General features: G+C 39.0%; 3 protein-coding genes and 1 non-coding gene across 5 annotated transcripts; 3 read left to right on the top strand and 1 right to left on the bottom strand.

Moving 5' to 3' along the window:
• Positions 1–13,025: 13,025 nt before the first annotated feature.
• On the bottom strand, positions 13,026–89,179 carry PRCP (prolylcarboxypeptidase). Its single transcript, XM_060605501.3, has 10 exons — positions 89,095–89,179; positions 88,643–88,824; positions 45,235–45,375; positions 41,664–41,762; positions 35,282–35,463; positions 34,086–34,243; positions 33,344–33,516; positions 22,602–22,766; positions 21,723–21,910; positions 13,026–13,771 (listed from the first exon to the last, which is right to left on the bottom strand). The coding sequence occupies exons 1-10, from the start codon at positions 89,111–89,113 to the stop codon at positions 13,555–13,557; spliced, it is 1,524 nt and encodes a 507-aa protein (XP_060461484.2). The 5' UTR covers positions 89,114–89,179; the 3' UTR covers positions 13,026–13,554.
• On the top strand, positions 20,141–20,247 carry LOC132662695 (U6 spliceosomal RNA). The gene has a single exon (XR_009602695.2). It is a non-coding gene; the product is annotated as a U6 spliceosomal RNA (small nuclear RNA).
• A 799-nt stretch (positions 89,180–89,978) lies between the features above and the next one.
• Positions 89,979–112,936, top strand: DDIAS (DNA damage induced apoptosis suppressor). Of its 2 annotated transcripts, none has more exons than XM_060605500.3 (5): positions 89,979–90,074; positions 101,001–101,129; positions 106,816–106,977; positions 107,871–107,988; positions 109,565–112,935. In XM_060605500.3, the coding sequence occupies exons 2-5, from the start codon at positions 101,017–101,019 to the stop codon at positions 112,142–112,144; spliced, it is 2,973 nt and encodes a 990-aa protein (XP_060461483.1). In that variant the 5' UTR covers positions 89,979–90,074; positions 101,001–101,016; the 3' UTR covers positions 112,145–112,935. The 2 variants fall into 2 exon arrangements, with proteins under 2 accessions (XP_060461483.1, XP_078289176.1); XM_078433050.2 differs by lacking the exon at positions 89,979–90,074 and adding an exon at positions 99,181–99,420 and having other exon boundaries at positions 109,565–112,936.
• Positions 101,485–102,666, top strand: LOC144612915 (uncharacterized). Its single transcript, XM_081790339.1, is given in 5 exon segments — positions 101,485–101,992; positions 101,995–102,183; positions 102,186–102,233; positions 102,236–102,343; positions 102,346–102,666. Coding segments are annotated over 5 exon segments (918 nt in total). The 5' UTR covers positions 101,485–101,736; the 3' UTR covers positions 102,663–102,666.
• Positions 112,937–119,039: the final 6,103 nt, after the last annotated feature.

Genomic DNA, 119,039 nt, shown 5'->3' on the forward strand with positions numbered 1-119,039 from the left:
AAGCGTGTATGATGACTAAACCGTTTGGGACTTCTTAAGCAAGAAAGTGACTTAAGATTCGTGTTTAAAAGGATTACCCTGGCTACAGTGTGCAGAATCTCCTAAAACAGGTTTTCTCAACCTTGGCACTGCTGGTATTTGAACTAGATAATTCTTTGCTGTGGGAGGCTGTCCAGGGCATTGTAGATATTTAACAACATCCCTAGCCTCTAGCCACTAAGTAGCATTCAATTCAATTATGAAAGCCAAAAATGTCTCTCCAGACATTGGCAATTTCTCTGGGAAGCAAAATGACCCCTGATGAGAACCACTGTCCTAAAGGGAAAAGATAAACGATCCTTCAGGTGACCGTTCACCAAATAATGTTATAGAAGGAAGAAGGAACTGCAGTCACGTTGGTTGAGAATGTCTACTAAGTGCTGGGCACTTTACGTGTTATATGTTAAAGAAGGGTATGGGACATGAGAGCCCTACCCCACACCACCTGCTCCCTGAAATCCCTTCAGGATTACCTGACATCAAGCTCCCAAATGATTAAGTCCTAGGACAGATGCCATCACTTTCCCTAGCCCCACTTGAGCACAGTGAAGACTAATTCCCACGCCATGTCAAAGAGGAGTATTTGACATTGCTCCATGGGTATTAATTTGTTATTCTGGGGAGGACTCAAGATCACTTTTCAGCCAGCTCCAAGGGGAAACAGAGCAGAATTTCTTTGGCACAAGTTGGTCAAATTTCAGGACTTGGTTATCTTCTTCCTTTGCCCAAGCCCTCATCCAAACTTGGGGAGCCGATCCTGGGGACCACGCAACAGCTGAGCTAAGAGCTAAATGCTGGAGCTGGCCAGCATTCTTGGGGAGGTCCAGCTCAGAGGGTCCTGACAGGTGACTGCGTTCACTTAGCAGCCTGGGGGCTCGGTTCGCTCCTCTCTGCTCCCACCATCACCCGCTGGCTGCTGCTGGTATTAATAACCTAAGCAGCAGGAGGCTTTGCACCAGAATCGGGGCTGTCTGGATAATTATCTAGTGGCCTAGGACCAGTCAGTAAATTACTCTGTGACCTGGGAATTCAGCAGGTTACCACCATCACTCAGGCCTACTCACTTTATTGCTCTCCCCTCCTGCTGCCCTGGCATTTATTTGTCTAGTTTACATTCTGAGCATCGATTTCATGCCTTTTGTTTTCCATCTTAGAGGTAAGAAGTAGACCCCTTGGAGAGACTAGTTCTCAGGTCAGTGTAGTGACACAGGGAGGGAGAATATTGGAGGTTTTGTTTTGTGCAATCACTTAGTATGCGCCCAGCACACCAGCACCTGCTCTCTGTGGCACCCCCAAACGTATTTCAATCTTTTTTGTCAGAGCCATGACACATTCCGGTAAATTACCTGTTTATGTAATCTTGCTTATTGGGGAAAGGAAAGTCAGAGAAAAAACATCTCGTGTCACTCCCACGTCACACACTACACTTCAGCTATACCAAACGGGAACAGCACATTTGAGCTACAGTTCCCAAATGCAGGAGTCTCTCCTTGGAGCATTTGTTCCCTTTATCTAGAGCACACATTGCCCTCACCTTCACCACAGGCTTACTCACCTTCCAGGTCTTTCTTAAATGTCACTTCCTCCACCCAGAAAGCTTTTCCCCACCCATCTGTAACACTGTCCGGTTACTCGTACCCCTTTGGGACTGCATAGCCATCCTAAGCCGCCTTATAGGACTAACTCCAGCTGGTTGCAATTACCTGTTTTCTTGCCTAGCCTGTCTTTCAGACTGTGAGCTCGGTAAGAACAAGAAGTGTCCTACATCGCTTCCAGGTCCCCATTTAAAGTAGCCAAAGAAAATTCATAAATAGACATAGGAAGATATCCCCCTAACTCTACCTTCCCGGCAAACCTGATTCCCAGCTTCAGTTCAGCCAAGACACTCATTTATGCAACACCATTCTCTAAAGACGGCTGTTTCCCAGTGGAGAAACTATAGCTCCAGCTAGGGACCTTATTCCCATTCCCTGGAATTATCTACTACAAATCTCTCCCTCTTTTCAACGTACCAATTTCTATAGATGCACCTGAAGATACTCCTGTAACTCTCATTAAATGTTTACTTTCACCTCATAATCCATCTAAAAAACACAGATATTCCTGGATCAGCTGATTAAACTGCTTTATGGCCTCGATGAAGACATTTGTATGCAGTCACTCTTGATTTCTTCTTGCACAGAAGGAGTTCATGATCTCTTATGTGCCCTCTTTTCTGAAAGTTTTCTCATCCTAAAATTTGAAGTGTACTTTGTACTTCTGCAGCATAAAGGGGGCAACAGTTCCCATTTTGCTGCAAACCCCTGACAGACAGAATAGAAATCAAGAAATTAATTAAAATAAAGAATTTACCTACTTTCTTCACAAAGGTGCAGGGTGAGAGATCATAACCTGGCTCCTATGTACTCCTCCAACCTGTCACACTCCACTGCTGATCACAGTTCCTCTCTGCACAAATGCTTTTCTAGCCAATGTACCTTTATACCTATGCTATTCCAACTGCTTAGAATGCCCTGTTCCTCTGTACACCTGGAAAACTTCTAAATATGTTTGGAAGCCCAGCTATGGTTAACTCCTCTGGGAAGTCTTTCTTGATCTCAAGTGTAGCCCACCCAGCACAATGAGTAAGAGTTTAGACTGTAAAGTCAGACAGATCTGGGACTTTAATTTGGCCCACCACTTACCACTGTGGAAAAGTGACTTAGCTGATCTGACCAAACCTCAGCCTCACGATAGTTTCTAACTCACAGGGCTATAAGGATTGAATGAAGTAACTTAGGTGAAGCAGTTGGCTAAGCTCCTGGCAAATAATAAGCACTGTATAAGAGTTAGCTATTATTATTGACCTCAAGTTAGAATTAAGCAATTCTGATGCACACTTATCAAGCTGAATTTACATGCCTGCCTCCCCTACCAGACTGCGACTTCCTTAAAGGCTACACTTATTCAGAACTAGGCATAATGCCCAGCATATAGTAAGTAGTCAACAAATGTTCTGCTGAGTTAAAATGAATTAAACACTTAGAAGAGAATTCTTAAAAGAACAAATATTAAAAATAATACTTTAGGGGCGCTTGGGTGGCTCGGTTGGTTAAGTGTCTGACTTTGGCTCAGGTCATGATCTCACTGTTGGTGAATTCAAGCCCCGTATCAGGCTCTGTGCTGACAACTCAGAGCCTGGAGCCTGCTTCGTGCTCTGTGTCTCCCTCTCTCTCTGCCCCTCTCCTACTTGCACTCTCTCTCTCTCTCTTTCAAAAATAAATAAACATTAAAAATTTAAAAAAATACTTTAAACAAAGTAAGGTAAAATAAAAGTGAGCATGTTATTTGAAAATGTTCTAGATTGGCTGTGACACTTTCATATTTATGTTCACATTTTCAGTATGGTTCTCACAGCGGCTTTAAGTGGCAGGCTTTATTATCCTGAGCTCATGAATTAGAGAAACAGACTCCGAGGGATCTAATTTTGGCCCAAAGTCAACAGAGCAATTTGCAGAATACAAACGTATATCACTTTTCTCCCCTCTTATGCTTCTCTTTCCTGCCCATCCCTTGCCCCGCCCCAAAAAGGAGCAGTGAAGCCACGCTTTAACTCAGGTGTAAGATGTTAAGCTTCCACAAGTGATCCTTCATCCAGCACTCAACGAAAGCGAGCTCTGATGAGACCTGGGCCCTTCTCAGAGAAACCATTCCCGCTGGTGACCATGGCCCCGGGTGTCTCCACACGCTGTGGGGAAAGCAGGCATGTGCTGTACATTTTGCCCTCAGCATTCAGAGGAAACACTTGCTTTCTGCCAGTCCTTTGGGTTCCTCCAGACTTTTCCTGTGCTTTTTGTGCAGCTGAGAAGGTGAAGCGTACGGGTATCAAAAGTGGCAAACAGTCCCTACCTCTGGAGACAGGCATTTACTAGAAGAAAGAACGGACCAATGGCTTCCCAGAGCATTGTTCAGCCACATTAGAGAAAGGATTAAGCAGATACATTCAGCTATTCTAACAGATTTTCTTTAAGCCTTGAATACGCCTCTCACACTCACTCAGATAATCACATTAGTTTTGTCATTAAAAGCTCCCTTTTATAGAAAGTACCTAAACCGCTTAAACCACCCAGAGAGGTTGCATACATTATCAAACACCAAGACAAACAAAAGGGATTTTCTGTTCCACATCTCAGTTTTCCTTATTCCACAAAAAAAAAAAAAAAAAAAAAAAGGGCGGGTGGGCGGGGAATAGAGGTAGCGATGATTTTTCAAATAGGCAGTGGTTGGACAGCAATTCTCATTCCCCCCTTCCCTTGGCAGTTGCAACTGGGAGGACTGGAAAACCCCTTCAGCACTGAGGCCAGCAGAAAACAAAAGTTAAAACAGACATGGAGACAGCAGGGCAAGGAGAGGGTAGAAAGGAGAGGGTAGAAAGAAGTGTGCTTGCTTCTCTGCACGGGAAATTGCGTTTGGAACCAAGGAAGGATAGAAAAGCACAGGATCTGGGATCAGAGAATTTAAGAAGAGAGGGGGGATGGAAGGGAGTCACTTCATTTCTCTTGGCTTCATGATCTTCCTATATAAAATGGAGGTAATATCTGCCAGGCATGTTGAGGAGCTCACATGAGCAAAGGCAGGTGGCAGCGTTCTGCGATCTATAAAGTATGATACCAGCCTTACAGGGGAGGTTTCCCTTGGCTTTGTTTTTAGGAACCCTAGGAAAATGGAAACTATGTCCTTCCATCTTTTTTTCACAGTAACATGATTGGTGCCTAACCCTTGGTACATAATGTGTACTTAATAATTTTCCTTTAAAGCCTTCCTCAAACCTTCAGGGCGAATCCATCACTTCTGTTTTCATGCTCCCACAGCATCCTGAGTGCAACACAAATTCTTAGCCCCATCATCGGACATTGTGACCATCTCTCCCTATTAATTAACACTGAGCTTCTTGAAAACAACTGGGCTTTGACTTTGAATTCTTACTACCTAACACTATACTGCATAGTCAATTAATGTTTGAATGAACAAATGATAAACAAAGGGACAATCCAAAGAATTACAGTTATTTGGTCCAGGAAAAGTAAATTCAAGGACTAACTTGAGAATCCGTCTCCAAAATACATACAGGTTATTAAATTTTAGAGAGGAGTGTGTCTGTATTAAACATTGTGCTATTGCATGGTTTACAGCATAAGGCTATTGGATGAATTGAATTAACAATAAGTTTTTCATCTTCTTTGTAGGGTAAAACTTGAGGAAAGGGCCTTAGATTACAACAGCGATTTAGGTTGGACTAGAGTTTTTCAACATCAGCATTATTGGCATTTTGAGTCAGATGACTCTGCTGTGGCAGGCTGTCCTCTGCATTGTAGGATGTCAAATCACACTAGACACCAGCCCACCTCAAATTGTGACAACCAATAATAACCCCAGACATTGCCAAATGTCCCCTGGGGGGCAAAACTGACACCAGTTGAAAACCAGTTGCTTAGGTCTAAAGACTAAATTCCTGCCCGTGAGGGTTATGTGGCATCAGAAAAAGAGACAAGGGTTGCTTGGGTGGCTCAGTCAGTTAAGCATCTCACTCTTGATGTTGGTTCAGGTCATGATCTTGCAGTTCATGAGATGGAGCCCAGCATGGGGCTCTGCACTGACAGCATGGAGCCTGCTTGAGATTCTCTTTCACCCTCTATCTCTTTGCCCCTCCCCTGCTCTCTCTCAAAATAAATAAATAAGCATTTAATATGAGACAAAGAAGATGGTGGAACTCTGACCATGAGTTTCTTTAAGACATAGCAGATGGTTTGTTTTACTGATTTACATTGTAACTTCCATTCTGAAGGCAGGTATTAAACAAATGAACTGATATCATGGTAACATATAAAACGTCTTCTGTCAGCAGCAAGGGATATTTCTGAAACAGGAATAATCCGACAGCCTTTGTTGATGAGAGAAGGAAGCCATTTATCATCTAGTTACTTCCACTGTATTGCACTTATTCAAGGTCACTGATTGTACACCTTCAGTGTCATAGCTCTTTACATATCACCTGAGCAAAAAGTTTTCATTTAGAGTTTAATATCTTAGAGTTACTGACTGGATGGTTTTCTGTAAATCTTTATTTGGCTATTTACCTCTGGGCTTCAGGAGCTACAAAATAGAGAGAACAGTTAAAATCATCCCCCAAAGCCACAGAGGAAGTTTGATGACAGATGCGAACATCTCTGCAGTGGAAGAAGCACGTGATTCCTTGTCTCTCTCTGCATCCACATGGCTGGTGAGCTACCGTTGGTCCCATAGTAAGTTAACAGTATATTCAGGTGTCCGAGCTTGTTTTTTTTTTTTCAAACTACTTCATTTGTGTTATAAAACAGCATTCCTTCTCCCTGTTCAACTAACTACTGAGGCATTCAAACTGGCCAAGACACATCTATCTGGTGAAATTTTGGCTGAGAGTGTTCCTCCAAACACTGTAAAATCTATTTTCAGATGAAGCCAGATCAGCAAAATACATACACACCAGTAGTAAATTTCATTAGCTCATTATAGAATAATTGCTGTACTTTGGTGTTAAGACTTTCCTCTGTACTAAAGGATCACATATGGATGAATACAACAAAACCTAGCCATATATGTAAAGAAGTTGAAGATCTCATTACATTTTTCCCCTTTCTGAGGCTCCTTTAGAACATTCCTGCCTGGGCTTCTCCAAGTCGATTGGTCTGGTTTATCTTACACACTGTGTGAACTGTTTAACTGACTTTGTTGTCTTCTTTGAAGATGGCTGCTAGAAAAGTTAGCCAACTTTTCTTGGCCCCTGTCTTCTGAAAATATATAGAATTCTGTAACAGTATTTCTCAATGGCTTCCTCAAATGCTGTTGAAAAAGGGATTCTGGATCAAACAAGTTTGGAAAATGTTGCATTCTTGGTGATTCACAATGCACATGGCATATCAAAGTTTTGAGAGATTCTGTAATAAAGATAAGCTGTTTACATTTATTTCAAGCATTTGCATCACGTATAGCTTTTTAATGACCTACCCACTAACATCTGGCAATATTAGCATTCTGTGGAACCTAGCTGATAAATGCCACTTTATGGTTTGCATACTTAGATCCATTTTACATCTCTTTCCCTTTTAAATCTCTTCTGTCTCATATGCTGTGTTTAATCTATATCTTTAGAACATCTGAAATCCTTTCAGAATGAGGTGTGACAAAAATTTAAAAACAATAAACTGTTAGCTATATGACCTTGGGCAAGTAACTTTCACACTCCAGGCCTGAATTTATTAAAGGTGTTAGCCATGTTAAACACACATGCAGAACTAAGACTGAATTTACACTTTGCTACTGTAAGCATCCATCCTCCGATCTTCATTAGTAGGTAACAAAATCTATTGAAACCAGCCTCTTCTTTCACTCTTTGCATTGAAAAATGGCTTCAGAGAAATCCATCCACCTGCATGTCTCCGTTTCTAGTGTTCTAGTTCCCACCTAACCTCAAGAGAGGTTCATCCCCTTGATAAAGACTGCCAGGCTGATAGAGTGGGAGAGGGAGCCAGGAACACACTCAGTTGAAGAGAGGGTAAATCGGGAAGTCTGTGTTCTAGAGGTATTGAGTACTAGGAGATCCCCTTTCCAAAATCTAGGGAAGCCTGGGGCAGGAGGTCACATGATCACATCAGAGCTGTGAAAGGTACTTGGCTATAGAGACAGAGGGATAGAAAGTTTGGCCTTTCCACCCCGCAATGTATCTATTCATATAAATTTACAGAGGGCCTACCAAGACCTGGCTGCCAGGCTCCATCCTAGATGCTGGTTATGAGAAAGAAGGAGGCATAGTTCCTGTTCTCAGAGAGCTTGGTCTTCCTAAGAGGGTGAGAACACTTAGCAAAACATTACAATTTGGGATATGTGTGTTAAATTAGAGGAAGTCGGGCACTGTTTAAGGTACTAGAGATGCAGAGATGAATAAAACAGATAATCCTTACCTTGGTGGAGCCCACATTAGAGCTGACATACTAGGTGTGAACCTTGTTCTTTGAGAGCGTAAATAAGGAAACCATTCCCTTTAGGAAAGCTGAGAAAGAACTTCACACTGCAAGTAATCAAGTTGATCTGGGCTTTGAAAGATGCACACAAGTTTGCCAGTGAACACATATTGGAAAAACATATTGGGGGGTAATGCTAGGAAAGGAATTTCAGAGGAATTTTAGTGTGACTGAATGGCAGGGCATAAGGAAAATACTTTCCCAAGTAAGAATGGGAAATGAGTGCAGAGAGGTAGATCCCAATTTAAGCCATGGTTGTACCACAGCACAAGTGGTGGGTTGGCTAAGTGGGGTCATATGTCCTACAGTTGTAGTACAAGAGGTTTGGGGCTTACTTAATGTATCATGGTAAGTACAATACATTAGTGGCTCCTTAAGTTTCCTGAACACTAGTTCGGTGAACTAACATCCCAGGCTTTGATTACTATCCATTCACCATGGCTTTCCAGCCCAGACTGGATTCCAGACCTTTACATCCAACAGCCCTACTTGACAGCTAGCTCTACTTGGTTATTTCAAAAGTACATAAAACTCAGCCTGACAAAACTGAACTGAACCCATAATCTTCCTGCCAAACCTGGTCACCCTCTGTCCTCTGATGCTCCTTGCCAGTGCATAGCACCACAATCTATCCAAGTGCATAAGCCAGAATTCATCATCCTTGACACCTGCCCAACTCATATCTCATAGAACACATCACCAAATCCCATTGACATTCCTTACTAAAACTCTCAAATTCCTCCACTTCTCGCTGTCACCTCTACCACCCTAGTCAGTGCCACCCTCTTCTCTAACATGCACAAATGCAACAGTGGTCTCTACACCACATGCTTGCCTCCTACAATGCATATTCCACTCTATAGCCAGCATGACCTATTTATTTATTTATTTTTTAATATATGAAATTTATTGTCAAATTGGTTTCCATACAACACCCAGTGCTCATCCCAAAAGATGCCCTCTTCAATACCCATCACCCACCCTCCCCTCACTCCCACCCCCCATCAACGCTCAGTTTGTTCTGTTTTTAAGAGTCTCTTATGCTTTGGCTCTCTCCCACTCTAATCTCTTTTTTTTTTTTCCTTCCCCTCCCCCATGGGTTTCTGTTAAGTTTCTCAGGATCCACATGACAGTGAAAACATATGGTTATTTATTTATTTTTTAAATGTTTGTTTATTTTTGAGAGAGAGACAGAGAGGCAGAGTGTGAGTGGGGGAGGGGTAGAGAGAGAGGGAGACACAGAATCCAAAGCAGGCTCCAGGCTCTGAGCTGTCAGCACAGAGCCTGACACAGTGCTCAAACTCACGGACTGCGAGATCATAATCCGAGGCAAAGTTGGATGCTTAACCAACTGAGCCACCCAGGCGCCCCTAGCCAGCATGACCTTTCTATTTTTTAATTCATTTATTTTTTTACATTTTATTTATATTTGAGAGACAGAGACAGAGCATAAGTGAAGGAGGGGCAGAGAGAGAGGGAGACACAGAATCTGAAGCAGCCTCCAGGCTCCGAGCTGTCAGCACAGAGCCTGACACAGTGCTCAAACTCATGGACTGCAAGATCATAACCTGACAAAAGTCAGACGCTTAGCCGACTGAGCCATCCAGGCACTCCCAGGATGACCTTTTGAAATGAAAATCTGTTCATGTCATTCCCAACTAAGGACTGTCAATGATTTCTCATTCCCTGTAATGATTCCTTATCATGGTCTACTTGAATGAGCTTTCTCCCTGCCCAAGCCTGAAGATTTATCTTATATCATTTCCCCTATGGTCTGCTATCCTACTACAGTGGCCTTCTTTCAGTTCCTGGAATATGCAACACTCAGGACTTTCACACATGCCATTTTCTCCACTCCGCTTCCTATACAGCTCCCATTCATCATTTAGATCACAGCTAAAACATCACATCTCAAAAAAGCATTCTCATATTCCTGTAGACTAGCTCAGATTCCCTGCCAAAATAGCCCCCACTCTTCATGGCACTTATACCAACTCATTATAGACTTGACATTTCGTGTCTTTCTTCCACTAGACCATAAACCTTATTAGAACAGATACTATATTTTCTTTTCACCATCGTTTTCTCCAGGTCCCAGAATGCCTTAAGCCTTGTAGATGGCCTTAAGCCATCATTTTCCAAACTTGCGTAACTATGGATCTTTCTCGTACCTAAGCATTGGCATTTTGTTGGACATTTATGTTCTGAAAAACACTGTGTGATAGATAGATGATAGATAGATAGAGTTGTCTGAACTGCTCTCTCTCCATCCTAAATAGTGTATCTCTGAAGCCACGGTTTTATAACCTCATCCCTTTCTAAACACCTGTGGGCTTGTTAGGTGGTGCAGCCACAGGTGCCTGAGGATACCATGCTGGGATGTCATCATGGTCCTTGTGCCAGCAGAAAAGAAGCTGGTCGGCAGAGAAAGAACAAAGCAACCATGGGAAGGGAAGCCTTAGGCAGGGCTCCCACACTCAGATGGAATTAGGCAGGACAACAGGAGTGAGGCAAATTGACAGGGCATGTCTTGTCTCAAGATATTCAAACTCAGAATTCTTTCAACTGCTGGTTCTCAAAATATGATCCCCCAGTATCCTCTAGAAACTTGTTAGAAAGCTAACTTCCCAGGGTCGACCACCAAGACATATTACAAACTCTGGGGTGAAGCTCAGCAATCAGTGTTTTCAGTAATTCTAATCAGTAATTACTGATGCTCATTTGCATTTTATACTGCTGGCCAAACTATAAAAATCTGAGGAACAAATCTCACCCACAGGCTGGTGACCTCTGTTGAAAGCAAGACAAAACAGAAAGTAGCAGTCTTTTTTTCATGACTTTCTAGACACTGGCTCCCCCCCCCCCCCCAAATTCCTGGTTTTATTCAAATCCTGGAGCTATGCCTGCATAGTTTCAATAAATTTCCTCTTTTGCTTAAACTAGTTTGTTGAGGTTTTGTTACTTATCCAAATAGAGATTTAGCTACATCAATTTAAAAAACAACAGCAGAACAAAACAAAACAAACCTGGATTTAAGGCCTGGTTCTACCAAAAATGAGCTATGACAAGTCCCGTCTCTCTGAGCCACAATGCCATCACCTACAAATGATGGGGTTGGACTGGATGATATCTAATTTCCCTCACCTTCTAATACACTAGACACTGATTCCTCTGGATAATCTCTTGATCCTCCAGATCCCTTAAGAAAGTTTCCTAAGTTTCTTTAGTTCTATCCATTGACTGAGGCAGTTAAAATACCAAAAATAGAAAATAGAAATACTCCAATTCTTCTTTTTTTTTTTTAATGTTTATTTTTTTGAGAGAGACATAGTGCAAGCGGGGGAGGGGCAGAGAGGGAGGCACAGAATCTAAAGCAGGATCCAGGCCCTGAGCCATCAGCACAAAGCCCGACGCAGGGTTCAAACCCACGAACCGTGAGATCATGACCTGAACTGAAGTTGGACGCTTAACCAACTGAGTCATCCAGGCACCCCAGAAATACCACAATTCTTTACGTCTCTCTTTCCTTGTCTTTCAAAAGCATCATCTATTAATGAGAGAGATGCTTTAAATAATAACTTATTTCATGTTCTAAGTCTTTTTCAATGTAAATTAAATTCTAGCATTGTAATTAGGCTAACCTAAGGTTGTTGTCTGTAATGAAATGTACATTGAAAAATGTGTACATAATACCAAATTATAATTGCATACAAATATAGTAATTTTGGCAGTTTTTCTCTTCACAAAAATGTAACTTACCCAAACAATGTTAAATTAAATGGCAAAATATTTTAAAGACTTTAAACAAGTATAAGGTTTCAAGGAAAATACCATAAAATCAATAGTACCTAAAATAAATAGTACGAATATCCTCTACTAAGCCCATAAACCCTGCTTATATAAAGAATAAAAACTAGTATTGTTTTGACCCTTAAATTCTCACTCCAGCAGACTTTTCTCTGATGCTGAAACGAAAATAGTGACCAAATGCTTTGATGGACAACTCATTACAATGAGAACTGAAGGCTTCCGAAACCAGACAAAGATTTTTTTTCTGTATCTCCCAGATGCTGGGAAAGTAAGGGAAATATTTCAGTTTCCCACCCAAGAATGAACTCTATGTCTGCACTTAAAAAACAAAAATAACTGCTTTAGAAATGACTGAACTCAAGGTACAGTTTTTGAAAAGCAGAAAATGTTCCCAAGGCAGGGTGAAGAAAAAAAAATTATTGAGAGAAAATAAAAAGAAGGGGGAAGAAATCTTTCAACAGAGTAGAAACTGTTAGTCTCTCTGTGTGTCCCTGAAAGGTTTTGATCCAACCCTATTTGTTATCCTAGAAAAGCTCCTCTGAAGAAAGGTCTCAGTGTAAGAACTGCTTGAAAGAAGCCAACCCCTTGGAAATAGGAACGGCTCGGCCATTTATTAATGTCAAATATGCTGCCTGCACGAATCAGTCAGCTTGTCTCTTGGAAGCCATACAGAAAAGTTCTCGCACACCTGCCTCTTGGTGCCTGGACACTTGTGACTTTAATGACAGCAGTAACAACCACCAGAAAATAAAATCTAAAAAACAAAATGCTGAACATGACTATATTCTACTTGCCAAGTAGTTGATTCATCAATTTTTAAAGGCTTCTTGCTGAAGTATCATCAGTAACCACAGCATATAAAAGCTTGCTCAGATGTAAAAGCAAAAGCAAAACAGAGTCATTCTCCTAAACTGGCAAAATGTAACCAAATTACCACAAAACTGACCTTAGAAACAAAGAGAAATGGAGCAGAAAAAGGCCAGATTTCTTACTGGCAGTACCACAGTGGCAAGTATCCCAGAACTGAGAAAAGCTGCCAAGTAGAAGAGAGAAAATTAAAGGATTTTCCAAAAGCAGCCAAGCCCAGTGCACACAGCATTCCCAACAGCTGGAGTGAGCTTCAGAAGGAACACACAGGTATAAGGTCCAGCCTTATTCTTTATTTACAGCACAGTCAAAATCATTAAATCAAGTACAAAAGAAATGGCTTCCATTTCCTGGATTGGCATCGGACATCCTTCCTACCAGCTGCAATTACATCATTTTTGTCTATCTTCTGCTGTTCTTTTTTGAGGGAAGGGATAGGGAGTGACAAACGGACCAAAGAGACTTTTACCCTCAAACCCAAGAGGAAGCTCTGCTTGCAGAGAAACAAAGGAAGTGACCCTCCCTCTTGTGAAAGGCAGTCAGGAACTCTGCTCCGGTTATGAGGGCCACTGATGGTGTAGAAAGCTGTCACAAAGAGATTCTTCCCAGGGGTGGTGTGAAGAGGGCGACGATTCAGGGTGTGCGATGGCTGCTGTCACCATCATCACCCTCTCTTCTATCTCAACCTTTGCCTCATCAAATCTAATGACAAACAAGGGAAAGTAATTACATGTAGAAAAGCAAAGTGAATGGGAACGTGGGTAGAATGAACATAAAAGAAACTGAAAGTGATCAAAATTTCTCAGTGCTTCTTTCTCTGACTGGCATAGAAATCTCTGATCCACTGCTTCATGTGTCTAACTTCCAAGGAGCGGGCTAATAGCACGGTCGTGGGGTCAAAGGCATTTCTGGCTCGAAGATCCAGATGATGGGCCCCTTCTGGGATGGTGATCGCAACCAAGGTGTCTGTGATATCCTTGGTTACTCCACCTCCTGACCAGGGGTCTAGTTCACCATTGCTAAGTGAGGGAAAAAAGAAAAAATAAGATTGTTAGTTTTTCATATCTACACCCAGATAAGATAGGAGAAACCTATTATGTGCATAACATCAAAAATTACAAATTTATAACCTGGGGGATTTGATCTGAGATCTAATCTGTCATATAAAAAGGTGCTTCGTGCTGGAATTTTACTTAATTTCTGTAACTAGGTGCAAGAAATAGAATCAGAGAAGACTGAAGGTGGTACCATATGAATCAACCCAGCTTCTACTAGGACATGGAATATAGAAGCCTGAATTTTAATCCCAGCTTCATCACTCAAAAGCTGGATACCTCACACAAGTTACTGACTCAGTTTCTTCATCTGTAAAATAGAGGTAACAAGGCTGACCTCATAAGGTTGTTAATAAGGGCTAAACCAGATGGCACATGTGGATGTACTGAATAAGCCCAGTGTCAGGCACAGAGGACTCCTTCAGTTAATGCTGGTTTCCTTACTACCTAGGACCCCAACTCAGAAAATTTGGGCATTACTCAAAGATATTCATTTTATAGTAGCTTTAAACTTAAAGAAATGGTATTTTATTAGTCTTGGCTGTTTCACACAACACATTTCAGAATGATGTAAACAGGATCAGTCATTAAAATAGGCTATTTAGTTTAGCTGAGTAAAAAACCAATATACCACTGACAGTATTCCTAAGAATATTATCAACAGCTCTTATTGAGCCATAATTCACCTATCACAAAAGTCACCCACTTAAAATGCACAATTCAATGGCTTTTGGCATATTCAGAGTTTGCAACCATCACCACAATCAATTTTAAAAAAGTTCATCACCCCCAAAATGAAATCGATACTCATGGCAGTCAATCCCTATTCCCTTCCTCATACCTCCTCACTCTCAGCCCCAAGCAACCACTAATCAATTTTCTGCCTCTATAAGTTTGCCTTTACATTTCACATAAATGGAATTATACAATACGTGGTCTTTTGTGATTGGCTTAATTCACTTTGGCATAATGTTTTCAAGTTTCATCCATATTGTAGCGTGTATCAGTACATTATTCCTTTTAATTGACAAATAATATTCCATTGTATGGGTATATTATATTTTATTTATCCAGTCATTAGATGCACATTTGTGTTGTTTCCACTTTTTGGCTATAATGAACATTGTTCCTATAAACATTCATATACAAGTTTTTGCTTGGGTGCAGGCTTTCATTTCTCTTGGGTATATACCTAAGAATGGAATTTCTGGGATGTATGGTGACTTAGCCTTTTGATGCACTGCCAAACTTTTTCCAAGGTGGCTACACTATTTTATATTCCCACTAGCAATATATGAGGGTTGCAATTTCTCTATATCCTTGCCAATACTTATTATCTGTCTTCTTGATTATAGCCATCCTCTGTGGGTATAAAATGGAATCTCATTGTGGTTTTGATTTTAATTTCCCAAATGACTGAAGGTATTGAGCATTTTTTCATGTGCTGACTGGCCATGCGTATGTCTTCTCTGCAAAAAAATGTCTCTTCAGATCCTTGACTGTTTTTAAATTGAGTTATCAACTAATATCATTTGATCCATTTTAAGTTACTTTTTTGTATGGTTATGAAATAGGGATCCAACTTCATTTTTTGCTTGTGAATATCCAGGTTTCTCAGCATCATTTCTTGAAAAAAAATACTCTTTCCCCAATAATTTGTCTTGGCCCTTGTCGAAAATCAATTGACCATATATATACCAAGGGATGACTTCCAGACGGTCAATTCTCTTTGACTGATCTGTAGGTCCTTATGGTAGTATCCTAATATATTGGTTATGGTAGCTTTATAATAATAAATTTGAAAACAGGAAGTATGAGATATGAGTTCTTTAAATTTGTTCTTTTTTTTCATAATGTTTATTGAGAGACAGAGAGAGAGAGAGAGAGAGAGAGAGAGAGAGAGAGAGGAGTGGGGGAGGGGCAGAGAGCTAAGGGGACAGAGGATCTGAAGCAGGCTCTGCACTGACAGCAGAGAGCCCAGCCCCATGCAGGGCTCAAACTCACAAAGTGCGAGATCATGACTTGAGCCAAAGTCGGACACTTAACCAACTGAACCACCCAGGTGCCCCTGTCCTCCCTTTTCAAGATTATTCTGGCTATTCTGGGTCCCTTACACTTTTAAGATCAGCTTGTCAATTTATGTGAAAAAGCGAGCTGAGATTTTCATAGAGATTGCATTGAATTTGTAGATCAATTTATAGACTATTAACACCTTACCAATATTATCTCTTCGACAAGAACATGAGATGTCTTTCCATTTATTTAGATTTTAATTTCTTCCAACAATGTTTTGTAGTTGTGTAAGTCTTACACTTCTTTTGTTAAACTTATTCCTAAGTATTTTATTCTAGATGCTATTAGAAATCAAATTCCTTCCTAACATTTATTAACTCCATATGTGCATAGAGTAGTTTAGAATTTACAAAGCCTTGACTATTATAACAACTCTGTGAGGTAGGTTTAATAACAACTCTTTATAGACAAGAAAACTAGTACCCAGAGAAACTAAAAGATTTGTCCATATCATTCATCTAGCAGCGGCAAATCTGAGATACAAATTCAGACCTTGTAGCCCCAGTCTAATGTTCAATCTTTCATGCACACACCGTAAATCAACAGCACTCTTGACTTGTATGGTGCAGAATAAGAACATGAGCTTTGGGATCAGACACACCTGGGTTCCAGTGCCAAGTCTGCGCCTCACCTTCCTAATCTTATGGAAGTTTAGATTCCTCAAAATAAAATAAAGACTGAAATACCTGGATTAAGAACCTGGTAGCTATTAGATTACTTTCCCCTGGTACTGCACTTTTTGGTATATCTTTATCTACATATCACTTATGGAACATTTCTATATGCTTTCTGACATTTGTTTCATGTACATTCCATTTTGCTGATATTGTTACAAAGCCTGAAATAACAAATATTCAAGGTCACATTATCAGATATATGAAATTGTTCCCATAATTTGCATAATCATTTTTAAAAGTCTCATCTATAAGTACAATCTATACAGATGCCTATCCAATAATATCTTTTTTAAAAATGCTTATTTATTTTGAGAGAGAGAGAGAGAGCATGAGCAGGGGCCAGGCAGAGAGAGAGAGGAAGAGAGAATCCCAAGCAGGCTCTGCACTGTCAGCTCTCCAACTACAACTCCATGAGGGCAGGGATTTTTGTCTCTTTTGTTTATTACTGCCCACAGTGCCTAGACCAGACCTGGCACATGGTAGGAGCCAGGTGTTTATTGTGTGAATGAAAAAAAATTTTTTAAGTGTTTAGATGTCTGCGGCCTTGTACCAAATGCCCTACAAAGAGATATATAAATATATGTAGGCAAGTTCAGGCATATGAAATCACTTCAGTACTTTTTATGTGGGAAACCAAAGTTAATATAAATGATCAATACAAATATAGAGAGACTAACCTTCAGCTGTGTATAGTAGTGAGAAGAACCACTAACTAAGAAGATGTAAGTTTTATTGCCCTACCAGCCCATGACTTTAAGTAAGTCACCTAACATATGTGAACCTTAATTCCCACATATATAACAAAAAATAAATTTTTTTAAAAGATAATGCCCCTCCATCACAGAGATCTTGTGAGGCTCAAGTTAAATAATATATGCGGTAGTAAGATATAAACTATAAAATACTACACAAATGTGCAGTATTATTACAATAATTATCATATTCTGTAAGTATGAGAAGTGTTAATACTTCTGAGAGGTAAATGAATCATGAAAAGGGATGTCTCACAGACATTTGGCCAGAAAAGTAATGTGGTCAACATTTTCCAGTTAATGTACAAGCTAAATGAGAAAATAAGCATTTAGGTACATTAAATATATGTGTGTTTGAGATACAATTTTAAATTCCTTTTACAATTCCCACCACATTTCTCTTTTAAAAAAAATTAATTCAACTTCAACTTAATAACATCATTCTTGGAAAGAAATCACTCCAAAAATGTACATTTTTGGTTTCATTAAAAATGAAAAGGAAAACTCACGTGCAAAATAACAGTCTTAGTTTTCAACTACCAGATAAATTCTTAAAGTAAACTACACAAGGGGTTAGATTTTCTTAAGTGAACAAATCGCCTTTATCATTATTCCAATTTAACAGGACCAACCCAGATAGGAAACTCTCCATTATTTGCAAAACAAAAAAGCCATCCCAACAGCCACATAATAAGCAAACTGCATTTGATTTAAAAGGTCATCTGAATCAGCCCAGTGGCTTAGCAACAGTGTTTGGAGTTGCTGAGAGACCCAAGATGCACATGGACTTGAATTTCTTGGTCCTAGACACGTGAAAGCTTAACCAGCCACTGGGACATTTACCAAAAAAATACTGGCTTTCATGAGAGAGTCTAGATGCCTGGATAAAATTCCCAACAGTGAGCTTCTAATCACTAGCAACAATTAATTTGCCTGAGAAATGATATTAAACTAACCAGCTTCTCAGGGACTCCCTTTTGGATTTATATTTAAATTACTGAGCATGACCATTGGTAAAATAGTTTCTTACCAGTTGGGGTTGGGGAAAAAAAGAAATCCTTCTAACAAAACAACCGTACAATAAAAAAATTGTTGAATTGGAATGATTAATGGCTCCTAGTTATTAACTCCTCATTCATTCAACAAACGTTTACTGAGTACCTACTATGTGTTCAACAGTGAACAGATAAAATGTCCTCATGATGCTTACTTCCACGATAATCGATTTACTAATTAAAGTAACCTTGTTTGGTAGTCATTATTTCTAACTTTTATATATTGGCAATTTGCCTGAGTCTATACAGCTAACTTGGTCTCCCTCACTTCAAAGCCCAAGGTTTTAATTGCACTGACAAATTTCCTGTCTGATACGGACTAAACTTTCCATTCAGGAAAGCAGTCACAGTTGGACTTGTGTGAGATGACCTAAGGAGAGAAGCATGGACATAAAGATACTTTCCACCTGGTTCCTTGGACATTTTCTTACTCATCAACCAAAACCGTTTTCTAGTTGGTAGCCACTAAGTAGAGACAACAGAGGCACACCTAAGGCTGTTTCTTTACTTTGGGAATGTGTTTACTTTAGAAAAGCAGGACAATTTTCAATTTTTAAATATACTGGGGACGTCTAGGTGGCTCAGTCGGTTAACCTTCTAACTCTTGATATCGTTTCAGGTCATGATCTCATTCACGGTTCTGACATTGAGCCCCACATTGGGCTCTGTGCTAACAGAGAGGAGCCTGCTTGGGATTCTCACTCTCTCGGCTCCTCCCCCACTTGTGCATGTGCATGTGCATACACATGCACACACACATGTACACACACTCTCTCTCTCTCAAAATAAGTAAACATTAAAAAAAATAATAATAATAAAAAATAAAACTTCTATACTGGATTTTCTCACACCTAGCAGCATAAAGATTTCTTTTTAAAAGTACTTGCCACTGTAAAAAGATAAACCAGTACCTTCACATAGTCCTGCCTTTACACTCTCATATGCCTCTACAGACTTTCTAAACTTTGTATTTTGTTCCTTGTTTTTATCAACACACATATTTCTTGGGCATCCAGTATGTGCCAGGTACTGGATGCAAATGCTGAAAGCACAGATACAATTAAGTCAAAGTCTCTGCCATTAAGAAGTTTTCAATCTCATGGGGCAGACAGAAACATAAATAGATCATGTCCAGAGTGCTAAGTGATATTCACAGGCCTAGGGGAGCTAAGGGGATGGGGTAAATCTCACTTCCCTGGAGGAGTCAGGGAAGGTTTCTGGGAAGGTGCCTGAGTTTTAGGAAAAGGAGAAAAAGATGAAGGGGAAGGACATGCAAAGACGAATAACTCCCTATGTCTAGGACATGAGTACAAGGTAGAGTGTCCTTCCATTTATTCATTCAACAAATCTTTTTTGAGCACATATATTTGCCAAATCTGGGCCAAATATTTTCTTGGGTTAACTCTTAAGCATTACACAACTCTGTAGGGTGAGTTATTATTATCATTTTATAGAAAAGAAGTCTGAGGATCTAAGAGCTTAAGTAATTTTTCTTAAAATAGCTCAGTTTACCTTTGCAAAGTTCTATTGGAAAGTCCTCTCTTAACACTGAGTTAAAAGTTTCTAACACTGAGCTAGAATTTCCATTTCTTGCTTCAGTTCTATTCCCAAAACTTTTCTCACCAAATCTGCCCCCTCCCCCAATGATGATGATGATGATGAGTTTGATAGCCTAAGGAAAATAATACAAAAGGGCAAATAGATTACTAAGATACTCATCTATGGTTGAATCCCATAACTCATACATTAAACTCATACATTAAACAAACTCATACAGTGCTCGCTTCGGCAGCACATATACTGAAATTGGAATGATACAGAGAAGATTAGCATGACCCCTGCACAAGGATGACACGCAAATTTGTGAAGCGTTCCATATTTTTTTTACCCAAGGAATACAGGAGTGCTGATGCATAGGGCCACTTGTACCCCAATGTTTATAGCAGCACTCTCAACAATAGCCAGATTATGGAAAGAGCCTAAATGTCCATCAACTGATGAATGGATAAAGAAATTGTGGTTTATATACAGAATGGAATACTACTTGGCAATGAGAAAGAATGAAATATGGCCTTTTGTAGCAACGTGGATGGAACTGGAGAGTGTTATGCTAAGTGAAATAAGTCATACAGAGAAAGACAGATACCACATATTTTCACTCTTATATGGATCCTGAGAAACTTAACAGAAGACCATGGGGAAGGGGAAGGAAAAAAAAAGTTAGAGAGGGAGGGAGGCAAACCATAAGAGACTCTTAAAAACTGAGAACAAACTGAGGGTTGATGGGGAGTGGGAGGGAGGGGAGGGTGGGTGATGGGCATTGAGGAGGGCACCTGTTGGGATGAGCACTGGGTGTTGAATGGAAACCAATTTGACAATAAATTTCATATTAAGAAAAAATGCATACTAAAATAAAAAACAAAAACAAAAACAAAAACAAAAACAAAAACAAAAACAAAAAAACTATTGGCCATGTCCAGAAGGTCAAATTTGACTCTCATTTTAAAGAGATTGTAAAAGAATGACATTTACAGTTTAAACAATGGCTCCAGGTTAAGAGGCCTATATGCTATCTCTCTACTATTTCCATGTAGATTTGGGGAAATAATTTTTAAGTAACTTGTTTTTCTCTTAATAGCTGATAGCCTAAGGTTCAAACCAAAATATGGAAATTTTAAAATCACAATCACATACACATAGAGTCTACTCAATTAACCCTGATGTGAGCCAATACCAAATACATCCCTTCTAAAGAAGCAATGTAACATAGAGGAGCAAACACAGGTTTTGTAGTCAGGCAGGCCAAGGTTGAGATCTGGTTTACCACTTAGTAACCCTTACAAAGCTGGATGAGGTTTGGCAAGAGACTGAACTCAGCGACCTTCGCTTTCCTCCTAAGTAAAACAGAGACTATAACAACTACTTCAGAGGGCTGCTGGGAGGATTCAATTAGGCAATTTATTTAAAGTGCCTCATATAGTGCCTGAAACAGAACAGAGTAGGCACCTCAAAAGTGTTTGCTGAAAAAATAGTGAAAAATATTTACTATCAATTAATAATAACAGTAACAAGGGCAGTACAAATTGAGAACAGCAAATGATACTTCATTTTGTGCTAGTTTTTTAAAATAAAATATTTAAGTTTTGTTACTGTTTTTAAGCCTTTAAGCATGTTTGTAATAGAGTATAAAAGTGTATCTCTTGCTCAGCATCCTCTGTCTTTCAAAGAAAGACATGATGGATACCACTCCTGTATTCTATATTGTTTTACTATCAGCACTTTTCTGGTTCTACCTTCTCAGCGATTCTACAAATGTCTTCATCAACCAAAGTTTTTCTCTGCACCAGTAAAAACTCACCTAAAAACAATGTTGCTGTGTGAACTGATGTTTCTGCCTCCATACACAGTAGTGATCCAGGCGGGCCTTGGTCTCACACCCCACTGTTTAAAACAGTCATCAGAATATTCCCTGAAGTTCCATGAGCGAGGCTCAAACATGTCATCGATACCATTAGTACAAAAAGGCATGACCATTTCTGTGCAAGCCTAAAAAAGGAAAACAAAAGAGAATCCAATGACAAAATAAAGCACAAAGAGTTAAATAACTTGTCCAAAGTTATTCTGCTGGTAGCAGCAAAGCTAGGGTTTGACCTCAGGCGGTCTGGTTTCAGAGCTCCTACTCTTTACCTACGTCATACCACCTCTCATTATTCCTGGAAAGGCTCAGCTGAGAAGTAACAAAAGTTAGGGCTATATATTCTTCATCGGTAAATTGCTTTCTTCCACATCTATTATCATATTTAACCCTCAGGAGGGAAAGTATTAGTATTAGTATTATTAGTCTCATGCAGGTGAAGGGATGGAGGCTCAGAGAGTCAAGTCAGACTCCCCTTCTTTTCTTCATCCATAAAATGCTTCCTTTTGATAGGAAGCATTGCTTTGGATAGGACTTACCAAGAGATATTGTAATATTAGTATCTTTTTCAACGAACTATATTTAAAGGTGAGATCATGTCGTATTTATCTTTGCATCTTTGGAGTCTAGCAGGTTGCCTGGCACATGGGTACCCAGAAAATACTTGGTAATGATTAAATACATGAAGGAAGGAAGGAAAGAAGAAAAAAAGATAATGGAGCCCAGATTTGGACCCAGGTTAGTGACAAAATCTTGTGAACTATCTTACAGTACAACCATTATCAGCGGGAAATTCCACTTGAAGAAATTACGCAAGCTTACCTGATAGCTCCAACCCTGGGTTCCCAGATTGCTAGTTGTTGTCTCTGATATATTCAGGCATCTCGCCTGGCCTGAGTAATTGTAATATATATTCAGAGCTTGGAAAATATTCTGCAGCAGCTGTGCATCAGATAAACTGGGATTGTTCAAATACTTGCACACTACCTGTCATTTTAAAGAGACATAAAAGAAGAAGAATCAGAATATATTTATAAAATCATAAATTTTAATGAAATAAAGAAGAAATATGACTGTGATTTGCCTATAAAATAATCTTAAACATCTAACAGCATTGCTTGACAATTTCTATCTCTTGAGTATAATCCTGTTCATAAATGAATAAACCATTACTCTCCAAGTGTAAAATTTAAATTACTCTCCAAGCTATAGAAATAAACCAAGGGCATTTGCATTTGTATGGTATGCAAAGTATTCCACACCTACCACTGTAGCCTCATCTTTTTTGCACGCTGTGTTCCAGCCTAGCAAAACCATTCTCAACACACCAGGGTCTTTTTCTTCTCTTTGCCTTTGCTCACCCTAAAATACCCTTTTCTCACTCTCGCACTCCAGTAATGTCTGGCAAACACCAATACACCTTCTATAATACTTAGCTCAAGTATCACTTCCTCTATGAGGCCATCATTAGCTATGCCCTCAAGTTGGGGAGAACTAAATCACTACTCCCTTTGTGCTTCTACTTATACCCTGTACTTGCTTCTATCAAAACCCCTGTAACACTGTACTGTACTCATTTGATTCCACAACATCCCCCTCAGCACTCAGCAAGGTATCTGACAACTAAATGCTAGCTGAATGAATAAATACATTTTTGTGAAAATGTAAAATTTATAAAATTTCTTATGGAAAAACTATACCAAGCTCCAGTATCTGTGGTGTGATAAGAAATATATCAGGCAGCAACCCAGCTTCCAAATATTCCTGTCACTAGACTATCATCAGCATCTGAAATCTAGTACCTAAAAATCACAGAGAATGCTTGGGGTCAGAAGTGAGGGCAGGAATGACTAGATAGAGGCATGGGGAACTTTCAGGGGTAGGGAAATAGTCCTGATCTTCATGGAAGTCTGGGTTACACAACAAACAGTTCACTTGCGATTTGTGCAATTCACTGTATATAAATTTTATCTCAAAAAAAAAAAAAGAAATACTGAACTTTAATTAATGATGATAAAGGTGAAGTATCCCTGAGAAGTATACTGATGTCTGCAACTTATTCTGAAATGCATTTTAAAAATAAGATGGAATGAAGGATAGAGGGATGGCTAGCCAAAAATATCTGTGCTAAATCAAATCTAACAAAATACTTTTATAGAATTTAGGTGGTATTTTTAATGGGTGTTCACTGTCCAATTATTTCAGTATTTCTGTGTTTGAAATCTTATTGAAAACAATAAAATACTGGGGAAAAATCACAGGCAATGGTTTCACAGCTGCATAATACCACCACTTACTGATTACTGAGCTCTGGGTTTACAACCATTGTATTATATAATCCTCAAACAATCTTATCAGATATATTATTGTCCATTATTTTACAAAAAGAAACTGAGTCTTATGTTAAATCACTTTACTCGAGGTCATCCACCTAGTAAATGTTAAGATCTAGATATAACCCAGATCTCTCTAGCTATGAAATATGCATCTTATCCATTATGCTACACGGCTTAGGGAGCATCCTTTGTAAAACTGCAAATAGCCCCCCGATGGCAAGGGAAACACACTCAGCTTGCATCATGAAGTCAGTGATTTGGTCCTTTCTCATTTTATATGGAAAAGATGTATACAACAGGCAAGTCTGATTTTAAAAAAAGAGACAGGAAGAGAGAGGGACAAGCTGAGAGAAAAAGGAGCCAGGAAAGAAAGAGCCTAGTTACCCTACTTCAGGGAGAGACTCCATGCAACAGGAGCAACAAGGCCCAGGCTGGGGACATGCCCAAAAAGGAGGCACTGAGAAAGGAAGTGAACAGCAGAAAGCAAACCCAGCCTCTCCTCCTAGTTCTGTTTAGGACCAGTTTCCAGCAACACCTTTCTGGAAAAAGAGGAAATATGAAAAGACTGCAGAAATGAATCATAAGGAAAATTCGAAGTCTCTCTCCAAATGCATTCAGCACAAAAATATTTCTGTGAAATGTTGAATGGTACTTTGTGAAAAAAAGGTTTCAGAGTCAAATAATTTTAAGAAATATTGTGTCAGCAAATGTGAACAGTTTACTTGACTGCGGGAATCCTCAGAGCCTTTAACATGCTCAACTACAACATGACTTTCCAAAAGGGATAGAGAGTGTGCACTACTTCCAGTAAGTTTTTGGAAATAACAAATGTAAGAAAAGTCAGAAATTGGGGTGCCTGGGTGGCTCGGTCGGTTAAGTGTCTGACTTTGGCTCAGGTCATGATCTCAGGTTTGTGAGTTTGAGCCCGCATTGGGCTCTGTGCTGACAGCTCAGAGCCTGGAGCATGCTTTAGATTCTGTATCTCCCTCTCTCTCTCTGATCCTCCCCTGCTTGTGTTCTTTCTCTCATTCTCTCAAAAACAAACATTTTAAAACATTAAAAAAAGAAACAGAGCCTGGGACCAAAACATACATGCTTGTAGTTTATTTGGGAATGTGATCCCAAAGAAGACAAACGACAGGGACAGAAAAAGGTAAGGAAAAAAAGGTGATATGGAAATGTGTACCAGGTGGTCACCACCACGGCCTTCATAAGGCGCCTATAAGGGATCTTCATGGAATTCCTCAGAACCCTTGTGCACTATGGGTGAGAATATAAATTGGTACATTGTGGAAAACATTATGGAAGTTCCTCAAAAAATTAAAAATAAAACTACCATAAAATCCAGCAATTCCACTTCTAGGCAAATATTCAAATGAAAGGAAATTAGGATCTAAAAGAAATATCTACACCCCCATGTTCACTGCATCATTATTCACAATAGCCAAGATAAGGAAACTTAAGTGTCCATTGATAGATGAATGAATAAGGAAAATGTGAGATGTATATAAATGAAATGGAATATTAATCACTCTTTAAAAAGAAGCCTTGCCATTTGTGAGAATATGGATGAAACTGGAAGACATTACACAAGCCAGATACAGAAAGACAAACATTGTATGATCTGTTATGTGTAGAATCTAAAAAAGTCAAACTCATAGAACCAAGGTAGAATGGCAGTTGGTAAGGGCTGGGGGAAGGGCGATGGGTAAATGCAGAAATGTTGGTCAAAGGATATAAACTTTCAGTTATAAGATGAATAAGTTCTGGAGATCTAATGAAGATATTGGTGACTAAGATTAATAATACTTGAAATCTTCCAGGAGAGCCCCGCGTCGGGCTCTGCGCTGACTGCTCAGAGCCTGGAGCCTGTTTCAGATTCTGTGTCTCCCTCTCTCTCTGCCTCTTCCCTGTTCATGCTCTGTCTCTCTCTGTCTCAAAAATAAATAAACGTTAAAAAAAAAAAATTAAAAAAAAAAAAGTCAGAAATTAAGATGTCCAAATAACCTGGATATACCTTTAAAAAGTAACAGCGAGGTCATAAGAGTAAGATAAATCTGAAAAGGTGTACATGAAGAAACAGTACTGAGCTAAACTCAGAGCTTCGCAAACCTTAAGCCTAAAGCAATAAGAAAATGAAAACTGAAGAAAAAAGGCAAAACAGTGTTTTACTTTTCCACAACTTTCATTTATTCATGGTAAGTCAAAAAATACCTAACAGTTGTTGGAAAATGTCCCTAAGAAATACGCCAATCAGAAACACTCAAGAAAATATGGAAATCAAGAACCAATCACAGAATTTGTTAAACTACTTATTGCCAACAGTTGGTCAGCATTCCTTCCTGACTGTGGACACTAACGGTGGATTCAGCTGTTTCCAAATGCAGCATAAAGGTATGGAATGGACCCGCGGAATGCATAGGAGAGCATTATGTCCAAGCACAGCACAGTAGATGAGGCAGGGTGACAATGTAAGCCAGGCAGGAGGAAAAGGGAGCGCTGATGAGCAACAACAAACAAGTGGCCTAAAACTCTGTTAAAGAACAGTAGCAAGTAAGTGTGACTCACATGCTGGCATCAGATCCCCTCTCAGACTAGAACACTGGGCCTCTGTCAGGCAAAGAAAAGGAGTCCCCATGAATAGCCATCTCTGCAAACAGCAGTTACTGTCACTCCTTAAAAGACACAGGCATGGCTGGGGACCGGCACCGGCTGACAATACTTGGGTTTCGGCAGTGCCAGTTACTCAGAGAGAACATCGTGGTCAGAAACTTGGCGTCTACTAATAGAAATTCCATATCCAGATTAAGGGCACTCCTGGGCCCACTGTCCTCTGTAAGGTCAGGGCTCCCTTGGAGCACTGGGTCCAGTTCCGAGCACCACACTTTAAAAAGGACACTGACCAACATGAGAAAATGTAGAGGGGAGCAATCAGGATGGGGAGTTGAGGAAAAGTTGAAGCAATCCTACAATTGTTTGTTTGTATCATTTTTCCAATCTTTCATTACTACAAATAAGGCTACAATAAATAACCTTGGGCCTAAATCTTTACGTACACCCTGAACTGTTTTCTTGAGATAAATTCTTAGAGGAGTTATTAGTTCAAAGGAAATAACCATTTTTAAGGCTTTTGCTACATCAAGCTGCCTTATAGAAAGAAAGTACCAATTTATAATCCTACTGGCACATTTAGATAGAAGGCCTAAAAAAACTTCTTTTTGTAAAATATTTACAAATTTTTTTTGGTAAAATATTTACAAATTTACTAAGGGAATTTTATTATTTTAGGTGCTTCTAAAGTTCCTTTCTAAGTGAAAAATTCTGTGAGTACAAGCATCATTCTCTAGTGTAAACAACACAATCTCTACGCATCTCTGTACACTACCTTAACAATTATGGTAGCAAAGAGTGAATAAAGTTTTCAAAAAATTACTGGAGTTATACTAGCAAAACCTCAGCACTATTCCCATGTTTATTCAAAAAAAGATAATCACGTACTTTTATAAAAGATCCATAGGATGCACAAAACTTATCTAAATGTTAAGTTGAACCATATGAAGTTGCCATGTTTATAAGTCAAACACAGTCAGGTATCAGCATCTTTGGTTCAACTTCATCTAATACTCCCTTCACCTTAAGCCTGATAATGTGCAGTTATTAGCCAATTGAGGAGTACAAGTACTTGGCCTGTTGATTGTTTATTGAGGGCCTATAATAACAAGGAAAGAGTCCCTGCCAACCACTTCCATTCAGAATACTCGACACTCATGTAGCCCCTGTACTATATTTCCTATTTATCTTGTGGACACTATCAAATTAGCTTCTTCCAAACACTTTCTATATAAGGTATAGCATTTCTATTTAGGTCATAAATTCAGTGATATGAGAGCAACTGGGACTGAGGCTGCTAGTCCAACTTGTGGTTCCTCGTGGTCAGGTACTTTCCCTATGATGACCCAGGGGAAAACATATAACGACCATCCCCATATCACAGAGGAGAAAACAAGCTCAGAGAGGTCTGGCTAAAGATGTACAATTTTAAAACTATGAATATAAGTTCTGAACCCACACTTTGGCCACAAAGTCCTAGTACAACACTGCCTCTCTGTTACTATATACAACAATAATACCTCTTGTTATTATTATATAACTAGTATCAATTTAGTGCTTACTAAGCACTGGGTCCTATTAAATTCTCATAATGACCCTAATAAGCATTACAATTACTATTATCCCCACTTTGCATATGAGGAAACTAAAGAACAGAGAGGTTAAGAAACCTGTCCCAGTCACACAGCCAGAAAGTGGCAGAGCTGGCATTCAAATGCAAGATTCGCTGTGGAGCTTCCATTTGTAACTGCCAATACTACACATACTTAACTTCAAAACTGTAGTGTAAGAGAAAAATAACAACACAAACAGTGCCTAAATATACCTGTAGTCTCACGCTTAATTTTTTAAGCAAAAACATTGTTTTAACGTTTATTCATCTTTGAGAGACAGAGAGAGACAGAGCATGAGTGAGGAAGGGGCAGAGAGAGGGAGACACAGAATCCGAAGCAGGCTCCAGGCTCTGAGCTGTCAGTACAGAGCCTGATGCGGGGCTCGAACTCACAAACTACGAGATCATGACCTGAGCTGAAGTCGGACGCTCAACCGACTGAGCCACCCAGATGCCCCGCAAATTTTTTTATTCTTAGATTATCTTTATATTTTTCTAAGTTTGTTTTACATAAAACCTTAAATAAAAGGGATTCTGTGGCAATGTAAAAACCAAACAACTTTTTTTTATCATGCAACAAAAAACTGTAAAACAGTAGAGTAATTCATATGAGGCTCAAAAATCAACATATGAAATAGATTTAATTCACTTTCTATTTCCTAGAACAAAGATGAACATTCAGGAAAAACTTAAAAAGAGCATTAGAAGTCCATTTTAATAATTCTTGTTTTAAAGAGTCTAGAAATCATGGTAAAAGAACATTTCAATCTTAGTACCAAACTAATTAGCTCTATACCCCGATATTTAGAATCTCCCCTTTGATCCCACATACACTAGACAGTGTAAAGATAATGATTTGTTTAAAAGCTTTATGTGTCCCCTTACCTATAAGGATAAACATCTGAATAAGAGAAATAAAAAGGGGGCAAAGAAAATTTTTTAAAAGAAGGAAAGAAGATGGGTTAAAAAAAAAAAAAGACCAACCTCCTCTCGGAAAGTATGGCCCATCCACATTAGAGAAAGGATTAAGCAGATACATTCAGCTTTTCTAACAGATTTTCTTTCTCTACGGCTTCAATACCCCTCTCACACTCACAGATAATCACATTAGTTTTGTCATTAAAAGCTCCCTTTTCATAGAATGCACCTAAACCGCTTAAACCACCCAGAGAGGTCGCATACATTATCAAACACCAAGACAAACGGAAGAGATTTTCCATTTTATGTCTTATTATTTCACTACATCTAACTGCATGCTCAGAAGGCCAAGCCAAAAGATTTGGTGAGTTATCAGCTAAAAAATTATTCCAAAATCAATAACCACTATAGTATCCTTAAAAACTGTTCTTTAAGCTGAGAAGAGACCTAGTAGTTTCTATGCTGACAGAGCAGTCAAATGACAGAGAGGTTTTCTATTTCCCTTTTCTCTTCTTCCTTGTGCTCTCTCAGCCAAGTCCATGATTATTTCTGCATGAATGTTGCAGCTTCTGTTAACAGTAAACAAAAGCAAATGGAGTCTGAGTGTGCAAAGCCCACAAACAAATTAAAAAGAACGATACTTGAGTTGACACGGAAAAGGCATTCAATCACTGCCTCTGGATCTTTCAGAACCATACAGGGTCCAGGCAGAATTGGAAATCACCTACTTTTTTTCATAACCCAACTGTTACACATTATCTCACTATCCTAAGCCTAAGTTACAGACTTAGAAAAGGACGGCTGTTTGTCAGCCTTTTAAAAAGGAGGAAGTGTATCAGAGGGAGGAGGAGTTATGGTTAAATGGAACTATCCAAGTGAAAGAGCGGTCCCCAACTGGGTAGTGTTCCTGGGATTAGTGGGTTGGGAGAACAGAGAGGAGGTCAAGAAAGGAGAAATAGAATGAACAGTGAAAGAAAGTGATCTGAAGCTAAAAGTTTGGGAGGGAGACATGTAGTAGAAAAACTCTGAAATCATATAGGATAAAACTGGAAATAGAGGCAATGGAAAGTTCTCAAGCAGGAGGCAATGAGAGATTTCTTTTGGTTGGGTGCAGGCAAGAAACAGAAACATAAATATATTATAAGCAACCAAGAATTCCTTAATATGCCAAAAGAAAGGATAAAACCAGTAAGAAATGACTGAAGAGAATAACAAGAAGTAGTCCTGGAGAAAAGAAGTAAAACCTGATTGTTGGGCAAAGACACAAATTACCTTGCCTTAAAAATAAACTTTTATAATGCATATATACAGAAGATAAAAGAAGGACTGTGCTAAATCAAAAATAAATGGCAGAATATTTGAGATATACTCTACTAATTTTGAATGAATTAATTTTTAATGAATACTTAGGAGAGAGGAAGGATAGGATATTTATTTACATGTGAGATGCATCAGCAAATTTTTCAAAAGGAACATTAAAGAAATGGGGAGAAAAGCAAAGTTAGTGTTCCTTGTTCCAAATCATAATACAAACGAACACAAAAAAGCTGTATTCCTCTGGCCTTTTTCTAAATCAGGGGTCGGCACACCCCCAGGCCAAATCCAGGCTACTGTTTATTTTATAAATAAAGTATTATTGCATAGTCTTCCTCATTTACTTGTATTTGCCTATGGCTACTTTCCTGCCATACCTACAGAACAGAGCAACTGTGACAGAGACCAAATGGCCCACAAAACCTAAAATTTTTATTATTAGCTCTTTACAAATAAAGTTTGCCAACTTCTGTTCCAAATACCAAGGGAATTCCCTGTATGTTTTTGATTTATGTATTTATTTTGAGAGAGTGACAGAGTGCAAGCAGGATAGGGGCAGAGTGGGAGACAACAAGAATCCCAAGCAGGCTCCGCACTGACAGCACAGAGCCCAGCGCGGGGCTTGAACTCATAAACTGTGAGATCATGACCTGAGCCGAAATCAAGAGTTGGACACTCAACTGACTGAGCCACCCAGGCGCCCCATTCCCATATGCTTATCATGTGACAACTCATCTGTTCTTCAAATGGGCATAAAAATGCAAACTTAATTTTCACTTTGTAAACAGACTATAGTTAAATTTGATAGTTGTCACAATGTGGCTAGAGATCCACCCCAAAATCCAGCCAAATCCTCTCCTAATCCAGTGCGATATGGTAAAAGATCAGAGGCTCTGAACAATGGTAGACCCAAGTTCAAATTGTGCTTTCCCCATTTCTTGACTGAGCTTAAATTTCCACTCCATTGTACCTCTTTTTCCCAGAGTATTTTTGTGGGGATTAAATGGGACAGCATATATGAAAGTGTTCTGTAAATAGTAAAATAAGAGAGATAAGGCATTATTAGCACAAAGACATGTATGGAGGCTAACTGGCTCAAATTTAGTTTTTTTCTCATTATTTTGATCCAGGTTTTCTTACCATGAGAGAGATCTGATCTTTTAAATAACTCTGTATTGTCTAAATTCAATTGAATTCAATACAAATTTACCTCTGGACTGCTATGTGCAAGACATCCACTTCTCATTCTAGCTTTTAGATGAAGAATAGGATCTCTAATAGCAAATGACCTTGTTCTATGTGGGTTACAAAGTTTTAAGCAAAATGTTCATTTACTAGTTCAAAGGGACTGATGGGGCACCTGGGTGGCTCAGTCAGTTAAGCGTCTTGACTTCAGCTCAAGGTTCATGAGTTCGAGCCCCACGTTGGGCTCAGAGCCCAACAGACCTGACAGCTCAGAGCCTGGAGCCTGCTATGGATTCTGTCTCCCTCTCTCTCTGCCCCTCCCCTGCTCACACTCTCTCTCTGTCTCTCTCTCTCTCTCTCTGTCTCTCTCTCTTGCTCTAAAATATAAACATTAAGAAAAAAAATTTTTTAAATAGTTCAAAGGGACTGTTAAGTTCAAAGTGCTTTTGAAAACTGGTTTTCATCTGACCAAGTCTATTTATATTTCCAGCACTCATTCTACCTGTAGAATCAATTATATTCTCTAAACTTAACCATCAAGTTAGCCAAACTTTAATTTTAAAACTAATAAGAATATTCTTTACAAAGAAATGCTTAAAAGAGGATGAATACACAATAAAGAATTTTGTCATGAAAAGAACTTTAAAATTTATGGTGCGATGTATCTTTACAGTTTCCACAGTACTTTCATGTCTAATATTTTATTTGATCCTCAGCACAACCCTATGGAGAATGTAAGTATCATTACCTCATTTTGCAGAGGAAGACAGGGAGGCTCAGGAAGAAGACAGCCTCGCTCAAGATCACACAGCTGGTATATGGTGGTTCTGGATCAAAGATCCAGAGTCAGTACTCCTTCCACTCCACCCTGCTGCATGGGGATCACTCCTTTATGATATGTCGAGCACTTAGAACACATTAGCAGTTGACTGAGTCATAGCACTATGATAGCAGTTGCCTTTTATTAAGCACTAACCATATATGACATAGGTCTATGTGTCTCAGATGTATGACAAAGATGGAGTAAATTGTGCATGCAAAGTGTACAGCACAGGACTTGGCACACAGTAATCGTTCCATTAGCAGCAACTATCGGTCTTAGCTCTAAATCATACAACTCTATAATCTATACATTTATCTCCTTTATTCAAATCAGAGGAAACTGATGTTTACAAACATTAGGTAAGGTGTCCAAGGTTGAGTAACCAGAAAGTGACAGAAGCCAGAATTTCTGCCCAGGTTGGTCATACTCAGAGCCCCTTTGTCATTGGAAATTCCTCTGATGCTAAAAGTCACAGAAAGCACCAGTTTAAAAAACAAAACAAAAAGAGAGAGAGAGAAAAGTTCATATTAAAAGTGATGAAGGAGAGGGGCCTGATGGCTCAAGTCCCTCAAGCATCTGACTTTTGATTTTGGCTCAGGTCATGATCTCACGGTTCATGAGTTCAAGCCCCATGTTGGGCTCAATGCTGACAGCATGGAGCCTGCTTGGGATTCTCTCTCACCCTATCTCTCTGCCCCTCTCCCCTCTCAAAATAAGTAAGTAAACTTAAGTAAAAAAAAGTAATGAAAGGATATTTTCCTATTACCTTGATAGGCCAAGCAGGCAAAGGCTGTAAAAAGTTAGACTCATAAGGGTAGTCCACCATTGCCAGATTTATCCAGGTTTCAGAGATCCAGCCTTTCAAATGCTGAACATCCTGCGAATTTCTTAATGGGGTACATAAGTGAAGGGCTTCAGAAAGCCAATGCAAGCCACTGCCTGAAAACAGAATCACATTGTTGGAATATAAAAAGCACTACTTGACAGAAAGCTTTACTGATCACTTGGTATTTTAGAAAATTCAATATTCTATACCATTTCTCCAAGTATGCTTTTTCAACATTCAATAAAATATTTTTAAAGTAACTGGAAAATCCCATGATAAACAAGTTGTCTATCTTCATGGGGTGTGCCAGAATTTATTTGAATTATTTCCTGTTTCAAAGATACTTTTGAAATAAGTAGATAAATAAACAAATGGAACATCAGAGAGCAATCAAAATGCATAAACCACAATAAAGTAAAACAAACAAGTATCTGACAAACATAGTGTTGATCAAAAGACAGCAGATACAAAACATAGTACTATGTTCTTGATTACAGTGGATGATTATTATACTAATATACCATATTGGTTATGTTTCACTCCATGAAAATTCATCAAGTGATGTATTTTGATTTGTGTACTTTTCTGTATGTTATACTTAAAAATAAAAACAAGCAAGTGTTGAATTTAACAAGTGAAAGGTAAAACACTCCATGATTTTATTCTATTAATTAAAGCTTACCCGTTCTTGCGAGTCGAGTAATAGCACCCCAGGAATCGTGGATGGTCTCTGAACAATTTGGGCCACTTTTCCTAAAATCTTCAGTTACGATCTTCATAAATACACCACAAGGTACCAGATTACCAAAATGCCAGATGGGGGCAGAGGCTGCAAGAGCTCTAAATTGGAAGGAAAATAATAAAGGCAAACATAAAAAAAAATGTAACTCATCAAATTCAAGTTTTAAAATTGAAACGGACATTGAACAAAAATGGTGAGAAAAATAACAGCTGTTAATGAGATAAAAACCAGAAATCTCAGTACAACAGAAACAAATATCTAAGTATGCTGTGACAGTATTAAGAAGTGCTCATGTCCAATGAATAGCCACTTCTCCAAAGAAGACATCCAGATGGCCAACCAACACATGAAAAAATGCTCCACATCACTCATCATCAGGGAAATACAAATCAAAACCACAATGAGATACCACCTCACACCTCTCAGAATGGCTAACATTAACAACTCAGGCAACAACAGATGTTGGCGAGGATGTGGAGAAAAAGGATCTCTTTTGCACTGCTGGTGGGAATGCAAACTGGTGCAGCCACTCTGGAAAACAGTGTGGAGGTTCCTCAAAAAATTAAAAATAGGACTATACTAAGACACAGCAATTGCACTACTAGATATTTATCCAAGGGATACAGGTGTGCTGTTTCGAAGGAACACATGCACCCCCATGTTTATAGCAGCACTATCGACAATAGCCAAAGTATGGAAAGAGCCCAAATGACCATCGATGGATGAATGGATAAAGATGTGATATATAATACAATGGAGAATTACTCAGCAATCATAAGGAATGAAATCTTGCCATTTCTAACTATGTGGATGGAACTAGAGCGAAATTAGTCAGAGAAAGACAAATATCATATGACTTCACTCATTTGAGGACTTTAGTGAACATAAGGGAAGGGAAGCAAAAATAATATAAAAACAGGGAGGGGGACAAAACATAAGAGACTCTTAAATGTGGAGAACAAACAGAGGGTTACCGGAGGGTTGTGGGAGGAGGGATGGGCTAAATAGGTAAGGGGCATTAAGGAATCTACTCCTGAAATCATTGTTGTACTACATGCTAAGTTGGATGTAAATTTAAAAATTAAAAAAATAAAAATAAAAAAAGAAGTGCTCATGTCCAACATAAATGCATTTACCCAACCACCATATGAGGGTATTTCATCCTGAACCAGGCTGCAAGCATGCCACCATAAGAGCCCCCTAGGGCAATGACAGGTTGATTTTTAGCTCCTGGGATTGTTCTTTTCAAGTATTTGATTAACACTGCAAAATCTGCCAGAGCTTGTTCTGATGTCAGATAATTCAAGTATCTGGAATCCTAAAGAAAAGTAACAAAGAACAAGTATAAATGTGCACATAATAGCAGCTTAGGCATAGCATAGATCCAGGGAAAAAGCCAGTTAGATAAGTTTTTCTCCAAACAGAATTTCTAGGCAATTGAGTTAAAATGCCCAGTCAACGCAATAACGATGCTGATTTAAATAAATCATTAAAAAATTATTTTAAGTTTGTGCGAAGAACATAATGTATTTTGCATTCAAATGTAATTTCTATTAAATGCTATTTACCAAAGACCTTGTTGAGGTTGTAGAAACAATAGAAACAAAGTGTAATATTTAATAGTAAATGTGATGGAATACAATTCTCAGCTTAACAAACAACTGCTGTATTACAATTTTTATTACTTTTTTTTAATGTTTATTTGTTTTTGAGAGAGACAGAGAGACAGAGAGACAGAGCACAAGCAGGGGAGGCACAGAGAGAGAGGGAGACACAGAATCCCAAGCTGGCTCCAGGCTCTGAGCTGTCAGCTCAGAGCCCGAGGCCAGGCTTGAACTCATGAACCGCGAGATCATGATCTGAACTAAAGTTGGATACTTAGCCAATCGAGCCACCCAAGGTGCCCCTAAAATTTTTATTTTAAATTTTGAAACGTAAAATGGCTACTGGGGCACCTGGGTGGCTCTGTTAAACATCCGACTTCGGCTCAGGTCATGATCTTGTAGTTCATGAGTTCGAGTCCAGCCTCAGGCTCTGGGCTGCAGCTCAGAGCCTAGAGCCTGCTTTGGATTCTGTCTCTCTCTCTCTCTCTCTCTCTCTCAGTCTCAAAAATAAACATTAAAAAAAATTTAAAAAATAAAATGGCTACTATACAGGCAAAGGTAGACTGAATCTTGTGAAAAACTGAAGAATCATCAATAAAAATCAAACTCATCCTTCCTTATCAGAAAGATTATCATTATATCTGCATACCAACAACTGGAAATTACCCTGTTGTAAACAACTATAAAATTGGAGTTACAAATGGAATACAGCAACTACATCCAGGCATTAGAAAACAGGCAACACAAGACGTTGATCCCTGAGAGAAGGATATTCATAAAGTAAGTCCCATGATCACTGTCTCTCTGCCTAGAGACAATTTCCTCAGTGCAACATAGGGGGGTAAAGCTCAGAGTCCTGCTAAACTAAGGGAGCTAGTAAAGTATATGATTGGACTCATAGGTGGAATTTGAGAAACTCAACAAATGAACATAGGAGAAGAGAAGGAAAAACAAGATAAAAACAGAGAGGGAGGCAAACCATAAGAAACTCTTAAATACAGAGAACAAACTGAGGGTTGCTGGAGAGGGTGAGGGCGGATGGGTTAAATGGGTGATGGGCATTAAGGAGGGCACTTCTCAGGGTGACCACTGGGTGTCATATGTAAGAGATGAATCACCGGATTCTACTCCTGAAGCCAAGACTACACTGTGTGTTAACTAACTTGAAAATTAAAAAAAAAAAAAAAAAAAAAGTAACTCTCCTTTAAAAGAAAAAGTCTTATTCCTCTCTCTTTGAGCTTGGGCTGGGCTTAGTGACTTGGTTCTAATTAATGTGTCAGAAGTGACGTATAACTTCCAATGTTAAGTCACAATAAGCACTGCAGTTTCCACCTTGCTCTCTCTTGAGCCACCCAGGTACCCCAAGATACATACCCCAAGATACATACCTCTTAACTCCTCTTTCATTATCTATCACTAGTCTTTACTTCCAATTTTCTATGTATAATTGAGTGTAATTTTTTTCTAATCCTTGCATAATATTTGTAATATTAACCCCCATGCTACTGACAAATTCTGTTAGCACATGAAGGGAAAGAAGCATATCAAAAAGAGCCCTTAGTTCCATTTTGCTAACAAAGTATGAACCATGGGGATCTAGGTGGCATTATGTTTCTATCTGCAACAAGCTGACTTCTTCCAATGGTTTCAAGATCTATCAACTCTCCTAATCAGATAATTATGCAGAATAATAAGCTAAAGAATAGAGTTTCCCCCGAGAGCCCAACAAATATCAGCAGATAGTTCTGTTCTTCATTCACAACACAAGAAATTTTCATTTATTTTATTTACTTATAATATGAGCTAATAAAACCTCTGAGAATGAAAATTAAAACTCTTTTCAGGGGTGCCTGGGTGGCTCAGTTAAGCATCTGACTTCAGCTCAGGTCATGACCTCATGGTTTGTGGGTTCGAGCCCCGCGTTGGGCTCTGTGCTGACAGCTCAGAGCTTGGAGCCTGCTTTGGATTCTGTGTCTCCCTCTCTCTGCTTCTCTCTCTCTCTCTCAAAAATAAACAAACACAAATATACATATATAAACTTCTTTCAAAATAGGCAGCCTAGAAAATTACTGGCCCCAAGTTCTTCTAAAAAGATGGTATATGCATACTGGTAGTATGCATAATGATCTTAGGTAATCTTTTTTATTTTAATACTTGTTTTAATGTAATTTGAAATAAAAACTAGTACATAAAACCCTTGTTAAGACAATGCAAAATTTGAAAAGTTAGTTGTTTAAAGAAAAGTATTATGTAAATAATAGCACAGATAGCAAATTCATATACCCAGAATCACAAAGTACATGAGTGACTCAGTTGAGGAAATAGTATCCTTTTTATTGGGTGTACAGTCTGTGGCCAAGGCCAAAACTCCTTGTGAGATTAGGAAAGGTCAGAAGGGAATCCAAGTGGCCATTTGGACTCACTGAGACAGAGATAATTTGTCCTTATTTTATTGAAAAATACCTTTTTAAACATTTGAGTGCTCATTATACTTTTTCCTGTGGTAGACCCAGTATATATTATTAATATAATATATAAGTGTATAATTTATAAAGTAGAATAATTTACTGATATTTCTGAAACAATGAGAAGTTCCCCTCACATTCTCTGCAGCCATATCTTAAGATTTCCCACTGAGTTAAAAAATGATCAACATTAGAAATGATAATATTATAGTTTAAAAAGGGCTTGGAGGCACCTGGGTGGCTCAGTTGGTTAAGCATCCGACTTTAGCTCAGGTCATGATCTCATGGTTCATGAGTTTGAGCCCTGCATCGGGCTCTGTGTGGACTGCTCTGAGCCTGGAGCCTGCTTCAGATTCCGTGTTCCCCTCTTTCTCTGCTTCTCCCCCTCTCATGCTCTGTCTCTCTCTGTCTCTCAAAAATAAATAAAATGTTAAAAAAATAAAAATAATAAAAAGCACCCAATCTGTTCAACTACATATAAAAAAGGAAAGATTAAATACAAATCATTGAAATTTCAGGCTATTCAAGCTACAGCTATCATTTCTTTCTTAAAGTGGAACATGTAATTAGAACATGTAATATTCTAAACTTCAAAAAAACCTTTTAAACTTAAAATTAAAAACTATACAGGCATACCTCAGAGATATTGCAGGTCTGGTTCCAGACCACTACAATAAAGTTAATATTTTAATAAAGCAAGTCCAATGACTATTTTGGCTTCCTAGTGCATATAAAAGTTATGTTTACACCATACTGTAGTCTATTAAGTGTGAATTAGTATTATTTCCAAAAAGATGTATACAATTTTTTATTTAAAAAAAAATTTTTTTTAATGTTTTTATTTATTTTTGAGACACAGAGAGACAGAGCATGAGCAGGGGAGGGGCAGAAAGAGAAGGAGACACAGAATCAGAAGCAGGCTCCAGGCTCTGAGCTGTCAGCCCAGAGCCCAATGCAGGGCTCGAATTCACAGACTACGAGATCATGACCTGAGCCAAAGTCGGACACCCAACCGACTGAGCCACCCAGGCACCCCAAAAGATGTATACACTTTAATTTAAAAATACTTCATTGATAAAAAATGCTAACCATCATCTGAGCTTTCAGTGAGTTTTTTTGAGCTTTCATCTTTTTTACCAGTGGAGGGTCTTGCCTAAATGTTGATGGCTGTTGACCAGTCAGGGTGGTGATTGCTGAAGGATGGGTTGGCTTTGGCAATGTCTTAAAACAAAACAACAATAAAATTTGCCATATCAATTGACTCTTCCTTTCATGAATGATTTCTTTGTAGCATGTGACGCTGTTCAATAGCATTTTTCCCCTCAGAATTTTTTTCAGAATTGGAGTCAATCTTCTCAAACCCTGTAGCTGCTTTAAAGTTTGTTTAATTCTCTACATTCATTGTTGACATTTCAACAATATTCACAGTATTTTCACCAGCAGCAGTTTCCATCTCAAGAAACCAATTTCTTTGCTCATCCATAAGAAATAACTCCTCATCCATGAGAAACAACTCTTCATCCATTCAAGTTTTATCACAAGATTTCAGCAATTTAGCACATCTTCAAGGTCCACTTCTAATTCTGATTCTCTTATTTCCACGACATCTGCAGTTACCTCCTCCACTGAAGTCTTTCTTGAAACCCTCACAGTCATCCACAGGGTTGAAATCAGCTTCTTCCAAACTCCTGTTCATGTTGATATTTTGACCTCTTCCCATGAATCCTGAATATTCTTCATAGCATATAGAATGGTGAATCCTTTAGAAGGTTTTCAATTGACTTTGCCAAGATCCATCAGAGAGGAATCACTCTCTGTGGCAGCTATACCTTACAAAATGTTTTTTGTTTGTTTGTTTGTTTGTTTGTTTTTTCAGAGAGAGAATGAGCAGAGGAGAGGCACCAGAGGATCCAAAGCAGGCTCCGTGCTGACAGCAGAGAGCCCGATGTGGGGCTCAAACCCAAGAACTGCGAGATCATGACCTGAGCCAAAGTCAGATGCCTAACCAACTAAGCCACCCAGGTGCCCCACAAATGTATTTCTTAAATAAGATTTGAAAATCAAAGTGACTCTTTGATCCATGAGTTGCAGAATGGATGTTGTGTTAGCAGAAATGAAAATAATATTCATCTCGTTGTACATCTCCATCAGAGCTCTTGGGTGACCAGATGCATCGTCAATGAACGATAATATTTTGAAAGGAACTTTTTTCTTCCCGAGCAGTAGGTCTCAACAGTGGTCTTAAAGTATTCAGTGAACCATGTTGTGAACAGATGTATAGTCATCCAGGCTCTCTGTTCTTTCATTTATAGAGCACACACAGAGCAGATTTAGCATAATTTTTTAGGGCCCTAGGATTTTCAGGATGGTAAATGTGCATTGGCTTTAATTTAAAGGTACCAGTTACATTAGCTCCTAACAAGAGAGTCGGGCTGTCCTGAAGACTTCAAGCCAGGCATTGACTTCTCTTTGTGAAAGTCCTCAGTGGCATCTTCTTTCAATAAAAAGCTGTTTTGTCTATATTGAAAATCTGTTGTTTACTGTAGCCACCTTCATGATTTATCTCAGCTAGATCTTCTGGATAACTTACTGTAGCTTCTACATCAGCACTTGCTGCTTCACCTCGTACTTTTATGTTACGGAGACAGCTTCTTTCCTTAAACCTCATGAACTCTGCTAGCTTCAGATTTTTCTTCTACAGCTTCCTCACCTCTCTCAGCCTTCATCACATTGAAGAGAATTAGGGCCTTGCTCTGGATTAGGCTTTGGCTTGAGGGAATGTTGTGGCTGGTTTGATCTACCCAGACCTCTCAAACTTTCTCCTTACCAGCAGTAAGACTGATTCACTTTCTTGTCATTTGTATGTTCACTGGAAGAGCATTTTAATTTCCTTCAAGAACTTTTCCTTTGCATTCACAACCTGGTTAAATGTTTGTTACAAGAGGCCTAGCTTCCAGCCTCTCTCAGCTTTCAACATGCCTTGCTCACTATACTTAATCATTTCTAGTTTTTTATTTAAAGTGAGAGACATGCAACTCTTCTTTTCATTGGAACACTCAGAGGCCAGCTGGCCTCATTTCAACATTTTTATGTCTCAGGGAATAAGGAGGCCTGAGGAGAGAGACAGAGATGGGGGAATGGCCAGTTGGTGGGACAGTCACAACACACACATTATTTATCAATTAAGTTTGCCATCTTATGTGAGCATCTTCCAGATCACTGATTGCAGATCACCATAATAAATGTAATAATAATGAAAAAGTTTGACATGTTACAATAATTACCAAAATGCAACACAGAGAAACAAAGTAAGCAAATGCTGTTGGAAAAATGGCACTGATAGACTTGCTCAACACAGGGTTGCTACAAACCTTCAATTTGCAAATAACACATGATCTGTGAAGTCCAGTAAAGTGAAGTTCAATAAAACAAGGTATGCCTGTACTTACCTTGAATGAATTACCAAAAGGTAGGGATTCTCCATAGTATCGATGTTCAGCAAACACCAACATAGCTTTCAGTTCCTCAGCCACATCCCACATGAACCCCTAGGGAGAATTTACAAATTCACAGGATAAAAATCATTTTTTATGTGAAACAGTCATTGAACCTTTTGCCAAGTCATACGAGATGAATGTTAAACCAGACCAAAAAAGCTCTGAGAAGTTGCACAATTTATATTTGTTCTACAGATAAATAACTGTTGTTTCGTTGTTGCATGTTAATCTCATACTATAGTACAGTGAGATAATTAAAAATAAGCCCAAGTCACTCAACCACCAATCATTCCAACTCTCCTTATTCTGACACTGGAGCTGCATAATCAATATTTTGTCAAAAATAGTCTTCAAATTGCACTGTGTGTAAAATAGCCTAGGAAAAACTGTAGATATGTAAGTTAGCTGCCTACCCATAAACATTTACAACATAAAAGAAAAAAGAAATACAAATAAGCATACTGGGCTCCCTTGGGTTTTATATTAATCTTATTTTCTCAAAAATAAGTAGTAGCTAACAATAGCTAATAATAATTGAGTACTTACAATGTGTCGGGCTGCTCTAAATACTCCATATATATTACTTCATTTGATTATCACAACAATCTAAGAGATAGGTACTTTTAGTAACCCCATTTTACAGACAAGGACACTGAGGCACAGTAGTTTAAATATCCTGTAACAGTCACACAGCTAGAAAGCAGCAGAGCCAAGATTCAAGCACAGGCTAGCTTCACAGTACAATCATCAAATGCTTTCAGATCTTATTTCCATACTTAATGCTGGTCATTAATCAATCACTGAATTTTTTCACTTACCTCAAGTGGTGCCCTCAGAATCCTTCTCAACAAAGTACTCTAGACAGCCAACATCAATCGATTAGATTTAAATTTAGCACAGATTAAAAACTATTTGTCATTCCTAGGGCACACTGCTGTTTTTTAATGAACTGCTGCTTCCTAACAAGGGCTAAGAACCTCTAAAAGTTTTTATTCATCTTGATCAATAAATGAACAATTTAAAGAGCTACATGCACGTGATGATGGAGAATTTAACCTGTTATCTGTGATGGTTTCAATAACCCTCACTTTCTCTCTTAACACCTTGCCCATTTCCTGCCATTTATCTGCAGGCCCTGTAACAACCAGCTCAAGCATGCCCTCCTCTGCCTGCCCCATTTTGGCATTGCTGATCAGTCCTGCCTCTCAACACCACCGTGCTAGGTATAGATCTCTACTACTACGCTGAAATATTTGTTTATATGTATCTTACTCTACCAGACTATGAACTTCTTTTTTTAAAGTTTATTTATTTATTTTGAGAGAGAGAAAGCACGAGCAGGGGAGGAGTAAAGAGAGAGGGAGAGAGAGAATCCCAAGCAGGCTCTGAGACACCAGCCTGGAGCCCGACTAGGGGCTTGACACAAGGCTTGAACTCACAAACCATGATATCATGACCTGAGGTGAAACCAAGAGCTCAACCCAGAGTCACCCAGGTGCCCCCAGACTGTGAGCTTCTTAAAGGTAAGGATCATCTATCAAAATAGCCAGGCCTCTGGGGAGCTGAACTCAGGCTTTCAAAGGAAGCAATTTAATTGAACATTGATTGTGGTCAGTAATTTTTGCCTGCATCTATTTCAGGGTGTTTTTATTTTTCAGAAGAGGTCCATGTAATATATTAACAATTTAATAACACTATGTGCCAGCACTGTCCTAAATTCCTAACTCTTATTTAGTCCTCACAGCAACTGTATGAACTAGATTATTATCACTACACCCATTTAACAGGTAAAAAAACCAAGGCACAGAAGAAGAGACTGCCCAAAGTCACACAGCATAATGGCAAAACCAGAATTCAATCCTAACCAGTCTATCACTCTTGACCATTCTGCTACAGTCTCTTAATAAATGAACATCCAGAATATGTGATAGTGCAACCAGGACATTTTAGTATAAAGGGAGGTGTCTAGGGCTGGGAAAGGGCCAGGACCCTTCTAAGGATCTACATCTAGTCACTTCCCTGGAACTGTTCCTACACTGTGTAGCTCTTCCTTTCTGTCACTTCTTTTTTTTTTTTTTTTAATTTTTTTTTCAACATTTATTTATTTTTGGGACAGAGAGAGACAGAGCATGAACGGGGGAGGGGCAGAGAGAGAGGGAGACACAGAATCGGAAACAGGCTCCAGGCTCTGAGCCATCAGCCCAGAGCCTGACGCGGGGCTCAAACTCACGGACTGCGAGATCGTGACCTGGCTGAAGTCGGAGGCCCAACCGACTGCGCCACCCAGGCGCCCCCTTTCTGTCACTTCTAAGGTAAGCCTTAAATTATGCTGCCTGTCAGAGCAGTGGAGGCAAGAACATCTGCCTGTCTATAAGAGGAAAAAGAGCTGGGAAAAATAACTGGACACGAGAAGCTGCCCCATGGCCGTGGCATAAATGGGAAATCACACATGAGAAAGAGAAAAAGACAAAGCAGCCTCAGGTGTTTCCCAGAATAACTAAGCAGGAATCTGATGGGAAATAAATCCTGATTTCACTTGTCACTGATGTAAGAGAAATAGACATCCTAGGACCTGAATTATTTGATTTCAACTAACATATTTAGACTCAACAGTCTTAAGGAAATATTGAAAAATGAGAAATGCAATAACATTATAATTGGGTCGATATCTTTGCTTTCAATTCAGTTTAGTTCAACAAACATTTACTAAGACCTCTTGAATACCAGGCACCGTGGCAGACATTGGCAATGGAGAAAATGTGATTCAGTCCTCAGTTTAAGGTAATTCACAGACTAGCTTTTTGGTAGAAAATTGACATTTTCTAGTCATAGCGCTAGAACATAAAAAAAGGAAAATATCTTCCTTTCAAGTGTCCTTCTAAAGTAAATTTTGTTAATGGATTTAAGTGTTATTATAAAAGACAATAGAATGTATGGTCAGGAAAGCAAGCTAACATCTATACTATTTTTTTACTCACAAATATAAGAAAAATAGTAGAACAGGAAAGCTAAACTAAAATATAGCTACAACTTTACCTCTGTCCATTCCTATTTGACAATCAAACTTGCATTTTGTTTTTCTTATTTGCACTGGCATTGTTTAGATTTTATTCATTCATTTAACAAATATTTATTGAGCATGTACTGTATGTCTAGCACAGTTCTTAGACTGAAAATACAATACTAAACAAAAAAACAAAAATTCATGCCCTCATGTTTATATCCTGGAGACCATAATCAAAACAAACAAAAACCAAAAAAATCTATATGCAATAATATTCCTATTCCCATGTCCCTCATATCCTTATTTACTCTAGAAATAAATTGGGATTAAAAAAAAAAATCTAAGATTCAATTGTCCAAAAATAGTATTTCACTCTTTTCATGAGTAATTCTTTAAGCTCTAAAGAGCTTCTTGATTAAGTACAGTAATATTTGGTCATATATACCGCAAAACATTTTTTTCTAGTTTGTCATAATAAAAGGCAAAGTGAGCATAGGAATTTCACAAATTTGCACATACCGTATTATTGCAAAACCAGACAATGTCCCCTTCATTACCAGTGTAGAAAAGTATTGATCCATCATCTTTCTTCCAGTGTTCATCAGCTAGTAAGTACCGCTGTTTAAAAGTTTTATCTGTAGTAAATCCAAAATGATCAACCTATGACAAAAACAAAGCAGACAAATTTCAGAGGAAAGTAAATGAGATCAACAAAAAAGTAATTAAACTTATTCTTTCATTAAAACCGAACTAAGCTACAAAAATATTCACAAAACTTTTTAAACTTCATTTGATTTTAATTACAAGGGCACCTGGGTAGCTTAGTAGGTTAAACATCTGACTTTGGTTCATGTCATGATCTCACAGTACATGAGTTCAAGCCCTGTGTCAGGCTCTGTGCAAACAGCTCGGAGCCTGGAGCCTACAGCCTGCTTCAGATTCTGTGTCTCCCTCTCTCTCTGCCCCTCCCCTGTTCGTGCATTGTCTCTCTCAAAAATAAATAAATGTTAAAAATTTTTTTTAATTGATTTTAATTGCAGTAGTAATATTGGCACTGTTATTTTGAAGTTACTTTCTTTATATTGTAAAATAAAACAATGTTTGGGGTGTCTGGCTGGCTCAGCTGGTAGACAGCATGTGACTCTTAATCCCAGGGTTGTGAGTTCAAGACCCACGCTGGGTGTGGAGCCTACCTAAACACAACAACAACAATAAAACAATGTTATTGGTACTCAAGATTCTCAGTGATAACAGAAAAGATAAAAGATAACAATTATAAAATCAAGGAGTTACTTAAAAACACAGTATGGTAAAACTGAAGTGGAAATAGAGATATGAATTCATTAAAGTTTTAAAATACAGATATCCCTTATGTTTTGAATTTTCATTATCCAAACTTCAGTATCAAAATTCAAGGATTAAACAGACCACTGAAAAGGTCTATAAACACTGTCACCCCAGTAACAATTGACATTCCAAGAACTAGGATTTTGGTGTTTAATACCATTCCACACTAAAAGGAACTAGGGCTTGTCAGTGAAGTGGCTGACTAACATTTTGGGACAAGGAAGCTAAATGATAAACCTATACATCTTGCTGTGCATGGAAGCAAGGAAATGCTCAAAAATTAATGCAGCGATGTCTAACAGATATAGGAACCAACTACAAGGGACTATATTATTGGCTTGTTTTAACAAACTGAACATAAAACAAATTGAACATATAAAGAATAATGATTGTAGCTGATTGAAGCATTCAATTCACAAAAATCTACTAGTTCAGATGGATATCAAAAAGGAAACAAATATATATGGTCATATGCCACCATTTAAGGTATTTATTAAACCAACTCCTAATTTAGAAATTGGGAATACAAAAAAAACTCAATATTTAACCTGAGTTTCCAACAGAATTGTTTTTCAAGGTACCAAATAGTCCCAGTTAATGAAAAAGACCTCTGTTTAATTAAATGTCAGCTAATGCAGAAGGAATGACAGAATTAGAAAAATGACAGTTTTGCAAACCCTTATGAAGTTACTGATTCAGGCAAGAATTACCACATGGTGTTAAAAACATTAGGAGAATAAATGACAGGGAAATGAAGATTCATCTTAGTGCCAGAGTAATATCATGGAGAGTGCTCTCTTGTCACCAGGGCAAAATGGAACTTTACAATGGAAGAATCAGGCTGCCATCACCTCAATCTAGTGATGAAAATTAGCATCACTAACAGTGGGGCAGGCATAGATTATGCACCTCCTCACGTGGTACAACACAAAGCAAACTTCACCTATGATAAAATCGTGCCCAAAATGTTCAACTTGTATCTTTTTCCAGCCTTTAGATCTAATTTCTTATGGATCTAATTTCCTGTTTCCAGGAAATACACAGTATAGAACAACAAGCTAAAGGCACTCTGAATAAGCAGTTGGACAAATCCAAATGTGCGATAAGACAATGGTAAGGCAATGTCATGATAAATAAATTAGATTAAACAAAATTTAAGGAACAAAATAACCAGATGCAATGCATGATTCCAGATTGTATCCTAGTTTGAACAAATGATATAAATGATAATTAGGACAATTAGGTTAATGTGAATATGGACTAGGTATTAGAAGAATCTAATAACTTGTTAATTTTGTTAGGGGTGATCATATTGTTGTGGCTGCATAAGTAAATGTTTTTACTTTTTACACCTGTATATTGAAGGATTTAGAGATAGAATGTCATGCTGTCTGCAATTTACTTGAAAATATTTCAACGCAAAAAAAGTAAGATGAATTTAAAAGGAAGAAATTTTAATCTATACTGAAAGAGACAAAATACACACTGAGACTTTAAAACGTGTATAAAACGTGTCAAAAATGATAAAAATGACATAATAATTTCAAGCTTAAAATGAACTTTAGGGGCCCCTGGGTGGCTCAGTCGGCTCAGGTCATGATCTCATGGTTCATGAATTCAAGCCCTGCATTGGGCTCTGTGCTGACAGCACAGCCTGGAGCCTGCTTCAGGTTCTATGTATCTCTCTCTCTCTATTCTTCCCCCACTTGCACTCTCTCTTTCTCTCAAAAATAAATAAACATTAAAAAAAATGAACTTTAGGGGGTGCCTGAGTGGCTCAGTCGGTTGAACTCCCGACTTCGGCTCAGGTCATGATCTCACAAGTTTGTGGCTTCGAGCCCCGCATCAGGCTCTGTGCTGACAGCTCAGAGCCTGGAACCTGCTTACGGTTCTGTGTCTCCCTCTCTCTCTGCTCCTCCCCTGCTTGCACTCTGTCTCTCTCTCTCAAAAATAAATAAAACTTTTTAAAAAAAAGTTTTTTTTAAGTGAACTTTAAATTTTGGGGATTTTTTTAAACTTTCACTTACTAAACTCACCATTTAAAATATAATTATCAAATCCTACAACATGGTAAGATTCATGCGCAATCTACCTGAATTTACAGTGTTATCCCACAGTACAGAGTCCCACTGAGCCTTTAGGATCATAGGGCCAGAGGCAACTGGGTAGCTCAGTGGGTTAAGCATTCGACTTTTGATTTGGGCTCAGGTCATGATCTCACGATTCATGAGTTCGAGCCCTATGGGCTCTGCGCTGACAGTGTGGAGCTGGCTCGGGATTCTCAATCTCTCCCTCTCTGCCCCTCCTCCATGCACATGCACTCTCTCTCTCTCTCTCTCTCTAAATAAATTAATTAATTAATAAATTAATTGATTAACTTTAAAAAAAAGGATCATGGAGATGAATTTCTCTAGTACTTGGGAGACACAGAAGTGAAAATGCTGCATCTGGTCTGAGGCAGACCCAGTGATCCAGAGCTGCTCCAGCCTGTCCAGCCTAAACCAGGCTCTGCAAGACTTCTGTAGGCCATTCTAAAACAGATGGGACTCCATAACCCAGCTCCATCTATACACACATACCTACTTCACATTCATACCAGAGGTCCCAAAAGGCAAGTTTCTCAAAACTGCACTAAACTGCATACCTCCTGATGTCCATGATCATTGCTATATATAGTCCTAATACATAAGCTATTCTAATCTAAAGATGGCCTCCCTCAGGAAAATAAACAGTTTGTATAGAACAGGTTTATAATAATGATGTCCATGTGCTAAAAACCAGTAGCATTATATATGTTAATTCAACACATATAATCAATCAGTCATTCAACCAGCATCTATTGAATGGCCAAGTTCTCATTCTGGACCAAGAAGTAAGTTAAGCAATGGGATAAAGTGTTGGCTGAGCCACAACCCCTACATTTAATTTAAACTAGGGGCGCCTGGATGGCTCAGTCGGTTAAGTGTCCGACTTCAGCTCAGGTCATGAGCTCACAGCCTGTGGGTTCAAGCCCTGCATCGGATTCTGTGCTGACAGCACAGCCTGGAGCCTGCTTCAGATTCTGTGTCTCCCTCTCTCTCCCCCTCCTCCATTTGTCCTCTGTCTCTCTCTTTCTCTCAAAAATAAATAAACATTAAGAAAATTAAAAACAAATAAACTAATTCAACTATACCCACTCAGCCTAAAAATAAAAGAGAGCAAGAGAAACAGACAATGGAGGGAAGATAGACAAGTGATTCCACTTGCCTCCATTCAGTAAGTATAGCGCTCCTCCATGTGAGGTCCCTACAAGTCAGCATCAGCATCACCTGGGAATCTGTTAAAAATGCAAATGCTCTGGCTAAATCCCAGAACTACTGAATCAGAAATTGTGGATGGTAGAACCCAGTAGTCTGTGTTTTAACAAGCCCTCCAAGTGATTCAGGTGTACAGCTGAAGTTTTAACAACGACTAAGTTAGCCTAAGCCACAAAATGGAACATGAATCTGCTATTCCTTCTCTTGACCTAGGTTTCAGAATACCTCTAATACTGTAAACATCTCACCATTCTGAATGAGATTCTGGTGTTTAAAGACGTGCATTACCACCCAACATGGTCCCCAAATACAAGCCAACGTCATCATTTGAAGCTCAAAAGGAAAAACCATCATCTGTTTCACCAAAGAACAAAAGACTGGCTGTGCTGGACTTAAAGAAAGTAGGTACATGTCTCTCTAACAAGACACCTTACCATGGGATTCTCAAAGATTATTCTGCTTCTTGTAAAATGAGATATTGTTGTACCCTTAAAAAGTAGCCCACAAAAAACTGTATTTCAATAATCCAGTCTAAAGGTTTCAAATTTGAAACCATGTAGAATTACAAGGGCCACAAAAACTTGAGAACCAGAGAAAGCCAACTTCCATGTGTGACCACTGTCTGGCCACTACTGCTGTGAGCAATTCATCCCTAACCATTTAGATTAGGAAGAAAAGGGAAGAACTCAGGTAGAGAAAGCAGCTTTGCAAATTAATAGACCTAAACTTGAATCTCTACTGTGAGGCCTCAGGCAAGTCACTTAACCTTTCTGAGCCCAGTATCTTCCTATATAAAATAAGGATAACACAATTTAAAGGATTGCTGGAGTGCCTGGGTAGCTCAGTCAGTTAAGTGTCCAACTTTCGCTTATGTCATAATCTCACGGTTCATGGATCCGAGCCTTTGTTTTGGGCACTGTGCTGACAGCTCAGAGCCTGGAGCCTACTTCGAGTTCTGTGTCTCCCTCTCTCACTGTTCCTCCCCCCGTTCACACTCTCTCTCTCAAATAAAGATTAAAAAAAAATTATTTTAGGGGCTCCTGGGTGGCTCAGTTGGTTAAGTGCCCAACTTCACTCAGGTCATGATCTCATGGTTCGTGGGTTCGAGCCCCACATCAGGCTCTGTGCTAACAGCTCAGAGCCTGGAGCCTGCTTCGGATTCTGTGTCTCCCTCTCTCTACCCCTCACTGGCTCACATTCTGTCTGTCTGTCTGTCTCTCTCTCAAAAATAAATAAACATTAAAAAATTTAAAAACATAAAAATAAAATAAAATAAATTATTTTAATTAAAAAAAATAAATAAAATAAAATAAAGGATTGCTGTGATGATTAGAGAAAGTGTATCTAAAATACCAGGTATAGTTTCTAATGTATAATAAGTACTTAATAATTGTTAGTTCTCCTCTCCATCCCATTTGGAAACCAATCCTAAGCATGGGGTACTTAGATGGGGTAAATAAGGGGGAGGGAAAGGATAAATCTCTTCAGAAACAAAACAAAACAAAACTCTAAAGCTCTTCACTTAATTATAGGAAGTACCCTTGGAATGTTGAAATCTCCTATTTTTTTAGTGTTTCACCTAAATATTAAATAGCTAGAAACAGGCTATGAAATCCTGTTTGCAAAATATTAGTTTACACTTTTCTTGGCTTTTCCTAGCTTCAAGAATATCAACTTCAGGCTACAAAACTGTAGAATGTTTCCAATACCTAACAGCCCAGCACACTAGGGGCCGTGTGCCCTCTGCCGTTGAGAACTAGGATCCACATGCCACTTTGAGCTCTGCTCCTGAATAAAGAGATTTCATAAATCACAGCATGAAAGGGAACAAGGGCTTTAGAAATCATTTGATCTGCGTTCAACTGAAGAAACTGGGCTCAAAGAGGTCAAGTGACTTGACCAAGGTCACAAGTTGGAGGCAGAACTAGAGGTTTTAATTATTTTTGCAATTTGGTTTACTGAAATAACTAAAATAGATAATAGTGCTGTAAAAGCAACAAAGCATGAACTCAAAAAGCAAACACACCTCTAGTCACATACAGCAGTTCTTTCTAAAATGTGGTCCCAACAGTTTTCAAGAGATACTTCCCTCCACCTTGTAGATAAGAAAGAAATCCATAAGAATGTGGTGGCAAGAAGGAACAAAGAGAATATCCTTTAAGTAAAATTTATTGTGGCAAAAATAACTATTGGACTTTAAAACTGTTCAAAGAATAAAGTTCACATCCAGAAAAGCCTATTAGAACATTATACCTGTCACCAACAATTTGGGTGGCAATTTGGGGATGCAGGGGAGAAAGGAGAGTAAATCACACAGAGCACCAACTACGTCTCTGGCACCATGCTGGGGCTTTCTTTATACAGATCATATCACCATCTTCCCAATGGAGCTCTAGGGGCACTTTCATTACACCAGTCTTACAAAAAGGTCGCCGACACTCAGAGAGGTCAGAATACTCGCCCACGATAACATAACTAAAAAATAAAAATCAAATACAATTTTTTCATGTGTTTTTATCCCCTACCCAATCCTACCTCCAAAGAAACCCAGTCTGAATTTTTCACTGTAACATACTACTGCAGAGAGAGCTGACTACCAATGTCAACCTTAAGCAGGAGACACTATACTAGCTTTCTCCAAATTTGTAAAATGAAGGACATATCCTCCAGCCATTTACTAATGGTTAAAGTGAAGAATATGTGGAATATTGGTCTTTTCACCAGCCTGACTCAAAAATTGTTACTATTACTGTTTTTAACCCATTTAATTAGTCACTAATAAAAAACAAAATCACAGAGGTGCCTGGGTGGCTCAGTCAGTTAAGCATCAGACTCTTGATTTCAGCTCAGGTCATGATCTCATGATTGTGAGATCAAGCCTGGAGTCAGGCTCCGTGTGGAGCGTGAAGCCTGCTTGGGATTCTCTCTCTCCCTCTCCCTCTGCCTCTCTCTCTCTTTTTCAAAAAAATAAAATAAAAAATTTTTTTAAATTACACTAACTCTTATACAATAGCCTTTCATTTTAGAAAACATAGTACACAGTTTTATTTATGCATCCAGATATATGATCACAGCTAATTGAAATTTTACTAAAGGTATGAAAAGTATACTCAGAGATATACAGGACAAAAAAAAAAAAAAGTGGACTCATACCTCCAATAAACAAAAGTACCTTAAAAGAGGGCTCTCTGGTTTCCAATTCTAATCCAAAGATGCTAAAATGAAATAAGACCCCCTTTCTTCCACTTGATGTGTATGTCCTGTATTAATTTTGGAACTGTGGCATTATATTGTTAGAGTTCCTAAACAGAGACACATTGTTTCTAGGCAAGGTTGATCTCCCCTGAAAGGGTAGACACCTTCATGTTGGAAGGACACAGGTTTTCAAAGAAGGAACCAAAATCTGGAAGGTAAGGCTTAGGCAGGCCATGGGTCTGTACCCGAAGAAGGCTGGATATCTACAAGAGGAATCCTACTAAGTTGTTATCCCTCATACAGCAGGTAGCCCAAGCTAAAACAAGATCAATATTCCGTGAGGATATTGTGGTGATGACAAAGGAAATGGTCCAAGTCCCTCCAAGAGGAAGGTGAGTCTAAGAGACAGGATTGTCCTTCCCTTCCCACAGGGATGTTCTCTTCATTGCCATCCTTTGCAGGTCTAGTTTCCATTTTAAGAAGGAAAGTGGAAGTTTCCTCAGACATACCCTTCAAATGAAATCATCATTCTGTATAATAAGACACTGTTCTGCACACATCCTTCTGTGCATATTAACCAGGAGAGAGAATTGTATTCCCCCCTTCCATACTTTTTTGGTAACCTACTCCTAATCTTAAAAAGGAAACAATTAGAAATAAATTATTTAAAGAGAAAATGACATGGGGAGAAGTACAGAAAAGGGGTGATATGGGAGAGTCCACTGTACAAAAAAGACCATCCAGTCTCCTATATTCATAAATGGATAGTTAGAAAGGCAAGAACACAATAGCTACCACAGTGTACCTGTATAAGACAGATGCTTTAGTGACACCTGGGTGGCCCAGTTGGTTAAGCATCTGACTCTCAGTTTTGGCTGAGGTAATGATCTTTCAGTTCATGAGATCAAGCCCCACATCAGGCTCTTCACCGAGAGTGCAGAGTCTGCTTGGGATTCTCTCTCTTCCTCTCTCTCTCTCTCTCTCTCTCCCTCCCTCCCTCCCCAGCTCATGCATCTCCTCCTCTCTCTCAAAATAAATAAATATTTTTTAAAAAGACCAATACTTTAGGGGCACCTGAGTGGCTCAATTGGTTAAGTGTCTGACTTCAGTTCAGATCATAAACTCATGGTTCATGAGTTTTAGTCCTGGATTGGGCTCTGTGCTGTCAGTGCAGAGCCCCCTTTGGATCCTCAGTCTATCTTTCTCTCTGCCACTCCCTGCATGTGTGCTCTCATTCTCTCTCTCTCTCAAAAATAAACATTAAAAAAGATATTTCATAAATTTTTTAATGTTTATTTTTGAGAGAGAGAGAGAGAGAGAGAGACAGACAGAGTGTGAGCAGGGCAGGGGCATAGAAAGAGGGAGACACAGAATCCAAAGCAAGTTCCAGGCTCCGAGCTGTCAGCACAGAGCCCGACGCAGGGCTCAAACTCATGAACTGTGAGATCATGACCTGAGCCAAATTAGGACACTTAACTGACTGAGCCACCCAGGGGCCCCACTTAAAAAATATTTTTTTTAATAAATAATCATTAAATGAATATAGTTCAATTCTTCTAATCAGTGGTTCCTCACATTTTTATGTATGAAGCCCCCTTGTTAATGTTAGAATTTTCTTTTTTTTTTTTTCAACGTTTTTTATTTTTGGGACAGAGAGAGACAGAGCATGAACGGGGGAGGGTCAGAGAGAGAGGGAGGCACAGAATCGGAAACAGGCTCCAGGCTCCGAGCCATCAGCCCAGAGCCTGACGCGGGGCTCCAACTCACGGACCGCGAGATCGTGACCTGGCTGAAGTCGGACGCTTAACCGACTGCGCCACCCAGGTGCCCCTAATGTTAGAATTTTCATACATGCTCTATTTAATAGTCACTGCTTGAGAAAATACACAGGAGAAGCTAATATAAATTTAATACTGGTATAAATGAATACACAACAGCATCTAATTACATTTGAAAAAACAGTATATGCTTGGCAAGAAAATGGATTCATGCACCCTCTCCAATAACTGCACAGTGCTCAGTTACTCCCTTTTCCTCTGACCAAGTACTGTATGCCTCAAGGGGGAAACACATTCTAAATTACCAAAATTCTACAAAAACAAAATACTCTCTGCTCTACTACTAAAACAGAAGTGGAGATATCCTGCCCTTGAAACACCTAAAACATTACAGTAAATCAAGAAACAACATGTTTTTGAAAATATGCTCCACATCACTCATCATCAGGGAAATACAAATCAAAACCACAATGAGATACCACCTCACACCAGTCAGGATGGCTAAAATTAACAACTCAGTCAACAACAGATGTTGGCGAGGATGTGGAGAAAGAGGATCTCTTTTGCACTGCTGGTGGGAATGCAAGCTGGTGCAGCCACTCTGGAAAACAGTGTGGAGGTCCCTCAAAAATTAAAAATAAAATTACCCTACATCCTAGCAATTGCACTACTAGGTATTTTTTTTAATTTTTTTAATGTTTATTTATTTTTGAGAGAGAGCACAAGCATGAGCAAAGGAGTGGCAGAGAGAGAGGGAGACAGCGAATCCAAAGCAGGCTCCAGGGCTGTCAGCACAGAGCCCAACACGGGGCTTGAACTCACGAACCACGAGATCATGACCTGAGCCAAAGTCGGATGCTTAACGGACTGAGCCACCCAGGCACCCCTGCACTACTAGATGTTTATCTAAAGGATACAGGAATGCTGATTCAAAGGGCCATATGCATCCCAATGTTTATAGCAGCGCTATTGACAAAAGCCAAAATATGGAAAGAGCTCCAATGTCCATCAGCTGACAAATGAATAAAGAAGATGTGGTACACACACACACACACACACACACACACACACACACTGGAATATTACTCAGCGATCAAAAAGAATGAAATCCTGCCATTTGCAACAACATGGATGGAACTAGAGTGTATTATGCTAAGCAAAATAAGTCACTGAGAGAAAGACAAATATCATATGATATCACTCATAGGAATTTAAGAAACAAAACAGATGAACATAAGGAAGGGAAGCAAAAATAATATAAAAACAGAGAGGGAAACAAACCATAAAAGACTATTAAATATAGAGAACAAACTGAGGGTTGCTGGCGGGGTGTTGGGTGCAGGAATGGGCTAAATGGGCAATGGGCATTTAAGGAGAGCACAAGCCTGGGTCTTATATGGAAGTGCTGAATCACTAGATTCTATCCCTGAAATCATTATTACACTATATGTTAACTAACTTGGATTTAAATTTTATTATTAAAAAATAATTAAAAAAAAATACTACTTACCTAAAAAGAACTCTAAGACTTTGAGGGGAAAAAAAAAGAAACATGTTTTGTCAAAAAACAGTTAAGTGTTGGATCAGACAATGATTCTGGCATCATCTGTTGACTAACTTTGTGCAAGCACCAGATGATCATTAATCACATGATCAACTCCCAATGGCTTCAGGAAGCTTTGTACCACTAGAGTTACCTGGCCACAGCTTAAGCTCTCAAATTAGAAAGTATTACTGTGATTACTAAATACATACATTTTAGGAAATATTACACAGTCAGAGGGCGCTGTTGTATAAGTAGTGGGAGAGCCTATTAAGTTTTATGCACTAGATTCATAACATTTCAGATTAGATTTCAAGTCCAAACTCTTAAATGAGATATAGTGATGCTAATTATTTTAAAACTGTCTTTTTATTTTATTTTTTTTAATGTTTATTTTTGAGAGAGACAGAGCATAAGAGGGGGAGGGGGCAGAGAGAGAGGCAGACACAGAATCCGAAGCAGGCTCCAGGCTCCGAGCTATCAGTGCAGAGCCCAACGTGGGGCTCGAACCCACGAACCATGAGATCATGAACTGAGACGAAGTCAGACGCTTAACTGACTGAGCCACTGAGGCACCCGAAATCTATCTTTTTAAAATAAAGATATAGTCACATAATTTAAATATGGCATTCATCATCCTTTTTAAAGTAAGGGTTCAAAAATTCATGCTTTTAAAAATCAGAATAGTGGTTACTCTTGTAGGGGGAAAGTGACTCTAAAAGAGAATAAGGGGATTCTAGAATTAGGATGGTGCGTCTTTCTATATGTATAAGATAATCAACAAAATAGACTTGTAAACATTTAAGATTTCCTCCAAGATACATGTATATGTATATATGTTTATATTTCTATTTCACTATAATCATAAGGAAATTATACTATACTAAATCACATCTGTATTAGATTTTCTTTCATTCAAAAATATGTACTGAAGGGCACCTGGGTACGTCAGTTGGTTGAGCGTCCAACTCTTGATTTCAGCTCAGGTCAGGATCACAAGATCATGAGATCGAGTCCTGTGTCAGGCTCTATGCTGAGCAGGGAGCCTGCTTAGATTCTCTCTCCCTCTACCCCTTTCCACCACTTGTGCTTTCTCTCCCTCTGTAAAATAAAAAATAAATATATGTATTGAGTACTCACTAAATGATAGGCATTAAGGAAAGAGAACTAAGATACAATTCCATCTGTCAAGTTTTGAATCTAACAAAAGAGGTGAACATGCTAATAAACAATCACAGGATGGTGTAGTTAAGTTCTACAAAGGGCTATGGGAGCTCACAAGAGGTAGTTACCATCCTGCCTGAGGCAATCATGCAAGGCTTTACCAAAGAGGTAATATCCAAGCTTAACTCTGAAGAGTAACAAGATTTTTTCAGGTACAGAAGAAACAGAAGAGCATTTCAAGTAAAGCGAACAAGATAAGCTGTGCAGAACAAGCTTATTCAAGAACTGTTGTTGTTTTATGGCAGGAGGTATACAGTTTATGAGGGGAAGAAATGAGAGATCAGATTATATTCATCAGGCTGCTTCCAGATATAGCAATGAAAATCTTCCTATAAAGAGAAACTTACCTGAAATCTGAGCTTGCATCTCTAAACCAACATTGAATGAAACTGGTTCACTGGAAACAGCCTTAATGAGGCAGAGACTTTTGTCTGGTTTGTCCACTAAATGTCCAGGGACTTGTATAATGTCTAGCACATAAAAGAACATCAGTGAATATACAGAGAATGAATGATTGCATGCATACGTCCTAGCTCTGCTATTGGTGTAAAATTAGACCCAACGGGGCTTCAGAGAACAGCATGGTTCAAAGCAAAGAGAATGGAGATCAAAGTGCCCAAGAGTGAAGTTTGTGCAGGCTCATTTACTGTATGAGTCTACTATTGGCTTTGGAAGAGTTGCAGAACACTGTAAGTGGCTGTGCCTTTTGACTCAAGCATAAAATCTAAAACCAATTCACAATAGTTTAGCCTTATCCAGGATGCTGAGGACACAGGAACTGCATGCCCTCTGCTGAGAGTACAAACAGGAAGACAAAGAAGTATGAAATTAATATAGACAATAGAACAGCATCTGGGTGTAGGGGCAGGGGGAAAACTAATAAGCATTCTTCCGAAGTATATAACCTAAAATATACCTGACCTTGTGACAAGGTTATAGCCACAATTTTCAGGACTGTAAAGAATTTAAAGGTGTGGTTCTCAGCCAGTGCACAGTTACCTAACCTGAATGAGTTTCATGTAAAATGTATATCATAACGGCTCATTCAGCAGCATACTGGTATTTGGTAAACCCAAATGTGCTACAAAATGTTGATCTGATCAATGTGTAAGATACACTTATTGAACAACAGAGTTTTATAAAGAAGGAAGAAACACATAAGAGGTATCATGGCCAAGAGCACATGATTAGACAAAACAGTTGAAACTATATATAAGGAGGCATATCATGATGCAGGGGGATTCTGAGGAGGCAAGGCAGAATGCGGTCAACAGCACAGATGGAGGGATTTGACTTGGACAGGAGGAAGAACCTCTCCTTCACTGAGAAACAGATGGCTGCAGGAGGAGTTACATTTCTAGGTGGAAAGGGAAGAAACTGAAGGGGTTCTAGCTAAAATGCCTGTTACACAGCAACTTAGTTTCTTAATCAGTGAAGTAGGGGACAGGGCATAGTGTTTCTTTTTTTTTTTTTTTTCAATATATGAAATTTATTGTCAAATTGGTTTCCATACAACACCCAGTGCTCATCCCAAAAGGTGCCCTCCTCAATACCCATCACCCACCCTCCCCTCCCTCCCACCCCCCATCAACCCTCAGTTTATTCTCAGTTTTTAAGAGTCTCTTATCCTTTGGCTCTCTCCCACTCTAACCTCTTTTTTTTTTTTTTTTTCCTTCCCCTCCTCCATGGGTTTCTGTTAAGTTTCTCAGGATCCACATAAGAGTGAAAACATATGGTATCTGCCTTTCTCTGTATGGCTTATTTGGGCATAGTGTTTCAGTGATTTGAAGACAGAGGTAAAAGTGTGACATGGAAGAAGGAACTGATGCTTAGGCCTCCTCAGGGTCCCTGAGGTGGAGGCTGAATTTGCAGGCATAGATAGCAATCTGCCTAGTTGTAGGTTTGCTTCAGCAGAGATCCACAACCCAGGAGTAGGAGTAGAGACATTTAACAGCTATATAAAACTAGGATGGGAATTCCATAAAGAAGCTGACAGAAGGACAGGGGTAAAAAGACCAGAGATCATCCCTGATCTCTACACAAACATGAATACCTAGAACCACGAGGTCCTCTACCCATAGACAAATGCTATCGAAATCCACTTGCTGACTTGAAAGGGAATCTAAACTCTGTTATATTTATTCCATTTCAGGGAGTAAAAAATCTTGACAGAACTCATCTATGCAATTATGTATTTCAATGATAATCTTATAAAAGTTATATAATGCTGTATATTACCAAACAAAGCTTTACATGTTAATATTCTCCTGCTTTGTTAAATATAATATGATGTATTACCATCATTTTTCTTCCTTTACACTCTAGTGTTCTTTAAAAAATTTTTTCTAATGTTTATTCATTTTTGAGAGACAGAGAGCACAAACAGGGTTGGGGCAGAGAGAGAGGGAGACGCAGAATCCAAAGCAGGCTCCAGGCTCTGAGCTGTCAGCACAGAGCCTGAAGTGGGGCTCGAACCCACGAACCACCAGATCATGACCTGAGCCATAGTCAGATACTTAATTAACTGAGCCACCCAGGTGCCCCTATACTCTAGTGTTCTGAATGTTTCTGTACACACAAAATATTCTTCTGGTAGCACTGTTATAATCGTATACCATGCCAGAACTTCTGAAAGACGGAAGCTGGTATCTGCTATAGTGTAAAAAAATAAATATCCCAGCCCTACCCCTAAAAAGGCAAAACCATGCTTTCCACATACAGGACCACAGGCCTGCGGTATAAGTAACACCATTCAATCTTCTGTACTTCCCTTCCTCTGAAGGGACGGTCCTCCTGCAGAGGGCTGTGATGACTTCTCAGATCTTCTCCAACAGAGCAACCCTGTTTCTTACCCATATAACACTTTCTGAAATGTTCATAACCCCATTCACATCCTAGTTCAATTATGTTCCTCTCATGCATGGCGTGCCCAGAATTGAGTAAAATGCATGAAATGTGGTCTAATGAAGTGCCTTCCTCACCACCCGCCAGAAATAAATAATTTGTGAGTATGTTCATAGATATTGCTCCACTGCTACAGCCTACTTTAAATTAAGAGGTCAGGAAAAGTGTGTTGGGTTGAATAGGGTTTCCCTCAACCCCCCAAAATTCATATCCTTCCTGGAACCTCAGAATATGAATTTATATGGAAATAGAGTCATTGTAGATGTAAATAGTTAAGATGAGGTCATACTGGAGCAAGATGATCCTTAATCTAATATACTAATGTCCCAATGAGAAGAGACACAGAGACAAAGAGAGGAGAATGCCATGTAAAGGTACAGATGAACAAAAGAAAGACAGCCATGTGACAACAGAAGGACACAATGAAATTACACAGCTACAAACCAAGGAACACCAAGGACTGCCAGCAACCAGCAGAAACTAGCAAAGGCATGAAACAGATTCTCCCTTTGGTCCCCCTAAACAAACCAATTCTGGCAACAACAGAATTGTTACAACAGCTCTAAGAAACTAACACAAACAGCTGTTTGTTACAATAGCTCTAAGAAACTAACACAGAAGTATTCTCCACAGAGTGGCATTGAAGGTAAAGCCTAAAGGAGCCAGCCAGGGGAAGAATTCCAGAAAGAAGGAATGGAAAATATAAAGGCTCAGAGGCCAGAAAGGGCTTACTTAGCATGTTGTAGAAACAGAAAGGTATCAAGAGTGTCTGGAGCATGGTGAATAAGGGGGAGAAGAATATGGGATGAGGCTTAGGGTAGGGAGTTTAAATTTAACATTAACGGCAACGGGAAGCCCTAAGAGTTTTTTTGTTTGTTTGTTTGTTTGTTTTTGAGAGGGGAGGGGGGAGCGCAAGCCCACAAACAGAGAAGGGGCAGAGAGAGAGAGAGGGAGAGACACAGAATCTGAAACAGCTCCAGGCTCTGAGCGGTCAGCACAGAGCCCCAAGCAGGGTTCAAAACCATAAACCATGAGATCATGATCTGATCTGACCTCAGACACTTAACCAACTGAGCCATCCAGGCACCGCCCCCTCCCCTTTCCCTAAGAGCTTTAAGACTTGTTCTGATCCATGTCTTAAAGAGATCACTCCAGCTATTCTGCGGAGGCGGGCCTAGAGAAGACGATTTTTATTTTTTTTTTTTTTAATTTTTTTAACGTTTTATTTATGAGACAGGGAGAGACAGAGCATGAATGGGGTAGGGTCAGAGAGAGAGGGAGACACAGAATCTGAAACAGGCTCCAGGCTCTGAGCAGTAAGCACAGAGCCCGACGTGGGGTTCGAACTCACGAACAGTGAGATCGTGACCTGAGCCGAAGTCAGACGCTTAACCGACTGAGCCACCCAGGCGCCCCGAGAAGACGATTTTTAAAAAGGGAGAAAGAATAAACAGAAGGTTACTACTGAAAGGGCCAGATGAGAGATCACTGCAAGACTGATAAATAAGCTAAGTTTTAATCCAGATCTCTCTTTTTTTTTTTTTAAGTTTATTTATTTCAAGAGAGAGAAACAAGCAGGGTAGGGGCAGGGAGAGAGGGGAGAGAGAGAATCCCAAGCAGGCTCTGTGCTGCCAGCACTGAGCCCAACACAGGGCTTGAACTGGCGAACCATGAGATCATGACCTGAGTCAAACTGAAGAGTCAGGAGCCTAACTGACTGAGCCACTAGCCGCCCAAGCCCAGATCTCTTTTAAATTGTTATATATATCACATATAACAATGTTCATTTTCCAAAATCATAATACACCCAGGAAAGATCACAATGAAAAAGGGCCCAGTGTATAGTATCAGCAGTATATGCACAACAGCCATCAACAAAATGAAGTCTTCCGAACCAATGTAACCACCATTGCTGCTCTTTAATAACTGATTCTGCACTGAACCTGACTGTGGGCATTCTAAATAGTAAGAGCCCCACTAAACTAATACAAGACTTCCAAGGCCATCAGGCTCCTCCTAGTAAATAGTGGAAGTTAATAAAGTAGATTCTATTTCCACCTTTTTCCTCCAAAATCTAATTAAAGAAATTGTACAAAGTGAGACCCCGAAGTTCTCAAACTTTACGGCCTCTGTTCCCCTCTGATGAGACAAAAGCCATCAGGGACCACAATCTTTACCTTGTTACCTCTGTCAAATGTTACCACATGCTAAAATGCATCTCCTCCTCCACCATGGAGGATCTTCTGTGAATCACACTGTGAGAACCATTGAAACAAAAATCTACAGCATTCATTTTTAGAGATTGCTTTAAAATGAATTATTTTTAATACATTGAATAATACAAGATTTTAAAAGCTTTTAGCATTCCAAAATATTAAACTTTACGAAATCCTCACATGAAAATCATCCACAAAAGGAAGCAACTGAAGAAAAGTAGCTGCCTAAGCTTCTTCCTGGGGAACTCCAGCGTCAAAGTTCTCAGTCCCGATTTCACTATAAAATGGTCTCTAGAGACCTTTAATCATCAACTTAAAAATACACTCTATAGACTACTCATTGTTTTCAGCATTCATCCGGTCTGAGTGATAAGGACACTGTAAAAAAGATAAAGGAAAGGGAAAAGGATATCCTCAGCTGAAACCAAAAAACTCAGAACAATGACAAGTTCAAACACGACCAAGTTGCTTCTTTGATTACTTTCAGGTGCTTTTGCCATTGTGTCACCATCTTGTATAACAACTTCCCAGAGTTAATAGGATGTACAGAGAAGTGACAGTGAGTAGTTACAGTCATTTATGCATTTAAAAGCATTTCTTGAGTGCCTACCATGGGTTAAGTACTACAGACAACAGTGGACAAGCTAGATATGGTCACTGCCTTTACAGTGCTTATAGTCTAATGATAGAAACAGACAACAAATAAGCAAAGACACAAATAAACACTCAGAAACCATAACAGAATACAGAGATACACCTAATTTTAATACAATGGTCAGAGAAGGGGTCTCAGAGCAGATAACAGTTAGTTAAGCCTTTAATCTCCATAGCCTTCTATCAGTTATGTCACTGTGTGAAGAGGTCCAGGGGATTCTATTCAATGCCATTTTCTATGCAAAGTAGTCCTTGGCCTTCCTGACTTCTTTGTGCTTCTCTAGTAATTTTAGTTCTCTTATAACATTTTTCAAATGTACTCTTTAATGGTAGTTATTTATAGACACATATCCTATCCCCACTGTATACTATTATTAACCCAAAACTAAAGTAACCCTAAATAAGATGTTAGAATCTGTTGATCAAATGATTGTGTATTAATCCCACTTGTACCTGTGAATAGTGCAAAGGCTGCACCTAAGGCCTAAATGTACATTCTCTCACTTGTTCTTTACAGAAATTCTAATGAAAGTGACTTTTCCCACCACATCATACTGCCTTCTCTTTTTTGTTGTTATTTTTTATTTTATTTTATTTTTTATTTTTTAAAATTTACATCCAAATTAGTTAGCATATAGTGAAACAATGATTTCAGGAGTAGATTCCTTAATGCCCCTTACCCATTTAGCCCATCCCCCCTCCCACAACCCCTCCAGCAACACTCAGTTTGTTCTCCATATTTATGAGTCTCTTCTGTTTTGTCCCCCTCCCTGTTTTTATATTATTTTTGTTTCCCTTCCCTTATGTTCATCTGTTTTGTCTCTTAAAGTCCTCATATGAGTGAAGTCATATGATTTTTGTCTTTCTCTCACTGACTAATTTCACTTAGCATAATACCCTCCAGTTCCATCCACGTAGTTGCAAATGGCAAGATTTCATTATTTTTGATTGCTGAGTAATATATAATATTATACACACACACACACACACACACACACACACACACACACACACACACATATACATATACATACATACCACATCTTCTTTAGCCATTCATCCATTGAGGGACCTTTGGGCTCCTTCCATACTTTGGCTCTTGTCGATAGTGCTGCTATAAACATGGGGATGCATGTGTCCCTTCGAAACAGCACACCTGTATCCCATGGATAAATGCCTAGAAGTGCAATTGCTGGGTCGTAGGGTAGTTCTATTTTTAGTTTTTTGAGGAACCTCCATACTGTTTTCCAGAGTGTCTGCTGCACCAGCTTGCATTCCCACCAATGCAAAAGAGATCCTTTTTCTCCGCATCCTTGCCAACATCTGTTGTTGCCTGAGTTGTTAATGTTAGCCATTCTGACAGGTGTGAGGTGGTATCTCATTGTGGTTTTGATTTGTATTTCCCTGATGATGAGTGATACGGAGCATGTTTTCATGTGTCGGTTGGCCATCTGGATGTCTTCCTTGGAGAAGTGTCTATTCATGTTTTTTGCCCATTTCTTCACTGGATTCTTTGTTTTTTGGGTGTTGAGTTTGATAAGTTCTATAGAGTTTGGATACTAACCCTTTATCTGATATGTCATTTGCAAATATCTTCTCTCATTCTGTCGGTTGCCTTGTAGTTTTGCTGATTGTTTCCTTCACTGTGCAGAAGCTTTTTATTTTGATGAGGTCCCAGTTCACTTTTGCTTTTGTTTCCCTTGCCTCCAGGGACGTATTGAGTAAGAAGTCGCTGCGGGCAAGATCAAAGAGGTTTTTGCCTGCTTTCTCCTCAAGGATTTTGATGGCTTCCTGTCTTACATTGAGGTCTTTCATCCATTTTGAGTTTATTTTTGTGTATGGTGTAAGAAGCTGGTCCAGGTTCATTCTTCTGCATGTCACTGTCGTTTTCGAGCACCACTTGCTGAAGAGACTGTCCTTATTCCATTGGATATTCTTTCCTGCTTTCTCAAAGATTAGTTAATCATACGTTTGTGGGTCCATTTCTGGGTTCTCTATTTTGTTCCATTGATCTGAGTGTCTGTTCTTGTGCCAGTACCATACTGTCTTGATGATTACATCTTTGGAGTATAGCTTAAAGTCTGGGATTGTGATGCCTCCTGCTTTGGTTTTCTTTTTCAAGATTGCTTTGGCTATTCGGGGTCTTTTCTGGTTCCATGCAAATTTTAGGATTATTTGTTCTAGCTCTGTGAAGAATGCTGGTGTTACTTTGATAGGGGTTGCATTGAATATGTAGATTGCTTTGGGGAGTATTTACATTTTAACAATATTTGTTCTTCCTATGCCAGAGCATGGAATCTTTTTCCTTTTTTTGTGTGTGTCTTCTTCAATTTCTTTCAAAAGCTTTCTATAGTTTTCAGTGTATAGATTTTTCACCTCTTTGGTTAGATTATTCCTAGGTATTTTATGGTTTTTTGTGCAACTTTAATGGGATCAATTTCTTGATTTCTCTTTCTGTCGCTTCATTATTGGTGTATAGGGATGCAACTGATTTCTGTGCATTGATTTTATATCCTGCAACTTTGCTGAATTCATGAATCAATTCTAGCAGTTTTTTTGTGGAATCTTTTGGGTTTTCTATATATAATATCATGTCATCTGCCAAGAGTGAAAGTTTGACCTCCTCCTGGCCGATTTGGATGCCTTTTATTTCTTTGTGTTGTCTGATTGCAGAGGCTAAAACTTCCACTACTATGTTCAATAACAGTCTGCCTCCTCTCTCTTATTCACATCTGAACCCCCATAGCACAAAGCACAATGGGTATAGCACTGTTTCATCAATAACTGTTGAGTTGAATTGGAAAGAAAAAGTGAGAAGTGTAATGTGACACCAGAGAACCAAGAAGCCTACCTGAACCAATTAACTCTGCTCTCACCCCTTTTGTCTACCAGTGACACTGTTATCTTTCTATCAGGTATGTTAGCATCAGGAAATATGGACAGATCCAAAAATTATCATGTTAAAATCCAACTCAATACTGACTCTCTTCAGCAAGGACAAGGCCCTTTCATACTCCCACTACTTCCTGACTGCCTATTGCATGTGCCTGGCTACACCAGACACAAGGATAAAAGGCACAGTCTTTGCTCTAAAAGAGGTCATAGCCCAGTTGAGACAAGCAAGTAAAGAAACTATTTCTACACAATGGATGCTATCATGAATCCAGGTAGCACAAGATGTTTGTTATAGCAGCAAAGAGGAAACACAATCTAACTAACTGCTGGTATAGGAGGCTGCAATGAAGGCAAACTCAGAGGACATGATAATGCCTCTACTGGGACCCTGCCCACCTTTTTTCCAACCTCATCTTCCATTGCCTGTCCCTCTCTTATTTCATAATTCAGAAACCCACTGGACATAATATGCTTTCTCAAGTCTCCAGGCTACTGCATGTGAATTTTCCCCTGCTTGGAATATTTTCCTACCCACGTCATTATAGAAAACTCCCTACTTCATCCTCCATCCATCCAAGTATTCATTTAAGAAGTGTCCCCTCCATAAAGTTTTCCAGGGCAACCCCAGGCCTACAGAGTGGCTGCTTCTCCAGTGGAAAGAGCCCAGCTTTGCTGCCTGACACGTCCTGAGTTGAAAAGCCAATTGTGCCACTTTCCAAGCTAGGTGAATTTCAGTACATTTTTTCACATCTCTGAACCTTAGTTGCCTCATCTTTAAAAGGAGTATTAATATCTTCCCTAGAAGGTAGTGTTTGTATAAATCCCTGACCACAGTAGAGGCTCAAAATTTATTGAATTATACCAAATACTCCCTGATGATTGATAGCCATCAGTAATTACACATTGTGGTATATTTTTTTAATGTTTACTTGTTTTTGAGACAGAAAGAAAGAGTGCGAGTAGGGGAGGGGCAGAGGGAGAGGGAGACAGAATCCGGAGCAGGCTCCAGGCTTCAAGCTGTCAGCACAGAGCCCAATGTAGAGCTCAAAGCCATGAACCATGAGATCATGACTTGAGCCAACATCAGACACTTAATCAACTGAGCCACCCAGGCAGCCCACACTTTGTGGTATTAAACACACACACACACACACACACACACACACACACGCACGCATAAAAGTACATTACAACCATAGCAATGTTTTCACAACAGTTGGCATGTGACCCCTGAAACCTTAAAAAGCAGTTTGATAGTACATTTTCCCCAGGAGCAGTTCTGTTCTCATTAAGGCAGTAAAAATAATGAAAGATAGAATTTACATAAAGGATCTTCTATAAGAGAAGAGAGCTGCCATAAAGAGTATAACCAAGGAAATCTTCACCTCAAAAGTTTATTTCATTTAAAAAGCAAAGTTCGTGGAAAACAAACAGCACATTCTGAAGGAAATTATTCAAGAGTAATAATTATAATCTCCCAAAACTACTTACAATAGGACATTGTCTCCCTTTAAAACTATAATCCAAGCAGCCTACAATGAGAAGGTAAACTATTCACAAGTAGTATTTTCATCCCACAGCCTAGTACCTCTTAGAGCTCCCCGTTTTTAAGAGTCATTTTTGTTTGGCCCCAAAATGCATGACTATTAAAAAAGAAATAAATTTTCTCCCTTATAGTATTCTGCTTTGCTCATTAATGTTTAGAAATACAGTCCAAGTCAGGAAACCTCAATTATAAGCTCTGCTACTTTGCAAACACATCAACACTGAGAAGAAAAACAAGATGGTGAATAAAGAAGAAATGAATGTTAAGTTCAGAACCAGATGGCTTCAAAGGTGAATTCTATCAAACATTTAGAGTTAAATACCTAGTCTCCTCAAAATATTCCAAAAAATAGAGGAGGAAGGAAAGCTTCCAAATTCTTTCTACAAGACCAACATTACCCTGATACCAAAACCTGATAAAGACACTACAAATAAAGAGAACTATAGGCCAATATCTCTTGATGAACTTGGATACAAAAATCCTCAACAAAATATTAGCAAACCAAATCCAACAACACACTTAAAAAATCATTCACTACAATCAAGTGGGATTTATTCCCAGAGGCAACAATGATTCAATATTCACAAATCAATCAACGTGAAACAAGAAAAAGGATAAAAGCCACATGATCATTTCAAAGATCATACAGAAAATGCAGAAAAAGTTTGACAAAGTACAACATCCATCCATGATAAATATCCTCAACAAAGTAGGTTTAGAGTGAACATACAAAATAAAAGCCATATAAGAAAAACCCACAATTAACATCATACTTAAGGGAGAAAAACTGAAAACTTTTCCCCTAAGGTAAGAAACAAGACAAGCACGTTGACTCTCACCACTTTTATTCAACATAGTACTAGAAGCCCTAGCCACAGCAATCAGGCAACAAAAAGAAATAAGAGGCATCCAAATTGGTAAGAAGTAAAACTTTCACTATTTGCAGATGACATGATACTACATATAGAAAACCCTAAAGACCACCAAAACAACTACAAAAACTGATAAATGAATTCAGTAAGGTCACAGGATACAAAATCAATATACAGAAATCTGTCATATTTCAATATACTAATAGTGAAGTCGCAGAAAGAGAAATTAAGAAAACAGTCCCATTTAAAATTGTATCAAAAATAATTAAAAAAAAAAAAACTAGTAATAAACTTAAGATGGTGACACAGTGCTTGGGTGGCTCAGTCAGTTAAATGTCCAACTCTTGATTTCAGCTCAGGTCATGATCTCATGCTTCTGAGATCACTTCTGAGAGAGAGATCTCACTCTCTCTCAAAAACAAAACAAAACACCTTAAACAAAGAGGTGAAATGCCTGTACTCTGAAAACTATAAAACACTGATGAAAGAAATTTGAAGATGACACAAATGGAAATATATTCCATGCTTGTGAACTGGGAGAACAAATATTGTTAAAATGTCCACAGTACCTAAAAAGCAATCTACAGATTTACTACAATCCTTATCAAAATACCAACAGCATTTTTCATAGAACTAGACTAGAATAATCCCAAAATTCATATGGAACCACAAAAAGACTCTGAATAGCCAAAGCAATCTTGAAAAAGAGTAACAAAACTGGAAGTATCACAATCCCAGATTTCAAGATATACTACAAAGCTGTAATAATCAAAACAGTATGGTACCGGCACAAAAAAACAGACACATAGATCCATGAAACAGAACAGAGAGCCCAGAAGTAAACCCATGATTATATGGCCAATTAATCTTCAACAAAGGCAGAAAGAATACCCAATGGGATACAGTCTCTTCAACAAATGGTATTGGGAAAAGTGGACAGCGACATGCTAAATAATGAAACTGGACCACTTTCTTACACCATACACAAAAACAAACTCAAAATGAACTAAGAACCTAAATGTGATACCTGAAACCATAAAAATCCTAGATGAGAGCACAGGCAGTAATTTCTCTGACATCAATCATACGAACATCCTTCTAGATTTGTCTCCCATGGCAAAGGAAACAAAAGCAAAAATAAACTATTGGGACTACATCAAAATAAAAAGCTTCTGCACACTGAAGGAAAAAATCAACAAATCTAAAAGGCAACCTACTGAATGGGAGAAGATATTTGCAAATGATACATCTGATAAAGGGTTAGTATCCAACATATACAACTCAACACCCAAAAAAATGAATAATTCAAATAAAAAATGGGCAGAAGACATGAGCAGCAGACATTTCTCCAAAAAAGACATCCAATGGCCAAAAGACACATGAAAAGATGCTCAACACCACTCATCACCAGGGAAATGCAAATCAAGACCACAAAATCACCTTATACCTATCAGAATGACTAAAATCAAAAACAGAAGAAACAAGTGATAGTGAGCATGTGGAGAAAAGGGAAACTTTTTGCACTACTGGCAGGAATGCAAACTGGTGCAGCCACTGTACAAAACAGTAGAGATTTCTAAAAAAATTAACAACAGAATAACCATCTAATCCAGTAATTCCCTGAGTATTTACCCAAAGAATAAGAAAACACTAATTCAAAAGATGTATGCACCCCTACACTTACTGCAGTACTATTTATAATAGCCAAATTATGGAAGCAACCCAAATGCCCATGGATAGATGAATGGATAAAGAAGATGTGGTGTGTGTATATGTGTGTGTGTGTGTGTGTGTGTGTGTGTGTGTGTACACACACACACACACACACACACACACACACATACATTCTTAGCCATAAAAAAAATCTTGCCATTTGTAACAAAACGGATAGATCTTGAAAATATAATGCTAAGAGAAATAAGTCAGTCAGAGAAAGACAAATACCATTAAATTTCACTCATGTGCAGAATTTAAGAAACAAAACAACAAAGAAGAAAAGAAGCAGTCAAAAAGTAGACTCTTGGGGCACTTGGGTGGCTCAGTTAGTTAAGCTTTTGACTCTTGGTTTCAGCTCAGATCATGATCTCATGGTTTGTGGGCTCGAGCCCCATGTCAGGCTCCATGCTGACAGTGCAGAGCCTGCTTGGGATTTTCTCTCTCTCCCTTCTTTGTCTCTCTCCCTATACTCACTCTCTCTCTCTCTCTCTCTCTCTCTCTCTGTCTCTCCCTTACTCTCAAAATAAATAAATAAACTTAAAAAAAAGTAGACTCTTAGAGAACAAACTGATGGTAACAAGAGGGGAGGTAAGTGGGGCAACGGGTGAATAGGTGAAGGGGATTAAGAGTAAACTTATCATAATGGCTGCTGAGTAACGTGAAGAATTGTGGTACCATCTAAAAAATAAATTGTACACCTGAAACTAATATAACACTGTACATTAATAATACTGGAAATGAAATAAAAATTTAAAGAAAGCAGAAGGAGGAGCACCTGGGGGCTCAGTTGGTTAAGCATCCAACTTTGGCTCAGGTCATGATCTCAAGGTTTGTGAGTTTGAGCCCTGCGTCGGGCTCTGTGCTGACAGCTCAGAGCCTGGAGCCTGCTTTGGATTCTGTCTCCCTCTCTCTCTGCCCCTCCACTGCTCAAGCTCTGTCTCTCTGTCTCTCTCTCTCACAAAATAAACATTAAAAATATTTTTAAAGAAAGAAGAAATGGATGTATATTATTCCTACATGCCCTTGGGGAAAAAAAAAAAAAACTCTGAAAAGAATGGTTTAACTATCAAGGGAAAATCTCTAAGAAATACCAAGTCCCTTTTCTCCCAAACAGACTCTTCCTACAATACGAAGTAGTTATCACCATGCAATTCTTCCTCCAAAATCTTGTGCTATATATCTCTCTTGCAATAATTTACATACAACCTAGTAAAGATTTTTGCTTCCAGGCCTTACCTCTCCATTATAGGAGAAACATCCATCTTTGTAGAGCCCATATAGTCTACATTAGTGTTTCATAAAAAGGAGGTTGTGATCCATTCGTGGGTTATAAACTGAAGTTAGCAGGTCACAGTCAGCATTTCTTTTAAACAGAATTGCATGCTATTCAGCAGCCTGGCTACAGAATTTGAAATTATGTCAATCAGGAAATTTTAAAACTCTAAATGTTCTGAACCATTATGCCCCTGTGGGGATATTAATTCTAGGGCAAGTATGCTTTCTACCTGAGAGATAACTACCTGTTAAATCACATTCCAAGATATAATTACAGTTCAGGCAACAAGAGCCATTTCAGAAAGTTAATGTATAGTTAATGAATGCTACAGACAATAAGCATTCTGGGAGCCCAGGGAAAGATAGCTGATACTAAGCTGAGTCAATTGAAGAAGGTTTCCCTGAGGAGGTGGGGTTTAAGCAGGGCCCAGTAAAGACCTAGATTAGAAAAGAGGAGGGGAGAAAAAAACACAGTGCCAGCTGGCCTGGACTGAGGCTGATAGAACAAAGGGACTGAGGAGGCTACTGTAATAGTTTAGCTTGGAGTTGTGTGGGTAGAAAAAAGCTAATAACCCTGAACATGCAAAGTAAGTGGCATGAACTAAGAAGGAATCATGGAAGAGTCTTGATGGTTAAGTGGCTCTGGTCTGGTGTAGAGGTGAAAGTGAAGGAATCAGATGATTCCAAAATACTCTAATCCTGGATGACCAGGAGATTAGTGCCATTAATAGTAATGTGAAAAAAATCAAAGGAATTTTAGAAGGGAATGTTATATAATGACATTAATACTTGTTATTAAAGTTTAACTTGCTTTGAACACCCATACCTCTCAATTGCACTTAGGTATCCATATAAGGGATACTATCCAGTATAAGCAGCATGCTATTCTTGAGGCACTTACTACTTGGAAGAACCAAGGCTGATACTCAGCCAGTTATTATAATATTGAAATCATTCTATACCAGTTGGCAAATAATTATCTTAGTAACTTGAGTGATGTCTGCCCCCATTCTATGCCCACCAATCCTGCTGTCCCAGTTCCTTCTCTAGACCTCAGGTCTAAAGAACCAACCCACAGCACTGCAAGAACCCTCAGTTCTATGATCAGTTTCTGTTCTGACTGGACAGTGTCTATACCATATTGGTCGTACTAGACAAAATATAAAATAAAAGCAAGTGTTAACAGCATTCAGAAAAGGGAGAAATCACCTCAGGTTGGGTCAGTTACTCATTTAAACCATTGTTGAGGGCATACACTGTGGATACACTGATAGGTGTGGTCCCAGCACTCAGGCTACTCACATCCTTATACGGAGACCAACATATAAACAAATCATTGCAATCCAGAGTAACTGAGTACAAAAGAAGCATTTATAAAGTACAATGGAAGGCACAAAGGGAACAGAAGTCAATACCCAGCCTGAGAAGAGAAATAAAGAGAAATAAAGTTTCACAGATAAGGTGATATATAAGACCTGAGCCAGGAAAGATGTACAAGAATGCCAGGCAGAGAAAGGAGGAAGACAAACCATTCCAAGTAGAGAGATACCAGTACTGTGTGAGTCACATCCCAGCATAGTGTGTACAAAACAATGAAGTGACCGATGTGTAATACTTGGCACACAGTGTCAATAATAAATAACTATAGAATAAATATTAGAGATTCTTTTCTAGCAGATTTACTTCTCTGATTATGTTTTTAAAGGCTGATCCTAAAACTCATTTGTTTTGTCTAAGCCTACACTAGCTGAGCAAGGAATCAACATATCCTGGGAGGCATGAGGTCAGTCAGTTTGGAATTTAAAAATAAAGCACATTATGGGGTCCTATGTGGCTCACTCGGTTAAGCGTCCGATTTCGGCTCAGGTCATGATCTTACAGCTCCTGAGTTCAAGCCCTGCGTCAGGCTCTGTGCTAATAGCTGAGAGCCTGGAGCATGCTTTGGATTCTGTGTCTCCTTCTCTGTCTGCCCCTCCCCTGCTCACACTGTGTCTCTCAAAAATGAATAAACATTAAAAAAAATTAAAATGAATAAAATAAATGAAAAAAAATAAAGCACATTGGGGCGCATCGGTGACTCAGTGGGTTGAGCATCCGACTTCAGCTCAGGTCATGATCTCGTGGTTTGTGAGTTCAAGCCCCGCATTGAGCTCTGTGCTGACAGCTAAGAGCCTGGGGCCTGCTTCAGATTCTGTGTCTCCCTCTCTCTCTATGCCCCTCCCCCTGCCTCATGCATGCTCTCTCTCTCTCTCTCAAAAGTAAACATTAAAAAAATTAAAAATAAATAAATAAAAACAAAGCACATGGAATTCACAAATCAACTAGAGTTGCCTGCACTCGTTAGATGTGTGTAAGCAAAGATGAGCAAAGGGCAGTGAATGAATTGGAGTGTGAAACAGAAGCAAAAAAAACAGCAGAAGACTTCACTCCTTTTCCAATTAACAAAGAAGGGCTTCCTGGAGGGGAATATTTTATAACAGAAGGGAACAAGCAAGTGCTAAACAAGCCAGATGTCTTGAAGATCAAAGAAGTATTTAAAGAATAGATCTTCAGAGGAATACCAACAGGAAAGAGTAAATGTATGTATATGCTTGGCTGGAGTATGAAATGGAGAAAGATCATCTGGAGAACAGAGACTATAGATAAATGACTATAAATTCAAACCAAGAAAAGGGTTTGGCAATGTTACGGAATTTAACTGCAAAAAGCCCTTTTGGAAATCTTTGAAAACCGTGATCCATATTTTTTGGAGAGTAAGTCCCCAAGCATCTTAGCCAATATTCATTTCATCATGTTACACTCAAATTCTTCAGAGATGAACCAAAGCACTGGGTGTATGTAAGTAACAGCAATAGGCTCTTCTATACCTTGCCTAATGTTTATTTGCAATTAACGTTTTCAATAACAGAGAACATGACATGCAGTGTCATTCTATCAGCTCAGCTCCACATGTACAGAGCTTGGTACTGCACCCTCCCAGATCCACAGATGAATGAGACCCAAGGTTGCTGCCCTTGAAGAGATCATGGAGAGGTGGTCAGCAAATATTAATTCTCTTCTCTTTTAAACTGTGGTCATTTTCTAGAAATCACACTATATAAAAAGGCAAACAAAAAGCCTGTTTGGGTCTGCACTACCCTCACCAGTCATTGTCATTTAAAGCTAATTGTTTAAGAGAAAGGAAGCATCGTAGGCAGAGGAGAAGGGAGTCATCATCACTGCTTTCTGAAATTGTTACATGAGCAGCTCCCTCGAAGGAAGAGGCCATCAGTGCTCAGGAAATGACAAAGGTTTCCGACAGTCTTAAAGGATAGTGTCTGCAGTGTGACCCATGGTTCAAACTGCATAAAAATAAGAATTCACTGACAAATGATAACAAGTACTTCCTCACTTTCTTCTGAGCTGAATCAGAGCCATTGTTTGGGTTGTAGTTCCTTGTTTAAATTAGGTTATTAAATCACAATGATGCTGGCCAAACCTGCAGTCATACACCACCAGGAAAACTTAATAAAAAATACCAGTGTGTGGCAAGGTTTAAATGCACACACACACGCAGACACTTGCTTTTGCACTAATAAAATCTGACCAGCACCAAGCATATCTTTCAAAAACTGTTTCCCCACCCCCCACCCCCACCTCCAGAAAACCATAAATGAATGTCCTGTGACGTTGCAGAAAGAGAAAGGAATTTGCAGACAGATCTGGGTTTGAGTACCGGTTCTGCCAACTACTAGAGCTATTTGAATTTGAACAAGTTACTTCATGTCTTTGGGCTTGTTTTCTCGTACGTAAAATGAAAAAACACTGCCTATCTTAGAGAGGTCTTATGTTGATTAAGTTGGGTAATGCATGCATGCGAGTGCCTAGCAAGGAGCTGCATGAAGTCAGAGCTTGATGTATTACTAGGACATTTTGTAGAGTATATTTTTTTTTTAATTTTTTTTTTTTTAACATTTATTTATTTTTGAGACAGAGAGAGACAGAGCATGAACGGGGGAGGGTCAGAGAGAGAGGGAGACACAGAATCTGAAACGGGCTCCAGGCTCTGAGCAGTCAGCACAGAGCCCGATGCGGGGCTCGAACTCACATACCGCAAGATCGTGACCTGAGCCGAAGTCGGACACTCAACCAACTGAGCCACCCAGGCGCCCCTGTAGAGTATATTTTATTAGCATGCACCTCCCCAATCTGAAACCACTGCCAAATACACACACAAACATCTACAATGGTATGTTATGTGTTTAATAGTACTACATATGAGAAAGAAATTGTGACATTAAAACTCTAGCAATTTGTTCTGACTATTCACTTAAAACAGTATTTTTTTCTTTTCAAATTTTTATTTAAATCCTAGTTAGTTAACATACAGAGTGCAACATTGGTTTCACCACTTAAAACAATATGACCTTGCAAAGTGAAATTAAGAAAAAAACTTGCAGTTATCATGGAACTGAAGACAGCAAAAAAGCAATGACTTGATGACAGTAAGAGCCTCTTACACACCAAATATCATGTGGCCTGATATGTGATATGTTTCTGCTTTTGACTTTCAATCCAGTCCTGTGACAGTACAATATACCTTTAGTACACATTCATCACTGTATGAATTGTATAGCTCTGAGGAAAAGTATATATCACAGAAATAAAACATGACTGAATATCCACTTCTAAAGAATTTTAAAATAATCTGTGACATCACTTTCATCACCTCATATGCTGAAGATTATCAATCCACATCTCAAAGCACTACTTATTTCCTCTAAGGTATCAGAATAATAGAATTACAATCATGATTCAAACAGCCAGGTTTCTCATAAAAGTTGTTAAAGATATTAGCTTAAATTTTCAGTCTAATATCCTTTAAAATAATAACACTTTATTAAACAGAAGAATAACACTATCGTTCTAAGCACCATGTTTAAAGATGAGACTACCATCCAGGCTTTTATAGAAAACAAAATACCTAGGTCTGGTTAACTGAACTTTTTTTTTTTTTCATTTCTTTTATTATTTTTTTTACCCCTCCCCCTTAAAATTTTTTAATCTTTATTCACTTTTGAGAGACAGGAAGAGACAAAGCATGAGCAGGGGAAGGGCAGAGAGAGAGGGGGGACACAGAATCCAAAGCAGGCTCTAGGCTCTGAACTGTCGGCACAGAGTCCGAAGCAGGGCTTGAACCCACGAACCATGAGATCACGACCTAAGCCAGAGTCGGACACTCAAACGACTGAGCTACCCAGGTGCCCTCTTTTATTTAAGAGAGAGAAAGCACAGCAGAGGAGAGGGGCAAAGTGAGAGGGAGACAGAGAGAGACAGAAAGAGAACTCCAAGCAGGCTCTAAGCTCAGCATAGAGCCCAAAGCGGGATTCAATCCCACAACCCTGGGATGAAATGACCCCAGACGAAATCAAGAGTCAGATGCTCAATCAACCCAGGCACCCCTGGATTTGACTTTCTAATCAAGGAAGACTTTCGAAAACCAAGTGCCAAAGGGTGACCTCTGTTCCTTTGAGTTACTGGAAAAGAGAGGAACATTCAAGTGGAGTAGAAGATGAATATATAGCAGTGACCAGTCCATGCAGCATAGAGGAGGAACATTTATGTGAACTTCAACATACTCCAAGGCCAATTTTGTACACAGACTGTTGGGAAAGCTTAAAAAGGAGGCTTCCTTAACGGAATTAGGATAAATTGTACTGAGCACCAAATTTATAGGGACAATTTCTAAAGCAGTGACCTCACTCCTGACCTACCACTTTAGTCTCCTCCTTTATTTCCTTGGATAGTACCTTTTTTGGGATCATCAGTAGAGGTCTCTTAACATCCTTTAGTCTAGAATGTATAGAGCCACCCACAAATACCTCACAGTCTATATCTTAGAAGGTTTCATACTTCCCTTCTCCTGTTAACATGGTTCATTTATTTAAAGCCCATTCATGTAAAAGTATTCTTTCTGTAACACAAAAGCCAAGTCAGAAGAAAGTTCTGTATTATTAAAACCTCCATTATGATTTTTTTTCTCTCCAAAATTAACCAACCTAGTGCTAGAGAATTAAGATTCCTTTTATTCTACTTTATTACTGTTTAATCTAGATTTCCTTAACAAATGTGACTGCCAGGGCACCTGGGTGGCTCAGTTAGTTATCATATCCGCTCAGGTCATGATCTCTGTGCTGTGAGCTCAGAGCCTGCTTCAGATCCTCTGTCTCCCTCTCTCTCTCTGCCCCTCCCGCACTCACACTGTCTCTCTCAAAAATAAATAAACATTAAAAAAATTTTTTTTAATGTGACTTCCACACCATCTCTAATTAAGGCCATGAGTTACACAAACTTCTGTCTATTCCAGAAATACAGTTAGTACAGAAGCAACATCGATCAAGAGCTCTGATTTCAACAGAGCTCAGTTTAAATCCTGGTACTACCACTTATTAGCTATGTGATCACAGACATATTACTTTACCTCTGAGCCCTTTATTTCTCTATAAAAAGAAAGGTAGTACCTCCTTGCAAGGTGGAAGATAAATATATTAAGAACACTTATGTTTCTTTTGGGATGAGCACTGGGTGTTGTATGGAAACTAATTTGACAATAAATTTCATATAATAAATAAATAAATAAATAAATAAATAAATAACAACAACAACAAAAAAAGAACACTTATGCAGTATCTGTCACAAGGTGAATGCATTTGCTCTGGTCAGCAGAGCAGTGCTTTGCCCCTTACCACTTCAACGTCAAGTTATATTCTTAAAGTCAATGACAGATTCAGAGAAGGAATACCCATACCATGCATGTGCAAATGGAAATGTGACAATACTGACCTCACACTGTTGAGGGCCAACTTCTTGCCTCTCCCAGTCTTATTGAACTTTCAGTTCCTCCAACATAGACTGCTCTTTTCTATCTTAGGATCTTATACATGATACACCCTCTACCTGGACAGAAATCTCAATCATCTCCCTTCTCCTGGCTAACTCCTGCTCAGCTTCCCAGTCTCTGCTTTGATACTATAGCTGCCTATAGGTTTCTCTAATACCCAAGACTCAGGACTCAGGACTCCATCGTAGATCCCACAGCAAATTACTTCCTTAAAGCATGTGTTGTCCCACTTGCAATTACTTGTTATTGTGTTTTTTCCCACTAAACTGTAAACTTCATGAGGTATGTCTTTGCTTTCCACTTATCCCCATTTATTAACACAACGTGTGGCACATAGGAAGAGCCAGTAAATGTTTCTGAATGAACATACAACTGTGCTGTTTTACTATATAAATGTTAGATATCCTGTCTGCTATAACAGAATGATATTTCCCTGTATCATACAACCAACTTGAAGAGCTGCTCAGGGAAAGCTTCTAAGGAAACTGTACTTTAATAAATCTGCCTTTTCCTAACCCATGTGGGCAGACCCCACAACATGAGCAACAGGAAAGAGAACATTGTGAGCTTGACAGAGACACAACAGCTGATCCTCTTCAGGTACAGCACTGAGTGGCAACCTAGAACTGACACATATGTAATAGAAAGTATGGATTTACAAATACACATAGCTAACTGGCTTCTTTTTGCAAATGCAAACCCAAATCATAAAAAGTACTGCCTTTTACCTTAGCTCTCTAATAAATATGGGCAGTATAGAATTGCCACAAAAGTAGGCTTTAGGGGGACATTTTTCCTAATGTCTTCATCCTTTACCCTTTCCCTGGCCCTCACCCATACACAACGGAAAGAGCAAACAGAAATTGCTGCACTCCCTCCCACTATTCTTTCTCTGTACATATATGAGAAGGGTCAGTACAGATAACTAGCTACAGCTTCCAGATCATGAAAATAAGAGAATGTGAAGAAGTGGGCCTGTTTTTATTTGCCTGGCATTCTATAATGTTTCCCAAAAGGATTTAGACAGTTGAGAATCAAGTTTCTATACTGTTTCCCTCCCTGCACACACACACACACACACACCCCTCCCTTACCTCAATAGGTAGAGAAGCAGGAAAAGGGAGAGGGAGAAAGATACAGATTCAACAAGCATTTGTAAAAATGATACTCTATAAAACTATAAAAACTATGGGCAGCATTCTATAGAGGACTATGGATACAAGACAGAGTTTCTGCTTTAAAAACGGAGTAAGACAAGGGTACAAAAGATTTTAAAGCAAGGCTAGAATAAGACACATGCCATGAGAGAAGTACAAACAAAGATTTGACTTTCACACACTTTCCAGGATATTAAGAAATGTCTCATGGAGGAAGCAGACAGTATCTGAGATGGGGCTTAAAAAATGAACGGGATTGGTAAAGCAGGGACAGCATTGGGAAAGGTACTCCAGGCCAAAGGAACAATATGGGCTAAAGCAAGGAAACAGGAAAAGAATGAGCGTGTGTGAAGAATAGATTAACACACTGGAAAGGTGGGTTGGGGTCACAAGGTGGAAGGCCTTGAATGCTACAGGATTTTATTCTAAATAAAGCAAACAATAAGGAATCATTGCAGGCTCTGAGCAGAAAAGGGGCTTGATGGGAGGAGATGTGATTAATGTGACCCATAGGGACTACAGTAGAGGGAGCACTGCAGGAAGCAAGGAGGGCCTTCAACCTCATATAATCTACCTTTTACTGTCCCTCACCCCATCCTCACTCCCTTTCTGACTTGGCTTAAATTTCATGGTCAATGAGTAAATTACTCCCTTGCATATGCCCCTCAGTCCCCATGTCTCTCTCTGACTTTCTTTTATTGATTTGGCAAAAGGATAATCCTGGCTAAAAAGAACTTTCCACCAACTTCTCACTCATACCCAAGAAAGTAAATGTAGCTAGAGAAACACACAGCCTGTCAAATGGTCTAATATGTATGAGGCTTCAAAGCTGCCTGCATCACACTGCATTTTCCTAGTCCATTTACTTTCCTTCTCTGCTAGTGAAGTATTTATGTTCTCTTTCCTCTTCACTGTCTTCATCCCCTACTATTCTCTCCTTGGGTACATCTTTCCAGCCATACTGGCCTCCTTGTAGTTGTTCCCACCAGGCACACACCTACCTTAGGGTTTTTGTACTTACTCTTTTCTACGCCTTGAATGCTCTTCCCCCAGTGCCTAGAAGAGCCTTGCAAAAAGTAGGAACTTAACAAAAATTGAGTAAATGAATTTGGAAACACATTGTACATTCAAGTTTTCTATTTTGCTTTTTTCACTTATCATTAATTGATGAACATCTCCCCACACTACCAGATATACTTCAAGGCCACCATTTTCAAGAGACAATAATATTCCCTTTTATGGATATATAATAAATCATTTACAATTTGGGATTGAGAAACCAGCAAATTGACAAGTGGGATATTTTGAATATTTCTTTTTTTGATTTTTCTGAACCTTCTTAGTTTCACCTCTAAAATTGAGCATGATATCTACCTCACAGGGTTGTTGTAAAGATTGAATGATCTCATGGTTCATGAGACTGAGTCCGACTGTGCTGTTAGCAGAGCCAGCTTGGGATTCTCTCCCCCCATCTCTCTGCCCCTCCTCTGCATGTTCTCTCTTTCTCTCTCTCTCAAAATAAATAAATAACTTTAAAAAAGTATTTATTTTTAAAAGTGATTGTAATAATTAAAAGTAGGATATAAAAGAGTTTATAATAATACCTGGCCCAGATAAGACAATCAATAAATGTTTATTCATTCACCGCTCATAAACAACTATGACTCTTCTTAAATTGTGAATCATAATAAAAAATATTAAAAAAAAACAAATTTTATAAACATCCCAATCACATACACACTGTCAATGCAAAGTTGTCCCTTTGATGAACACTTACAAAGCATACATCAGATTTTTTACATAAATCTCTATGTCAATTTTGTTTCCTTTATTATGAAAAAAACAGCCAAAACAATCTTTTTCAATTACTGAATGACAGTATGAATAAATAAATTCCTTTATTTACCACATGCTCCAATGTATATATACATCAGGTCAGTGAACTATCATGATAAGGGTAAGTTGAGCAAGAAAATATTAAGTAGACCAGCCTTACTTCAGGGACTTTTTGAAGTAATCTACATTACAAATATATTAGTCCTTTTCCATATTTTTCAGATACAAGCTTAAGTATGTATGACTGCAGTGGCCAACAAGTATGTGAGGTCTTCCAGGATATAATCATCTCTGCCTTCCTGGGACCTAGTCCAGTGCCTGACATATAAAAGGAATTAGACAGGGGCGCCTGGGTGGCTCAGTCGGTTGAGCGGCCGACTTCGGCTCGGGTCACGATCTCGCAGTCCGTGAGTTCGAGCCCCACGTCAGGCTCTGTGCTGACAGCTTGGAGCCTGGGGCCTGTTTCGGATTCTGTGTCTCCCTCTCTCTGACCCTCCCCCGTTCATGCTCTGTCTCTCTCTGTCTCAAAAATAAATAAATGTTAAAAAAAATTAAAAAAAAAAAAAAAAAAAAAATAAATAAATAAAAGGAATTAGACGAACAGTGAGTAGGTGGATGGGTGGGTGGGTAAGAGACTGAATGAGTATGGTAGTCATTAGTGCTGCTTCTCCTTCTAGGCACTCCAGAATCAGTATTTTTTGTCTCCCCACCCTGTCCTCAGATGCAGCAATGTAGTCTGTTTGGGCCAATGAATTATGAAATGAATGTGCCATTTCCAGACTGGAACATTTATTATCATTTCATGTTCTTTTTCCACTGCTATGGTGATCATGAAAGTATATGTTGAGAGGAAGCTTCCGTAAGTCCTTTAGTCTTGAAGTGAATGTAATAAGGGAACCCTCTGCTCACCCCAATGGAAATACAATTTGAGTAATAAATTTTCGGGGGGTTAAGTCACTAAATTTTTGGGGTTCTGCTACAGCAGCATAACCTATCCTATCCCAACTAGTATAACAAGCAAGGTTATAACATTTATTTTAGAACTAGAAACTCGTTAGAGTTTATTTTCAGAAAGACAAAATGGGACAGTGCATCTTGAACATGTAACTCAACATTTCTGTATGATCATTCTCTCACCTATAAAGTGGAATAATAATAGCATCTACCTCATAGGACTGCTATAGAAATTAAATAAATGAATGTCTATTAAGTACTCAAAACCTAGGGCATATAAGGGGCACCTGGGTGGCTCAGTTGGTTGAGTGTCCAACTCATGATTTCTGCTTAAGTCATGATCTCACAGTTCATGAGTTAGAGCCCCATATTGGGTTCTGTGTTGACAGTGTGGACCCTGCTTGGGATTCTCTCTCCCTCTCTTTCTGCCCCTCCCCTGCTTACACTCTCTCTCTCTCAAAATAAATAAATAAACTTTAAAAAATCAAAAACAAAAAACCAAGGGCATATAAAGTTTTCAATCAACAGTAGCAGATTACTAGTATTATCAGTGCATTAGACATTTATATACTGCACATTTCATTTTATTCTCCCTCCTCTTACTCCTTATTCATTTTAATTTTTAGCCAATTTTTTCCACTCAAAGAAAATCTTTATTAAGAACTATTATGTAGGCACACCTGGGTGGCTCATCAGTTAAGCATCCAACTCTTGATTTCGACTCAGGTCATGATCTCATGACTTGTGGGTTCAAGCCCCACATTGGGATCCATGGTGATAGCATGGAGCCTGCTTGGGATTCTCTCTCTACTTCCCCCTGCTGTTGCCCTCCCCCAAAAAACAAATAAACAAATAAACATTAAAAAAAAAAGAACTATTATGTAGATGGCACTGTGCAATGCACTAGGAATATGAAGACAAATAAGACATATCATCAAAGTATTCTTCTTCCCTATGATTCTTCTTTCTTCTCCAATCCACCCATAACCAAGCAAACTTCAAAATCATAAATATAGTGTTCTATGTTATAAATACTGTAGAGCTAAGTAATTAAAAAAAAATTTTTTTTTAAGGTTTGTTCATTTTTCAGAGACAGAGAGTGAGTGGGGGAGGGCCAGAGAGAGAGGGAGACACAGAATCTAAAACAGGCTCCAGGCTCTGAGCTGTCGGCACAGAGCCTGATGTGGGGCCCAAATTCACAGACAGCGAGATCATGACCTGAGCTGAAGTCAAGACGCTCAACCGACTGAGCCACCCAGGTGCCCCATAGAGCTAAGTAATTTTAATTTAAAAAAACCCTTTATATGAGTCTGTGTCTAATTCAAAGTTCAGATGGAAAAATTGTTTATGTCTGCTGTGCCAAATGCAATTAACGGCAAGGGTAAAAAACACAACTTGTATTCAAATCCCCACTGATCCTGATATAGGGCCATACAGACAGGAGGCACTCAGTGAACAGAATTACAAATGTATCACAGATTGCATATGGAATCCTCTTATCTTACATAAGAGACCTTACACTGAGATCTAGAGGTAAGCAACTTGTCCCAGGTCATTATATGAGTTAGTAACAAGTCTGGTTGATACTAGAACCCAAACTTTGAAAATGTTTAAGTACTTAAAGTCCTTGTAATATGCTGCAGAGGGACATAAATATGACAGAGCAAAACCTTAAAATTAATTTTTACTGAAATTACATTTTAGCATTAACTAGTAAAACATTGAGAGCTATTAGAAAGATAGTGTTAGATTTAGTATTAGTATCAAAAAGAGAAGATACTTGAAAAACCTAAAATAATGCATTCACTGTCATATTATCCCCTCCACAATTTACCAAAACACAAAATAGAACAGGAAAAAAATAATAGAAATAGCTTATATGCTTTCTGTTATGTATCAGTCTTACGTAAAAGAAAATTGTTTCAAACAAGGAAAGAGTTAATTTCTTTGCCTTATTTCTAAGTGTATTAAATTATATCCCACGGATAAAAAGGCATATATTACTATTGTGTAACTGAAAAGTTCATACAGATTTTCATATTTTACAAAATAACTATTTTAGGTATGCTAAGTGATGATTTAAATATTCTGTGTGGAGAGGGGGTAGATTAAAGCCACATGCATTAAGAAACCACAAGATAAAATAAAAACATTTACCATTTATTGAGTGAAGTGATATAAACTGTGCTATTTAAGCCCTTTACACATACTAGCTCATTTCACAACAAATCTGTGAGATGAATAATATAATTATCCCCATCTTGCTGATTATAAAAATAGATGCTCAGAGAAACAGAATTTGTTCTCAAACTTGTATGGTATTCGATCTCTATCAAGTTCCTGACTCTCCATAATTTAGATCAAGGTTACTTCATCATATCTAAGGGATGGACGACATGATCTTTAAGACCCCTTCTGGCATTGATTCCATGATTAAAAACAGAAATCAGTTCATATAATATTTGTGACATGTGCTCCAGGCCATAAGGGGAAAACCATCAACAGATGAACCAATTAATAATAAGAAGAGAAGAGGGCAAAAACTAAAAAGGAGGAAAAGAGCAATATTTTACTAGACATTAGGGCCACCGTGACATGAGTGGGAAAGGAAAACCTGGAGTAGGAACTGAAAGTAAAGCTGTAACACAAATAAAAATAGTTCAGCCCACTGATGGGATTACCTCACAGCAGGCAAGGAAGGAGCTGTGTGAAGGCCTTGCAGAAGTCAGTGGCCATGAGCTTAATGCTGCATGAAGGTGCAGAATTCTAACATAAACACTGGTCAGTAAATAGGAATAGTTGAATATAGATGACTGACCACTAAATTTCTAGAAGAGACATTACCACAATGGTCATGCATTTGGATCACTCTGAAATGATAACACTATGGGAGTGTGGTTTTAGGACAGAGTGGGGAAGAAACCAGCACTACTCTATTACTTTCCTTAAGTTCCTACCATGTTCTAGGCACTGTGCATGTGCTTTCATGGGTTACCATATTTGGCCCTCAAAACAACCTTGGTAGAAGTGATGGTTAATTTTACATGTCAACTTGGCTGGGCTATAGGGTCCAGATATTTGGTCAAACATTCTGGATGTTTCTATGATGGTATATTTTTGGACAGGATTAACATTTAAATCACTGGACTTTGAATAAAGCAGATTTACCCTCCATAATGTCGGTGGACCTCATCCAACCAGGTGAGGGCCTGAATAGCAAAAAAAAAAAAAAAAAAAAAAAAAGACTGACCTCTCCTGAGCAAGAAGGAATTATACAAGTAGGCTCTCTTTGGTCTCAAATTGCAACTCTTCTCTGGGTGTCCAGCCTGCCAGCCTCCCCTGTAGATTTTGAACTTACCAGGCCTCCATAATCACATGAGCTAATTCCTTAAAATAAATCAATCTCTGTGAAAAGAGAGACACACAGACACACACAGACACATTCTATTGGTTCTGTTTCTGTACAGAAGTCTGATTAATACAATGAATACTGTTTCCTAAGTCACCACTGAGGAAAATGAGAGCCTCAAAGGACCCATTCCCTTTTCCCAGTACATCACATAGTAAAATGCTCTCAGTACTCAAATTCTACTGTGACAGGCTTGGGTGAGAGGTGAAGAGCAATGAGAAGTAGGGAAACATTGTAACCACAAGCCATGGATTCCAAGGAGTCCCTTACAACACTGGCATCACACATGTGCCCAAAGCCTGGATGTGACCAAGTGAGGTACTATCCTTTCTCTGGTCTCCCGATTCAGTTACTTCGGATAAAAGAAATCAAATATTCCTACTAAATCAACAACATTTGAAGACTCTGAAAGAAGAGAAAAAATAATTAGTAAAGAATAGAAGTAAAAGATGAAAATAAAACTAAGTGATTTGTGTCAATTAAATGATGACAGACTTTGCCTTGTTTAGGCTTTTTTGGATAGTCATTCATTCACTCCCTCCACAAATATGTATTTTGTACTTTATAATTTTTATGGGTACTCTGGGTACTAGAGTGTGCTATCTAGGTATGGGGGACACACCAAAATAGTAAGTCTGCAGAGCAAAAAAAGATCAACTAAGTTGCCCTAAAGTCAAGAACACTTCACAGAAGAGGGGACATTTCAGTTGGGATACAGGTATGAGTTTAACTTTAGGAGAAGAGACATGGTATGCCAGATAGAATTTTTAACCACTGTAAAATTCAATTGAGTCTACATTCTATGTTGCTAAAAGTATATGTGTGTGTTGGGGGGCAAAGGAGAGGAAAAGGCCTCCCCTAAGGCATTTTTACCCAGACCATAAATGGAGCTTATGTTCATATAAGGATAGCTGGGAATAGCTTTGTCAACTGGACAGATATAACTACAGATAAAGAAAATCATTACAAGGTTTTATAAAAATTAAGCCTTGAATAAAAACTGAGGCTTACAGTTATAATAATAACATTTATTTTTAAAAGGCATAAAAGCACACTGAAACTAAAATTACTCTGTATGTTAACCATCTGGAATTTAAATAAAAACTTGAAAAAAGAAAAAAATAAAAGGCATAAAAATATTTCACATGCTCTAACTAAAAAAAAAAAAATCAAGTTGAGTTTATACAGACATGGTAAGTCCCAACTAAAAACCTACAGTCCAGAATTGGTAACTACTATAACTATTATTATGCAATAAATACATATGTGCAAGTTTTCTCCAAAAAATGAAATAAAATTCAATTGGAACTGATGTAATGGATATTATAATTATAGTAATAAATAAATACGTGGGATCTGTGTCCTAAAATATAAGCTAAGCCAGAGGGCAAAGGTAGCTGAGTAAAGCCAAACAGATTTTGCAAGCCACCAAGAATGGAAAAAGAACTGATCTTAAATTATGTTTCTAAACAGTAAAGTGGTCAAAAAAGTAATCTATAATGAAGGAATATAAATTAAGTGCTCACAGATCATTTGGTCTCTCCCACCTTTTGTTCCTTTTCAGCTGCTAGTTCTCTTTTTCATCATTTTTAAAGAGATTTCAGACACCCTCATTCCAATAGTTTCCCTTCAATTTTACCTTACCAATGAAACTTTGCAAATAGTCGTATACAAAATACAAATATATAAAACACACCAAAGCATAAAGTTCAGGCTCAAAGAGTTCAGGGAGAGAGAGGTTACTGGAGCACTCTCACTTGGGCCTTCACTTACCACCTCTCTGAGATAGCTTCCCAAAGAGCCCTAAATTTTCCTCAGTACAGTGTGTAACATGTCATTCCTTGTTCAAACCGCTCAATTTGTAAATGAGGAAGTCATAGCCTAGAGAGTGAATTTAAGTGAGCTGCTTGAGAAAAAGGCCCGTTTCCTGGTGTCGCTGCTGAAATTAAAATGCTTTCTCTTCCTCAGAAACTCTAATGTAAATTTCCGGGTTAAAAATCATTTCTTATCAGTTACAAATTCATGCACCCCCTCTATCCCAAATTCCTATTAAAATTCACATAGGTCAATAAACCGAACTTTAATAAGTGTCTACTCATGGTCAGATATTCTGCTAGGGACATGTTATCTGTTTTCATTCAACCATCACCAAAGCCCCAGATCAAGAAACTGGGTTCAGAGAGGTACTGTACCCTTCCCAAGGTCACGGAGCTAGCAGAGTGGAATGCTGATCTATGCTACTCCAAAAGCCAAACCTCAGACTCTTGCATTCTTTCTAATCTAAAACTTTCCCAAATCTTTGCCTACCTTTACACAGGCCCCCAGAAATACAGAATTGTAAGGGATTCTGTCATTTCACACAGGATGTACTTTTCCATCCAGACTTGTAGAGTGCCTCATGCTTCAGCCAACACAAAGGCATCAAGCCTACTTTAAACTCAATCTTCAGAACCATATAAATGCTAACCCCCAGCCCCATGCTGACCGTCAAATCCTGACATACCTCTACAACTTCCTTTACAAGTATGGGTTACATAAATGTTCAGTCTTATGGAAAATAGGAAAAGTTAAAAACCTTTTTTTTTTAAGTTTATTTATTTTGAGAGTGGGGGAGGAGCAGAAAGAGAAAGAATGAAACAGAGAATCCCAAGCAGGCTCACGCTGTCAGCACAGTGCCCGATGTGGGGCTCCATCTCAAACCTGAGGTCATGACCTGAGCTGAAATCAAGAGTCAGATACTTAAAGGACTGTGCCACCTAGGAAAGGTTAACAAGTCTCAACAAAAGGGCTACAAAATCAACTTTGAGCTGAGCATGAGATGACAGACTGGTGTTTTAGGCTGAATACTAAATATTATCTAATAAGATATTGGAAGTGTGTACTTAACGGCGGCTTTGGGACAAAGGATGGTTGTCACTACCAGTAGGAGCCAGAGTTGGCATTAAATAATTTTAATTTGATGGGAAGTCAAATTACGGAAGAGAGTGTGGAGCCAGAGCTGATATTAAAGTACTGGTAATGGGAGAAGAGATTTTAAAAAGACCTGGGGCTTGGTGCCACCCTCTGGAAACTGTGAGCCCAAGATTAGACAAGTCCTAGGCACCAGGGGTCTGAAACTCCGGGTGGGCTCCGGTGCCTCAGCTGGGGTGGGTTAGGCCCGGTGACCTGGGAAGCCCCAGGGGGACTGGGAAGCCCCAGTCTTCTCCCACGCCCGCCCCGCCTCGCCTTACCTTCTGTTGGAGGTAGTGAACCGTGTACTTCGTGGGTACAGCGGGGCGGGATGTGAAGCTGGCTGACCTGTGCAGATTGCTGAGGGCCCTCAGGGCCAGCGGTACGGAGATGCCCTCCCGAAGTGTCAGGAAAGCCAGGAGCAGGAGCAGGACAGTGTGGCGCCCCATGGCCAGGGTGGAAGCTGCAGAGTGAGTGGGAGCGAGACCAGCAAATGCGGGGAGCTAGAGTCCTAAGCTCCACCCACCGCAGATGGGCTCCTCCCCCGTGAAACCCAAAGCCACTCTGCCCTACAGCAACACAGCCCAAACCTGGTAACCCAAACCACACCGCCCGCGTCCCAGAAGGCGCCGCAACTTTTCTATTTTCCTCCCGTGCAGTCTCTCTCTATAGAGTCCACCTTAATTGCGATCACACTCCAAGTCTGCCCTTACCATCTCAGGACCCCTCCTACCTGACTGCCGGAATCCCATCCTTTCCTTGAGCGCTCCCCAAGCCTACCTTTCCCTGCCATGCCCTGTCTGCCTCAATCCCACTGCCACACCCCTTGCCCTCAGCAAACCCCATATAATGGTAATAATAATAGCTACCATGACAATTTATTGAGCGTTTTTTACATGTCACTATTATCGCTAGGCATAATGGCACACATACCAACTCATTTAACTCAAGCAGCGCAGCAATCTTGTGTGTCCTGTATGATTACTACTCCCATTTACAGATGAAGAAACTGAAACTCCGAGAAGTGTGGGGACTTGCACTAGGTGACTCAGGAGGCAATGGAGCACAGCTTCGCAGACCGCTCGGTCTTGGCTCCTTGCACCCACTTCCAGTATGTTAGCCAACCACCTCCTGTGGTACTCTCTGTTCATGAATCACCCCAAACTTCTATGTTGCCTACATAACTCATCCCATAACGGGAGTCGCCCAGGTAGCCCCCGAATCCCGCTTGGTCCTGGGCCCTTCTCCCAGGATACGCCCCCCTTTCTTCTCCCGGCTCCGGGTAGCCTCCCTTCCGTCTTCACCGCGCCGCCAACCCCTTTCGCCCAGCTACCACTCCTCCTTCCAGTCACCCTGCTGAACCCCGATTGGAGAGGCGCTACCACCCTTTCCCGAGATTCCTATGCTACCCCCCAAACCAGCTTTATAGACTGTGCCACTACCCTACCAGTCAGGGAAGAACACTCGCCAAACCCTGTCTCTCTACCCCCAATTCGATGAAAATGGTCGTACCCGAATGCTTACAGAACGCGGTGTTCAATCTCCACCCTCTGCGGCGCCTTCTTCTGATTGGCTCTGGGGACCAAGGCCAAAGCGTCACTTCCTGCGGAAAAGGACGCGGGAGATTCGATTCAAGGCGCTTGGCTGGTCGCTGAGTCCTGGTGGCCTGCGCCAACGAGCGTTGCCCGGGCAGGTCTCGGTTCTGTGTCTCAGGTGAGGAGCTGTGGGGAGAGAGTCACGGGGCGCGCAAAGGATGAGGCCCCTAACGAAGCCTTCATTGTCGTTATAAATGAGACTTCCAGCATTCTATTTTGTTTCTTCGGGAGTTAGTCTTTTCCGTAAAACAGTGGTCGGGAGGGTAAAGAGTAAAAAGGTCGGTCATTTAAATTTTAGTGCTGTTGATAACCGCTCAGCGAACGTTTACTCAACATTTACTGGGCCATCGAGCTAGTTACGGGGGAGTGTCTGGAACCGGTAATACGAAGAGGAAAAGTACTACTCCAGCTTTTGAGGTGCTCAGAGATATGGTTTTAGCAGGCTGCTATGACGAGTAATACGTACGGAAAGGGAGTCTTTTCCAAACCTCTTTGACGACCTGGAGGGAAAAGTGCTTCGCTTAAGTGACCAGTGTGCTCAAACCAGAAACTGGCAATTTTCTAGACTCCTTCCTTATCTCCTATCCAGCCACTCATTACCAGCCTCTTAAATATCTCAAATCCTTAAAGTTCTCGCCACTTAAGTCATCAGCCTCCCAGCAAGTCTTCTTTCAATCATGTTACTTTCCAATCCAGTCTCCATATTGCCAGGCTATATGTAAATCAGATCTGATCAGGGGACCCCCCCCCCCCCCCTTAAAGCCTTTCCTTGCTTCCTATTTGCCCTCAGGTTTAAGTCTAAACTCCTTCACATGTTTTACAGGGCCCTTCTCACCTAGCCTTTGCCTACCTCTCTTTGTTTTTCACCACTCTAGGCTCCAGTCCTACGAAATGCCTTTTTTGAGTTCCTCAAATGCACATTCCCATCTCACCTGCAGACCTCTTCTAACCCCATCCCCAACGTAGCCAATTCTTACCTCTTCTTTAAGTCTCAGTTTATTAAGCCTTTTCAGTCGGGAAGGCTTTACTGCCCTGCAAGATTGGGTCACAAAATACCCAGTAGTTATTCCATAGATAGTTGTAAGTGCCTCCCTCTGCCAAGAATTGGTAGGCCCTGAGATTACAATGGTAAAGAAGTTAGATTCTTCACCTAATGGAACTTAAACCTTTTATGCAGGGAGTTAAGGATAACAGGGGAATCTGATGGAGTTAGGTTGGTCTGGGAAGGCCTCCCTGAGGTCTTAAAAAACAATTCAGCCAAGTAAATTTGAAAATGAATTAGCTTTATTAAATGATTCAGGCAGCATCTTATCTAGCAAGTAGAAGGGAGCTCTGAAGAGTTGTACAAAATGGAAGGTTTTTATAGGAAGGAGAGTGAGGCAAGAAAATTATTACAAAAAAAAAAAAAAAAAAAAAGGATTGTTCCAGGCAAGGTCACTTTCCCTCAGGGGGGAGAGCGAGGAATCTTACACAGATTACCTTTGTAGGAGGGAGAGAGCCCGATGTCGGCACAGATAGGAAAATTCCTTACTGACTAGTTAAGACTACATTTCTGGGGAAGGTTGAAACGACAATTAGATTTAGATATTAAGCCCTGGTTTGGGGACTCTGCCTAAGTGACTCCATTTGGGATCTGTGATTTTCTTTTAACAGAGGAGTGGACAGTTTACAAGGCTTAAAAGGTGAGAATGATCCACCCACGCAATAGAGAAAAGGAAGAAAATTCCAGAGTGAATAGGTTGTGCAAAGGCCTAGAGGAGGAAAGAGCTTGGCATTTGAGTGTTCAAGAACCTAAGAAAAGACCAGTGTTGCTGGAATATATTCAGAAAGAACAGGTGATGAGTCTGGAGAGATGGGCAGGGACCAGATCACGTGGTTAGGTTAATGCAGCAGCAGAAGCAGGTGATGGTGGTTTGGATTAAGTTGGTGGCAGAATATAAGGGAGGGAAAGTAGATGATGGTTTTTAGATATGGAAATAGATCCAAGGACACACTGATGGGTATAATGTGGGATTTGAGGGAAAAATAAATGAAAGATGACTCGTAGGTATTTGACCTGACTTAACTGGTTGGAGAGTAGTATCATTTGGTGAGATGAAGAAAATTGTAAGAAAAGAATGTGATGTCTGTCAGATCGGATGGCGGCCCCCAAATGTGGGGAGATAATCGCATAGAAGCCGGTGGCGCAGTGCAGGTGGCGAAAGGATTCATCCAAGGCAGAACAAAGGAGATAGAAGTTTATTGAATACACCACAAGGGAGCAGTGGGCAGGACAGCAAAGGAGAGACCATCTGCCTCAAGGCAGTGGGGGTTGGGGGGCCATTTTTAAAGGGAGAAGATGAGGAGGTGTGGCTTCGAATGGAATTGTCCCTTTTTTGGTAACTGGTCCATTGGTCTGTTAGGGCCTACGGATATTTTGAGGTGGGTCACCTGACGGGCCTGTCTGTATTCAGCCAGGTGGTCACTGTGCGCCTTTTTGCCTTGCTCTAACGTTCCATTGCTCAAGACTGTTGTCTAAAAGCAGCTTCTACAAAGCAGTTTGAGAGGAAACTAAGAATTCAACTTTTTTACCTTTTTTACCTTTTTTACTTGAGATGTCTATGAAATATCAAAATAGTTGGCTCTCTGGTAAGCTGTTGAGATGTGGAAATCTGGATCTTGCAGATATTATATGTACCTTATAAATTTCTTGAACACTAGAGCCTGTGTTTTCTATCTGTAACTGTCCCCTTTCCCATCCCTAGAATAGTACTGCATGTATCATAAATTCATTGACAGACTGTGTTGTACTAAGATATTCTTGGATAGTGTTTTGAGTTTTTTGTTGTTGTTTTGGGTTTTTTCTTTTAAGTAGGCCCCATACCCAGTGTGGAACTTGAACTTGGGTGTCCTGAGATTAAGAGTTGCATGCTGGGGCGCCTGGGTGGCTCAGTCGGTTAAGCGTCCGACTTCAGCTCAGGTCACGATCTCACGGTCCGTGAGTTTGAGCCCCGCATCGGGCTCTGGGCTGATGGCTCAGAGCCTGGAGCCTGCTTCTGATTCTGTGTCTCCCTCTGTCTCTCTGCCCCTCCCCTGTTCATGCTCTGTCTCTCTGTGTCTCAAAAATAAATAAACGTTAAAAAAAAAAAATTAAAAAAAAAAAGAGTTGCATGCTTGGGGTGCCTGAGTGGCTCGTCGGTGAGCGTTGGCTCAGATCATAATCTCACAGTTTGTGAATTCAAGACCTGCATCGGGCTCGCTGCTGTCAGCACAGAGCCTGCTTCAGATCCTGTCTCCCTTGTTCTCTGTCCCTCCCCAACTCAAGCGTGCTATCAAAAATAAACATTAAAAAAAAAAAGTTGTATGCTCTATGGACTGAGCCAACCAGCCGCCCCTCTTGGGTAGTATTTTAAAAGTATTTTGGGGGCGCCTGGGTGGCTCAGTCAGTTGAGCGTCTGACTTCGGCTCAGGTCATGATCTCACGGTTTGTGGGTTCGAGCCCTGTGTCAGGCTCTGTGCTGACAGCCTCGGAGCCTGGAGCCTGCTTCTGATTCTGTGTCTCCCTCTCTCTTTGCCCCTCCCCTGCTCACACTCTGCCTGTCTCTCAAAAATAAATAAATGTTAAAAAAAAATTAAAAGTATTTTTCACTGGGGCTCCTGAGTGGCCCAGTTAGGTAAGCAGCCAACCAGCCAACTCTTGATTTTGGCTCAGGTCCTGATCTCACAGTTCCTGAGTTCAAGCCCCATATCAGGCTCTATACTGATAGCACTGAACCTGCTTGGCATTCTCTCTTTCTCTCTCTCTCTCTCTCTCTCTCAAAATAAATAAATCAACTTAAAAAAATTAATAAAAGTATTTTTCACCAATACTTCTCCAAACAAAAGAGATTTTCTTTCTTTGTTTTTTGTTTAATTTTCCATCTCCTGCCTTCTCATCCCTTTCTAGAATTTTCATGTTACTGTCAGTAAATCATTTCTCAAGGATTTGTTATGACTACTTTTAGAAAAATTAGACAATGTGCCCTTGGGGGTGACCTTTAGATAGTTTTAAGTAAACAGCTCAAAATAGCCACCCTTCCATAGGTGAGGCCTCTTGGCCTATATAGTATGAAACAGGAAATCTGAGAGCAGCAAAGTGACAGGTTTTCTTGCAAAGCAAGAACAGTTTGGGGAGTATGGAAGCTGCCCCATGATGGGCCTCTTTGACATGAAGATTCTTTTGAGTTAAAAAACAATCAAAATCCAGCAGATTCAGGAAAAGCTTTGTACTTCCTCTACCCACTTCTCCTTAGTTCAGGATGACATATACAGTATACCTCATTTTGCTTGACTGTCTTTGGAATTTCCATGTCTGTGTGGATTCCTGTACGTATGCATGTATTAAATTTGATTTCTTGTTAACCAGTCTCATGTCAATTTGATTCTTAGTCTAGGTAAAAGGACCTTGAATGAGACAGGAATTTGTGTCCCCAGCAATATTAAACACTTAATTAAATTTTTCTCCAAGATCTAACGTTTAATAAGAATTACTGTAGGGGCACCTGGGCGACTCAGTCAGTTAAGCATCTGACTTCGGCTGAGGTCATGATCTTGAGGTTTGTGAGCATGAACCCTGCTTTGGGCTCTGCTCTCAGCGCAGAGCCCACTTCGGATCCTCTGTCTCCCTCTCTCTCTGCCCCTACCCTGCTTGTGTGCTCTTTCTCTCTCAAAAATACATAAACATGTTTAAAAAAATTATTCTGATTTTCTAGGTTAGCCCAGAGGAGAAAAAAAGTATGTTAGTGTGTGTGTGTATGTAGGGGCTAGGGGCATGGTTTTTCATATTAAGCTGCTTTCTAGGAAATTGATAGTGAAGGAGGTAAGCTGAAGGGTCCCCAGATAATAAATTAGAGCAAAGATTTACAAAGTAATATGAAAGATACTGTAATGCTCTCAGGCTTTACGATTTAACTATAACCATGTTAATCACAAGTGTTGTTCACTATCCGATGGCCTCAGTGGCTAGCCAGTGATTTTCAAGCCTAGGCAGCATAAACATTATCTGAGAAATTGTGAGACATACAAATTCTCTGGTCCTCCTCCCAGATTTACTGAGTCAAACTCAAATTGGGTCCCAGAAGTCCATTTTATTAGGCCTTCTAGGTGATTTTGAGGCACACTAAAGTTTGAGAACCACTTGGCTAGTATGAAAATGGATGGTAATCAATGATTTATGTATCTGGGCCCATTGTCAAAACCATCTCTCGTGTGAAAAAGATTCATCAGCTGTATTAGCCTGATTCCATTAAAATATTTGATTCACGTAATGCCCCCTCTTCAAGCAACTTTCTCTTTATAATTTGGCTTGACCTACAGTTATACCCAAAAGAAAATATGGGCTTAAGATGTATCCCCTGTGATTATAATTTTTCATGGCAAATTAGTAAAGCACGTTTGGATATGGTTTATATTCTCATATAGCTTGACTAGAAAGAAAGAAAGCAGGTATTCCAGAGCATTTTTATAAAGTTTCTTTATTTATTTTGAGAGAGAGAGAGCGCAAGCACACATGCACACGCAAGGGGGAGGGGCAGAGAGAGGGAGAGAGAGGGGATCCAAGCAGGCTCTGAATTGCCAGCACGGAGCCCAACTCAGGGCTCAAGGCAACGAACCACAAGATCATGACCTGAGCTGAAACCGGGAGTCGGATTCTCAATAGATGAACCACCCAGGCACCCCTCCTTGTTTCTACTTTTATGTATGAGAGATTGAGAGGACCCAAGATTTGCTTTATATGTTATTGCTGAGTTCCCTACCTAGTGTTTTTTTATATTTATTGGGTTTTATATTTATTGGTTTTTAAAAGTATAAATGTAATGCATTTTCAAAATACCTTTTCTTTTTTTTTTTTTTTTTTTTAAGTTTATTTTCAGAGAGAGAGCATGCAAGTGCACATGAGTGGCAGAGGGGCAAGTGAGAATCCCAAGCAGGTTCTACACTGTTACTGTGGACCCAGTGTGGGGCTTGATCCCACTAACCATGTCATGACCTGAGCCAAAATCAAGAGTCGGCCACTTTACTGCTTGATGCACCCAGGTGCCCCCAAAATACTTTTCAAACAAAGATTATGTGTTTGCTTATTTTCCTGTCTCCCCACTCCTCCAAGCTAAGACTAGAAAAGTCTCCTTGTTATATTTTCTCATAGCATTATGTCTTTTTTTTTTTTTTTTTTAAGAGAGGGAGCATGTGAGCAGGGGAGAGAGAGAGAGAGAGAGAGAGTGAGAAAATCCCAAGCAGGCTTCATGTTCAGTGAGGAGGACAATGCAGGGCTTGAACCTACAACCCTGGGATAATGACTTGAGCCGACATCAAGAGTCAGATGCTTAACGAAGTGACCCAGGAGCTCCTAGTTTTTTTTATAGAGTTTACTATGTTAAAATTCAGTTAAGTTTTTTATGTGATTATTGTCTGTTTTGCCCATCACTTATATTATCCCCAGTACCTGGCATTTAGCAGCTGCACAATAAAAAAAATGACAAGTTGTATTGGAATATGGTTTTCTGGCTGTGCTGGAGCTGAAGGAACTGTAACGCTATATCACCATCCTTATCAAAAGCAAGAGGTACTAAATATGAAATTGTTCCCAAGTCTATCATAAGGTTTCATAACTTTAGTATATATTTATTCCTGATGCTTCATTCAGTTCTCCGTCAAACATGAATTTACCACAATACAAGCCAAACAGTAGAGAGATAAAACCAACTAGATAACAAGTGTCCTAAAGGAAATACTATAAAAACAGCAAAAGGAATAACTAACAGTGACTGCCTGAAAGGATCTTAATGCATTTTTGTCCACCAGACAATTAATGAGAAGCCTTCTTTCCATTTCTGAAGTTTACCAGGTGAAACATAAATAGTAAAAATAGTTTAATGACCTTTTTCATTTTGCCAGTAATTTGTAAATACTGTCGTTTTTTAGACATACTTATTTGATCCACTAGAGGGCAATAAACCCTTACATAAATATAATTTAATGAATTTTACTTTTAAAATCTAGCAATTAGTGCTTGCACAGTGAATTTAGAAATAACCCAAATATTTCTGCTTGTGTTTTTCATTTGTTGGTGAGCTGTCTGCCCGATTAGACAGTAAACATCTTTTCATTGTTTTCCCTACAACAGCACAGTGTCCTAGTTAGTTATCTTTTAAGGTTTATTCTATTTCCTAAGGTTTGAATTTGATAACAGTTTGTCTAAGAATATGATCTGATGAATGCCCGTATAGTTGTGGTACAATATTTTGTTTTATTTTTTTGTGAGAGAAAGAATCATTTTTTTTTTTTTAAGTTTATTTATTTTGAGAAAGAGCAAGCATGAGCAGGGGAGGGGCAGAGAAAGAGGTAGACAAAATCCCAAGCAACCCCTGCACTATCAGCACTGAGTCCAATGTGGGGCTTGAATTCATGAATCATGAGGTCATGACCTGAGCTGAAGTTGGACACTTCACCAACTGAGCCACCCAGCGAACCCAGAGAATCTTTTTTTATGTCTAGAATTTTTTTGAGAGAGCGTGAGTGAGGGAGGGGCAAAGGAAGAGGAAGAGCATCTTAAGCAAGCCCCACACCCATTGCAGAGCTCGATCTTACCATAAGGTAGTGACCTGAACCAAAATCGAGTCAGACCCTTAATTGACTAAGCCACCTAAGTGCCCCTAAAATTCTATTTTAGAGCCCTAAAAAAGATAGTCTCTGCTCATAATTTGACCACAATTAAGGGGAACAATGGAAATGAGGATATAATGTGGATGACTAAAATAAGTTTTTTAAATTTCATATATTAAAAAAAAAAACCAATAATCCAAATTTCCTTACAAAAACTGATAAGAGAATAGAAGAAAATGCATATTAAAATTATTTGAAACTTTCATGCATCAAAGACTGAGCAGGATTAAAAAAAATGCTAGGATGAATTAAAAAATGCTGCTATTTCTAAACAAACCTGTATCAATGTCAAAACATGACAGAAAACTAAAATTTTGCATGTTTCTGGAAAAAAAATAAATAAAATAAGTTTTAAATAAGGTATTATATGTGAAACTATTCTGTGCACTCTCTATATAAATAAGAGATTATTTTGTGATTTGGTAAAATTGTGTATTTAGTGGTATATGGCAAAACTGGCATAGGTAAAGGAAAGCTAAACATCAAGAAGAAAGTTAACAGCTGAAGTTCAGATTGACAGTTTTTGAGCTTGGCCCTGGGGATATAATGAGATGGTCCCTCTAAGATCTTACACTGGTTTCCAGCAAAAAACATTAAACAGGTAAGTTTACTATGATGTGGAAAAAAGTAGGGTCATTAACCTGAGAAGCTTCCTGGAGATGAAAGCCCCTGAGAAGACTCTTAAAGAAGAATAAGCATTAGCCAGGAAAATGAAAGAACATTTTAGAGGGAAGAATGAAAAGAAGCAAAGGCAGAGAAATGTAAAACATATTGTAATAGGGAAATGTTGGAGGGTTGAGAAGAGAACAAGGTATGTGTTCTCTTTAGCATAGATTACTGACACATAAATAACGAGAGAGAATCAAGAGAAAAGGTATTTGGGAGAATAAAACCAAATGGAAATGATTAGAGTAGACAAAGAAAACAGACGGTAGGACTATAGAAGTACAGTAGTATAAGATGCAGAAAAGAAAAGCCATCATCTTTTTGTTAAAAGAGGAAGCCTTTTGTATTTTTTAAGTTTATTTATTTGGAGGGTAGTGGGGCAGAGAGATAATCCCAAGCAGGCTCCATGCTGTCAGCACAGAGCCTGACATGGGGCTTTATCCCACCAACCAAGAGATAATGACCTGAGCTGAAATCAATAGTCAGAAGCTTAACCGGCTCAGACACCTAGGTGCCCCAGAGGAAGGCTTTTTAAATGGAGCTTTAAATGAAAAAGGAAATTCTGTTATATTGCATATACCTACTATCATGAAATTTTTTCTTAAATTGCAAAATTCTGCTTATAGTTTTCTATTCAGTGAATATTGAGAGTATAATATATTCTGAGCACTGGAGATATATAGTAGAACACAAGTTAGACTACATCCCTTTCTTCAAGGAACTTTCAGACTAGTAGGGGTAGAACAAACAAAAATAAGTAAGATAAAATATGCTTTTTCATGGTTGGATAGATCACAAGCAACATTAGTTCTATGAAGGAATAAAATGGGTGATGTCATAGAAGCTAAGAGGAAAGCTGGTGAGTCTACTTGAAATAATGTGGGGCTCTCTCAGGGGTAACATTAGAGTTACAGATTACTCTTCTCAGAAGCTTCTGGGAAGAGAAATTGTTTGGTGTGTTTGAGGAGCAGAAAAAAGGCTAGCATGGACTGAAGTGCAGAGATTAAGAGGGAGTGTGGTACAGGGTGAGGTCAAGGAGGTAAGGCTAAATGACCAAGAGCCTCATAGACCATTGTAAGGAACTGTGGCTTCAATCTAAATACCATCATTTTAAGCAGGTAAGAGACAACATTTTTCAAGAGGGAGCTGTGCCTTTATCTCCCATAGCTCACAGATAGGTGTACCACCGTGTTACACTCTACCCCAAACTGGATTTTAGAGGAGATTTAGAGGGAAGATGCCTTTGCTGACTTACATTCTATCATTTGTTGTGTTGGAAAGGAACTTGAGGTTAAGAGCACTAATTCAGTATTCTGTGACCTTTCTGCCTTCCCCTTGTAGCCCATTCACCTACTCTACTTTGCCCTTAGAGATTGCCTTGTGACCTAAGAGGACAACCAAATCTGGGACTACATATCTGCTTATGATAAAACCTTACTGCTCACGTTATCCTAAAGGTCCCAAAACAAGGATTAACAACAAAGAATTAGGATTAGATTTTTTCTTTTTTCTATGCTCCCTTTAATAACATAGGTCAGTGATTTATATAAATCCCTTTATGTTTCATCTTTTTATTTTTAAGTAGGCTCCATGCCCGATATGGGGCTCAAACTCATGACCCTGAGATCAAGAGTTGCATGCTCTACTGACTGAGCCGCCAGGCGCCCCTTTATGTTTCATCTTTGCAGGTTTTCATCTTACTGCCTAGATGGCAAGATCTTATTTTCACAGAAATATTTGATTGATAGAATCAGTATCACTTTGTTTGAATTTGCTGATGCCAGTCACAGAAACAGTTCCACCCATTTTCAGAAATTGAAACCTTTTGCCATATGTTTACAAATGAAAATGTATTGATGCAGCTCTATCTTAAACATGCTTTGAATAAGCTAATCCGTTTAAAAATTTTTTTTTAAGTTTATTTATTTTGAGAGAGAATCCCAAGCAGGCTCTGTGCTGTCAGTGCGGAGCCCGACACAGGGCTTGATCCCACGAACCACGAGAGCATGACTTGAGCCAAAATCAAGAGGCAGTCGCTCAACCGGCTGAGCCACCCAGGGGCCCCAAGCTAATCAATTTTTAAATTTTTGATAAACCAACATTTGAATTTTTAAAAAGAGGAGACCATTGCTATTTTACTGTTCTGCTTCTCTGAGTGTTTTATACAAGGATCTTAAAGTACTTTGTACTCTCTTGACCATGTAACATTTTTATTTTTCTGTTTGCAGAATCAGAATTATCTTTTTTTTTTCATTAGGCTGTGTAAAATATATACACCGAAATCTAATAAGGCGATTTTTTTTCAGCCAAAAAGAACCATTTACCAATTTAGATTCTTTAAAAGAATCATGTACGTTTCTTTAAGTTCCTTCCTATTAATTGAAGAAACAAGCTCTTATAGCTCTTTTAAATATGTGAAAAGATCTAAATGATTATCTTTCCTGGTTACTGGGATGCAGCATTTATTAAAAAACAGAATATTTCTTTGAGCTACTTTGTTTTAAATCTTGTTTTCTTACTATTAATAGTTTTAATTAGGCAGAAAAATAAAATGAGTTTTCCAATACATTGGCACTTAACCACAAAAGCCATCTATCTATTCGCTTTACAGTAGAGGCTAAGTTGTTTTCCTAAGAGATGAATTATGTACATACAGTTAAAGATTTGCCAATCATCCCATGGCTATTTTGTTTTGTAGGACACAGTAAGAACACATGAATGAAGGGAGAAGATTTCTTCTTGCCTCAGTTCTTGCTCTCCAGAATTCCAGTTTTATCTATCCATCATGTCAGAAGTGCTTCTCTCGACTAATCCTGGTCTCCAAAAGGTAAAAATAAAGCCTGTGGCAGCGCCCTGGGTGGTTCAGTCTGTTAAGCATCGACTCTTGACTTTGGCTCAGGTAATGATCTCACGGTTCATGATTTCAACCCCCATGTCAGGCTCTGCACTGACAGCACGGAGCTTGCTTAGGATCCTCTCTTTTGCCCCCACCTCTGTCCCTTCCCTTCTGCTCTCTCTCTCTGTCTCAAAATAAATAAATAAACTTAAAAAAAAAAAGTAAAGTCTGTAAGCATGAGAGGAAATACATGTGTACACTATAGATTTCCTACGACTCAAGGGCACATAAGGTTTACATCCATCATACCAGAAACCATCCCAAAAGTGGAAAGGAAACTAACTGTGCTAGAGCATTTACAGAAAGGACTTGGTGAACCAGGACTATAGGTGAGAAGGGGACATGTGATCCGTTAGGGGAGCCAGAGCATTGGTCTTTAGGCTGGACAGAGAAGCAACAGTGGAGGGGGAGTTGCCAAGTTCAGATCTCTCTCAGGCCAGGTGGAGCAGTTAGTGTGTGTTTCTGTGTGTCTTTTCTGCCTTCAAAGCCCTGAACAAGATTCAAGCTACTCTTCATTCCCCTCGGGCTTACTCTGAGGATGGTCTCTTGGAAGTTTTGGTTCCACGCAAACCAGGTGGTGCCTGATCACCTCCAGATCCTAGGCCCTACACATGGACCTGTACAAGAGCCATGGGAGGAGAAGGCACCTCTGGGAGCAGCCCAGGAGGCACCAAGCATCCAACTCCAGTCTAAGGAGACCCAGTTCCAGTGTGAATCTCAGGAGACTCGGCCTTTCCCAATGAGTGAAGATGACACACAGTCCAGGGACAAAGGATCACTGCCACAACCACTCATTACAAAGTAGAATCACAGGTGTTCTCAGAAAAACTCACCACTGGCACCTCTACTTTTGAAGCTACCTCTGAAGTTGAGAGCACTTTAGAGCAGCAACAGAGAAATCCCGAAGTGGAGAGAGCGAGGCGGTCCCCTGTCCAGGAGAAATGCTTCAGGCAGATGATTTTCACTCATAAGAAAACTCCCACAGGGAAGACCATAAATGTAGTGAATGTGGTAAAGTCTTCATTTATCACTCACACCGTATATCCACGAGACAATTCATTCTTGAGAAAAATGCTGTAAGTGTAGCAACTGTGGGAAAACCTTCAACCAGAAGTCAAACCTCATTCAACATCAGAGAATTCATACAAGAGGAAACCCTACAAATGTAATGAGTGTAGGAAGTCCTTCCGGTGGAGTGCTCATCTTCTTTGGCATCGGAGGTTTCATTCAGGGGAGATGTCCTATGAGTGTAATGAGTGTAGGAAGACCTTCAGTTAGAATTCATATCTAAGTCAGTATCTGAGACTTCACAGTGGAAAGAAACCTTTTTTATGTAAAAAATGTGGGAAAGCTTATAGGTGGAGTTCAGAGCTCCTTAATCGTCGGAGAATTCATTCCAGAGAAAAGCCTGCCCAATGTACTAAAGGTGAAAGTGCCTACAGACAGAATTGTACTTTTGTTTAATAAATTGTGGGACTATGGGGCGTCTGGGTGGCTCAGTGAGTTGAGTGTCTGATTCTTGATCTCGGCTTAGGTCACAATCTCACAGTTTGTGAGATCGAGCCCTGCATCAGGCTCTGAGCTGACAGCTGCCCCTCCCCAGCTCACTAGCTCTCATTCTCTCTCTCTCTCAAAATAAGTAAATAAACATTAAAAATAAGTTATAGGACTAGATTACATAAAAGTTAGTTATAATAAGTTCTTTTAAAAAAATTCACTGTACCAGGACATAAGATTTTCTTGGATTGGTTCTACTTTAGAGGAGAAAAGTAACTTCTTGAGAGTACATCTCAATCCTGATGAAAATTTAGTCCACTTCTGGGATATCCCTAGAAATAGGGTTTTTTTCTTTGTTTCCTTATTGTTTGTTTATTTTTGCATTATACCTAGATTATTTTTTTAAATAAATTCCTTGAGAACAGAGACTGTTAGAAATCTCTACCTTTCAGCAGCTTGAATGGTGCTTGACACATAATACTTTATTGTGGTCCTGAGATACAGGCCAATTATACCTGAGAGTCTAAGATTCTTTGATTTTTAAAGTACAAGTAAGGGTTAGGGTTGGAGTTTTTTAAGAACACTTTCTTTTCTGCATAGAGGATATATAGTAAGTACTTAGTAGTATGGAAGAATAGTATGCCAGCAATATTCTTTTTTAAAATTTTCTTTTAATGATTATTTATTTTTGAGAGAGAGAGCGTGAGTAGGGGAGGGGCAGAGAGAGAGGGAGATATAGAATCCAAAGCAAGCTCCAGGCTCAGCAGTCAGCACAGAGCCGGACAGGGGCCCTGAATCATAAGATCATGACCTGAGCGGAAGTCCGATGCTCCTGCTCAATCGACTGAGCCCCCAAGCGCCACCCCCCCTCCGCCACCAGCAATATTCTTAAATAGTCTGTCTAGTTATCATTCAATGGGGAAGGATTAGCAGTTCCAACACCCATCTAGACTTTAAGAGATCTTTCCAGAAGATCCCCTTATCACTTGTTCTTTTATTGAGCCATTCTCTCAGGTATGCATTTATAAACTCAGAACAACCCCACTTGTGGTATTCATCATTAAATCCTCAGCATCCAGGCCAAGGTCTAGTTTATAACAAAAGCACAAAAACGTTTGTTGAATGAATGAATGACAATATGATAGTTTCTATAGGTACACTTTACGTATTGCAGTATGTTATGGTGATTAAAAAGCATAATTCTCTGGAGCCAAACTGCCTTTTCAGGAGCCAAACTCCCAACCCTGCCACTTGAAACTGTAGCCTTGGGCAAATCACTTGAATTATCTAGGCCTCAAAATGGGGAAGGTAATAATCTGCCTCATTGGGTTGTTATAAAGGATATAATGAGTTAAGATACATGAAATGCTTATTAGGACATTATGTGCTACATAATCAGTAGTCTATACATGTGAAATATTTTTAAAACTGGTTTTGGGGTGTGTTTTTTTACCAAGTCATTTATTTTAAAGATAATCTACCTCAGGGCACCTGGCTGGTTCAGTCAACTTCAGCTCAGGTCGTGATCTCATGGTTCACAAGTTTGAGCCCCAAGGTGGGCTCTGTGCTAACAGCTTGGCCTGGAGCCAGCTTTCGGTTCTTTGTCTCCCCCTCTCTCTGCCCCTCCCCTGTTTGCACTCTTTCTCAAAAGTAAACAGTAAAAAAAATTTTTTTTAAAGATAATCTGCCTCAAAAATTTAGGTTGAACAGTAGTGCCATTGTTCCCTCTTGAGTCTGGTAATAATAATAGATAACGTTAACAAACATTTACCATATGCGTAAGTACTTTGCTAGGAGCTTTGTAAGCATTATATTTTTTAATACACCAGCCCTATGAAGTGATGCTATTGTTAATGCCAGCCTTCAGAGGAGAAAAATTAAAGCTTAGAAAAGTTAAATAACTTGCCCCAAATAACACAGCTATCTAGTTAGTGGCAGAAACATATTCAAGCCTAAACAACATGACTACTGGCTACATTCCTAAATACCCAGTTACCTTCAAATTAGCAGTGGAATATGTATCCAGAATGACATCACTGACCCCCTTCCAGAGCTTAAGATGCCCTGGTAAGGGAGCTCTGACTGAACTGTTTAGGTACATAAAACCCACAGCCATTGGTCCTTGCATGTAGAACTATGGTCCACAGAAATATAACCTATTGTCTCTATATATTATATTGACATTATATAAAAAATACATCCCTGTGATTTCCAGTGTATATCTTTTCTACTGTTACTTCTGCTTCCCTTTTTTCTTACTTGGAATCATTTGTAAGCCAACACAGGAAACAAATTCCTCACTCTCTTGGAGCACCTGGATGGCTGGCTGAGTTGGTTGAGCATCCAACTCTTGATTTTGGCTCAGGTCATGATCCCAGGGTCATGGGACCCCGCCCCGTGATTGGCTCCATGCTGAACATGGAGTCTGCTTAAGATTCTTTCTCTCCCTCTGCCCTGCTTCCACATTCAGAAAGAAAGAGAGAGAAAGGAAGAAGGGAGGGAGGGAGGGAGGGAGGGAGCAAGAAAGGAACGAAGGAAGGAAGATTTCTCTCATTTCCCCTCACTCTCATTTCCCCACAGTAACAGAAGAGCAAATTTATGACAGAAGAATTCTATACTCTAGCCTTTACACATTTTAGAGACAATGAAGAGCAAAAGGTCTGCTCCCTAAGAATTTTATTGAACCTCAAATCTTTAGCAACAGCAAACAAAATAGGTGTTTGTGTCCTATGGAGTTAACTTTTTTCTTTTTTTAACCTCCAAAATTAGAGCAGTGATGATTTTCAAATTGCATTCTCCATGTAGGAGGTGCTTCTAGAGGGAAGTAGGAATTAGAGAAGCAGTAGTGGCCAGGGTTGACTAGTAGGTAGGCTCTAGAGCCCCCACTTTAGTTTGTAAACTGCAAAATGCTGATGCATATTTTTCTAAGATTTGCTAATAGTTTTACATTAGACCCAAATGCATTATTAATACATAAGGGTAAGGTTAGATGAATGGATTGGCACAGAGCCATTTTCAGTGTGGCAAAAAGATAATAATTAGCACAGATCTAGTGATTATGAATCAGTAACTTCTTATAGAAAGGATTAACCTCTGTTCAAAATAGTCACCTTGTGAACTATGTATTCTAAGCTCCCCCTAGTGGCTATCTGGCAACCATCAGTTATACAACCATCTCTAACATTATTTTCTATTTGCATTTTACCACTCATTTTGAAGCCAGATCATTAGGGACACAAGACAAAAATAAAGTCCTAGGATTAACAATTATGATAAGATGTACTAAGGGGTTATTTTGCTAAATTTAAGAACCTGAAAGATGGCTATCACAGTTGTAAGACCTTGCAAACAACTAGAAAGGAGGGAAACACTAAGTAGAGTTGACAGTAATCATCACAGTATTTAATATAACTATGAGGAAGAAGCAGACCAATAGTTATTAATTTGGCAAGATCTGCACTAGATCCTTTCTTTACTTTCTTTTCTTAGATTTTGTCTCATTTTATTCTTCAACCCCATTTTTACAGATTAGAAAATCAAGGTTTTAAGGGATTTAGTAACTATCCCAAGACCTGACTGCTAGTACATAATAGTAGAGTTACAGTTGACCATGGAACTAGGTACTTTGTGTATCAAGATTTTTTAAATATTTCAAGATTATTCATTATTCTCTTCACAGATACTGTTTTCTTAATAAAAGATAGACATTAAACATCAGGTATTCTGTTGGTGTGGTGTTCACTTCATTAATGTTTACTTTGCCTCCCAATTCTAGACTGTTTATTATATGCCTTGATTTGTTAATGATAATTTACCCAATAAGAAAATCTCTGTTCCTCCCTTCCTCCTTTCCCTCTCACTCTCTCTCCCTCTTTTTCCACTTTCTCCTCTCACACAGTTTTTCTTCAGGTTTCTATCAATTTGGTGCTACTTAAATCGTAAAAGTATTTGTTATGAATAGAGATTCAAAAGATGTTGGTTGAAATTAAGAAGGATATAAGTTATATAAGTACATTTGTACACACAATATTATTTTTAATCTTTTCCAGATTTGTTTCCTGTAATATAAAAAAAAATTAATGAACATCTCTATCCTTTTTTATTTCCTCCACTCTTTCAGGTCTAATTGTCCAAAATGTGGCTCCACTGGTAAAGCTGAAAATGCCAGTTACAGATATAAACTTTCCTTAAAAGTTGCAGAATCAAGCAAATTGTTTGGCATTACTGTATTTGGGAGCTGCTTAGATGCATTTTTTGGTCTTACAGCCACTGCTTTGCACAGGTAAGAATATTTAAAGCATTTTTTTTTTTCCTAGCTACTCATTTAGTATACCAATAGAATTTGAAGATACATGTTTTTAAGATAGTATGCATTTAGTTAAAATATGATAGCTTGACCTCAGATCATCAGTTCCTTTAAAAGATAATCAAAGAAATAGAAAAGTATTTATTTTCTGATTACACATTGTGATGTTAAACTAGGCTCCTTTTAGTTAGACCAACTGAACTGTAGTTAAAATATTAATTTACAATAGTCCAATCCAGATTGGAGAAATGCGGAATAAGAAAGTAAAATTGTTTCAAACCATTTCAAACTATTGAAGTGGCTAAAGTCCCTTGAGGTTGAAGAAGCTATTGAGGGAATATTTGCATATCAGAGGTAGAAATGTTGTTGTTCCTCTTACTTACCTTGTGTCTTCATCTGCATAGTTTGACCTACTAAGATGTCCTGAGACATATGAAAGATATATATAAGCAATTACAACTTTTTCTTCCCTTCAGTCTTCCACCCTCCTCCCCCAATCCCCTGGCAGAAGAAATCTCTATTTCCTTATAGTTGAGAGCAAACTGCATTGCCAGGGAAGAGAAAAGAATTGCCTCTGCTTTGAGGACAAGGGCTAGAGATTCCATTACTACTCCTACAGCCACTTTTGGAATAAATACTGGGCCTGATTACTAGGAAGGTGTCTACTTTATAATACACTTGATAGTTTTTGGCTTTCTAGGCTATGGGACACTAGAGAGGGAGCAAAATGCCTTATTTTTAAAGACACTTTTTTCCTACATGTAACTGAAAAGGTTATACTGCATTTTCAAACTAATTGTATTTTCTTTATGGCAAGTTAAAATTTCAAATTTTTTCTCTTCACGTTTTTAATTTTCTTTCCAATCAAGGTACATTCAGGACCATAATGAAATTTCAGAAACACTGGACAGTGATGCAATTCAGAACCTATTAACTAAAGCAGTTGAAATTTGCTTCATTGGACAAAGCTTTATTTTTGGAGTGACGGTAATTGAAACTAGCTTTCTTTTTAGTATTCCTTTAACATTTCCATTGTAATAAAATGATTTGACTTTTCTGAGTAGTTTTTAGGAGTCATAAATGTGAGAGTCTATAACATTTTAAATATATAAAAAATAGGTTATACATGATCTGTTAAAACACCAATGTGACAACTCCCTCTTTCAAAAGTCAGAAGAGCCCAGTTCAAAGATTTCAGAGCTTTAAAAATCCAAATTTATTTTAAGTTCAGAATACATAATTTTGTTTTGATATTCGGTGTTTATTTCATCTCCAAATTTTGTTTCAATTCTGTAGTAAAATTTGTATCAACTCTTTAGCTTTTTGATTCTATTAGCTGTAAAAGAAGGAGGGAACGAACATGGAAAGAACATGGAAAGCAAAGCGTCTGAGTGTTGGTTACTTTAAGGATAAGTGGGAAGGATGGCCTTAAAGAATTACAAAAGTGATGTAGAAGTTACGAGAATATACTGACTCTAAAGGAATAATCATTTTCTGTCTCCTCTATGCTAAAGGAAACAAATGGAAATTTTGCCCACACTGGATTCAGGGTTTCACAAGTGGGAATAGAGCATTCCATAGCTGAACAGTGAGAAAAACTCAAAGCAGTAAATTAGGAGCTACAGAGCTTTTTTTTCTGTTAAAGTCTTAGATGGTTCTTGTTCTTTTTCTTATTTTTTTTTTATTAAAGTTTATTTATCTTGGTGGGGTTGGGGGCAGGGAGGAAGGGACATAAGTGAGGGAGGGGCAGAGAGAGAGAATCCCACGCAGGCTCTGCATTGTCAGTGCAGAGATGATGTGGGGCTCAAATTCACGAACTGTGAGACTGTTAACCAAAATCAAAAGTCAGGCTCTAAACCAACTGCACCACCAAGCGCCTCTCTTCTTCTTCCTTTTTTTTTTTTTTTTCCCTTCTTTATGAGTGGGAATACTTCCTTAAACATTCAAAGTTTATGGACACTAATGAGAAATATAATAGTAGGCACTATTTATTGAGCAACTACTATTTGCTAAGCACTATAGTTTTCCAAGTATTATTGATAATACAGTAGTCCTGCATATTTATCCTTAATTTATACATGAGAAAACTAAGATTCAGAGAAGTTAAATAATTTGTCCATCGGGGCGCCTGGGTGGCGCAGTCGGTTAAGCGTCCGACTTCAGCCAGGTCACGATCTCGCGGTCCGTGAGTTTGAGCCCCGCATCAGGCTCTGGGCTGATGGCTCGGAGCCTGGAGCCTGTTTCCGATTCTGTGTCTCCCTCTCTCTCTGCCCCTCCCCCGTTCATGCTCTGTCTCTCTCTGTCCCAAAAATAAAAAAAAAACGTTGAAAAAAAAAAAATAATAATTTGTCCTAAGCCCCAACACTAGTAAATGTTAGAACCAGTCTCTTTACTCCAAGGTTTATTTCTATTACTTATACTTCTCTACCTATAACACTACAGAAATTAAAACTATAGGAGTAGGAGATGTAATTGTGTCTGTTTTAATCTGTTAAGTCCCTGTTTCACCTTTGAGTCAAAGGAAAAAATGTGTATTCTCATTTAATTTCATTTACTTTGACAGAATTTTGGAAACCAATATGGACGAGGTTCAGATTCCAATAACTTCTTAAAGCAACGTTCTGACCACAAGAGAGAAGTAAGAGCACTAATAGCTTGCCAGATTGTTCTACCAGACCCAGGTGTTGCAGGCTTCACTGTCATTGACTACTTCCATCAGCTTTTGCAGCTTTCTTATTTCAGGAAACTTCATGATGGCTCCCAGGCACCAAATAGCCACTTACTTGCTTCAGAACACACAAATAGTGATCTCAGCAGCATATGTGGCCCTGACAGCAGTTCTGGTTTCTTCAAGTCCCATGGCAGAGATAGTTTTTCAAGATTCTGGCAGGCGTCACTTGAACTCACTTACACACTTTCACACCTAACAGGTGATGATTTTTCAGCTTCAGAACAAAGCAAGGCCATTGGTACTCTTCACCAGAACAGAAAGTGCATCTCTTTTTCCGAGGCCACTGGTTCCCATAGCTGCCATGATGCCTTTCAGGGTTCTTGGAGCCTTGTTTCATACATGGATAAAAAGAGTACAGCCCAGAAGTTGGATGAAGAACTTGTCTTGCAAGCTGATCAGCCCAGTGTAGTCCATAGCAGTCATGAAATCGGAATTGTTGACTCTAATTTTTTCCCTTTGAAAATGCGAGAGCTCCTGCAGTCAAATAATAAAATATCCTTCCACAGCACAGTGGAAATTAAAAATCAATATTCCCAGCATGAGCTAACCTGTGACCAGTATCTTGATTTAGATAACCCCCCTAGCCTTCAGAAGAGATCTACATGTTTTACACCTTCATCACTCAGACTTGAAGAAATAGCTAGTGGTTCCCAGGACTGTGACACTGAGATTTGGGATGATCTGCCATTCTCTGAAAGCCTGAACGAGTTCCTGGCAGTTATCGAAAGTGAAATTGCTACAACTCAGACACATGCCAGTAATAGGAAATGTCATCTAGATAATATCGATAGATTACAGGCAGACCACGTCAGGTTATCTGTGGCTTCCCAGAGAACTACTGGAGCCTTGCATACACCACCTGTAGCTTTAAGATCATCACAAGCAACAGTCAAGGCAAGCTGTAGCAAAGATAACTTCTTTTCCAACTGTGAAGCAAATTCAAGTCCTTGTGTTCAAAAGGAGTCACAGTTAAATAACACAGCAGAGGTTGTCTCTATAAATAGTAATGGAAGTGATATTTCTGAATATTTTCCATCAAATGCTTATCTCTCAGCTCTGTTTCCATCTTCAAAAAGTTTAGGAACAACAGTTACTCTGAAGTCTACCAGAATTCCACTACATAGGGCTGAAATTTCACTTAAGCTCACTACTTCAGAGAGTGACCATTCTTGTCTCAGTAGCAAATACTTCAATAGATGTGGAGAAAAATCACTTTCAGAAATGAGTGAAAAGTTGGTAGCTTTGGGTTCTAGGAGATATAATGATGTTTCTGACCTTTGTAACTTAGAAAATAAACAACATTGTAGATGGCCAAAGAACCAAGATGACAGTTTTACAATTTGCAGGAAACTTACATATCCTTCAGAAGCTCTTGGCTGTAGTCCGGATACAACTACAATTACACTGAAAGAAATGCCTTGTAGACATATCAATAATAACTTAACACAGAACTATTCTACTGGTCACGAAGGTAGCTACGATGCTTCTGCTGATCTCTTTGATGATAGTGCTAAAGAAATGGACATCACAACAGAAATTATGAAAAAGTCACAGCATATTTTGTTACAGTGGGGAAAATCTTTGGCAGAAAGTCATCATATAGAATCTGATTTTCTAATGAGATCACTCCCTGAGAATTCCAGCCAGTTTTCACAAAAATTGTCTTTGCAAAGTATGTCTGCCACTCTATGTCCAAGAACATGCTCTTCTCCACCTCATTGTCAGTCAGATTCAGAATATGATTTTGTAGATAGCCAAGACTTTGTTCCATGTTCACAGTCAACTCCAGTTGCAGGATTCCACCAAACAAGAATTCATGGGATGAAAGGAGCTTTCAAAAACTTACCTGACCTTTATATGGATCTTGATGGTAACTATAAAAAAAGAAAGATTTCCTCTGAAAATGATGCACAGCAAGCCACCCCTAGCTGTCCAAACAATGTAAGGACACCGAGCCAGAAATCCAGAAGCCCTGTTATATCTGGTATTCCACAACCAGAGGTTTTCAACAATCGTCCTTTTGCTGAGTGTCTTGAAACTGAAGATGAATGGGTCCCTCCTACCACTAAAAAAGTATTTCCTTCAGAAATGCTTGGATTCCAAGCCTTGAGTCTAAGGAAATGCTCTGCTGCCTGTGATTCTCCTGATCAAAAAGAACCACCGAGAAAGAAACTGAAATGTGTCAAACGAAGAATTGAAAAATGTTTAATTAAAAAGGAGTTAAAGAACATGTTTACAGCAGGAGTAACAAAACAGAAAACTCTTAACACAAGTTCAGACTGGTTTTGCAAAGAGTCAGTTTTGGGACTTGATTGTTGTTCAGAAGTCAAATGTTGCCTTCCGTTTTCAAAAAATTGGCCACCTTCTGTGCCTGAGACTAAAAGCAGTTGGTCTCCTGAATTATTTTCATAAGTCACCTGAACCTAATTGCTAAACTTTTAAAAGTAAATCTGTTTGGAAACTTGGCTCCCGTGGTATGGAAGGCAATCTTGCCATTTTGAGAACTTGAACAGAGGCAAATAGTAAATAGGTATCGTCGTGCTTTTTAAAACATAAACCCTTTGTTTGGGTACGTGGGTGTTGCAGTCGGTTAAATGTCTGACTCTCTTGATTTCGACCAGGGTCATGGTCTCATGTTTTGTGAGTTCCAGCCCCACACTGGGCTCTTTGCTGAGGGTGCAGAGCCTGCTTGGGATTCTCTGTCTCCCTCTCTCCCTGCCCCTCCTGTGCACACGTGTGCTCTCTTTGTCAAAAATAAATAAACTTAAAAAAATAAAAATAAAAAATAAAGCCATTGTTTTTTCCAGCATACATTTGTTCAAACACTTTGGCACTTTATCTTATATTGTTGATTGTCCTTTAGTAACACTGTTAATTTTGCTTATTAAAAGTATTTGTTAAAATCACATGTATATTTAGAAATAAAGCTTTTGCAAACCAAAACTTAAAGTCTTAATTGGTCTGTTCATCTCAGAAAATGCCTGCTATATGTTAGGGCCAACTACTGTGCTGAGTTAGTGATACAAAGCTACCAGATCAGTAATCTCAAAAGATTTTAGTCTGCTGGATAAGACAGACATATAACACAATTTCAGGGCAATGCAGTAAATGCAGTGATAGAGGTTTTTAATGGGTACTAAAAACATTTATGTTGCTATGGGAGTGTGGTACAGAATTAATTTAACCCAGCAACATTTATGGGCTGGGGATAAGAAAGGTCAATAAAAACCTACTATTTACAGTTAAATGTGAAACTGTCATTATTTTATTTAGTAACTATTTATTGAATGGTCACTACATATCAGGCACTGGGCTAGGTGCTAGGAACTCAAAAATGAAAGTCAAGCCTGTTCCCTCAAGAAACTCAAGGTCTAGTAAAATAAACAATTAGTAAGCATCTGGTAAGTCCTATGATAGGAGATAAGCTTGAAAAGCTTACAGGAGCAAAAATGAGTAGTTTCTAGACTATCCTTAGCAGCACCTCAGCTGCACCCTGTGAAATCTTTTACATATGTCCGGTCAGCTTCCTTTGCTGTTTGTCACAGTGGCCATTCCAAATCTTCACTCTTAATACCTCCAACCCACACTACTCTCCTCACCTCATACATCATGGGGAAGATTGAGCTCATTTGGTATTCCCTCAACTTCCCACACCCATAGCTACCCACCTGTCCGTATCTGTACTCTTCCACAGCTTCTTTAATCTCAGAAAATGATACACACCTTTCGTTTAGTGCTCATCTTTCTAGTTGGGCTGTTGATTATTATACCCATTGTTGCCTTGTCACTACTGGCTTTTTGGATCTCCCCCCACCCAACTTTTATTTTGAAAATATATAAACAGAATTTGGAAGAATAGTAAAATCATTTTTAAGATTTTGCCTTTTGTGTATGCATATTTGTTTTTATTGTGTCTGAATGTATACATATAGTTGTTTTTGCTGAACCATTTGAAGATAAGCTGCAGATAGGACATTTCACTCCCAAATACTTCAACCTGAGTTTCCTTAGAGTAAGTGTTTTTCTTCTACAGAATTGCAGTATCATTATCATGCCAAAGAAAAATAACAGCAATTGTCCAAATATCATGTAATATTCAGTGCATAATCAAATTTTTCTACTTGTCCCTAAATTACCTTATAATTGTTGATGATGTTTAACCAGGAATTCATTAAGTTTCATTCATGGTGTTTCATTATGTTTCTTGTCTCTTCTAGAACTTTACCTCTTATTTTTCAACACTGGCTCTTTCAAGAAATCAGACCATTGTTTTGTAGAACATCCACAGTTAAAATTTGTATGTTTGCTTCTTTATTGTAATGGTACCTTGTTTCTATGTCCCCCACTATTTCCTGTAAAAAAGTCCTGAAGACTTGATTAGATTCAGGGTTTTGGCAGAGACACTTCATGGGTTATATTATGTACTTCATGTTGAATTCTCATTAAGAGACAATGTCAAGCTGTCTATTGGTGATGCTAAATTAGATTGCTTGGTTCAGTTGTGCCTACCAGATCTCACTTTTGTAAAAGTACTTTTATTACTCAATTGCACTCATTTTTCTTTTTGATATTCTTGCTATAATAGTCCTTGCTACCTCCCTGCTAAGTACTGTTGTTCATAGCCAGGGTCCTTTAAAAAATAGTCACGGTCAGGGCGCCTGGGTTGGTTAAGCGTCCAACGGGCTCAGGTTATGATCTTGCGGTCCGAGAGTTCAAGCCCTGTGTTGGGCCCTGTGCTGACAGTTCAGTCTGGAGCCTGCTTCGGATTCTGTGTCTCCAACTCTCTCTGCCCCTCTCCTGCTCATGGTCTGTCTCTGTCACTCTCAAAAATGAATAAATGTTAAAAAAAAAAAATGGTCACGGTCAACTTTCTCACCACTCACTGTTCAACCTGCTGCAATCTGTCTCTTCCAAATCCAATGGATTTGTCTTTTTTTTTTTTTTTTTTTTGAGAATCCCAAAGCAGTGAGTGTCAGACACTCAACCGTCAGAGCCACCCAGATGCCCCAGACTTGTCATTTCTTATTTTATGTGATCTCTGCATTTCCCCCTTTTCCAAGTTAACCATTCTCATCGTTTCTGGTTTTGCCTAGTTTCTGCACCTCTTTGGGGCTACCTCCAGGGCAGATCTTTTTTTGCAGGGCCCTTGTCTATAAACAGTTTGATTTTAAAATGTATTATGAAATTCATGGGCCCACATAAGGTAATGTGGTTTGTCAATAAAGATTTAGAACACTGAATAGAAAAGGTATACACTTATTGTTCAATCAGTGCACATAAAGATTCTTTATAGTATATCTCCCAACTGCAATAAAAGAATGGTAGTGCAGTTACTCACAATGCTATGGCTCTTAAGAACCTGTTTGTATTGAACTATATGGATCTTCCCTCTAGAGTTTCCTAATACCATCTTTTTAATGCTCATTACATCATTACTTAGGATGCTGCACCCATTGTGCCACTGAATACTGGCTTCCAGTGACTATCAAAGGTTGTTGCTGTGTTTCATTGATGATTACCAAAAATGCAAGCCTTACCCAGAATATGCAGGAAAATGAATAATATTTCATTTTATGGTCATATTTATCATTTGGACTTTTGTAGCATAAACACAGAACACATTCTCACGTCTTTTCTTGAACTTTTTAGGCTGTAATTGCATTCCTAGACTGTGATCTCTGGCCACACCCAGGAAGAATAGACAAGAGGCCCAGAGATGGAACAGGAAGAGGGGTTTCATTTGTACAAGGAATGTCCATTTCTCCATCGGCATGGCTTAAGTCCAAACTTATTGACACCACAATGTCAATAACAATTGAAAGGAGGACATTGGTTAGAAGGGACAATTGGCACTGTGGAGCAATAGTCATAAAAGGCCTCAGATGAGAAGGGCCTGGCCTGGCACAAGGTGCAAAACCTGCAAAAGGGTAGGGGACCTCCTTAGTGCCAGTGGCAGGAGGTAAACGGTAAAGAACAACTGCCACCACCTCACAAGCCTGGGGTCTACAGACCAGAGGCAGCACCATAGCTAAAACAATGAGAGCCCATCCACAAGCCCACACACACAATTCAATCCCACAGGTCAGTGGTGACATTTGGTAGCCCCGAACCTGGAATTTGTTCAATAGGAGAGTCACCTAAACAAAGCACCATTCCTGCAGCCCGATCACATACTGCCATGTGAATGAAATATTGCTTCAGACCCAGGGCGATGCCATAGGTGCAAGACCCAGAGCTCCTTCGAGCATTTACTGCACACCCAGCATGAGTTAGGGGGTTGGAGAGTACCTGAAAGGGGAGAAATGGTACTTATCCCCGGCACCAAAGTGAAACTTAGAAAATTTCAAGGGAGGTACTTCCAGCAACCAGATCCCTTGTGGGACCAGATCCAGACTCAGGGTGCCTTGCTTAGTCCCAGTAACTGGAGAACTTAGAAAATCTTGAAGGCACTCTAAAGTACCAGTCTCCCGGAAGCATGTGTGCTGGAGGAGGATCCCTGCATACTCAAGTCTCAGAAGTATTGTCTGATCATCTCCCCTCATGTCTTTGACTACCCTTTTATTTGCCTGCGTTTTAAAAAAGATGGTGCCTGTCAGTGTTCTATTATTGGCCCTTTTTAAAAAAAATGTTTATTTTCTTCACAGTGATTATCACCATCTTATATTACTATGTATTTCTTTTCTATTCTTCCTATGCTATGATATAATTTCCATTAAAGTAAGTTTTTATAGTTCACTGCTATAGTTTCAGTGACTAGAACACTTTTTGGCACCCAGTAGGTGCTTGACAGATAACTGAAGGCTATCAACATTGAGATCCTCATTTTATAATGAGGAAAGCAAGATTAAAAAAGGCTAATTGGCCCAAAGTAATACAGATATCTTGACCTAAAGCCTTTGTACTCTTCATTCCTTTTGTTTGGAATGCTTTCCATGTTCAAAGCATGTCTTAATCTTTGTCTTCCATCAAAACTTGTGTACTTTCTACTTCAACTGCTGAAAGCACTTCACAAGGTTACAATGAGGATTAAATGTGAATGTAAACATCAACAAACTTTGTAGAATGTTAGGCCACATACAGTTGTTAGTTCTTGTGGTTTCATCTCTTAAGATCAAAGTCAGAAAGACCAGCCTGTTTCTTCAAGCTTATTTTTATCTAAATGTGAAAATGTAACTCTTCTCTAAGAAACCTGAATAAATTCCAGGTATGAAAATTTAGATATGATGTCTTAATGTTACTAACATGTGGTTTCCTGCAAGGAATGGAAATAAGATATTTTAGTTCTTGAAATATTCCGAGGTGAGCACCTGGACAAAAGCACAGGCACATGACTGTGGTTTAAACATAGCTCCCAGTTTCATCTCAGCTGCAGATGTGTTTTGGGGCATATAGATAGCTTATATGAAGTATAGTCTGCCGGTTAGCAGATGTGGAATAATTGAGTCAACTGAGGGTAGTTATCCTCAAAGTTTTTAAAACACTGATTTCCAGCTTGCCAAGGAATTGTGTATCTGAAGCATTACATTGCCCAAATGAGAAGTACAGTGATCTAAACATTAGCTATTTGGGGAATAAATCACATTCATACTTTTCTTCCAATGATCTGTAAATATTTGTACATGCATAAGTATTCAAAAATTCTATTCAAGTTTGCAATTTATCCCATTTAACTAATGGAAAAATCAATGTTCAAGGTGAAATAACTTGTCCAAATTCCCTTAGTGGGGAAAAAAAAAATAGAATGAAAATACGTAAGAAACCATTTCTTCACTGGCTAGTGGTATTTGCATCTCAGTCTTTGCAGCTTACAGCATACTGGGTCATATTAGAATAAAATTATCTGACTGGTTTTGACCTACAAAAACAAAATTTTTGTGGTGCAAGTTAATATTAATAATAGAACACTTAAAACCACAGAATGTATAAATTCAGAAGAGAAATTCAACAAAACACATCCTTTTAATGAAGGTGCTAAAATAGCAAAAATGAGTTTCATACCAACTGTAGAAAAGCTATAATTAGACAATAACATAAATTTATAGTAAATGATTTTTTAAGACCCAATACTTTATAAATGCTAAATGATCATGTCAAATAATCATACTGCCTATGATCTAGTAACTAAAGAACACCATGTCAGGGAGCCCAAATGTTTGATTCTTTTATCATTCCGTTAACCCTACCTAGCATGTTCCATGACCCATGTACTCACTCTTAATCCAAGACACTGATTTCTCAAGTGCATGTCCCAATGCAGAGGATAAGAGGAAAGGATTGGAAAGGGGATGAATTTCAAGAAAAAGAACAAATCCGACTCTTGGAGTAGAGGTAGGGGAGGGATTCCTGCACCTGCCTTATAGCATATGCTAGTAAATTGTGAATAAATGAATGGGTGAATAAATGAATGCCTTTCTAGTGATGAGTATGTAGTTTCATTCCTAATTGTGAAGGATAAGATCTTAAGTGATAATGTCTAAAGAATACAGAACCATATAGTGTGTTTTAGATGGAAGGGAACTTAAAGATATCTAATCTAGTGTGTAGTTAGTATTTGAGAAAATCAAGGCTTGAAATTAAATGATTAGTCCAAAGTCACACAGCTCATCAGTGTCAGAGTTGGGACTAGAATTTATGTCTTCTGATTCTCAGTGTAATACTCTTTCCAGGATACCATCCAATAAAGCATCTTTCTCACCATTAGAAACAATTAGCAAATAATTTTCATACCCTGAATATAGTCTTATTTAGTATTATAATTGGAAGGACTTAAAGATTATTTAATCTAGCCCCTTATTTTACAGAGGAGAAATCTATGGTGCAAAATGTTAAATAATTTGTCCAAGGTTAGGCAGTTAGAGAATAAACAAACTCAAGTGCCCAAATCCAGAGCAGTTTCCATGTCATGCTGAAGGACACTGGTATACTTAAAAAGCTTATTAGCTTCTACATGCTTTGATGGCATATTATACTCCACATATGGGCAACAGGAAATGTTTATTTATATACAAGTACATGAGAAAGCAATTTCCATTCATCTTTTAAAAAAATTTATACAAATAAAAAGTTATTAATACATTCATTCTTTGCACACAAAATACATTCTTTTTACTTTTACTCTCAGTATGAATTATTTCTTAATAATAAAAACTTAAGCTACAATGGACAGTCAGGTGGTTTGGCGATTTGACAATCTTTTTTCAAGAAGAAAAATCCAAACTTTAAAGACACTCAATATGTAAAGGAAATTGTACATTAAAAGTGCTCCTTCATTGAATCCTAGAAGATTGAATGAGTACTCCTCTTCAAC

Source organism: Panthera onca, chromosome D1 (genome assembly GCF_046562875.1).
Source record: "Panthera onca isolate mPanOnc1 chromosome D1, mPanOnc1 haplotype 2, whole genome shotgun sequence".
In the NCBI taxonomy this organism is placed as follows: Eukaryota; Metazoa; Chordata; class Mammalia; order Carnivora; family Felidae; genus Panthera; species Panthera onca.

Excerpts from the sequence above, each read along its gene's own strand:
- DDIAS (XM_060605500.3), top strand. The coding sequence starts at position 101,017 with ATGAATGAAGGGAGAAGATTTCTTCTTGCCTCAGTTCTTGCTCTCCAG. Across the intron at positions 101,130-106,815 it reads CTAATCCTGGTCTCCAAAAG|GTCTAATTGTCCAAAATGTG; the intron begins GTAAAAATAAAG and ends CCACTCTTTCAG. Across the intron at positions 106,978-107,870 it reads ACAGCCACTGCTTTGCACAG|GTACATTCAGGACCATAATG; the intron begins GTAAGAATATTT and ends TTTCCAATCAAG.
- PRCP (XM_060605501.3), bottom strand. Across the intron at positions 33,517-34,085 it reads TACTCGACTCGCAAGAACGG|GCAGTGGCTTGCATTGGCTT; the intron begins GTAAGCTTTAAT and ends TTCTGTTTTCAG. Across the intron at positions 22,767-33,343 it reads TGCCTGCTTGGCCTATCAAG|GTAGTGTGCAAGTATTTGAA; the intron begins GTAATAGGAAAA and ends TTAAAATGACAG.